The sequence below is a fragment of the Saccopteryx leptura genome, chromosome 3 (assembly GCF_036850995.1).
Source record: "Saccopteryx leptura isolate mSacLep1 chromosome 3, mSacLep1_pri_phased_curated, whole genome shotgun sequence".
Classification (NCBI taxonomy): Eukaryota; Metazoa; Chordata; class Mammalia; order Chiroptera; family Emballonuridae; genus Saccopteryx; species Saccopteryx leptura.
The window spans coordinates 95,389,609-95,531,694 of NC_089505.1; the positions used below are offsets into that span (position 1 = coordinate 95,389,609).

General features: G+C 50.6%; 1 protein-coding gene across 9 annotated transcripts; it reads left to right on the forward strand.

The window, feature by feature from the left end:
• The first annotated feature begins 718 nt into the window (after positions 1-718).
• Positions 719-86,547, forward strand: ACTL8 (actin like 8). 9 transcript variants are annotated; one of them, XM_066375231.1, is made up of 6 exons: positions 719-936; positions 5,280-5,338; positions 7,811-8,006; positions 8,420-8,496; positions 83,350-83,769; positions 85,450-86,547. In XM_066375231.1, exons 5-6 carry the CDS (start codon positions 83,422-83,424, stop codon positions 86,185-86,187), a joined length of 1,086 nt encoding a protein of 361 aa, XP_066231328.1. In that variant the 5' UTR covers positions 719-936; positions 5,280-5,338; positions 7,811-8,006; positions 8,420-8,496; positions 83,350-83,421; the 3' UTR covers positions 86,188-86,547. The 9 variants fall into 9 exon arrangements, with proteins under 9 accessions (XP_066231328.1, XP_066231329.1, XP_066231325.1 ...); XM_066375228.1 differs by lacking the exons at positions 719-936; positions 5,280-5,338; positions 7,811-8,006; positions 8,420-8,496 and adding exons at positions 14,916-14,936; positions 63,399-63,465; positions 82,311-82,529; XM_066375227.1 differs by lacking the exons at positions 719-936; positions 5,280-5,338; positions 7,811-8,006; positions 8,420-8,496 and adding exons at positions 18,222-18,260; positions 63,399-63,465; positions 82,311-82,529.
• Positions 86,548-142,086: the final 55,539 nt, after the last annotated feature.

The following is a 142,086-nucleotide window of genomic DNA, read 5'->3' on the forward strand; positions in this document are numbered from 1 at the left end:
AAAAGTCCCTATGCAAATGCCATGTGTACCCAGGTGCCATTTGCTCACAGTGCGAAGACAGGTGCTTCCAAACCCTTATCTCTGAAGCGGGGATCGTCACTCCGGCCTTCCCCCACCTTCCTCTCCAGGCTGAGATAAGGGACATTATCTGTCTCCCAGTCCGAGCTCCAGGAGCTGGAGACATAATAAATGGTGTTTGCTGATCAGCACTGTATTCGGCTGAATCTCCTTGAAGAAAAGACACAGAAATAGCTCAGCAGGCCCCCAATCCCCGAGGTCTGAATTCCCCTGGGGATGAGAGGACCGGGCAATGCGAGGCCTTGGCAGGTGCCTAACTGTCCTGGGCCCCTTCTCAGTGGGAGCCCACAGGGAGGTCTCCAATTCCACGCAGGTTATGCTGGGTTTACTAGCAGGCAAGAGGAATACCCGGGTCCAGTGGCTTCCTCTATCTGGTGCGTGAGTGTAAGTCTCTGCTTTACTCTGGGCCTCAGTTTCCCCATATGTACCATAAGCCACTGGCCTGGATCATTTCTATCTAGTGCCTTACTAGCCTGGGCAGCCTCTGTTAGCTAGACCCCAAGCTGCCTTGCGCCCCCCTGATGCAGGCAAAGCTTGTGGGCTCCGCCTCATCTGCATGCCCAGGGACCAGCTCTACTCTGCAGCCTCCCCTCCACCTCCCGTGCCTTCTGCCTGCCCCTCCCGGAGGACCGACTCTAAAGCCAGCCTGTCCTTTGTCAGCAGAGCTGCTTTGCTCAGCAAAGGGGCTTTCATCTTTGTGAGCAGGGCTTCTCACCACATCAGCAGAAACTTCTGGCTGGGGAGGAAACGGGCTCCTGACTCCAGTGGGAGCCTCCAGAGAGCACAGCCTATTGTCCTCTGGAACATCGGGGCTGAAGTGGCCGTCGGGACGGTGAACACGCTGGCATAGCTTAGTGGGTAAGGAGTAAAACGGACCTTAGACTTTGGAATAAAATGGACCTGGCCTGGAATTCTAGCTCTGCCACTGACTTTCTGTGTGACCTTGGGCTAGTTGCTTAATTGCCATGTGACTTTGTTTCCCTAACTGGATTACAGGGGCTAATCATGGTACCTAATTAAATTGCAGGAATAGTTCAAGAAATAAATGATAACAAGTATAAATTATCCAGCACACTGCCTGGCCCATCGTAAAGACTCTATTAGGGAGTGAATTGATTGCCTTCACAACCCTGATCTTTAGTCATCCTTGTACCTATGTCCTTTGCAGTGAGACTTGCATTAGCTCTCACCCAACAGGCAGACTCTATTTTCCCATCCGTTGTACCTGGTCTGGCCTGTGACTTGCTTTGGCTAAGGAGAAATGGGCTGGGAGCAATGCTGCACCGGCTCCAAGTCTAGGCCTTGCGCATTCCCAGCGTTGGCTCTTGCATGTGTGCTTTTGCCACGAGAGCAAGGCCAGGCTACCTGCTGGAGGACAGGGGACAGGCCGAAGGGAGCTGAGTGGCCCCAGTTAATCAGCTAACAGCCGGCCAGCGTCCGGACACAGGAGCCTAGCTCAAACCAGAGCCGCTTAACTGACACACAGACTCATGACCTAAATAAATGCCCACTGTTTTAAGCTGCTGCGTTTGGGATGGTGTGTCCCCTAGCATTGTTATGGCATTAGGTAACTGATGCAGACATCTGTACTACTAAACTTAGAATATCTGAGGTAGCCTTGTGTTCTAACTTGCTGTGTGAGGCCTTGGGGAAGTCATATCTTTTTTTTTTTTTTTTTTTTTTTTTTTGAGAGAGAGAGGGAGAAGGAGAGAAATTAAGAAGCATCAACTCGTTATAGTTGCTTCACTTCAGTTGCGCATTGATCGCTTCTCAGATGTGCCTTGACCAAGGGGCTCAAGCCGAGCCAGTGACCCCTTGCTCAAGCCAGTGCGTGACCTTTGGGCTCAAGCCAGTGACCTTGGGCTTTTCAAGCCAGCGACCTTTGGGCTCAGGTTGGTGACCTTGAGGATCGTGTTGATGAGCTACGCTCAAACCAGAGAGCTCAGGGATTCGAACTGGTGACCTCAGTGTTCCAGGTCAGCGCTCCATCCACTGCCCCACCACAGGCCAGGCATATCTTTCTGAACTATGCATTCCTAGCTGCTAAATGGCATTCATAACACCCAGGGGTTTTTGTGGTGACAATTGTGGCTTAGATGCTGTTGTTAGACTGGGGTTTGAAGCCTAGCTCCACCACTTTCTTAATGCCTAACCTTGAAATATCACTTAACCTGTTTGAGCCTTGTGTTCTTCACTTGTTGGGTAATAAAACCATCTCACAAGGACTGATGTGAAGATTAGGGGTTCTGATTTCAAAGGTTAATCCCAGCTTGGCACATATTAGGGATGTTATTTATTTCAATTATCTATTGCTACATAACACCCACACACACACAAAGTGCAATTTAGAGGTTTAAAACAACAATTGTTTACAATTTCTTTTGATTCTGTGAGTTGGTGGTTGGTTTTTCTGCTGCGTCTGCTCTCAGTAGGGTGACCCAGTAGGGTGGGGGACCTGTTCCTGGGAAGTGGGACTTCTCAGTACCCAAACTGGAGAACCCTAGCAAACTGAGGTGGGTTGGTTACTCTTGTTGTCTGGGTCACTTCGGCGGCTGCACTTGCTGTTGGCTTGACTGGGCTGGGACCTCCAGGATGGCTTTGCTCACATGGTTGACAGAGGGCTGGCTGTGTGTTGGGAGCTCAGCTAGGGTTCTCTGCTGTGGCTTCGAGGTTATTCTCTATAGCCTGGCCTTCCTTACAGCTTGGGAGTCTCAAGGTTACATTCATTCCAAGAGAAAAAGCCCCAATGAGCAAGCATCTATACACTTCTGCTTGCTCTTGCTTGCTCACGTCCTGTTGGCCAAGGTGAATGGCATGGCCTAGCCCAGAGTCAGTGAGGGAGGGGCCTCTACAAGGGCAGACATACTAGGAGGTGCCGTCACTGGGGGCCGCCATGCACAGGTCTACCGCAGGCTTCTTAGGGGGTTTGGGTTGTTGCCATGATTCTTATCGATATAATGAAAAGCCTAGATGGATGACCTCTGAGGTCCCTCCCTCCCAAACCCTCTATTCTGAGATCCAGGAGGATGAATGACTCGCCCAGGGCCACACAGGGAGGTGGGAGCAGAAGCAGATAAATCGTGAAACTCACATAAGCAGCGCTATTGATAAAATAATCAGTAACCGAGAAACGACAAAAACATAAAACATTACACATCTGAGCTTTTGTTAAGAGTTTTAAATGTGGAAGGACCGTGGCATGGGCAAGACATTCAGTGCTGGCATTATTGAAGACAGAGAAGGGTTGGGAAGAGAGTCAGAGGGGCCTGGGGCAATGGGGGTGACTGTCACACAGACTGTAGACCCCTTCCTACGACTATGCAGGGGCCCTGCTGGAGGAGCTATGTTTTCAAACCAAGGCTGAGGGTATGTTTTCAAACTGAGGATCAGAGAGGTCGAGTCACTTACCCAAGGCCACACAGCTAAAACATGGCAGAGCAAGGATTAGAACCAGCCTGTCTACTTGCAAAGCCCAGGAAGTATTTTTGGAGCCAAGCTATCTCTACTCTTTACAGAGCAGCAGCCCTTGTCTAGAAGGCTGGGTCAGGGCAGACAGTTGGTGCTCAGATGGGCACCAGCCTCCTGCCTCCCTCTCTGGAGGACTGGAAGGGGCAGACTGAAATGAGAGGGGGCCACTAGGGCCTGCACCTAGGGGTCTACAGGTCAGCAAGTCACACTGCCTTGCATTCTTGGCCTGAAGCCCTTCTGACAGGTAGTGGGTGCTTAAGGTCAGACTTTGGATCGGGATGAGTTGGAGTTTGAGACTAAGCTAAACCTCTTACTGGCTGTGGGACTTTGGAAAAGGACCCTGATGTCTCTGGGCCTCAGTTTCCCCAGATAGCTATAAGGATGAAGTGAGAGGATGTACATGGGGCCCTGAGCCTGGGGCCTGTTCCTCGTAAACCCTCTGTAATGCTCACTGGGCACTCAAAACTCCATGATCCTACCTGGCAGAGACAGGATGACAGAAGACCTCTCTGGGCCTCTTTCTGACAGGATTCTCCCTCAAGGTCCAGTAAAGTGGGTGCAGACATGTCTCCCCACCCTTTTAACTCCCACACTAGAGGATGGTAGTAAGAAAATGTGAGCAAAATGTATCAGTTGGCCAGCAGCATCTGCCGTTGACTTATTTCTGGGAAGGGACTCACGTCGCGTCCCCTGGAAGGGTGACCTCTATTAATGTTGACGTGTTCAAAAGCTGTGTATTGGGATGCCACGTGCCTCTCCTGTCTCTTTAAAGAAACTGCTGTTAAGTTTCAAAGACCTTGGCTGAGCGTGAGGAGTGTCTGGGAGTGCAATTCCTGAAGGAGGAATATTCCATCAAACGCCTGTGATGAATGGGGCCCACGCCACTGGACATGCTCACAGCAGCTGAGCGGCCCAGGCTGAACGGAGAGTTCACTCTCCGGGGCGAAAGGAGTTGCGTTCCAAGTGGAATGCCTGAGCAAACACCAGCACCTGGGTACACTTCTGCCACCAGGTCCTTCGCTGCAGCCCTGGTTCCCCCTGCATGGCCAGAGCCAGTCTGGGCTTCTGGAGGGCCAACTCCTTGCCAAGAAGTACAGCTACGGTCGCTGGCTTGAACATGGGGACACTGGCTCAGCCCTGGTCAAGGCAATCAATGCACAACTAAAGTGAAAGGCAACTATGAGTTGATGCTTCTCACCCTCTCTCTCCATTCCTGTCTTTCTCTCTCTCTAAAACTAACTAACTAAATAAATAAATAATAAAAATACAAATAAAGAAGCAGAACCAGTTGTAGGTACTAAGGGACGCCTGTGCACCCAGGACATGTGGGGTACTTTGCATAAGCTGTCCAATTGCATGCCCACCAGGTACGGCCAGGTGGGAGTTACTATCCCCATTATACAGAAGAATGGGAAGCCCAGAGGGGTTGATCTACTTGCCTAAAGTCACACAGCCCGGGAAGCTAGGAGCCAGAAATTTGACTCTGAATGGCTCTTTACCCTGCTTAGAATGCTGGCACTGGACGAGCTCTGAAAGGCAAGCAGTGTCAACCATCGCATTTTATAGTAGAGAAACCGTGGCCCAAGGAGGAGGGGTGACTTGCCCAAGATCACACAGCCAATTCAGCAGAGAGGAATTTTCTAGTAATCAACAGAGAAAGGAAGTTCGGCTCCTGGCCTGTAGTTGGTATTTACTAGATTTAAGCTCACTCCCTTCTTCCTTCTTTTTCACAGCCATGGCCAAGGGAAGGAGGGGAATGACAGTGATGGGGACTGAAGACACGGTGAGCGGAGTGAGTTCCCGGGTCCCACAGTCAGCGTGGATAGGTACCCCAGTGTGCGCTCTTCCTTTCCCACACACAATTGCCTTCAACTCTGATCTTAGGCCTGCAGACACTGGCCTGGCGGGGGGGGGGGGCAGTCCTGGGGGCAGGGATGGCAATCTGCACTCAGGGTTCCCAGCAGAGCCCATGCAGCTCCCAGAAGGGCCGGGCTCTGGAGAGCCTGGAGCGCCCAGGACAACATCTCCTCTTCCAACTCACTCGCTCCTCATTGCTGCCCCCCTCCAGACAGAAGGGCAAGAACGGACTCTTTCAATGCCTTTAATACTTCCTCATTGCTCACAGGATGCCCCCTTCCCCCGGGCCCTCGCCCTGGCCCTCAGCGGAGGGCTGCTAGTCCCTGCACACACAGCTGCTCTGCCCAGCCTCTGGCCCTTTCTCATGCTCTGACCTCTGATGGGAACACAGCTCCCTGCCTAATGCTTGCCTCTCAGTCTCAGGCTCAGCATAGGGGCCTCTTCCCTGACCGTAAGCCTGGGTGTGTGCCCTTCTCCTGGGCTCCTGCCGCCCCTGGGCTGGCTTGTCTCAGAGTACTCATCACCTGAGCAGTGACTCCCTATTCCAAGTCTGTTTGCCAGGCTGGACTGTGTCCATTCACCTCAAGTAGCTCCAGGGCCTGGCACATAGTAGGTGCTTTTTAAGCACTAATGTAACTGAATGGAGTCTGTGACCTGCCATCACCCAACCTGCAGCTGTCCATGGGATGTGGGCATGGCTGTGTGTGCCATGTGCATGTGTGTGCATGTGTGTGTGTGTGTGCACTGCAGGGAGTTGCCCCTGAGGCCTAGCCAGGGTCAGGGCCTGGTCCCCACAGCATCCATTCATCACACTCTGAGCTCTCCATCCATCCCACTGTTAATCTGCACAAGAACTGATATTCTTGGCCCTGGCCGGTTGGCTCAGCGGTAAAGCGTTGGCCTGGCGTGCAGGGGTCCCGGGTTCGATTCCCGGCCAGGGCACACAGGAGAGGCGCCCATTTGCTTCTCCACCCCTCCCCCTCTCCTTCCTCTCTGTCTCTCTCTTCTCCTCCCGCAGCGAGGCTCCATTGGAGCAAAGATGGCCTGGGCGCTGGGGATGGCTCTGTGGCCTCCGCCTCAGGCGCTAGAATGGCTCTGGGTGCAACAGAGCGACGCCCCAGAGGGGCAAAGCATCGCCCCCTGGTGGGCATGCTGGGTGGATCCCGGTCGGGCGCATGCGGGAGTCTGTCTGACTGCCTCCCTGTTTCCAGCTTCGGAAAAATAAAAAAAAAAAAAGAACTGATATTCTTCCTTAGCCTAGCCAGGGGCTGGATCAATTCCTGTCGTAAAGGTATCAGCCTCCCTTTCAGAGTCATCAAGTGGGCATTTTGTGGAGGTGGTTATTTAAAAATAGGGCACCTTGACTCAGTAGTGCGGGCTCTCCTTCATTGTGGGCCCAGGGCAGGCGCTGTGCTCCGCTCCCTGCTCCACGTGGAGTATCTCAGTTAATCTCTCGATAACCATTGAGGTGGGTTCAATGAAGACACAGGGGCTCAGGCTGGTGTGGTAACTTGCCTGGGGGCAGGGCCAGGACTGGAACTGCCTTTACTGGATGCTGGGACCATTTGTATAATAGAGACCTAACCCAGCTTGGGTGAAACCCTGCCTGGCAGCCCCTCCCCATGCCCACTGAGTGTCCAGGGCTATCCTGCTGGCTGTACCTGGCAGCTTCAGCCCAGGCACCAGTCCTGGGGGTGGGTCCCTCCCTCCCATCCCTCATAGGCCTCCTGCCTGCTTGATTGCAATTAAGGATGAGCACCACTGAATAGGACTTGACTGGTGAATTAATCACCTTATCTCTCCCCAGCCAATTCAGGGGCTGCTGCACAGCCCTGGGGCGCGGGGCGGGGGAGGCTTCTTAATGGGCTGCAGGGAGCACTGAGACGTTCGCTCATTCCTTCTTGGACAAGAGGACACAGTGATTTGCGTTTGTGGCTGCTTCCTGTCCCAGTCCCCGGTGGTGGGTACCCAACCACCGCCAGGGATGTTTGTTCCCAAAGCCTGGGGCTTCTCTTCCGACATGTTCCCCGAGTGGCTGGTCTGAAATCTCAGGGCTGGATTGACCCCAGGGGTTACTGGGTGTCTTCCTCTGTCACTGTGCTGGGAGTGACCAAGTTCCCCTGGTGGTGGTGGGGAGTCCTTGCAAGGGCCACTACTAATCTGTGAGCACCCACCTGCAAAGACAGGGACCTGCATTGGGCCTGGCACAGCACACAGCCAGGGAAGGGCAGAACGAAACCTCCCAGGATCCTCCGTTTTCCTCCTAACCATGGTGGCAATGGAGGTCTGCCTCAGGGTGTGGGGAACCCGTGTTGTTGTGAAGGCAACCAGATTTTGGCCAAGATGTTGGAGGGAGAGAACCATATTAATCCTGTAACAGGGGCTCACACCCCAAATGTTCTTTCAGGCGGCTCGATGCAGCACAGAGAGTATGGAGTGCCGACTGGTGGACCTCATGGAACCCCAGCTCTGCCACTGGAAGCCAGTGTCCTTGGATGTGGGTGTGACTTTATGGAGCCCGTTTCCTCCTCTGTGAACCAAGAACTACATAAGTAGTATGGACATCGTGAGTTGATGGAGGGGAAATCAACGAATCACTCTGTGTAAGTGCCTACCACAGGCTTGTACAGTGGTTGGGGTTATTATTTTATTTGATCTCCTTGTGAAATCCTCCCGAGAAGTCAGATCAGGAAACTGAGGGTCAGAGAGGGGGAGTAACTTGTCCAGGGTCACAGAGCTGTAAAGAGTGAGCTGGGGTTTAAACCTCTAAATCCTATAACCCCATATGGTGCTGTCTCTCTTTGGAGGTCAAGGGCCCAGGGCTCTGGCTCTCCCCTTTGTCCCTGATTTATCACATGACCTTGGGCAAGTCACTTCACCTCTTTGGGCCTCCACTGTTCCATCTTTAAGATGTTTGTATTACTTTTGCCAAACAAGGCAGTCAGCTGGACTAGGGGGAGTGACTGGATGGGAAAGGACCTCAAGAACAATCCAGTCTCATTCTGTCCTTTTACAGATGTGGTCACTGAAGCCCAGACAAGAGCAGAGAGTTTCCAGAATCACACGGCATCTGGGACGGAGCCAGGGCCAGAGGTAACCTCTGGTGGCCCTCCCTCCGGCTGAGACCTCTGGGTCCTCGCCATCAGGCCGGTGTGCCACTGCTGTCCTGGTGGCCAGCCCCCTGCTTCTCGCCTCTCCCTCTTCTACCTCTTCTGATGGGCCCAGCCAGTTAGAAACGGGGCCCTGCTGAGTGTCTGAGTCTTCACTTTGTCCCCACCCAGACCTGGACTGACTGTAAAGGGACTTGCAATCTCACTAGCCAATCACCCACTCCTCCTCTGCCCCGTGAGGAGCCTGTCAACAACTTGGGGGACAGAGGAGAAAGCATGTTCTGAGTGCACAGGACCCCCGTTGTTCTCTTCCCCATGTCTCAGGGGCTTGCGGAGGGCACTGGGGAACAGGCCCCACTTGACAAGTGGAGTGGAAAGAAGGGAAGGGATCCCCCAGGAAGTAGAAATACCGTGGAAATGAACGGACCCCCTGCCAGACCTAATATTGAAAGGGGATTGGAGTCCTGTCTCAGGAGATTAATGCTCTGATCCTGCTGGTCTCCTAATGGTGATGTTGGATTATTGACACCCCCGAACGTCAATGCCCTAGGAATACTGAGATGTGAGGATCCTTGGGACCCCTCCCTCTGGGAGACGTGGTCATTGGAGTGTTAATCACCCAAGAGTACTCTTGTTTAAGAGGAACTGAGACCCTCGTGACCCAGGAAATCGATTCTCTGAGAGTATTGATTCCGCGGTGCTGTGGATACCTGGGAATTTTTCTCTCTCTCAGGTCCTCTGTGACCTGGCTTTTCTGGGAGCTCACTCCAGCCCCAATGGGGTTTCCAGAGGACTTTGGAGAAATGGCTCTAGAACCTGGCACTCACACTTGAGCTATATTGCAATCACACTGGGCCAACCTCCCCGGAGTGTCAGATTCAGCAGGTCTGGACGCAGGGGCACAAGAATGCACATTTCTAACAGGTTCCCAGGGACACTGATGTCGCTGGTCTGGGCCACACTGTGACAACCACTGTTCTAGAATTTAGATGCTAGATTCTTAGCTCTGGCCACACTGTAGACTCATCTATGAAGATTTTAAACCACTCCCAAGGCCCAGGGCCCCACTCAGAAATAAATCTAATGGGTCTGAAGTGGGGCATGTCATTTTAAAAGTTTTTTAGGTGATTTCGGTGTATGGTTGGGAGCTGAGAGGCTCTGGTTTCAGCCGGCTTGGGTTGAGGTGAGTAGGCAGCAGCTGTAACCTGCTAGAGGCTCTGGAATGGGGAGGCAGAGACACCTCCTGGGGCTTTGGGAGAGAGCTTGGACTCGGCTCCCAGCAGGGCCTCCCCCAGACTGGGGACTGTGCCAGGCAGCCCAGGGCTCTCCTCTTAGCTTTCTTGAGAAGGCTCCTCCGGAAACAGGTACTATTAGCATTCACTCACCCACTCACATTCCACAGACATGTGCTTGGCACCTATTAGGAGAACTGTTCTAGAACCTGGGGCATACAGCTGTGAACAAGTTAGACAGATCCCTGACTTCATGAAGCTCACGTTCAAGTTCATAGCACCAATGCTGCAAAGTGCGGTCCGCAGGGGCCCTGGCACCTGAGCGTCTCTCTGTTCTTATTCATGATTGTCAGTGCGATGGAACCGAGACTGGGGCAGGCCGTGGGGGCAGGGCTGGCACAGGGGCAGGGCAGAGGCTCCCAGCACACGCTCTGGGTAGATTCCCCCAAACCTGGCCAACAGGGAAGTCTAATTCCTAGATTCCATCTCCTGTTGGCAGACCCTGGTTCAGCTTCTAGGTGACAGGCAGGCACCTCAGGGTCACCTAGTCTGTTTCCCTGCCTCCAATAAAGATAACAGCGGGTCTTCCCACGGGGCCTGATCCGCGGTGGTGGGTCTGAGAGCCACTACTGTCTCATGTCTCTGCCATGCTCTGTCCCTCCCATGGTTGTGAGAGTCTCTCTCTCTCTCTCTCTCTCTCTCTCTCTCTCTCTCTCTCTCGTGTGTGTGTGTGTGTGTGTGTGTGTGTGTGTGAGACAGACAGAGATAGAGATCTCTCTCTTTTTTATTTGCCGTCTTAGCCTCCGGCGTGTCTCCCTCTATTCTCCACGGTTGGCCTGTCTCCATCCCTCAGGCACAGTCAGACCCCCAGCTGCCTTAGAACGCGGGGGAGCGTCTCTCCTTGTCGGACTTTTTTCTCTCAAAGAACATACTCCAAGCCCGAAGCTCCATGACTCTTTGGGCAGCTTGACTTGTTTCCCTCTCTCTGCCAATGGATGCCAACCTCCCTGCCTGGTCAGGGCCTTGCAGAGCAGATGGTGGCAGCCTCAGGACTGGCTGGGCGGTGATACTAGTTCATCTCTGATACATTAATTCAGTGAACATGTACCGGTTGTCTGTGGTGTTCAAGTACAGAGGTAGAAAGATAAATTAATCCTGTTCCGTACCCTAAGGAGTCAAGTGAATAACATTCAAAGTGCCATCCATTTACCCTTCTATTCTCTCATCATTCATGTATTCCTTCATCTATCCATTCAGTCATTCAATGAAGAGTGAGGACCTGCAAGGTCATGGACACATGGGTAGAGGAATATACCCGAGACTGTCCCTGCCCTTAGCCACCTCCTAGTGTGGAACACAGAAACACAGATGGACAATTAAGGGGCTTTGAGCTCTTGTCAGATTCTGGGTCTGAGCACCCAGACCTCTCCTTGAGCTGACCTGGTGGTGCGCTGGGTGGGCTGTGTTGGGACAGTCACTGCAGCCCTCGGCCCAGGCCTGGTTCAGGGACGCGGTGGGGCTGCCAAGATCCAGCTGGGAGGGGTCTGTGATCCTGACATGCTATGAAGTCGTCCAGAGCTGGGCAAGGGTTTGGGGCTGCTGCCCAGAACCTGCTGTAAAGTGTGCCCCTTAATACCTTGATGATGTTGTACATAAGAATGCAAGCTGTCTGCCATGGGGGAGGTGGGGAGATTCATTTCCCAGCTAGGAAATTATTGAATATTTAGGACTCAGAGCAGACCGTTTAGAAGGGAAATGAATTTCTCTGGCTTCCACTGGGCAAGATAAATCAGTGCAGGTGCTTTCGTATTTTCATTTAACCCCGTGGAAGGGTCTGGGTGGGTGTTTGTGCAGTGCTAATGTAATCGTTCTTCCAGAAGTGGTAACAATTGCTCCCAGAGCCACTAGCTCCCTCTTAATGCTGGCATGGTGGACCCCACTGGTCAGCCCTGGCCCTGCTCATCCCTATGCTCTGGAGCCCAGGAAGGGGAGGGGTGGGGCAGCTGTCCATCGCACCATTTCCTTCCCAATAGTTGTTGCTTTTCTGGCTTGATGAGGTGTTGTGTAAGCTCCAAGCCTCAGCCAACAGCAATGGGAGACCCAATAAAGAGCTTGGGGTTGGGCTGAGGGTCTGAGCTGTGAGGCAAGAGGATAGGGGTGCTGGATTGAAGTTAGACTTGAGGAAGGACTTCCCTGTTAGAGGGTGGTGGTATTGCTTTCCCTAGGCGATTGGTTGGAGCAGAGGAGATCCTCATCGATGGGGAAGAGAGGCAGGGGGTGGACTGCAGGGCCTCTGAATCCTGAAGTGACCTAGGATTCTGTGATGCCCAGATCAACAAACTGTTAATGTGTTAGAGACTCCTGCTTGGCCCTAGGCACTGCCTGATTTTTCCTTTGCAAAGTTATGTTCTTCTATACCAGGCCAAATGTTTTCTGTAAGGGGCCAAATAGGAAATATTTTTTATTTTTGCAGGCCATACAATTTCTGTCACAACCACTCAACTCTAAGGTTAGGGTTGAAGGGCCCTTAGATAATATGAAAATGGTGGGTGTGTCTGTGTTCCAATAAGCTTTATTTATAAAAACAGGTGACAGGCAGTTTACTGACCTCTATTCTGGATCTTCAGTTATTGAACTGAGACTGAGCCAGGGCTGTCTGACTTTGGTCTGTTTTAGAAACAGCACTATTTTATTTCCCTGATTAGAAAAATAATCTTTTCTTACAGTGAAAAATTAATATAATATAGAAGGCGAAAGCCCTTGGTAACCCACTCTTTTCTCAAAGAACCACCATGCACAGTTTAATATCTGTACATATTTTTGTCCTAACATTGTATCTTTTTAAAGGTCGTCTTGGTCTTGTACAGACCGCACTCACTGAGGCCCTTACAGTCTGAGTCAAAAGTTGATTTGGGTTGAAAGAAAACTGGAGGTGGAGGCTGGGAAGTTGAGCCCAGGATGATGAGAGATGGATACGTGGACTTCTCTTTCCTGAGAATGTCCCCTCCCAGGGAGCTGCTGTGTGCTGAGCCGAGGGGAGGGGTCAGGGGAGAGGGGTGTGTGGAGGAGATAGGGAGGAAGGGCCAGGGCAGAACTGGGGGGGTGGAGAACCAGCTGAACTCAACACCGGGACAGGCCTCCCTGACACGCCCCTTTTCAGGTGTTATTGGTAACAGGATGAGGAATCAGAGCTACACAGGCTTGGGTTGTTTGGCTGCCCTGAGGGGCTCTTCCAGATCAGAGCACTGGGATATGGGCTAATTCACCTGCTACTTACTACTTGAAGGTTCTTTGCAGAAACACCTTAGAGTGCAACGGGAAGGTACTCCTTACCCTCCCCACCCTTCACCTTAAACAAAAACACATTAAAACAGTGTGTGTGTGGGGGGGGGGGGGAAGGGTACAAATAAGGAAAGAGAATTCCAGTCTTTCTTAAGGGCTTCATGGTCCCCCACCATAGCCCCCACGGTCCCCCACGGTCCCCCATGGTCCCATGCTCCCTGGGGGTGGGGGTACAGGAAGTCAGACTCCTCATGGGTCCTAATACCTATGCCATGAAACAGGAGATCAAATCTCCAAACACTAGCTTTTTTCTTCAGCCTCAGTTCCATGGAGGAGAAAACACCCTTTCTCAACAATGGCAGGCTCGAGCGGAAAGGAGGGGAACAAAACACCACCTGGGTGAGCTGTGCGTCTCCACGGCAGAGGTGAGGGAGACGGGGTGGCACTACCCCTGCAAGGTCAGACTCGCGACCACTGATCCCTGATGCTGCTGGCACGCACCTTGGCCCTCCCTCACTGACTTCCGGTCATTGGCATTCTAGGATCATGCCCAGGCCTGACCCGGACACAGGGAAGTGCCCAGTGTGCCTTGGTATTCCATGAGTGGAAGAACAGCCTGGTAGTTGTAAGAACAGGTTTGGAGATCACTCAGGTCTGGGTTCGAGTCCCAGCTTTGTCACTTCCTCATCGTAGATAAGTTTTGCCTTTTTGAATCTCAGTGTTTGTTCTCATCTGTAAAATGGGCATAATAATAGCACCCAAAAGATCACACGAGATGATTCATTTAAAGGACCTGCCTCCAAGGAAGCTACGAAGTCATCATTCATTCCTTTGGTAAAATGCAATTAGGGACATTGACATAATTTGTACTAAAGCTCAGGCTGATAGGAGGTTTGGAGAAAACTGAACCATCCCATTTAGTTTATTTTATTTTGCCGTAGAATCTTAAAGTTCTCAATGATTAAGTTGGACAGCAAGCTCCCGGGGGCAAGAACCTTGACCCTCCTGTTCACAGCTGGCGCCCAGTAGGTGACAAAGGAGGGCTTCCTCCCGTGGGCAGTGTGAGAGGCAGAAAGGCCCAGCAGTGACAACCCAGCCCCCGCCTCCCCTCCCCCTCTCTGTTTCTACCCCCCCCCCCCAGAGCCAATGGCCCAGTTTCCCACACCTCCCTATTACACCACAAATTAATTTCAGGTTGGCTGGGTTCAATTTGGTTCTGAAGTTAAAAAAAAGAAGGAGGTATAATTAAAAAACAATAACAACAATAGAACAGAAGTTCAGCCATCACAGTTGATTTTTCACAGAAGCTGATGACGGTGAAACTAGTGCACACGCAGCCGTGCTGGTTCTGGGAGCTGCGAGGCAGGGAGCCAGAGGCGTGGGCCCTGCCTCCCAGATGTGCGCAGTTCAGGAGAGGCCCTGGGGCTGGGCGTCTCCCTGCCCCCCATGCATCCAACCCCGGGACAGACCTTGCTTCCAGGCTGACCTTTGTCTCTCTTTGTTTCTTTCTGTGGCTCTAAACATCTAGTCATCATTGGGCAGCCTTGTCCTGTGTCCCCCCCTCTAGGACCCACTGCGGTCTCTTACCCCACGGTCCCTTACCCTCCAGTCCCTTCTCACCTGTGCGCCCACATCCCTAGGACAGTACAAGCCAGCAGAGTGGAGCTGAAGGGTCCTGAAGAGTGTGGGCTCCCACCCCTCATGATAGTTCATGATCACAACTGGCCATTATTGTGTACCTACTATGTGCCTGCATCTCCTTCCTCTCTGTTATGTCCCTATTTTTATAGATGGAGAAACTGAGGCTTGAAGAGGTGAAGTGCCTTGTCCAAGGATAACAGCCAGGAAGGTTAAGTTGGGTAAGACTATGTTAAACACTGTGCTCTTATCAGTTGGGAACACAAAACAGGTAAGGGAAAGCCCCTGATTTCAAGGGGTTCACGATTGCAGCCTACATTGAAGCAGGCAGACTGACTGGCCGAGTGGATAAGTGGATGGGTGGGTGGATGGACAGACAGACGAATAAATAAATAGATGGGTAAATAGATAAATAGGAGGATGAGTGGATGGATGGATGGATGGATGGATGAGTAGACAGATGAATGGACAGAGAGATGGACAAATGGAAAGGAATTCAAATTTGAAGACATAGGGAAAAACAGATAACGAAGAAGGAGAAAGAGTAGACCCCTTTGTCCTTGATTTGATGGGTGACAAGCAATCAGGTCTTGCTAGCCCTGGTCTCCCTTGCTGTGTGACATCAGTGATCCTTTAACCTCTGTGAGCATAGTGATGTCATTTGTGAAATGAGGGCTGGAATGCCACAGTCTCTAAATTCGCACTGGGCTCCAGTACTCTCTGATTTTCTAAGTTTATAAATCCCACCACTGCAAGACCCACATTTATCCTGGGAAGTAGAGGCAGTTGCGTGGGTGGTGGCGGGGGACAAAATTGTATTTCTGACTTGCTGGAATTTTCTAAGAGCAGCAATTATAAACTGGCAGCTGAGAGTTAGACACAGCTCGCGTTAGCTCTTTTGTTTATGCCCATAAATTTTATTTTTTCTTAATTAGCAGGTAGCATTAAAAAACCAGGCTATTTTTAAATTTCCTTGGGGAAACAGAAAGGTTGGGCAACATGGGTGTCACTCCTCACATAGTAGCAAGGAGCCCAGCGTGGCACCTCGTCTAAAGGGATTCAATCCCAGCGCTGACATTTTCCAGCTGTGAGCCTTTGGGGCAAGTTACTTGAACTTTTTGGGCCTCAGTTTCCTCATCTATAAAATGGGGATGATAATAGTACCTGCCTCAGAGGGTCATTGTGAGGGTTAAATAAAATTAATCTATGCAGAGATTTAGAAGAGTTCTTGGAACATAGTGAGGGCTGTGTAAGTGTTGGCTTTTGTTACTATTATTCCTGCGCCCGCCCCCTGGCTATGTATATTAGTCTGTCAGGGTTGTTATAACAAAATACCACAGACTGGGGGTCTTAACATAAATTTATTCTCTCACTGTTCTGGAGCTGGAAGTTCAAGATCAAGAGGCCAGCAGGGTTGATGGTTTTTGCTGAGGCTTCTCTCCTTGGCTTACAAATGGCTACTGTGGTCTTTTCTCTTTGCGCGTGCACCCCTGGTGTCCCTCTCTCCTTATAAAGACACAAGTTCTATTAGATTAGGGCTCCACCCTATGGTCTCATTTAATCTTACTTACCTCCTTAAAGGCCTCCCTCCAAATACGGTCACGTCGGGCCTTAGGTTTTCAACATGTGAGTGGAGGAGACACAGATCAGTCCGTAACTCCACTTGGTAGCCAACAGAGAGTAACGACTCCTTTCTCAGGACAGGATGTTGTTTTTCTGTTTGTAAGGGTCCCAACCAGGGTTGACCACCCTTCAAGGTTTCCCCAGAACAGAGGGGGTTCCTGGGATGCCAGCCTTTCAGTTTTTAAAGGAGGCAAACCAGGTGAGTTGGGCACTCTCGTCCTAATCATAGCCTGCTTCCTTCATTTATTTTACCCGCCCAGCCCCTGGGTGTTGACCTTGTGTCGGAGTGACCCCTGGACCAGGGAGGTGGTGAGAGATGGGGAAAGATGGGGTCCTTGTGCTTCAAGGACCTGGGCGGGCGTCTTGGCCGAGGGAGGGAGCGCGTGCAGCGCCAGGGACTCTGTGAGAGCCCGACTGGCCAGGGTTAAACCCACCTCAAGAAAAAACATCCAGCAAACACCAATGGAGGGAACCAGTAAAAGCATTATCATGATTAATGTTATTTCAAAGACGTAATTTCCCCCCTCTTTCAGACATGTTTGTGTGCTGCTGTGCCGAGTGCTGTCTCTTGATTCTGAGTGTCCTTCCCCTGGAGTAATTTGGAACAAGGTCACTGTTCACCAGGTGGGCTCCTTTGCTTCTGATCTGCCCACAAAATAGCCCTGTGAGGCTGAGGGGTGTGAGCAGCAGGAGGCAGCCTGATGGAGGTGGTGATGGGACTGGGCTTTGATGGAGGAGGCGAGGGGACCAGGTGTTTGCTGGCTGCAACCTCAGCTCGTCCAGGGACAGCCGGAAGCTCCAGCTCAAGGGGCGGGTGTGGGAGGGGTCTGAGATGACCAAGACCTTTATTCTCAGCCAACAAAACCCCTTGTTGATTGAGAAACTTCTCCGAGTCCCCATTTTCTTACCTGCAAAGAAGGGACAAGAATGTTACTTCCCCTTTCTAAATGGTTGTGTAATCTCTTGATTCTGAGTTTGAGCCCTCTTCACACTCACCTGTGCATGCCCACCCCTTGGGGTGGGGGAGTGAGAGACTCCACATCTATAACAAGTACTTCGGCGATGCCAGTGCTGCTGGTCTACGGTGGTCCACAGACCACCGTTTGGAATGGCAAAGCCTGTGAGGATGAAATGAATGTAAGTTCGTAGCATCACAGGAAGTGCTCAAAGTACATGTTACTTACCATCATCTCCACCATCGTCATCACTGCCACCACCATCATCACCACAACCATCATCATCTTCATCATCATTATTTCACCCTCATCATTTACCACCGGCATCATCACTGTCTTATAGAGAAGGTATACAGTTAAGGGTATAGATGTTGGAATTGGACAGCCTTGCATTGAAATCCCTACTCCATCCCTTGCTGGTTGTATGACCTTGGGCAAGTCACTTCATCTCTCTCAGTCTCAGTTTAGTCATCTGTAAAAGGAGGTGGGATAGCCAGTTTCCAAGATGGGCTCCTGGCATTTACACACGTCATCAGAACCCACCTTGTTCTGGGTTTGGTCTGTGTGATCGATAGAATATGGCAGAGGGCAGGAGGGGCGGTATTCACTTCCGAGCTTAGGAGGGCTAGGTTATAAAGGATGTTATGGCTTCTGTCTTGGGCTCTCTCTCTCTCTCTCTCTTTCTCTCTCTCTCTCAATCACTCACTCTAAGGGAAGCCAGCTGCCGTGTCCCGAGGCCACTCAGGCAGCCTATGGTGAGTCCCATGTATCAGGAACTGAGGTTTCTGTCCAACAACCAGTGAGCAACTGACTCCACATAGATGAGCCACATGGATGAACTTGGATGTGGATTCACCAGCTCCAGCCGGTTCTTGAGATGAGACCACAGCCCTCCCCAACAGCCTGACTGCAACCTCCTGGGAGGCCCAGAACCATGGGCTAAGCCACTCCCAGATTCCGGACCCTCCAAAGCTGAATGAAATGATAAAGATAGTTTTCAGTTGCTAAATTTGGAGGTAATTTGGCACACAGTAGTGGGTAAATAACAGGTGGGGCTAATAATATCTAGCTTGCAGATTTGCTGTGAGGATGAAATTCACAAAAGCACTCTGCACAGTGCACAAGTATGTAGAAGGCTGCAGAAATGTAACAAAATGGTGACAACATAACTAACAATATTGTTGGCAACCTTCAGGGTCACGCAGTGAGGGCGTGACAGGGAGCATCCTGATCTTCCCAGCTGCCCAGTTTTAACTATTTGTGTTCCTTCAGCCTTCCTGACCTCGGTGGGCACCAAAGGTTTACCCAGAAAGGAAGTGGCAGGGTCAGTGAGGAAGCAGAAGATGTGAGGATGGTGGTGACAGTCACTGGACCTCTGGGATAGGACGCAGCCATGGTGTGCAAGGGGGGTGAAAGGCTGAGGCAGAGGACTGGTATGTACGTGCGTGTGTTTGTATGCATGTGCACATGTGTATGTGTGTGTATATGTGTGCGTGTGTGTACATGCACATGTGCATCTGTGTGTTCATGTATGTGCACATGTATGCATGTAGGTTGCCTCTAAAGACCCTTCAGCCCCAGATTGGCTGATTGTCTGATCTGCTGCTTGTTTCTGGGTCTGCACTCTGTGAAAGATTTGAAAAACCATGGCAACAAAGAGATAATTAATGAGTGGGGACCGAGGAGGCTAGAAAGCGGGGCATTGCTGAGGCCAGAGAGAGAAGCTCTAGAGAAGGCCCACTGGAGTCTGTTCCTTTTGTTATGAGGGGGGCTCTTTGGTTACAGAAGGATTAGAGAGGGCAGAGCAGGAGATAAGCCCCTGGACCTCCAGCCCCAACATTCCAGGCAGCACAGGGCTCTGGGCCACTAGACAGCTCCTGTGGAGTCATCTGCTCCAGGGTCCTGGACTGCTGAAATTCGATGCATTGTTCTTGGGGGGCTGTCTGTGGCTGCTACCAGGTTCTCAGATGTGTCTGTGATATAAACCATGGAGACTTCCTAGATATCATTCACTGTAGAGACGAGAGAAATGGAGGAACAGAGAGGTTAAGGGACCTGCCTCAGGTCACACAGCAGGCCAGGGCAGAGTCAGGGCTGGAATCCAGGCCTCCTTGCTGAAAACTCTGCCCCAGAATGGGGTGTGTAGTGGGTGTTCTGGGACGTTGTGGTCCAGGGGCTCTCGGGCAGGTGGGCCCATCTGGCTGGTAGATCCCCTGCCTGGACCAGATGGGCAGCCCTCTCATCCCTGGCTTCTTTGCCCCTAAATTTTCACAGGGAATAACTGGGGCAGAAAATTCTGGGGAAACACACAGGCTGCCAAGTGTGGGCCTGGCACTAGCTCAGGAACCTGGATGCCAGGTGGGTTGAAAATAGAATTGGTGAAGGGGATTCCTGGAGGGCTGAGCTTCTGGGAGCAACTTGGCAATCACCATTCCTGAATACTGCCAGATTTCTGTGCCAGGGATGTACCCTCCCTGCCAGATCCTTCCTGCCATGTGCCAGGAACATCTGGAAGAGATTTTTCTGGCTGGTTCTGGGGTACAGAAATGGGTTACAGGGGTCTCAGTCACGTACACAATCACACACATCTGCCAGGGAAGGGAGGACCGGTGTGTGTCTGGAGTGCCTACTAATGCAAGATACTGAGTGAGGTCCCCACACATTGTCCACTTCACTTCTCGTCACTCCTGTGATACAGGGGTCCCCATTTTACAGATGAGGAAATCAAGATTTGGGAACCCGAGGTGACTCACCCAAGGTCACCCAACTTTTAAGTGGCAGAGCTGAGATTTGAATGCAAGTCTGTCTGATTTCAAAGCTTGCCTTTTTTCCATGTCAGAGTACCTCTCTGAGTGCCCTCTAAACCCACTATGTCCAGGTATTAATCTAGACCAGGGGGAGTCAACCTTTTTATACCTACCGCCCACTTTTGTATCTCTGCTAGTAGTAAAATTTTCTAACCACCCACCGGTTCCACAGTAATGGTGATTTATAAAGTAGGGAAGTAACTTTACTTTATAAAATTTATAAAGCAGAGTTACAACAAGTTAAAACATGATAATAATTACTTACCAAGTACTTTATGTCAGATTTTCACTGTTTGGCAGAATAAATCTTTATAAAACAACTTACTATAGTTAAATCTATCTTTTTATTTATACTTTGGTTGCTCAGCTACTGCCCACCATGAAAGCTGGAACACCCACTAGTGGGCAGTAGGGACCAGGTTGACTACCACTGATCTAGATACTGAAGATACAGAGGTTAGTGATAGGGGCCTTGCCTTCAAAGCACTCATAGTTTGGCAAGTGTATTAGCTATTGCTATTATGTTAATGCTGAGTAACAAATACCTCCCAGTGGCCTATGACTTGAAGCATTTTTTCCTCTCGCTCACTGTGGGTCAGCTGGGGAGGCTGTGCAGCAGGTCCAGGTAGGCTTCACTTGTCTCTATTCTCCTTGCACCAGTGGCTACTTGGGCCCTGTTTTCATGACTGGACAGAAGCATATATCTCTTAAACCTTCATCTTGGAACTGGTACATTGTCCTGCTCCTTGCATTCCAAGGCAAGTTACATGGCCAAGCCTAAATTTGATGGGGCAAGGAAATTTTCTTCACCTATGCTAATGGGAGGCATTTCCAAGTCATATGGGAAAGGCATGAATGTCTAACTCTCTAACCGGGAGGTAGGAAGGACAGGGCACAATAATCCAATTATCTGCAGTAGAGAAGACAGACTTGTGATGATAACATTGTAGTGTATTTTATCAAATCTAAGAAACCATCAACTGTAAGACACACCATTAATCTATGTACCGCTAAGAAAGAAAAGCGGCTGCTAACTAAAGTATGACAAGGTGCTGTCTTAGCTCATCATATTTTTATTCTTATCAAAAGAGCTATTTGATACTTGCTTAGGCATGGAAGTGACAATAATATGAACAGTTTTGACCAAGTTTGCTCATGTATAGGCAGTGACGACCGTGTCACACGTGCCACTATCCAAGGAGATTGTGAGATGCCATTGATTGGAAGACACATTCTGATGTCAGGGATGTTAAAATGCGTATGTCTTAGTATTGATTAAGTCCATTGTTTACGGATGCCGAGAACTTGCTCTGAGATGGACGCTGTGCTAAACATTCCATGTGGATAATAAGCTCACTTGTCCCTCATGGCAACCCAAGGGGAAAATATTATCTTCATGTTAGAAATGAGTAGAGCAAGGTTCAGAGTGATCAGTGGTCTTGCCCAAGACCCACAGTTGGCAAGTGGAAGAGCTGGGATTTGAACCTCGGACAGTCTGACTCCAGAGTCTAAGTGGACACTGTGACAAGCTGTACCTCAGTAGACTCATCTGTAGAATGGGGATGATAGAAGTAACTACTGCATAGGTTGTTATGTATATTAGAGTTTTGAAAACAGTGTCAAGCACAGAGCACTCAAGATATGCTGGTCACTCTGGTAGGACCAAATACTTTTTTCCTGAGGCTACTATCCCTGTGATAAGAGCAGTGACTGAATAATACGAGCAGAGGGTTATGGGAGTCCAGACTAGCAGGCCAATGACTGAGTGATTTTCAGGAACTGTCATAAGTTTGATGTGAGGAAAGCAAAAGAGAAGGTGTGATTCATGCATACATTTATTTTACTCAAAAATATTTACTTACTGTGTGCAGGCAGTACAAGGAGTTCTCGGGTTACGACAGTCTTGACAGAGGACGTTTTGAGTATATGATGCTCACTTCCATAAAAACAAGAAGTGGAGACGTGTGTGTTTTGGCTTTGACGTTAGCACGGTACTTATGAACTACATGGGCGAACCAGTTTGGTCTTGTGTGGCGGAAGAATACGCAGTAACGTGGTAGTCTGGCTCTGTGCGGCGGAAGAATATGCAGTAACGTGGTTTTGAGTGAGGGAGTTGGTGTCCCCCAGTGTGCTTACCTATGCCATTTTGGATTGTTCAAAGTGCAGTGTTCCATTTGCATTAGGCTAGGGTGTGTTTCGACTTACACCAAAATTCAGGTTGTGTCACTCATGGGAACAGAACTGTGTTGTAACCCGAGGACCCCCTGTACACAGTGACTGGATTTAAAGCCAAAACTTATGTGCCTACACTTAAAAATTGAGATAGAATTAATCTACAATCAAATACACAGATCTTAAATGTTCCATTTGAAGGATTTTCACGAATGTATATACCTGTGTTACCACCAGCCCAATCACAATAGAGAATATTTCCATCACCCCAGCTCCAAATTCACCCTTCTTGCCTGCTGTGTGAAAATGGATCTGGGCCCTTTAAATTTTTCCCCCAGGCCAGCTCCCAAGCTGAGCTTCCTCAGTAGAGGGCGCTGTGGCATCCACAAGGCGGCGGGAAGGTCCTACTTCCTGTTCCCAGGCGGCTCCTGCAGCACGTGCAGTCTGCCCAGGCCCCGGCTTCTGCACTATCCAGTGGTCAGGAGCACCCAGCGGCCAGCAGTTTCTTCAGCAGCTGCTTTCAGGCAGTTTTGTAGTGGAGTGTGTCTAGTGATACGCCTGTGAGCAGCTTTTGTGGCATCCTCCAGGGCAGATTTCCGGTAAGTTCCACGAGGATTTTTAGCAGGTTCCATTGGTATGGCAGCAGACCCACATTTTGCCATGCCATGCGCCCCGGCCGTGCTTTCAACAAGGTCTGGACGTCAGCCCTCAAGGCGGGGCGGGGCGGGGGTGGTGGTGGTGGTGGTGGTGGTGGTGGTGTGTCTTTCCCTCAGCAAAGGGGCTTTTTCTTGGGGAATTTATGTGAGGTTTAGAAGGGGTCTCTTAACCAGGGGCCCTGGGTGGGAGCCCCTCCTTGGGATGTTGTCTATCTCATCCTGGTAGGAGGTCTCTTTTGGGGGATTCTATGCTCTATATCAGCCCAGGGCGGGGGAGGGGCTTTTCCTTGGGGGTTCTACTTCTGCCTGGGAGGGGACCCCTCCTTGGGGGGCTCCATCTGAGCTCGAGGAGACTTTTTCTTGGGAGAGCTATGTCAGCCATGGGGTCTGGGGTTCTCTCTCAGTCCTTGAATGAGGGGCATTGTTCCTTGGGAGCTCTACCTCCTCCCTGGAGCTCTTGGGGTCTTTATTTCAGCTCTGGGGGACTCATCCTTCGGGGGGTCCTACCAAACCCCTCAGAGCAGGGGTCAGGAACATTTTTGGCTGAGAGAGCCATGAACGCGACATATTTTAAAATGTAATTCCGTGAGAACCATACAACCACCCGTGTACGTTAGGCATTATCCAATAAAAATTCGGTGTTGTCCCGGAGGACAGCTGTGATTGGCTCCAGCCACCCGCAACCATGAACATGAGCGGTAGGAAATGAGTGGATTGTAATATATGAAAATGTTTTATATTTTTAACGTTATTATTATTTTTTATTAAAAATGTGACTGCGAGCCAGATGCAGCCATCAAAAGAGCCACATCGGGCTCGCAAGCCATAGGTTCCTGACCCCTGCCTCAGAGGCTCTTCCCTGGAACTGTCTTAGCCTTGGGGGAGGGGCATTTTTAGGGGCTGTCTCTGGGCTCTGTGGTTGTGGCTGCTTCTTATGTCTGCTTTTATGTTAGTTACAGTTCTCTGTGCTCTTACTAGCCAATCCCCTATTATAAATTCATAATTCTTCATAGGAATCTTTCTCTGTTAAAATTACTGTGTGGTTTCTTTTTCTTTCTTTAAAATTAAAAAAAAAACCGATGGATTTTAGAGAGAGAGAGAGAAGAGGAAGGGAGAGAGAGAAACATCAATTTGTTGTTCCACTTATTTATGCATTCATTGGTTGATTCTCGTCCGTGCTCTGACCGGGAATTGAACCTACAACCTTGGTGTATCAGGAAGATACTCTAACTAACTGAGCTACCTGGTCAGGGTGGGTTTCTTTTCCTTGAAGGGACCCTAATCTATCCTGAATTGGTGTCAGGAGGTGGGCATGCAATGATAGGATTTGCAGACTGGTTTTCTCGCGCTTTGGGGCTGGAGTGTGGTGCTGAGCTCCTCGTCAATGGGAAATGAGATGCTGGTAACCTAACACCTGTAGTGGTCTAACGATTAATCGAACTGTCACCTGTGTTTGATTGAGATGAAGTGCTATTGAGGCACATCCCTTGGGAGCTGGAGCGAGGCTGCACTTGACCGTTAGGGCAGCAATGACGGCAGATGAGGACTGTGGGTTGGGTTGAGTTTTTTCAAGGGCTCTTAGCACTTACCGAGAGAAAGCAACCAGTGCAGGTTCCCTCATTCTTAGCTCAAGTCACGGCCTGAGAACCCGGGGGCTTCCACGACAGCCCTTCAAGGCGGCATTTCTTATCGCCGCAGGGCTGGTAGTGCTTAAATACAAACAAAATTTAATTTTGTTTTTATCGTGCTCGTGGCTGAATTATAACCACAATTGAATTTACTTCTTGACAGATTTCTCATGTGAAAATTAGGGCATTAATTGGGAAAGAAAGGAGTCCTGAAATGTAGAATGGGGACATCTGTTGGACCTGGATGAAATGACACTCTTAAACCCCAGGTGGCTCTGAGCCTCCCTTGGCGGTGTTGGTAGTGTGCCATCCAGTGTCTGAGGAGACTATTCCTTCTGTTAAAAAACCTCCGTGATAACCGTGGCAGGAGCAGGGGCCCTGAAAGGGGAGGCCCATTCTTCTCAAGACTCACTGCGGCTACCACTTGTCATCACTATACTCTAACTAGGGTCAAGTCTCAGCATGTTCCATGGTGACAGGGACACACCATGACCTAGCGGGGCTCGTCAAACTTTTTATAAAAACCGCCCACTTTTGCAGTGCTGGTCAGCCTAGTCTCTACTGCCCACTAGTGGGTGTTTCAGCTTTCATAGTGGGCGTAGCAGAGCAACCAAACAGCGCTGCGATTGGCCCACCCTGAAAGCTGGAACGTCCACTAGTGGGCGGTAGGGACCAGGTTGACCAGCACTGCAAAAGTGGGCGGGTTTTTATAAAAAGTTTGACAACCCCTGATTGTAAGACTTTGCTAATGTATGTCAGCGTGGTGGGCATGTGTGGGAATGGGTGCTAAGGGTTTTAGACCAAAGAGGGCAGGAAATGACCCCAGATTGGGCTGGATTTATGGCTATTGGACGCATTTAGGAGACATTCTGGATTGGGTTATTTAGCGTGTGTAGCTGGAGGTGGCTGCCACAGCTTACTTGGTTGATTGTCTGAAATTTGGACCCAACTATGGGGCTGTCCATTTCACTAATGGAAAGGGTGAGATCTTCTTTTGTATGAACAACAGCTATGGCTTTTTAGGTGAACTACAGAATTTTGCTGTTGTACAGGAGTTTGATGATGTGATATGGGCTAATGGGGAAGCTGGGTCATCACAGGGATGGAGTGGCTGGCTATTGATGATTCCCTGTCAGTTCCAAATTCACCCTTCTTGCCTGCTGTGTGAAAATGGGTCTGGGCCCTTTAAATTTTTCCCCCAGGCCAGCTCCCAAGCTGAGCTTCCTCAGTAGAGGGCGCTGTGGAGTCCACATGGCGGGGAAGGCCCTACTTCCTGTTCCCAGGCGGCTCTTGCAGCACGTGCAGTCTGCCCAGGTCTCGGCTTATGCACTATCCAGTGGTCAGCGCACAGCGGCCAGCAGCCAGCAGCTTCTCCAGCAGCTGCTTTCAGGCAGTTTTATAGTGGGGTGTGTCTGGTGAGACAACTGTGAGCAGCTTTTGTGGCATCCCCCGGGGCAGATTTCCGGTAAGTTCCACGAGGATTTCTAGCAGGTTCACTGGTGTGGCAGTAGACCCACATTTTGACTTGCAGTGCGCCCTAGCCGTGCCTTCAACAAGGTCTGGACGTCAGCCCTGGAAAGTGTGTGTGTGTGTGTGTGGGGGGGGTACTTCCCTAGGGATTCTACCCCAGCCTTGTGTGGTGGGAGGCTCTTTCTTGGGCATTCTCCCAGCCTGGGGTCCAAGGAGGTACTTGCTTGGGACTCTATTCAGCCTATATAAGGTACCTCGTTTTCATGGGTTCTATGTCAGCGCTAGGGGGATTTGTCCTTGATACTATTCTCTAGATCAGTGGTTTTTAATCCTTTTACACTTGGGGACTGGTGAAAATAGGAGAATGATTTCAGGGACCACTAGGGCAGAAAAGCCCCTGAGAATAAGCAAATTTTTTTTTTTTTTTGTATTTTTTCTGAAGCTGGAAACGGGGAGAGACAGTCAGACAGACTCCCGCATGCACCCGACCGGGATCCACCCGGCATGCCCACCAGGGGCGACGCTCTGCCCCTCCGGGGCGTCGCTCTGCCGCGACCAGAGCCACTCCAGCGCCTGGGGCAGAGGCCAAGGAGCCATCCCCAGTGCCCGGGCCATCTTTGCTCCAATGGAGCCTTGACTGTGGGAGGGGAAGAGAGAGACATAGGAGGGGGGGATAGAGAAGCAAATGGGTGCTTCTCCTATGTGCCCTGGCCGGGAATCGAACCCTGGTCCCCCACACGCCAGGCCGACGCTCTACCGCTGAGCCAACCAGCCAGGGCGAGAATAAGCAAATTTGACTAGGATCATTGGGTCGTAATCCTCATACAATATCAGGGTGGTTAATTCTTTTGCAGAGAGACACAACATTTCTGGTGGACTGGTCTGTGGACCAACAGTTGAAAAACACTGCTCTAGACCTTGGCTGGTTGGCTCAGTGGCAGAGCATTGGCCTGGTGTGTGGACATCCTGGCTTTGATCCCCAGTCAGGGCACACATGAGAAGCAACCATCTTCTCTCCCCCCCTTCCCTTTCCCTCTTCTTTTCCTCTTCCCCTCCCACAGCCAGTGGCTCAATTGGTTCAAGTGTGGCCCCAGGCACTGCTGATAGCTCGGTTGGTCTGAGCATTGACCCTACATAGGGGTTGCTGGGTGGATCCTGGTCAGGGCACATGCAGGAGTCTGTTGTCTGTCTTTCTGTCTCTCATCTTCTCACTTAAAAAAAGAAAAGAAAAGAAAAACACAGCTCTAGAGTTCTTTACTTCTTTCCATCCAGACCCTTGTTAATGTAATCTCCTGTTATAGTTAATACTTTTTTTATTTATTTTTTGATAGAGACATAGTGTCAGAGAGAGGGACAGATAGGGACAGACAGACAGGAAGGGAGAGAGATGAGAAGCATTAATTCTTCACTGCAGCACCTTAGTTGTTCGTTGATTGCTTTCTCATATGTGCCTAGACCGAGGTCGGGTGGGGTGGGCTACAGCAGAGCTAGTGACCCCTTGCTCAAGTCAGTGTTCTTGGACTCAAGCCAGCGACCCCATGCTCAAGCTGGATGAGCCCGCACTCAAGCCAGCAACTTCGGGGTTTCGAACCTGGGTCCTCTGTGTCCCAGTCCAACACTCTATTCACTGTGGCACTGCCTGGTCAGGCTTTGTGAAACTTTTCCTTCACATCACTGTGTGGTTTCTTCCTCCTGATTGGCGGCAAAGTGATTCACATTGTGTGTCTAGATCACAGCTTGTTCATCCATTTTCATGTCGGTATCTCCAATTTGGGGCCGTTACGAATAATTTGCTGTGATATTTCAAATGAATAAGCCTTTTTGTGTGCTATATTTTCATATCTCTTGGGCAGATACTTTGATCGGGTTCCTTGGTGGAGGCCTGGCTAAGGGGTTTTAACGTTGTCTAAAAGGTGCTAAGGAATCCCAGGAGTTTTGTGGGTCTGTTTTTCATAGAAGGGATGGGTCTCGGTATGGGCTATAGAAGGATTGCATGGCCTTGTGTCAGTGGGAGTGTGGACACCAACTTGCATTTCCCCAGATACGGGTGGCTGCTGGGCCTAGTAATGCAGGGCGTGTGACTTAGCTCTATTTCCGAATCTGTGAAATTGGAATGTTCACTTGCATCCATAGGATTGTTGACAGGACCAAAAGGGATAATGCCTGAGGTGCTTGTGGCATGGGATGGCATTGAGGTGACACATGGCAGGTGATACCCAACACAGTGTTATTATTAGATGTTGAAGCCAGGGTGTCCCAGTTACCCCCTGGCACCAGCCATTGTGTATCTAGAGGGGTGGGACAGGATCTCAGCACCCTGCCCAGAGACATATCTGGATCCAGAAAAGACAGGACATAGCTGTCCATGGCTGCCTGCTGCCCAGTGCTTTTTCCACACCTTGTGGTTGTCCTCCGAAGAGTGGACCCTCAAGGTGGCCTCGGACTCTGGGCTCCATGCCTGGCGCACTGACAGTCACCTTAGACAAGTCCTGTGGCCTTGAATGACAGGCTACGGAACTTGGGTTCCATGCCGAAGGTCCTGGGTGTCAGGGAGGGTTCAAGGCAGGGGAGCGGCAAGTTCGGGCTTGTTCTTCCGTTGCTCTAATTTCACCAGCCCAATGGTTTATTATGATTATTTTTTATTTTAATGAGAGGAGGGAATGCAGAGACAGACTCCCTCATGCCTCCCAAATGGGATCCACCCAGCATGCCTACTAGGGGGCGATGCTCTGCCCATCTGGGGCCCTTGCTCCCTTGTATCAGGAGCCATTTTTTAGTGCCTGAGGCAGAAGCTAAGGAGCCATCCTCAGCGCCTGGGACCAACTCACTCTAATTGAGCCATGGCTGCAGGAGGGGAGGAGAAGGAGGAGGAGGAGGAGGAGGAGGAGGAGGAGGAGGAGGAGGAGGAGGAGGAGGGGAGGAGGAGGAGGAGGAGGAGGAGGAGGAGGAGGAGGAGAGGAGGAGGAGGAGGGCGCTTCTCCTGTGTGCCCTGGCCAGGAATCAAACCTGGGACTTTCACATGCCAGGCCGATGCTCTACCACTGAGCCAACCAGCCAGGGCACCCATCCAATGATTTTTAACAGGGGCAATTTTGTCTCTCAGGGGACTTGTGGTTGTTGCAACTGGGGTAGGGGCAGGGACTGCTACTGGCGTGTAGTAGGTAGGGGCCAGGGAAGCTATAGGGTACGGGATGGCCCATACAACAAAGAGCTATCCAGCCCTGAATGTCAGCACTGCCAAGGTGGAGAAGTCCTCCAGCTCAGTGCCCGGTACACGGCCGGCTCTCAGCAAAGGTTGGATGAATGAGATTCTGGGGCAGAGCCAGGCATCTGGTGCGAAGTCAGTTTAGCCTGGAAATGGAGTTGTTTTCCTTTCTGAGGGCTCTTTTCCCTGTTTCCAATGCGCGTTGCCCTGAGCAGAGATGTTATAGACTGACAGGCAGGCTCCAGCCTGGATCCCCCTGGCGGGGCCGGGGCATTGCGGTGACGCCTACAGTGGCCCAGCCTCCTGGGGCCCCTCTGCAGAGGTCCCCATCCTGATGTCAGTGTTCGTTCCGGCCTCCCCCTCCCTGTCTCAGCCACATGCTGCTGACACTCCACCAGCCCCACTTGGTATACGGGCCCCGTGTGACCCGAGAGCCTGGGTTTTAATAGCTGAATATTTCCTTAAAACTTTTTGACTTGCCTGGAGGCCCTTATTCCTCCAATCCTGCCAGCCTGCCTCCCTGGGGGGATTCATGCAGAAGCTGATGTGTTAATAGGCCTGGCAGCCTCTCCTCTTCCGGCTTGCCACCTGACCTGTCCGTGCCCCTAATGGCGCCTGAGATGGCCTCACTTTGGGCCCCTGTGTCCAGTGTCCAGGCGGTGGGGGCCAGGTGGGCACCAAATGTTAGAATCTACCTGGAGGAAGCCTCCATATGGAGACTTCCTCTGTGGCGTTGGGGGCATGAGCTGTACCCACCAGGGCCATTGAGCTCTGGTCCCTCCTAGGGAGTGATAATTTATTTGTGTCCTGCCTGCCTACTTCCTACTCTCCATTCTGGTTGTGAAATTCGGGTGCTTAGCAAGTGTTGAGCACCCAGTAAGCCATTTTTTTTTATGATTTTTAAAGTTTATTAAATAGTATGAGCTTAAATACATACAATGAGAGAGAGAGAGAGAGAGAGAGAGAGAGAGAGAGAGAAAGAGAGCGCCTGAGCATCAGAGTCTCCCGGGAATTTTGGATTTTCAGTGTCAGTGATTGAAGTTGGTAGCTAAGTCATTAACAACAGCTCTTCGGAGGAATCGGTGGAATTCAGCTTCTGAGGTCCCACCCGTCCAGCTTTCTATTCGGGCTTTACGACCACCTCAGAATAATGGCCCTGCTGTCGTTTCCCCCACTCTGCAGATGAGGAAGCTGAAGCTCGGAGGGGTCCCTTGTCCGTGGTGGAAGGGTGATGCTGAGGCTTGGGCTGGGGTCAGTGCCCACGGAGCCTGCTGCCTCGGGTCATTCTTTCCTGCCCTAGAAGGTTCCCTGTCAGTTCCCTCCAGTCACATGACACAAGGAGCAGCCTTGTTTGGTGGGGGGCACAGGGCAGGATGGGCTTCCAAAATGCACACCTCCTAGCCGTAAGTCAGTGTGCCTCGTAGTGCGATGGTTTCCCAGTGAGGCGGTAAGCATCCCACCACTGGGACTGTTCAAGCAGGGGCCGTTGTTCAGGTGGGACAGAGAGATCCCTTCTCAGACGTGAGGGGCTGGACTGGAAGGTCTCTGAGGGGCCTTCACCTCTAAGGATCACAATCCTCTGAGCCAGCTTTGAATTCTCCACACCTTAGGGAAGATGGAGTCAGTGCCGCTATTCTCAGGGTGAGGGGCTGAGGCTGAGAAGCAGGCATTTCTGTGCCCAGGTTTCTGGTTCCTCTTTTACTGGTCATTTACCCCCGGTGGGCCAGGCACAGAGCAGGTCACCCCTTGTGTCTTGCTTGGTGGCAGCACAATGGGGGGCGGATGGCTTTGATCTGGTAATGGTTCTCTGTCTGTTCTGCTGAGCACCTACTGTGTGCCAGGCCCTGGGGACAGGGCTGAGGGGAGGTCTCTTTGGTTCTCAGGAAGCTCATGTTGGAGTGTGATGAGCAGATGGGTTTGCTTGTGGTTCCCAAGCATCAGATGGATCCTGGCTGTCCTCAGAACCACAGCATGAAACCCTGGATGGTGGCTCAGTGGATAGAGCATTGGCCCAGCGTATGGATGTCCTGGGGTTGATTCCTGGTCAGGGCACACAGGGGAAGCCATCTGCTTCTCCCCCACTCCCTCTTCCCCTCTTCTCCCCTGCTACTGCTCTCCCTCTTTCCCTCCTGCAGCCAGTGGCTTGATTGGTTTGAGCATGGCCCTGGGCACTGAGATTGGCTCTCTCAGAGAGCGACAGCCTCAGGCACTAAAAATAGCTTGGTACTTGAGCATTGGCCCAAGATGGGTTTTCTAGGTGGATCCAGTTGAGGTGCATGAAGGCGTCTGCTTCACTATCTCCCTTTCTCTCACCTAAAAGGAAGGAAGGAAGGAAGGAAGGAAGGAAGGAAGGAAGGAAGGAAGGAAGGAAGGGAGGAAGGAAGGAAGGAAGGAAGGAAGGAAGAGAAAAAGGGAAGAGAAGAGAAAAAAAAAGAACCACAGCATGGGTCACCAGGGGCGGAAGGAAGGAAGGAAGGAAGGAAGGAAGGAAGGAAGGAAGGAAGGGAGGGAGGGAGGGAGGGAGGGAGGGAGGGAGGGAGGGAGGGAGGGAGGGAGGGAGGGAGGGAGGAAGGAAGGAAGGAAGGAAGGAAGGAAGGAAGGAAGGAAGGAAGGAAGGAAGGAAGGAAGGAAGGAAGAGAAAAAGGGAAGAGAAGAGAAAAAAAAAGAACCACAGCATGGGTCACCAGGGGCTGTATTGGGGATATTGTCACTAGCGACCTGGAGGATCATGGCTGAGACTCAGATTCAGGAACTGGGCCACTGTGTACCAGTGGCAGGCTCAGCCTGAGGAGAGGTGGGAGGGGTGTTACTTGGGTCCAGAGTGGGTGAGAGATGGTCTAGCTGGAGGCACTGGACGCTTTCAACATGAGAAACAGACAGAGGGGTGGGTAGCCTTCCTCCATCCTGGTGCCTGGGGGCTGGGTCTTATCCACCTTAGCTCACTGTCTCCCAGTGACTAGGACTGCTGTGGGTGCAGGAGGGATTCACCCACTGTCGGGGTTCCTTCATAAGGCAGCAGGGCCCCTCCTTGCCTCTGCCGGAGGGCTGTGTGTGTATTAACGTGTCAGACCTGCACATACAGCAGGTCCTCGAATAATGTCACTTCAGTCAATGTCATTTTGTTATAACATTGATGAGATGTCATGGGAACTTAATTCTTGTTTATCTCAATTAGCCTATGGTAGAATGGGTATTGTTAAATATTGTTCTGCTTAAAGTCGCAGGAGCTATTGGCGTTGAGTGAGGGCTTAATTGTAATCCCACCAAGTAGGAATGATAATTATGCCCATTTGACAGATGAAGGAAGTGAGGCCCAGGGAAATGGGGTAACATGCCCGTGCCCCTCTCCACGGCTGGCTCCTCACCATCCTGGAAGTCGCACCTTAAGTTTCTCTTCTTCAGAGGTGTCTTCCCTGAGCCCCGGACCAGTTACACGGGCAGCGATGACTGTCTTGTTTGTCCCCGTGTTCCTGATCGTGTCTACTGCCTGGAGAGGAAGGTCCCTGAGGACAGCCTGTGCCTGCTGGTGGGCACAGGGAGGGCAGGGTCCGCTGATCCCATCACCGGGCTTCTTCTTTGCCTCTTGCCTTGACAGAGTGGTGAGTTCATTAAACGCCCTTGGTGTCATTTCCCGGGGACCCTGATGGGAAGGGGAGGTTCCTTCTGGATCACTCTCCCTGCCCCCAACACCCAGCTCCCAGGGAATTAATCTCATCCCAGGTTTTAGATCAGCTGAAGTTCATGCAGCCAGCGCTCCCACGGGTAATGACTATAATTTCCCCTGCAAAGCCCTCGGCTTTAGGATGATGTTGTGACCGAAATATAAGAAGCCTGCCCTTGTAATTGAGGCTTCAGAAGCAAGCTGGTGCTCAGTGCGTGTTTTGGAAGCATCACCCTTGAACTTTGGCTGTTAGACTTTGTAGTGGTTCTGCAAATACAATAATGGCTCGTGGGTGGGACGTGTTGGTTCACCGTCTACCCCCAACCCCCATAGTTGTGTTGCCATTCCTGGTCCAGTTTGGAGCCTCCCGGCAGCCCCCGGAGCTGGGAGGGGTGCTGGGCCCTAAGTTGATTGGGCAGAAAAGTCGTGTGTTCCCCAGAATGGTGCAGAGCGGGAGCAGAGGGCCTGCCTCGAGCGCGGGTCTCCTGCCCCTGGGACGCGTGCTCGCTCTGTGTCTTGCGTCTCTCCTGCTCATAAGTCTCATTGGGGAGGACCTCTTGCTGTCTCGACCCCAGCTGATGTTTGTTGTAGGAGAGCCACTGCAGAAGTAAACATCACAGCCTGGGATAATGCCGGCTCGCCCAGCACCGTCCCCATCACCTCGCATGCGGTAGGGCCTTAAATTCTCCCGTCAGCCTGTCCTGGTAGGGCGGTTAGCAACCCCAGTTTGCAGAGGATGGAGCTGAGCCCCCACAGGCTGTGGCCAGTTTCTACAGGAAAGGAATGGATCAGAAGGAATCTGAGGTCTAGCTGATTGGCCTTGAAAAGTCTGGGAATCCAAAACCCTTTGGGACCCCACCAGGATGGGTAACCCCAGCCGGCTTTTTTTTTTTTTTTTGTATTTTTCTGAAGCTGGAAACGGGGAGAGACAGTCAGACAGACTCCCGCATGCGCCCGACCGGGATCCACCCGGCATGCCCACCAGGGGCGACGCTCTGCCCACCAGGGGGCGATGTTCTGCCCCTCTGGGGCGTCGCTCTGCAGCGACCAGAGCCACTCTAGCGCCTGGGGCAGAGGCCAAGGAGACATCCCCAGCGCCCGGGCCATCTTTGCTCCAATGGAGCCTTGGCTGCAGGAGGGGAAGAGAGAGACAGAGAGGAAGGAGGGGGGTGGGGGTGGAGAAGCAAATGGGCGCTTCTCCTGTGTGCCCTGGCCGGGAATCGAACCTGGGTCCCCCGCACGCCAGGCCGACACTCTACCGCTGAGCCAACCGGCCAGGGCCCCAGCCGGCTTTAAAGGATCTTGCAGGATGGAATTCCATGTCCCGGAAGAGACGGGATGTAATCGATGGGGCTTTGGCCATGTGACCAGCCCTGGCTTGGCAAGGTTTAGGGTGTCGTGGTCCATAGTCCTGCTGAAACTGAGTTTGAGAGGGCGGCATCGGTCCTGGAAAGGAAAGGAATTTGGGAGTGCTGGTATCAGAGGAAGAGGGGATGGGTACTGAGGTGCTACAAACACCTAATGTCCCCTAAAAGGATGTCCGAGGTGTGTGAGCTGCGTCCTGGACCTTCAGGACGCTAAGGGATGATGATGTCACCATCTGGAATGATAGAGAACAGGCCCAAATTCCACTGAGCAAATGAAGGAGCTGAGTTCAGAGTAGACCAAGGTTTCTGGCTCGGAGTGAGGCCGTGGAAACTCTGGCTGGGTCTGGAGGGCTTGGTGGTCTTGAATAGGAGGGGCGGGTGGGAATGGTACTCGGAGTGAGGCTCGTTGCTTGGGCAAAGTCACAGAGGCTGGGATGTGTCTGCTGGATTGTGTGGAGGTGGAGACCAGCTGGTGCTTCCCTGGTAGGGAGCCGGGAGTACAGCCAGAGCCGAGGGCTGAAGGTGTCACTGAACACCCGGTGGAGGAAGGTGACTGTGTCTGGCCGGGGCGGAGCAGTGCTGGGTGGAAGCCGAGTTTGCTGAGTAATGGAATGCACTGCTTTGGTGGAGCACCTACTATGCGCCTGACATTGTACTAAGCCAGCGATTTCCAGCTAGTGTGCTACAGAAATTTTTTTTCCTTTTCTTTTCTTTTTTCTTTTTCTTTTTTTTTTTGTATTTTTCTGAAGCTAGAAATGAGGAGAGATAGTCAGATAGACTCCCGCATGCACCCGACCGGGATCCACCCGGCACGCCCACCAGGGGGCGACGCTCTGCCCCTCTGGGGCGTCGCTCTGTTGCAACCAGAGCCACTCTAGCGCCTGGGGTAGAGGCCAAGGAGCCATCCCCAGCGCCCAGGCCATCTTTGCTCCAATGGAGCCTCGGCTGCGGGAGGGGAAGACAGAGACAGAGAGGAAGGAGAGGGGGAGGGGTGGAGAAGCAGATGGGCGCTTCTCCTGTGTGCCCTGGCCGGGAATCGAACCCGGGACTTCTGCATGCCAGGCCGACACTCTACCACTGAGCCAACCGGCCAGGGCCCCACAAGAATTTTTAAACTGTGTGGTACCTGACTGTTTAAGTCAGGGGCGCTGACCTCTTTGCCCCTAGATTGTCATATTTTTTTTTTTTTTTTTTTTTTTTTTTTTTTTTTTTTTTAAATTAAGAAGTCTTTTTTTTTTTTTTTAATCTTTTTTTTTAAATTTTATTTATTCATTTTAGAGAGGAGAGAGAAATGGAGAGAGAGAGACAGAGAGGGAGAGAGAGAGGAGAGAGAGACAGAGAGAGAAGGTGGGGAGGAGCTGGAAGCATCAACTCCCATATGTGCCTTGACCAGGCAAGCCCAGGGTTTCGAACCGGCAACCTCAGCATTTCCAGGTCGACACTTTATCCACTGCGCCACCACAGGTCAGGCAATTGTCAGATTAAAAAAAAAAAAAAGACCACAGCCAATACAACAGTAGCCGTTTGCTGTGAATGAATCCAAATTATACTATTTTTTTTTGTTGATTGGCAAAAACTTTATTTCTAGTGCCACAGAATTTTAGTAATTTATGTGCGCTGTGAGATGAAAAGGGTTGAGTCATTGTACTAAGCGTGTCATTGTGACCTTCTCTAACCTGCAGAGTGATCCTGCCCCACAGTGCTGCTGTCATTCCTACTGCACAGAGGAAGGGATGGGGCTCAGAGAAGTTAGTGACTTGGCCAAGGTCACACAGTGAGCTAATAGCAGAGACGGGATTTGAACCTAGGTCTGGCCGCCGTTGTCCACCCATCTGTGTTACTGAGTCATCAGCTGTGCAGTCAGGGGCAGCCTGCCGACCTGTCCTGAGCTGCCGCCCCACTCCTTTCCCCTCCAGCCTTGTCTTCCTCTGTGTCCCTAGACAGCATTGAGCATGGCCGTGGGCGGGCAGGGGTGGCGGAGTGCAGGGGGTTTGGAGGCTTGCTCCTTGTCCCTGCAGAGCTTTATTCCCTCCCTTCTCCCCGCAAAGAGCTGGAACAAAGCTGGCAAAACTGGTGTCAGCAGAAAAATCTAATTTTCACCTCAGACACATCTGCCCCTGACAGATAGTAACCCAGCCTCTAGACTTCCCTTTCAGATGGGACTGAGTGGAGCCCTGTCCTGGTTGTTGGGAGATGAGCTCTGTCACATTCACTGGCACACTTTAGGCAGGATGTTTCTTTTTTTTCTTTCTTTCTTTTTTCTTTTCCAAGTGAGAGGAAGGGAGATAGAGAGACAGACTACTGCATGTGCCCCGATCGGGATCCACCCGGCAACCCCTGTCTGGGGCTGATGCTCTGCCCATCTGGAGCCATGATTGCAACCAAGCTATTTTTAGTGCCTGAGATGGAGGCTCCATGGAGCTGTCCTCAGTGCCTGGGGCTGATGTGCTCAAACCAATGGAGCTATGGTTGCAGGAGAGAAAGAGAGAGAGAAAGAAAGAGAATGAGAGAAGGGGGAGCAGGAGAAGCAGATAGTCCCTTCTCCTGTGTGCCCTGACTGGGAATTGAACCCAGGACTCCCACATGCTGGGTTCACGCTCTACCACCGAGCCAACTGGCCAGGACCACAGGGTGTTTCTCCTCAATAGGCCTGAGAGTTTCCACTGATAAAATGGGGGTGGTGGCACTTGGGGCTGGGAGTCACACATTCAGATGCTGATAGGAGCCCTTGGGAAAGACAAAGGTGTGGAATGGGCTGGGTGGCAAAGAGAAGAGGGTGCTGGGGAAGGAGGGCCTGGCAGGCATGGGCCCTACCTCCCGGGGCAGCCCTGCTCAGGGCCACCCGGTTGTTGCTAGGTAGACTACCATTGCCAGATCTTTGGATTATTTTCAAGAAAAGCCAGACATCTTTATTTTTTTGGGGGGGAGGGAGTATTTTTCTGAAGTAAGAGAAACAGGGAGGCAGATGGACAGACTCCCACATGCGCCCGACCGGGATCCACCTAGCATGCCCACCAGGGGGCGATGCTCTGCTCATCTGAGGCGTCGCTCTGCTGCAACCAGAGCCATTCTAGCGCCTGGGGCAGAGGCCATGGAGCCATCCTCAGCGCCTGGGACAACTTTGCTCCAATGGAGCTTTGGCTGCGGGAGGGGAAGAGAGAGACAGAGAGAAAGGAGGGAGGAGGGGTGGAGAAGCAGATGGGTGCTTCTCCTGTGTGCCCTGGCCGGGAATCGAACCTGGGCCAACACTCTACTGCTAAGCTAACTGGCCAGAGCTGACATCTTTTTAAAAACAAAAAAACAAAAACACCTTTTATCTGTTGAGTTTTAGAAAGAGAAGAAGAGAGATAGTGAGGGGGAGAGAGAAACATTGATTTGTTGTTTCACTCATTCATGCATTCGTGGGTTGATTCGTGTACGTTCCCTGACTGGAGATGGAACCCGTAACCTTGGCATGTCAGGCCCATGCTCTAACCAGCTAACCTACTCTGCCAGGGCTGCCAGATATGTTAATTGTGCTCAGATATAAAATAGCTCAGATTTTAAATGTTAGCCACAATTATTTAAACAGTTTTGCAAAGATTGTATAAGCCAGTGGTCGGCAAACTGCGGCTCGTGAGCCAAACGCTGCTCTTTGGCCCCTTGAGTGTGGCTCTTCCACAGAATACCACGTGCGGGCGCTACCTCGATAAGGAATGTACCTACCTATATAGTTTAAGTTTAAAAAATTTGGCTCTCAAAAGAAATTTCAACCGTTGTAGTGTTGCTATTTGGCTCTGTTGACTGATGAGTTTGCCGACCACTGGTGTAAGCCAATAAAACAGCTTCCTGGGCTGCAGTGGGCCTGGGGGTCGCCAGGGTGCTGTGCCCAGACTAGATCGTTTGGGTTTCTTCCAGCCGGATGAGCTACAGCTACATTTACTGTGCAAATAAATAAAAATCAAATATTTGCCTTCAAGATAATATTGATTTGTATTTATTGATGAGCTCTGCGGTTTACAATGTGCATCTTAAGCTCAGAGTTAATAACAGGGCGGAAACTTCTTTGAGAGACTGTAATCACAGATTAGGTATCATGTCCCTGTACCTCTGTCTGTGTGTGTTGCTTCTGCCTCTAACATCTGTCTGTAATCCTTCCTGCTGCAGACGTAGCTTAGCCTCGTTTCTGTGGCAACTGGGCACGCAACCTTCTCCCTTCATTGCCGGCTGTTCGGAGAGAGAAAAACTGGGTGGGTGGCCTTGGGATTTACATAACCTGGACAGCAGTCACCGGGACTTCGACATTCTACCTCTGCAAGATTGTGGACGGGGCAGGTTTATTTGGAGCCAGAGCCAAATTTATTGGCTCTCGTAAATTTTTAGAGCGTTGGGGTTAGAGCTACTGACTCTATCTCATCTGTAGCTGTTCCCAGATGGAGGGTGCTGTGGATTGATTTTTATAATATCCAGAGAGCAATGGGTTTATAGGCCCTTTTAAGGGTGGGCCAATTAAAGAGCTGATAGGGTTAGAAGAGGATCTAGGGGTCACAGTGGCCAGTCAGCTGACTAGGTACTCTGATTCTTCCCACCATAAGCAGTGAAGCTGAGAGGGCCTTAAGCAGGGCAGGGAGACAGCTCCCCTGGGGCTGTGGCGTGGTAACTGTCTGCCCTGGGCTCTGACAGGAAGGACCAGGGAGAGGGCAAGACGCAGGCATTGGAGTCAAATGGCCTAGTGTGCAGTCCTGGCTCCCCCACTGTGAGGCTGTGGGATTTGGGCAATTCACTTAACATCTCTGAGCTTCTGCTGCCTTGTCTGTAAAATGAAAATTATAGTAGCAACTTCCTCATAGGTTATTGTAAGGGTCATCGTGACCGTGTAAAGCACACAGAAGTCTGCAAATGTTTTCTGTAAAGGACCTGATAATAAACATGTTAGGCTTTGCGGGCTGTGGAGTCTCCGCCAAACTCCTCAGCTCAACTCTGCTGTCGCAACGTGAAAGCAGCCGGAGACAATATGTAAAGGATGGACGTGGCTGTTTTCCAGTAAAACTTTATTTATAGACACTGGAATTTGACCTTTCATGTGTCACAAAAGAGTCTCCTTTTCCTGATTTTTTTTCCCCCCAACTTCACTGCTCGCAAAATTAGGGGATATTTTATCGCTTCATATTCATTTTGAAATATCCCCTAATTTTTGTGAGCGGTATATTTAAAAATGCATAAACCATCCTTAGCTTGCCAGACCATATAGAAATTGGTAGCGAACTGGGCCGTAGTTTGGCGACTCCTGATGTAGAATCATGCCTGTTATGTGTCCTTTAAATGTTTACTGTTACATTTATCTTTATCATCATTCTTCTCATTCTAAGAGGGCGGGTTGGGCTGGGGAGGGAGCGTGCATAAGAACTGCTGTGGGAAGGGGAGAGGGGGTTGGTCCCATTACCCCAACTAGGGCCGACCTCTGTGACTGGTGGGCAGAATTGACAGGGAGATGGATCTGGGCTCCAAGGCCTCTAGCAGCTAAAGTTGGAACAGACTGCCTGGGGTGTAGTGAGCTCCTGCCACTAGACGTGCTCAGCAGAGGCCAGAGGTCCTGCCGCCGGCCGTGAGAGAGGCTGGCTCACTGAACAAACGGACGCTTAGGTCCTGGATTCCTATAGCTCCAGCCGGCTGGGGGAGGGGGGTTCCTATTCTTCCAGGTCCCTTTCCTTAATTCTCAAAGCGCCATGATCTTCTCCTTGCTTCTTGAAAAGTCCAGTGATGTGTTTGGGACCAGCATTACCCCGTTTAACAAGTGGGTGAGCTGGGGGACAGAGGATGAGTGGGACACTGGCCCAGACCTGTGGGCTAGGCGGGAGGGGGGGCTTGGTGGAAACACATGGATGTGGTCCTGGATCTGGTTTGTATCCCAACTCTACTGCTTCCTGCCTTTGTGCTCCCGGGCGAAAAAGTCATGTAACCTCCCTGAGCCTCAGCCTCAGTTTCTCCATCTGTACCAGGGAAGTATGTGATCTGGACAAAGCAGTTGCAAGGATGAAATGTGTGACTGCGTGTAAAACGCTTAGCACGGTACCTGGTGGACAGGTGGACAGTAGGTCTTCAAGCTACTCATTCCTGTCCACTCTAGTCCTAGCCTCTGGTCCCAGGGCTGCTGGGCTGGCCTGGAGGGCCGGGGAGGAGCCTGCCCTTGGGGACACGGCCTGCCCACCAGCAGTTTATTATATTGGAGTCCTCTCCGGATTTGTGGTGCTGGCATCTTTGGGGAGGGGTGGTAGGAGGGAGTAGCTCCAGTCCAGCCTAAACCATTCTAGGCCTGGAAGGAGGTGAGGCAGTCTAGGCTGCCACAGGCCCAGGGAGCGGGGCTAGGACTTTCTCCACCGTGACACACGGACGGACGTTGGGCAGGGAGATCTGTGGTCCTAAGGACGGCCACCAGACAGCCCGGTAAACAAGAAGTGAGGTTTCTTCCTGTACATGTGGCACTGCACCCTCTGGGGACTTGGGAAGAGAGGCTGTTGGGAAGAGTGCCTGGGGACATGTGAGGTTTGGCTGGGGCTGCCACTGGCAGAGGTGGCGAGGGTCGCACCTCCCCTGGCTTCCTGCTTCATGTGCTGGGCCCTCTGCATGAGCGACTCACATGGGGGATCCTGTGAATCCTCACAGCCCCCTGTGAGGAGCATGCAACTTCTACCCCATTATGTGGATGACCAAACAGAGGCCGAGAGCCTAGGCCATGTGTCCAGGGCCACAAGGAGGAAGTTGGAGGGTTGGAATTTGAATCTGTTCATTTAAAAAATTTTTTTTACAGAGACAGAGAGAGAGAGAGAGAGGGATAGATGATAGGGACAGACAGACAGGAACGGAGAGAGATGAGAAGCATCAATCATCAGTTTTTTGTTGTGACATGTTAGTTCATTGATTGCTTTCTCATATGTGCCTTGACCGTGGGGCTACAGCAGACCGAGTTACCCCTTGCTCAAGTTAGCGACCTTGGGTCCAAGCTGGTGAGCTTTACTCAAACCAGATGAGCCCACGCTCAAGCTGGTGACCTCGGGGTCTTGTACCTGGGTCCTCCACATCCTAGTCCAACACTCTATCCACTGCGCCACCGCCTGGTCAGGCGAACCTGGGTTTGACTGCAAAAGCCGGCACCTTCTAACCCAACATCGGAGCCCATGGAGGATAGGGTCAGCCCCTATAAAGAGAGTAGCCAGCATTTTTAGGGTGGTTACTATGCCTCAGACACTGCACTAATGAACAGTGTAAAAGACTAAATGCTTTCTTACATTTACTAATCTAATCCTCACAACCTCTCTGAGCTACTTTCATTTGACAGATGAGAAAACTGAGGCACAGAGAGGTTACACACTTTGCTTGAGATCACAAAGCTAAGCCGTAGAGCTGGGAGTCGAACCCAGGAATTTAGCTCCAAGGCCTACCTCAGAGGTCTCGCCTTCGTCAGACACCAGATAGGTGACCAATACACATAAGCATCCAAGACCAAGGGGCCAGCATGAGATTATTGGAAGGCTGGTGCATCTGGCCCCACTCAGGACTTGACACTCCCTGCGATGTGATGGTGACATGATCCCCCACCGCCCTGCCCTTGCCTCTCAGGTGGTTTGTGCTTATGGAGAACAGTGCCCTCTGCTGTATCATGACAGATGCATGCCTCAGAGTCACCATGCAATGCAAAACTGCACAACAAAAACCATAGGATTTATGGAAAAATGGGGTTGGGGCCTAACAGACAAGCACTTTGTGACACATGAAAAAAAAAAAAGCTAGGAATTAAATATAACGGTAGCTGAGTTTTATTCAGAGTAATGGTTAAGAAATACATAACATACCATATTTATTTTAGTGTTTCTCTTGAGAAAACCTGAAGTTTGCTTGTGGGAATGTGTGCCCATTCCACCTGCTGGCTGTCCACCCAGGTTGTACACCTGCCGCCCCGTGTGCAAAGGGAAAGAACAAAAGAGAAAGAAAAAGACAAGAGGAGAGAGAGAAAGAAGATAAAATAGGCTGAGGGGAAATGGAGGGAGGACATAAGTTTGCCCTGTGAAGCGACCGAAGGGAGGCTATGGGAGGACAGATGGACAGGTGGGACCCCAGGTGTGGATGGGCGGGACCCATTGTCCCTGTGAGGTGTGTGTCTTGTGTGTTCCTAGGAGGCTTGGGGGTGGTGTTCTGGTTACCAGGTATTTCTCGTGCATGACATCTCCCATAACGCGGAATTCACGTAAGGCACAGATTGTCCCCAGTATTGATTGTACTGGAACAGATTTGCATTTTCAGAGCAAGCGCTATAGCAGAATCAAAAAGTCATGAGGTATGATGGGGGGGGGGTCTTTTAAAAAGGGACTGCCTTGTAAGTTTCGCCTCACCCAGAAGGAGGGAGTGTATTCTGAAATTAAGGGCTACTGCGGCCCCTGGAATTTGGGTGAGGTTGACCCTCCCCGAAAGTCTGTCCCCTCACTGACCCCAGCAGATGGCCTTTTGGGATCTCAAGGCGTCACACCAGGTCCTCTAATAAATCTAGGCCCTACTCATTCTCTTGGGATAGCCAATAGAGAGGGGGTTCAGGGCTCTGAGCCCACAGACTGCAAAGAAGCCATTCATGTGGAATAGTGCTTGATCAGGGAGCGGGGCCACATGGCATCAGAGGAGAAGGGAGGGGTCCCTCTAGAGTAGAGCAAGAGGAGAGCAGGAGTGAGTGGTGGCCACGCATCCCCAGCTCCCTGGAGCCTCTGCCGTTTGGCCAGAAAGTCCCACATGCTGCGTGCAGTGCTATGAGGGCCGTGGGGTCTTCCTCCGGTCAGACCCAGGAGATCAGAGCATCCGCCTTTCTTTGCAGCAGAGCCCACTGTGGGGCCTGCATGTGGGTAATGAAGTCTTGTGAGTGGTTCCTCCTTGGAGCAAAGAGGGGGGGAAAAAAAGGATTGCCTGGAATTTATTAGTCTAATTACATTTTCCTAATGCGGTTGACTCCTGCTCACAGCAGCGTGCTTATCAAAGCCACTATCACACCAACATTATTGGAGTTTTAATAAGAGTCAATTGGTTATTGTCCTTGCTGTGTCGGACACTGTGGACGTAATCCCTGAAGCTCTTTGGGGAGGCAGGGAGCTTGCTTTCTTTGCTGGAATATTATTTACATTAATAATCAGGATTAGGGTCTTGTTTTACATGGTTAGGAGAAGTGGAGAAATTCTTTGTTCAGGCAGCTCCTGGCTGCCAGTGGAGTGCCCACCAGTGCCCCTCTGAAGTCAGGGGCTCACCGCCCACTGTATCTTGCTGTGTGAACTCTGGCTTACCTCTCTGGTCCCTCCAGTGTGAAATGAGAGAACACGGGTAATGATAGTGAAATGAGAAGGCGCGGGAAGCACTTTTTTAGTATAGAGTGTCAGTAGATACTGGTGTTTTCGGAAAGGGTCAAATAGAGGATTGCTTGGAGGATGCGGTGGGATTGTGTGTTTTTAAATTATTTTTTAGTATTATTTATTTATTTATCTTTAGGTGAGAGGAGGGGAGATAGAAAGACAGATTCCTGTATGCATCCTGACCAGGAACCACCCAGCAACCCCGTCTTGGGGAGATGCTCAAATCAATTGAGCTATTTTTAGTGCCTGAGGCTAATGCTTGGACCAAACTATCTTCAGCACCCAGGGCTGAGGCTTGGACCAACTGAGCCACTGGCTGTCTGAGGGGGAGAGAGAGAAGGGGGAGAGGGAGAGGAAGAAAAGCAGATGGCTGCTTCTCACATGTGCCCTGACAGAGAATCAAACCCAGAACGTCTATACACCAGGCTGATGCTCTATCCGCTGAGCCAGCGGCCAGTATCGGAATTGTATTTATGCCGTGCCTGGAGTATTGGGAGCAGTCTGAGAGTTGGTAGGCATTATTGTCATGGTCTTTTAAGCTCTCACAGTGACTGTAGAGGTGTCTTCACTGGACAGGGACAATCAAGAGTGCACGCTGCAGACAGCAAGCAGGAACTAAAGCCTGGAGTTCTCTGAGGCCAAAATCTGGGCTCCTTTGGCTCCAGCGGGAGTGGTTGGGGTTGGGGTGGTGTGAATCTATGACCAGGGACCCAGCAGCCTTATAAGTAACTGCTTCCTGCATTCGGTCCTGGTTCCTGGTCCTGGTCCTGGTCCTAGATTTCTCCCATTTTGCTAGTGGGGAAGACTCGGAGCAGCTATGGTACCCTTGCTTTGAGCCAGGTGCGTCATCTTGGTTCATCACTGGCTCAGATGTCAGAGCTGAGGGTGGGGGTTGGGGTGGGCTATCTAATCCACCGCTGTGTCCTCACGTAGTAGGTTGCTCAGTAAATATCTGACAAACACTCCTGTCTGCCTGCATGGAGCTTACTGTATGTTAGATGATAATAAGTGTGATGGGGAAAAATAAAGCAGGGAGAGGCTTGCAATTTTAACTCCCTGAGGGCCAAGGAAAAGGTGCCACCTGAGTAGAGACTCCGAGGTAGTAAAGGTAGCAAAGGAGCAAGCTGTGTAGATGTATGGGGGAAGGGTGTTCCCCTAAAAGCAGCAGCACGTACAAAGGCCCTGAGGTAGGTACATGCCTGGAATGTTTGAAGAACAGAAGGGATCTGGGGATTTTGAGTGCAGTGAGCCAGGGGTATTGAGGATGAGGGCAAGCTCTTCCTGCTCTGACAGCAGCTGGAGGTGCCAGCGTGGGATGGGGAGGAGGTCTTAGAGCAAGAAATTCCCAGGACTGTGCAGGGAAGCACCTGGGCTATCTGGAGGCATCAAGGAAGGCTTTCTGAGGAGGTATCACTTAGTGAGAAGCCTCTGGAAGAGAAGCAGTTACCTGGGAGTCTAAGGTAGGGTGGAGGGAAGGTTGTGCAGGCAAAAGGGCACAGAGATATGAGTGTGGCGTGCTTGAGCAAGTGCAGAGTTCTATATGACTGCTGCTTAGCTCCAAGGGCATGTCAATGGGAAGCTGAGAAATCACAGAAGGTCTACTGATAACAGTCAGAACGACCCATTGAGTACCCATGGGTGTTCCTCGCGCTCTCTCTTGTCCTCAGCTCTGCGAGTCACTGTCACTGTCTGGACTAAGGAGATACTGAGGCACAGGGAGGTGGGGGTCACTGGCCCAAGTCACACAGCCTGTAAGTGACAGGGACAGGATTTACACCCTTTATCCTCTTCTTCCCAACCAAGAACTGTGACCTGTCTCTGAGGGCCACAGGGAGCCACAGAAGGCTTTAGAGCTGTGGACAGAAGCTTGTGGTGAGGGCAGCACAAGGGTCCCATCATAGCAGCCTTTGTCCTGCCCTTCCACTGGCTCTGGCACGAGCTGTGCTCTCTTGGCAGGCACTGCTGGCACCTGGGAGGTGGTGAAGACTGTGGATTCGAACCAGCTCCTGTGTCAGCCCCTCAGGGAGGGAGGCTCCCCGCTGCCTCCAGGGAGCTTGGACAGCCACTCTCTCACATCCTCTCTCCAGACCGGACTCAGTGCCACTTCCACGCCACGGTCTCCCCTATCCCCGCACATGTCCTTATGCTTCCTTTCCCCCCACCGGCGGAGAGGAGGCTGTCTGTGCATTTGGCGGCCTTGTGTACATTCGTTCGCCCTGCTCAAGAGTAAGGGTTTGAAATAAGACTGGTCTCAGCACCAACCCCTAGAACAACCTCACTTTTTACATCTTTTTTTTTTTTTTCAGAGGGGACTATTAGTTTCTGTTCCTCATTTCCTGTTTTGAAGCCAGGAAGTACCCCAACCACAGTAGCACAAGCCCCTCTCCTAGGAAATGCAGATAATGAACATGTTGTGCTGGGTCAGAACTTTCAGGAATTCTGAGGTTCCAGGTTCTGGTTCTCAAGGAGCCTCTTAGCCTCTCCAGCGTGCTCACTGGTTGTTTACATCACAGACACGCTGCCTGCCCCCACTGGTGACTTCCGCGTGCTCAACCAGCATCACTCGATCGGCAGAGTGCCACTTGAAATTCATTATCACCGGGCCGCAGGCATGCGTCATTCCCACTTCTAAGCGTGTCCTGATTCTTTCACTCATGCCACTCAATCACCGGGTGCCCAGAGGTGGAAGGTGGCCCTCGTATCTGAGAGCCTTGGCAGGTGATAGCAGGTGTGGGAAGTGGCTCTCGTCTGCTGCACCAGCTCTGAGAGGTGGCCGCTGCTAGCTGGAGTCTGGGGCTGAGAGATTCCAAGTTGAGCTTCCGTTCAGTGGGAAGGAAGGTGATGATTGATTAGTGATGTCTGTCATGGCCATAAGGGAGCAGAATGGGGGTCCGTGTGCTAGAATGTGGCATTTGGCTGGGGCCCTTTCCTCTTCTCTTCTCCTCCCTTGTCACCCCTTGTGCTCTGGGAGCTGGCATTGTGGGTGGTGGTTGGCTGTTTTGAGGGCTGAATGGCAGATATGTTAGTCCCAGCTGGTTTGGGGGAGTAGCTGGGAATTGTTCTATCTTGAGACATGTGCTTATCCAAGAGCTGGTGCTTTTCTAACTACAAGCCACGTGGTGACCCTAGGATAAGCTGGGATGGGGCACCTCTGAGAGATTGGGGTAAGCAGGGAGGGTCTATCCAGGCACCAAGCCTTGAATTCTCGTAGCCTCGGCGCAAGGGCTTGCTTGTCCCTCAGTGGAGTCTTACTGGGTAGAGCGGCTGCAGGCTGAAGCTTGTCCCAGCCATAACTCAGAATGTCTTTCAGACCTTTGGAGGGGTGGGGTGCGGCAGGGTGGGGAGGAACACAGGCCTAGGGTCTCTACCAGAATCCATGAAGAAGCCCAAGTTTAGCTTGTTTGCTGAGCCCCTGGTCGTCCTTCCCTTCCTCCCTGCATAAAAAAACTCAGGCTGAAGGAGTACTGTTAAGCATGGTCAGTTTCTGGTGAGACAGAATCCCAAGAACCCTGGGGCCCTAAGAAGCAGAGCAGTTGAAGATAGAACAGCATGCTTGAGGCCCAGTCTGCATTTCAGTCACAAAGCTGCACCAGGGATTGCTGTGTGGCTTTAGGCAAGTTGCTTTCCCACTCTGTGCCCATCATTTTTTTTCTCCCACTTACAAGGAAAGGGGAAGACCAGAGATCTCAGAACCTTTACTGCTCTGACAGTGGAAATGGGCTGCCTTGGGCATGGCCGTGTGTCTGGGAGTCGAGGCCCAGCAGTGGGGGTGCATCCCTAGAAAGACCTCTCAAAGCCTGCCCTGTCATTATAGGTGGAAGAACTGAGCTCCAGAGACGGGCTGGGGTCTCATCAGAGGGGCCAGGAGCAGACCCCCAGTTCTCCCATTGTCCGGTACTGTCCTTTCCCCATTGTTGTTCTGGCCCTGGGGCCTGGAGCTTGGAGCCCTGGAGCCCGGAGCCCGGAGCCTGGAGCCCGGAGCCCGGAGCCCGGAGCCTGGAGCCCTGGAGCCCGGAGCCCGGAGCCCGGAGCCTGGAGCCTGGAGCCCTACCACCCAGTCCTGCTGTGTGACACAGACCGGGGGCTGGGGGAGGGTGAGGCCAGCATCCCTACGGCTCTGCTGAACTTATTTTAAAGCCTAGGAAAGCAAATTAGAATTTCAGACCATCCAGTGCTTTTGAAAGCAGACATGGGGTGTGTTAGAAGTAATTTAATTTTTACTTTGTTTTCTTAATAGGATGTGGGAGGCGAGGGGAGGGTGTGCATTGTGGCTGAGGGTGCTGGCTTCAGAGCCGGAGCAGGGCTGGGTGGAACCAGGACAGAATTGGGAACATGGGAGAAGAGCAGGAGTCGGGGAGGGGGCTGCTCTGAGGCTGACTAGACAGTACAGGGAGTGTCCAGGGCGCTCTGGCCTGCAGATGCTGAATGGGGAACTCTTGGCCCCTCCCGAAGAGGGTCTGCACTGGGGTCTCCAGTCTTTCTAGGACTGAGGTCTGTGTCAGTATCCCTGGCCTGCCTTAATGAATTCACAGACATGGGGGCTTGAAGAGCGGAAAGTTACTCTCTCACCATTCTGAAGTCCTGGAGTCTGAAATAACTGTTGTCCTGAAGGCAGGGTGTCGGCAGCCACACTGGCTTCCAGAGCCTCTGGGGAGGCTCCTTCTGTTCCTTGGCTTGTGGCTGCGTTACTCATCATCCGCCTCCGTCCTCACATGGCCTCCTTCCCATGTGTCTCTGTGTGTTCTCTTATAAGGACACCGGGAACTTACAAGTCACTGCATTTGGGGCCTAGCCGAAATCCAGGACGATTTCATCTCTAGATCCTTAACTCATTACACCTCCAGAGACCCTGTTTCCAAATAAGGTCATCTTCTGAGATTCTGGGTAGCCATGAATTTTAGGGGGGACATTATTCAATCCACTACAGGGCCTTTTGTGGGTGGACTTCAGGAAGGGTGCAGACCTGAAATTAATCACAAAATATAGTGTGGACATTTCCCCCCAGGAAGACACATGGCTTCCTTGGACCTGCCGGAGACCCTGAGATGAGGGACCATCTCTCTTACCAGGCACATCGTTGGCAGGTGGGACTTCTGGGACAGAGGACAGGTCACAGGAAACACAGAGATGGGGGATCTACGAAACGGGCCACCAATGAAGGAGTCTGATGGAACAAACCGGGGACAGGTGGAGTGTGTCTGGAGGGCCCGGAACTGTGGCCGTACCCGCTCAGGTTAATAAGAATATGAATCAGAAAAATGTGCACGTGTTTCTCCTACCCCAGAGCTATCCCAGGACCCCCAGAGACCCTGGTTAGGACCCCTCACCAGACGGCGCAGACGGCTCGAGTCGTTTTGGGCAATTAAGGGGCCAGGGGTGGAGGTCACTGCACTCGCTTCCGGTTTTTGAGGACGGCAGGAGATAATATGGGTGAAACGTGCTCCCTGCTTTGAAATGCAAGATTACTTACTTTGTCTTTTTTTTTTCCCCCTGTTAAACTGTACAAAGCAATATCTGTTCATGGCAGGAAAAAATGAAGCAATGTAGAATAGAGGAGGGAGGAAAATCCTTTTAATGTCGTTACCCACAGACAACCCCGGAGTCTCTGACCTTCCGAACCATTTTCTCTGCATTTTATCTGACATGGAAGGGATGGTACACTTCCTAACAGTGAAGCTCACATTTTTGCTTAAAACATTGAATGCCTTTTCGTGTGCAGAAAGACTCACCGAGCAGCTTTCCTGACTGTGTGGAATTCTGTCGTCTGGATGTACCAGGACTTCACTAGTCTTCTCTGTTTGGGGACACACTGCTCTGTTTCCTTCTTTGTAAACAGTTCTGTAGTGAACACTCTCGCAGTTTCTTCTGCAGGGGGAAGTGCGCCGCAGACCCTGAGCTATAGTGCTGTCATTCACCCATTTGAATCTTCATTTGACCCTGGGTCTGTGTCTGGGTCCTGGGGGAGGCTGGGAGAGGCAGAGCTGATGGGGGTGCATCAGCTTTTACGCTTCCTGTCCCCCTAGCTGGGTCCCTGTGTCACACTGTGCCTGAGGTCTCTCTGAGAAGGTGGCGTTTGTTATTTAAAACACTCGTTCTGTAATGCTGGGGTCCTGGACCGAATTGCCATGGAGCAGAGGAGGAGGAGGAGGCCCGGTCCCGCTGCCCTTTGGCTCTCTGGCTTGTGCAACTCTGGTCCCTGGTGTGTCCCAGAAAGGAGTCCTTGGTCTCTGGTGAGGTGTCTTGGGGTCCAGAACGGCAGGGCTGTGCTGCTGGGCTGTCGTCTCCAGGCCTCCTCTGCAGAGGGGTGTCACTGACAGGAGCACACCCCTGCTTCCTGGGGCTGCATCTCTCGGGGAGCCCAGCGATTCCCAACTGAGAACTAGCCCTTGGCCTGCGCTGGTGCAATGCCGGGGTCCTGGCCAGTTGCTTGGAAGCCATTGAACTGGTGCTTGGGATGTCTGAGGTGGCCCCTGTCACCCTCTGGGTCTAAACAGAGTCTGCTTTCATCCCGCCTGTCACTGTGTCGACAGACGGGTCAAGTGGCTCAACCATCTCAGGCCTCCGTTGTCCCCTCTCTGATGTGAGGAGGTGGCCCCTCCCATGCAGGCCTCATTGGAGTGTCAGCCAGCTGGTTCCATGGACCCCCGTGGGTCCTATGGTCGGAAGCATGATCCATAAGAACCCGTTTTCCCAGGAGTTGTTCCTGTTCAGAAATAAAGCTCCTTCTTTTTGTCCCCACTTTTCCTGATTGCAGTGTGGAACGTGGGGGAGGAGAGTCAGCGCTCGCTCCCTGCCAGGCCCTCTTGTTAACGCTATGCAGGCAGGGAGCCATTTTCTTCCAGGTGCTTCTCCCCATTTCACAGGAGGAGGAGACTGAGGCCCGGGGGAGGCAGCATGGCCGTGGAGCTAGACGAGACACAGCATGATCGTGGTGCCCAGCAGTATGACTGGACTGCTCCTTGTGCCACTTGCTGGCTGTGTGACCTTTGAACCTCTGTTTTCCCATCTGTCAAGGGAGGTCCTGCTTTGCTAGGCTGGCCTGTTGGTACCACTCAGTGCCTGGCCCCGTGCGCTTGGCGTGTGCCAGCCAATGCGTGGTGCACCGTTTTCCCTGGACAGGCTTCTTTCTCCCGATGAGAGGATTTGGACTGTCCCTTTCTGTCCCAGGGGTCAACGAGGTTGTCGCAGTGATAGTTGAGAGTTCCCATGTTCGCTGCTCCCTGCATCTCCTCGCCCCTTCCTGGTCCATCAGGGTCTCAGATATCCATAACCTGCCGTGACGGACGCTTGCAGGGCCGTCTGCCTGAACTCGCCGTGGCGGTGGACCGTACTTAGTTTAATCTGTTATGCTTCATCCTGGTGGCCATTTCTTACAACTCTTGGTATATTTTTCTCAATTCTCCCATTTATTTCCTAACTTGACGAGTGTACTGGTTTTCTCTTGCTGTATAACAGATCACTCACTGCACAGATTCAGCGGTGGGAAACCACACACCTTGGTCCTCTCACAGTTTCCATGGGCCGGGAGCCCAGGCACAGCTTAGCTGGGTCCCCTGCTCGGGGTCTGACAAGGCTGCAAGCATGGGGTGAACTGGGCTGTGTTCTTACTTGGAAGCTTGATTGGGGAAGGATCGCTTCCAAACTCATTCAGGCTGTCGGCAGGATTCATTTCCTGTGGTTGTATGATCGTGGGCCTGAGCTCTTCTCTGCTGCTGGCTGGGGCTGGCCAAAGGTCCTGGGGCTGCCTTCAGACTCTCCCATGTGCACCCCCGCCCCCCATGCACAGTTTACCACATGGCACTTACTTCTTCAAGGCCAGTCAGGAGCGTCTCCCATGGAGTCTTCTATAATGAAACAGAAGCACAGGCGTGACACCCATCACCTTCAAAGCATCCTATTGGTCAGCAAACTGCGGCTTGCAAGCCACATGCGGCTCTTTGGCCCCTTGAGTGTGGCTCTTCCACAAAATACCATGTGTGGGCGCTACCTCGATAAGGAATGTACCTACTTATATAGTTTAAGTTTAAAAAATTTGGCTCTCAAAAGAAATTTCAATCGTGGTACTGTTGATATTTGGCTCTGTTGACTAATGAGTTTGCCGACCACTGGGATGGTAGCCACAGGTAGGTCCCACCCACCTGCAAGGGTAAGGGATGACAAAATAATGCGGGTCCTTGCGGTCCCCTTCAGGTCTGGCTGCCACCATGAGTTTTGTAAGCTTGTTAAAATAGTATAAAATAAGAATAATTAGCTCAAAGCCCGGTGCCCAGAGTAAAGAATGTGTATTTTTTTGTTGTTGTTGTTGACTAGTTTGCTTTGTAGCTCTGGGCTGTGTTCTGGAGCGCTGAGGGTGCCCGATAAATCGGGTATTCTGACTCCGAACCTACTTGTTTTTCTTGTCTGAATTGTTTGAAGTGAGAAGAATCATAAGGAAAATAGGGATGAAAGTGAGCACGAGGCCAAGAAGGCTAACGGAGGTAGGGGAGCTCTCTTTACATACGTAAATGCCTCTTGAGAGACAATGTTGTCTGAATGCATAGATGTTGTATTATATCCTTCTCTGTAATTCTCCTTGGTTTTGCCTATCCCCTAATCTTCCTTTAGTGACACCATTCCTCTTAAGCCCACCCCAAACCCACGTTAATGATTTAGTGCAGATCTTTCCCTGTTTTTCCCGTGTTCCTATAACCACATACAAACAAACATACATTAATGTTTTATTTCCATCTGGGTCATCACCACTCAACCATGCCCTGCGGAAATCCTTTTACATTGAGAGCTATCGTTCTGGTGCATTCTTCTGAGTGACTGTGTACTATTCCAGAGCGTGGACGTCCTGTAATTTCACTGACCATTCCCCTATTGATTGTCTTTTGTCTCCCGTTTGCTTTCATAATAAGCGTGAAGGTAAACCTCGGTGCGCGCATGTGCGCACACACACATGTCCTGAGGTATATCCATCGATTTTTATCTCTCTGGAGTATAATTCCAGGGGTTGAATTGCTGGGTCGAAAGGTGTATGTAGTTTTAATTTGAATGGCTGTTGCCAGTGTGACGTTCCCCAGAGGCTGGAGCACTTCTGTTACCCCAGTAATGCGAGAGTCATCTCCCGGGATCCGGCCAGCCAGGGTTGTGATGGGGCTTGTTAGTGTTGCCCAGGTGGAGAGGTGTAAAGTGGAATCTCGCTGTTCCCTTCCATTTGCATTTCAGCTGTGAGTCTGAGTGGCCATCGGACACGCTCACCTGTGAGTGTCCTCCGTAAATGCTTTTCTCATTTCTCCGTAGGGCTTGTTTGTCCCCTTCTCGTCAGCTTGTCAGCGCTGTATGGTATAGATTTTTAACCGTCTTTTGGCTTCTGTATAGCAGTGATTTTGCCAGAGATACTGAGTTGTCTGTTAACTTTCTGTTGTTTATGTTTTTGTTTTTTTGCCATGCAGACGGTCTGCAGCGTTGTCTAGGTAGGTCCCCACCTCTCCTCCTGTGGTCTCTGGGTCTCTGCTATTGGTGGAGAAGGCTTCCTCAGCCACATGTGTTTGCTTTCTATTCACACCTACAGTCAATGTAACAAATAAGAGGCGGTCCTGCCCTCAAGGGGCTCAGTGTCACATGGGTAATTATAACCATGACTGTGTGACGAGCACAGGTGGCCAGGGGTTGGGGTGGAGGAGCTCCAGCCTCACCTCAGCACGCCCAGTCAGGATACAGGATGCAGAGGGGCCAGGACCGAAGGCCCCCAGCACAGACAGGTGGGGCCTGGGGAGGCCCAAGACCCCGGGAAGGTCACCGCCTGCCATGGGTGACCACTTCCATTCCCCCACACTGGTATCACTTCTCCGTGACCTGTGTTGCAGTGGCTGAGGTAGCTAGATGAGGTGGCGAGGGGATATCCCAGAGGGAAGAACGGCAGGAGGGGTGGCAGAAGGGCTTGTCCTACCCAACGAGCCCTGATCAGGGCCGTAGGGAGAGGTGGGAGGGTGGGGAGGTGTGCCACCACCCTGCAGAAGGTCGCATGCAAAACAGAAAGGGACCCAGGGCTGCCGCCCACCACCCTGGGATGTGGTAGAGGAGAGAGCTGGGCTGGCGGACCTGGGAACTTTAACCTTCTCTGGCACATCTGTGTTGAGGGCTACGTCTGCCCAGAGGCAGATTGAACGGTGGGCACACTGGGTGTACGCCCTGAGCCCTGACTTCCGAAGGGCCCGCAAAACCCCAACTTGACACTATTTTTAAATGACACCAAGTTTGGTCATCGTATGTGCAATTTTAACATTAATAGTACATAATATTTTTTATTTATTTAAAAATATGGTTAACATGTATTTTTATTTTCCCTGGCTGTCCCCCCCTTTTTAAAGGGGCCCAACATTTTCTTCTGCACCCGGGGCCTCAGCTGACCTTAATCCGCCTCTGCGTCTGCCCGCTGACCTCACGGTGCGCCTCGGGCCATCCCTGGGGCTGCGGGCTGCGCTTGATCTATGGTCACCAAAGTGGGCTGTGCAGATCCCGGGAGACTGTGCAAAAAAGCACGGAGTGCAGGAGACAGAATTAGAATTTCATTTCTATTTATGTCCTCTTCTCCTCTAGAGGTGTATTTTTATGTATGTTTAATGATGTACATAAAACGAGGAAGGCAGTGCATGTTTATAATTATAAACAAATGCATACTGGGACGTGGGTGCAATCCAGAGCGCGGGGACCGTTGATCTGTGTGGGCTGAGCTATTTCAGCCCCATCCGCCCCGTCACCCCTGAGGGAGAGGGAGACCCCATGTCAGAGAAGGGAGGGACATTTACATGGGGAGGAAGGACCCGGGAGAGTGATTACCAGGAAGAAAATCACTTCTCCCACACTCCTAGAAGGGCTGGCTCTGTCTCATATATCACCTCCTTGGAACAGCCCCCTTCTAATCTCTCTTAAATTTTATTTTAGCCTCATTTTTTTTTTCCTTTTAGAAAACACCTTGTAATTTGTAGTTTCTTTGTCCTTTTACCTTTTTGCTTATTTCCCCTCTAGCACTCCCTGAGAGTAGGGACTGCATGTCTCTTTTTGGGGTCTCCCCAGAGTCCAGTCCAGTGCCTGGTGCATAGTTGATTCTCATATCTATCCACGGCACAATGAATGAGTATGTTATCCCATACTACGTGTTTTCCATACCTATGAAGGTAGACTTCACTACCTCCATTTCGTAGGTGAGAAACTTGGTTTCAGAGAGGCTGAGTAATTTGCTCTAAGTCACACAGTTATTTGGATACGAGAATGGAAGGCAGGGAGCTAACATTTCCTGAGTGCCTACTAGATGTCTGGCTCTCATTACGCCTTGATACTACCTCATTGGCTATGAAGAAGCCTTTTCACAGAAGAGTAAACTGAGGCTCAGAGATGGGAAGTGACTTGCCCAAGGCCACTCAGACAGTGGAAGAGCTGGGATTTGAACCCGGATCTGTCTGGGTCCCAAGCACATATTCTCTCCTCCATCTGGACAGTAATCCCTTTTATTCTGCATCAACTCAGGGGCCTGATGGTGACTCTGAGGTCCAAAGGGGGCACATATGGGCACATACCAAATGGCGGGTACCCTGGCAGAGACCCAGGCGGGCAGACGGGGAGGAGGTGGCTGGATGGGGCTGCCCCGATGGTGGGTGCTGGTCTGCCTGCCCCAGCCCCAAAGCCCCGCTCATTTGCCTGCCTGACGAGGTGGGTGATGTTTTATGCATGGCGCCTAATTTTGCCCCAGCAATCTTTGGCTATATTTAACACCATTAATCATTATTGTTGGCTCCCAGGGGGATGGATCCCTGATTAGTGTCAGAAACACATCACGTGGGGAATTGAGAGGGAAAGAAATAAGAGCTCACTCCCAACCCTATTCCTCCGAACCAGGGACGAGCCGCGTGTCCCCAGCCCCTCTCCCTCTGCCATCTGTCGGGTTCCTGACTCGCGCTTCCTCGGGTTGGACCCCTGCCCCTTTGTCGCTGGGCCGCGGCCAGGGCCTGCCACCCCAGTGGGCCCCTCGGTGCCCCCTCTTTCCTGCCTCGGAGCAGCGTGCAGCTCCGCCAGTGGAGGGTAGCTGCCTGAGCCTGAGCTAGGCTCCTGCTGTAGGCAGAGGTCCCCACCCAGAGCCTTACCTACCTTAGCCCCATCACCCTAACTCTCTCCTCAGGGGTATGCTTTTAACCAGGAGTCCCCAAACTACGGCCCGTGGGCCGCATGCGGCCCCCTGAGGCCATTTATCCGGCCCCCACCGCACTTCCAGAAGGGGCACCTCTTTCATTGGTGGTCAGTGAGAGGAGCATAGTTCCCATTGCAATACTGGTCAGTTTGTTGATTTAAATTTACTCGTTCTTTATTTTAAATATTGTACAATATTTGTTCCCGTTTTGTTTTTTTACTTTAAAATAAGATATGTGCAATGTGCACAGGGATTTGTTCATATTTTTTTTATAGTCCGGCCCTCCAACAGTCTGAGGGACAGTGAACTGGCCCCCTGTGTAAAAAGTTTGGGAACCCTTGCTTTTAACCCTTCTTGATGAGTGGGGGAACTGAGACTCAGAGTTAGCTTTCACAGGCCTGTTTGACCCAATAGGCGGGAAACAGTGCCCCACTTTACAGAACCACTGGAATGCTGTGTGAGCCTGTGGCTTTGCCTTCAGATACCCGGAAGGGCGTGCTGGTCGCATCGGGCACAGACGAGAGCCTCGTCTGTCTCATCAGCAAGGGTAGCCCTTCTGCAGAGGCCAGGGGCCTGTGGATGACGTTTAGGCTGCCTTTAGACATCAGATGGGTGGGCTGCCTGGCCCTTCTCATCCATCTCCACCCCCCTCCACCTCCACATCTTTGTTCTGCCCCAGGGCCCTGCACATCCTGTCACCACTTCCACTTTGACATTGAGGACAGCAACTCCTTGTCTCATCCTGGAGTTCGTGGGGCTCCTTCCTGAGTAGTGTCTGCCCTCTCGGTCATGGCGATGGCCTCTCTTGACTGAACTTGGGGGCTTTGTTAAGACCTTTCCCCAGCAGCAGTGAAGGTGGGAGAGAAAAGGAGAGACAGGAAGGACGGAGGACATTGTCCAGCTGTCACTAGTCACCCCGGGAGGTAGCTGACTGGAGATCAAGGAGAATCAGACAGGGGTCCACAGAGTGGGGTAGGAGATGGACCTAAGGGACAGGTCCTACGGGAGGACTCGGTATCTTCTGGTGCATGAATGTTCAAATCCTGCCGCTGCCCTGGCGAGGGGCGGATCCTGTGGGGTCCCCTGTTGGGGGAGGGGTTGGAGGGCTGACTGGGGCCCTCTCACCCTTGCATACACAGAACTGACACATGTGACCACCCGCCGTGATGTGCGCAGGACCTGTGCAAAGGGCTTTATCCTCCAGTTGGGCCGAGCAGTGTTCAGGCTTCATGGGTGAAATGGGTTTTGATTCTTCCACTTGTTGCCCTTAACAGAGTCCCTTCAAGTCCTCCTGCCTTGGGCTTTCATGTCCTCAGGAAGATCTCACTCTTCTCTTGCCCTTTCCAGTTACTAAGATATAACTCAGTCTGTTTTAAACTCTTGAATCCTATAACTCATCTGAAGCTCTCTATTCCGCTCCCACGCCTACGCCTTTCCAGGCCCGTCGGGGCGGTGGGGTGAGGAGAATGGGGCTTGCTCTTTATTTTACCAGGCAGGTGGCAGAGGGTGGGGGGCCACCTGCCCTGGTTTAGGCTGCCTCCATGCACTCCGAATGCCTCTGCCACTCTGATGGCACCTCCTGGCACCTGCTTCTTGATCACCTCCCTTTCTTTGCTTGGGTCACCTCTCCATGGCCAACACTCTGTTCTTCATGTGGACAACACATGCGGGGGGAGTTGGCCCTTGGGGCTGTTCCTGCCACCTCCTGATGAATCCTGATAGGGGACCGAAGGGATCGAAGGGGTAGTTCCTTGTCAGCTCTCTCTAGAGCAGTGGTTCTCAACCTTTCTAATGCCGTGACCCCGCAATACAGTTCCTCATGTTGCAGTGACCCCAAACCAAAAAATAATTTTGGTGGCTACTTTATAACTGTAATTTTGCTACAGTTATGATTCGGAATGTAAATACCTGATATGCATTATGTATTTTCCGATGGCTTTAGGCGACCCCACCGGGATCGCGACCCACAGGTTGAAAACCGCTGCTCTAGAGTCTGAGGCTACTTGGCCCTCCTTGTCTCTTGCTTTGGCGCTGGCTTTAATTCCAGAGCTCCAGGGAGAATCCCTCCCACATCCTGTTCCATAGGAAGTTCTCTCCCTGATGTCTCGCAACTGCCCTGTTTGGTTTATGGGATTTTCCCCATGGAGGGGTGAGGAAACAAAGGCTCAGAGAGACGCAGCCACTTAGTCAAGGCTGCTCAGCAGTGGACAGTGGGTGAGACTTGAACCAGGTCTGGCTAACCTACAGCCCTTGGTTAATAGTCTGGATTATGGAGTCTGACTTTCTAAACTGGAGTCTTAGCTCCGTCATTTCTAAGCTGTGTGAACTTTCTTTGCCTTGGTTTTCTCTGCTGTAAAATGTGAATGACCAATTAACTATAATACCCAAGTGTTGGGAGGATTAATTACATTCTACTGCAAGACTCGTGATTGTATTTGCCACCAGGATTATCGCTGGCATTGTCCGTCAACTGCACCGTCTCCTCTCAGCCTCACCGAAATCATGTCTTTTAGACCTAAAAGCCTGGAACCTAGTTATTGAGCAACCAATAGTAACCGTGATTTGATCGTATCTCCTTCTTTGCTTTGGCTGCTAGGGAGCTCAGTCAAATTGCTACAAGTATATGGGCCTTCCCATCTTATTTTGCTCCTTGCTGTAAGTTTTTCATTTCCTTGTGTCTTATTTCCTACTATATGAAGTTGTATAACAACAGTTTCTAAGTTTCTACGTGGAGCTCTGGTTGTCACAAATTGATGTTGCCATCAGAGGGGAGGTTGCTGGTACTGCAGAGATCTTAGGGAGTTGCTCCTCCAGACAGTGCCTAGTCCTTCCCCCTCAGAGCAAAGCATCTTTGAATATTGGTCTGCTCTCATGGGAGTGAGTGGGTTAATAAGAAATTCCCTCTAACCCTTTGAATGCTGAGGCAGGAGAACAGTTTGCTGATAAAGTCCATAAAAGGAGGATTACCTGGTAGGTCCCTATATCAGCGTAGGATTAGCGTAGGAAAAATGCAATATTGGATTAATGCAGAAAAAAACCAAATGAGAGGCTCAAATAACAGAGAAGTTGATTTCTTTCTTTCTTTTTTTATTTTTATTAAGTGAGAGGCAAGGAAGCAGAGAGACAGATTTCTGCATGTGCCCCAACCGGGAGCCACCCAGGAATCCCTGTCTGGGGCTGATGCTCTGCCCATCTGGGGCTGCTTCTCCGTTGCTCAACAACCGAGCTACTCCAGCACCTGAGGAGAGGCCATGGAGCCATCTTCAGTGCCCAGGGCCAACTTGCTTGAACCATTTGAGCTATGGCTGCAGGAGAAGGAGAAAGAGAGACAGAGAGGAAGGAGAGGGGGAAGGGTGGAGAAGCAGATGGTTGCTTCTCCTGTGTGCCCTGACTGGGAATCGAACCTGCAACTTCTACATGCCAGGCCAATGCTCTACCACTGAGCCAACCAGCCAGGACCGAGACGTTGATTTTGCTCTCACATTCAACATAATTTAGAGGTGGGTCCATCCTGGTGTGGCATGGGGCCCCACAGTGTCGGGGCCTGGTCTTCCTCTCTCTCTTTGTGTTGTGTAATAGCTTCTATTCTCCAAGTCACTCAGGTTCTGAGCCAGTTACTGGAGCTTACCCTCGTCCAGCCAGCAGAAGGGAGGATGGACCTAAAAAGGACACTTTCTCCCAGGAAGGACCATTCTTGGAAGTTGCAGATAGAGCCCCTTCCCCCTCTTTACTGGCCACTGACCAGTTTCAGTACTAGGCTTAGCTTCAAGGGAGGCGAGGAAAGGAAGCCTTCATGCTGTGCAAACGTGGGCTCCTCTGAGCCTATCTCCTGCACCGCACCGTAAACACTTGCTACCTTGCAGGGTTCCTGTGAGGATTAACTAAGAATGTAGTAAAAGATAACAGGTGTTCCGCAAATGTAAATTTCCTTCTATTTTTAGTTTTCCCTCCATCACTTGGGACTGAGAGGGAAGCTTTAGCTACTCCAGGAAAGATTTAGGAGCAATAAAGAGCAGTCTTTGAGAAGGACTGTGGGAGCTCGCACCAGGATGCTGGGTGAGCAGATTCCCCTTGGCTCCCATCTGTGAGGCCATAAAACTGAAACTGAAAAGCAGAGCCAGGTCCCATGTCGTTCCCTAGGCGGTAGGTGCGTGTAGAAGTGGGGTGTGTGGATCTGATGACCTTGGGGTGACCTCACCTGCCCTTGGATTTCCAAGCCTGCCGGTGATGGTCTTCCCTACCTATGTGCACGTGATACTTGCAACAGGACGGGCGGGTTTGCATGTTGGCTGTTTTTCAACTTAGGATGAGCTTGGGCAATTCCAAGGCTGCATGCCAAGAAAGCTGGCAGGGGGTACAGCATGGTGCAGCATTTCATTCCTCTGATACCCCCTTTCTGCCAGAGCTGAACCCCTGGGAACCTCTCTGGGGCTTTAAAAAGCTGAACTAGCGAGTGTGGGAGCCCAGTAGGTGGCTGGCTCTGCTCCGCAGAGGCTGCTGGGAATGATGCCCCCCTCCCCGGGTTCTCACCAGGGTGCGGGATGGCGAAGTCAGCAGTGGGGAGGCAGCTCCTAGGGACCCCCAGCTGCCCCGGCATACCGCTGGGTAGGATATGGCTCCCTGGAGGATGAAGGAGGAGAGGAGGCACAGGAGGTGGTTGGGGGGCTTTAACTTGATGGAGAGGGAGAAGGTCTGTGTGTGTGTGTGTGTGTGTGTGTGTGTGTGTGTGTGTAAAGATCCTTGCACAGGAGATGCTGGAACTTTCCAACCTCTAGGCTCACACAGCTACCATGAAGCTGGTGTTGGAGTCAAACCCCAGGTCCTCTTGGCTTCAAACGCTGACAGTGTGCTTATTGACCTTGACTTCTAATCACTTCCAGGCAACCCCTCTCCGGTAGCTGGTAGTCTGCCCTCGATGCAGCCTGCGCCGAGTAGGGTGGCTTAGGTGGCAGCTGGTTAGAGTGTTAACACTTCCTCCTAGAGACAGTTCATTAACATCCAAGCTGGGAAGTTCTGGAGTAAGAGTTGGCCCTGGTATTCTAGTGGAAACCGACCAGCCTTGAGGGCCGAGGCGGATGGCAGGGTCCACTCTGACCACTGAGTGGGTGCCCCTCTGCTCTGGTCTGCTCCAGGGACATGCCGCTCCAGTGCCCGGGAGGGGCCTTCCTGGGCAGCATCCATCACTCCTGGGCTCGGATTCTCTCCACCATTGGCTTACGGTCCAGTTCTGAAACACCCGTTACTAAGAAACAAGTGGTTCAGCAGGAAGGGCGTGGACTCTCACCAGACCAGGGTGGAGACCTGAATCTCTCCTGCCTCGCTGGTGGTCCAGGGCCAACGTCTCAGAGCCACAGTTCACTGGGTGCCCAGCAGAAGGGGGAGGTGGGTAAGGGGTGGGGCAAAAAGTCTGACTTGGCTCCAGGGGAGACAAGCTGGGACCTACAATGAGACCGGAATGCTGTTGGACCTGAGCTGGCAGAGGGATGGAGGGAGGAAGTTCCCTCTCTGCATAAAGGCTTTTTGGGTAGACAAATCCTGGGGTCAGTTCACGGGCCAAGTCACCCCCCACCACGATTTCCCTCTAGGATCTGCTGGGTCCCTCAAAGAATTAGCCAGTTTGGTGGGTTTTGCTGGGAGGCAGAGGGAGATTAGTTTGTAATTCTGTGAAATGTGCAGTGTATGTAACTAAGAAGCCTCAATCCACCCAGCTCAGCCTCTGCCTTCTGTCTTGTCCTCAGTTGTGCAGTGAAGGTGCTGCAGGACCTGCCCAAGCCCACATGTCACCACAACCACCGGCTGCCCTCGAGGTGCCCAGAACCAGAGCATGGAGGTCAGGCGCGGTGCCCCAAGGAGCTCACCCTGCTCTGGCACAGCTAGGCTGAGAATGTGCAGTTAGAACAGGCCGCCGGGGCGGGGCCCCTGCGATCCTCCTGTGATCCCGGGAGACAGGGCCTGGACAGCACGTTGGAGGGGTGCTGGCTCTCAGAGGAAGATTAACTAACAACTTACCTGGCAGGTGCTGAGCACAGGGAGGGACATTTTAGCCAAAGGGGGAGAGGGAGATGGAGAAATGGAGATTGATTTCAAAGGCCCACAGAGTTTTCTCAGGAGCTCTGGCTTCAACATTCCTTAGTCTCGGAGTCGTGCCTTAATTTCTACCAGGATGATTGAGACTTCTGCAATTGCTCTGAATTCATTCCACATGCGTTTCAAATGCCAAAACTAGCTTTTCGTTTTGTAGTTTTACTTTTTTTGTATTCTTCCATTTTTGTCCCCCTGGTGAAGCAAGTACATGTCATTCTACCTATTGGTCCAATCAGAGGCCTCTCTCTGCTCTTCCTCGTTACAAATCTTTCATTTCCAGTGCCTGCGCTATACCCTCCCCATGGAATCACACGTGCTCCTTGCCTGTCCTGAGGTCTGTGTGCATCCATATAAAATGTGTAGTTTGTTTTATTGTTTTTGGTAGGCTCTGTGTTAGCTCGCATCACGGGTGTGCTATTGAAGAGCTCATTCTATTTCTTAACCGTTTCTGCTCAACACTTGTTTTAAAGATGTGTCCGTGTTGCTGGTACGCAAGCTTCCCATGCATGCTCATTCTCTCCCTGAGTGGTACTCACGTTGGGTACCTCTCTGCAAACACTGCTGCAGGGAACCCCATTACAGGCTGGGAGGGGGTTGTTTCTCTGGTTGTCAACCCGGGAGTGGAATTGCCATGTCACCAGCACCCTATCCGGAATTCACCAAGTTCCACCAGCTGTCCTTCCAGAAGGTCCTGCTGGGCTCACTCCCACTGGCAGGGCAAGCCTCTGCTTCCCTACACCCTTGCCCCGCTTGGTGATTTTGTAGTTCCCCTACTCCGATAGACGCCTCCTTGCTTTGCTGTGTGTTGATAATCCAACTGCGCTTGAAGACCTCTGTGCTTCCTGGCTGTTTGCATCACACTTCTATGAATTGACTCATCAGATACTTTGTCCATTACCTCATTTTTTAAAATCTCTCATTTTTTTATTATTTTTACAGAGACAGGGAGAGAGAGGGATAGACAGGGACAGACAGACAGGAAACGGAGAGATGAGAAGCATCAATCATTAGTTTTTCATTGCACGCTGCAACACCTTAGTTGTTCATTGATTGCCCTCTCATATGTGCCTTAACTGCGGGCCTTCAGCAGACTGAGTAACCCCTTGCTCAAGCCAGTGACCTTGGGCTCAAGCTGGTGAGCGTACTTGCTCAAACCAGATGAGCCCTTGCTCAAGCTGGCGACCTTGGGGTCTTGAACCTGGGTCTTTCACATCCCAGTCCGATGCTCTATCCACTGCACCACCACCCGGTCAGGCGTCCATTACCTCATTTTAAAATAGTTTTTCTTGCTGGTTCGTTTGGTGAGAGTTGCTTTTGTGTCACTTTTAGGTGTTGCCAGTATCTTGTCCCATTTTGATCTGTTTCTGTTAAGTGCCTCTGTGCTTCCATTGAATAGAAATTGATCATTTTTATGTTGTTATATCTCTCTTCTTTATTTGGCCTTAGAAATTGTGTGTGTGTGCGCGTGCGTGTGCACGCATGCGTGTGTATATGCATGGGTGTGTCTGTCTTGGGTTTAGAAGTTCTCCCCTGTGTCGAGGCCAAAAAGGTTCCCCCACGATTCTTCCCTTAGCTTTCTGTTAACTTGGAAGATTTTGGACCTGAGTCCATCTGGATTTGAGCACTCTGTTCTCTGTATGGTAAGCACACAGCTTTATTTCTCTCCGTACTGCAGGTCAGTCCCACCCCCTGCCCCCACCCCACCCCCACACTCTTTCCTCTCCCCTCCAGCTTCGGGAACCACTTTTCTCACGCTTCAACCTGCCGCGCGCAGGAGGGTCTAGGTCCGGGCTCTCTCTCCTCTCCCGTTCGCCTTTGAGCATCACAGCTGTTTGTATTACTGTAGCTCTGGGACATCTCTTCATCCTTCAGAGGCCAGCGGCTTTTTGCTCTTCCCTGTCAAGATTGGTGGACCTTTTCTTCATCCAGAGAATTTTAGAGTTAGTTAATCAAATTCTTTAAAACAAAACAGAACAAAAATCAGCTGTAATTTTTAATAGAATTCATTAAAATTGCTTTGGGGAGTTAACATACTAACATTGTTAACATTGTGACACTTGGTTTCCTTTTTCCGTCATTTAATGATTTAATACTTTCCCCCGTGCGAATCTTGGATATTTAGGTCAACTCTGAAATAGCTTCTGTATTTTAATGGATAACATGAATGGCATCTCATTTTTTCTTAATCTTTCTAGTTGGTTATTACCCACGGAGAAGAGTGCTACATTTTTAAGTCGATGGTTCTGAACATGTTCAGAAGCTGTTGGATTTTTCTTCTGTAAATGCTGACATTATCTTAAATAGGACCAGTGAGAGTTTTCTCTCTTCTTCCGATTATTTTACATGTTATTTCTTCTTGTCCTGCCGCGTGTGCCGGGACCTCCGGTGGGATGCCGAGGCGTAGCAGAGTGACAGCCTTCCTTGCTTTATGTCCGGTCTTGAAAGGAAGGAGTAAGTTGAAGCTTCTCAGCTAAGGACGACATGTGCTGTAGCTTTCACTGTGTAGCTTCGGTCCAGGAATGGGAATTCCCTTCGATTTCTTGTTTGAGTTTTTAAAAAATAAATAGATGGTAAATATTATCAGATGCTTTTGTCAGCCTGTTGCAGTGATCGTTGTGTTTCTGCACTAAATCCTGCTCTGTCTAAGGGTGCTTAATGAAGTTCTGTCTGCATGCCAGATTGTGAGATAGGAGCTTTATGCATATTAACTCACTTAACCTATATAGCAATCCTATAAGCTAGGCCTATTCGTTATCTCCTTCTTAGATGAGACAGTGTAGGTACAGAGAGGCTAATTAACTGTCCCAAAGTCATACAACTAGTCAGGCCCAATGTTAGCATTCGCAGGGCCAGTGGAACAGTATGAATGGATACTCAATATACTAATATTTAAAGTTATAAAACCAGCTAACAAGTAAAAAAAATATATATATTTTAGTCAGAGAGAGAGACAAAGATAGACAGGCAGATAGAGAAAGGGAGAGAGATGAGAAGCATCAAGTCATAGTTGTGTCACTTTAGTTGTTCATTGATTGCTTCTCATATGTGCCTTTACCAGGGGGCTCCAGCTGAGTCAGTGACCCCTTGTTCTTCAAGCCGGTGACCTTTGGACTCAAGCCAGTGATCATGGGGTCATGTCTATGATTTCACACTCAAGCCAGTGACCCCCACACTCAAGCTGGTGAGCCTGTGCTCAAGCCAGATGAGCCCATGCTCAAGCTGGCGACCTGTGGGTTTTCGAACCTGGGACCGCAGCCTCCGAGGTTGACGCTCTATCCACTGCACCACCGCCTGGTCAGGCGTTTCCTCTTATCTGAGAAATATACCTTGATAAAGATCAAATCTACAAGATATCAAGATGACCAAATTTAATTACTATTGCTCATTTTGGCATTCTGTTGATAAGTCTGATGAGTAATCAAGTTAAACGTAATTCATAAATTATATATTTATCCCATTAAACTTATTTTCTTGTCTCTAATTCAATAAAATAACTTAAATTTTGGTGCAATCAAGGCTTTCACATGTTCTATTAATATAGTGATGTAAAAGATTAACAAATAATAAATTGATTAACAAATAAAGCATACTATTCAAAGTATACACAACTGGACTTCCCAACTATGAATTAAATTAGTGTCAAAAATAATTTAAGCAAAAAATTTTTCATTTAAAATTCAAAATTATCTGCCAACATTAAAAGGCGAAGTATGACTCAATAGGATTTTTAAATTCAAAACCCTTTAAAGCTGCAATTTATTTACCCTTCAAAAATAGAATTCTAGCATTCACTGTCCATGTAGCTGCCAATAGAAATAATTGGTATCATGTTTTCCCCCTTGTTATGTCTAGATGTAGGCACGTACAAGTCTAAGGGTCAGATGAAGTGTTCCCTGTGTCACAGCGTCCCAGAGCTGCCATGTGCGGTGGCTGTGAACACCATCCATCCTAGAGCAGCTGATCCATGGGGCCCTCACTGCCCGCGAGTGGAGCAGGAAGGCAGCCAGGGAGGCGATGTCCCACACTTCCAGGAAACACTGCTTCATCCCACGGGGATCCATGGCATGAGAGCCGGGGGCGGGGGAGGATTTAACCAGCTGGTTAGTCTGTCTTTTCTCTTACCCAAGTGCTTCTGCTGCTGCTCACGTCCTCCCTGTGACTCAAAGCCGTGTTCTTCTGGCTCCTGCTGCACAGACATCATGCTTCTGCGACATCTGGACTCAGGATGCCTCCTGTGTCCAGGATCCCAGCAGGACCTGCCAAGCACTTCCCGGAAGACTGAACATGTCAGCCGTGGGAGTGGATGTTGAGTTAAAAGTTGTGTTGTGTTGGTGCTGAGTGACAGAGGATGTGTGTGTGTGTGTGTGTGTACACATGTATGTGTACGGAGGTGGTCCAGGACCGGGTCCCTTCCTATCTGGTGTGTAAGAAAGTCACTACAGGCCTGACCTGTGGTGGCGCAGTGGATAAAGCGTCGACCTGGAAATGCTGAGGTTGCCCTTTCAAAACCCTGGGTTTGCCTGGTCAAGGCACATATGGGAGTTGATGCTTCTAGCTCCTCCCCCCTTCTTTCTCTCTCTCTCTCTCTCTCTCTGTCTCTCTCTCCTCTCTAAAAATGAATAAATAAAAAATAAAATAAAAAAATTTAAAAAATACTTGTATAAAAAGAAAACAGAAAGTCACTACAGTGGGTAAGATGTGGAAAAATTGGGACTTGAACCCAGGTGGACTCAACTTCATGCTTTTAACTGTGACACTGCACCAGAGTGTTTTAAATTGACTCTTACACTTGATTAGCTGATCCTCTATTGTGGATTTATTTATTTATTTATTTATTTATTTATTTATTTTTGTGACAGAGACAGAGAGATAGGGAGAGGGACAGGTAGGGACAGACAGGAAGGGAGAGAGATGAGAAGCATCATTTTTTCATTGCAACACCTTAGTTGTTCATTGATTACTTTCTCATATGTGCCTTGACTGGGGGGCTACATCAGACCGAGTGACCTCTTGCTCAAGCCAGCGACCTTGGGATCAAGCTGGAGAGCCTTGCTCAGAACAGATGAGCCCACGCTCAAGCTGGAGACCTCAGGGTTTCAAACCTGGGTCCTCTGCATCCCAGTCCAACGCTCTATCCACTGTGCCACTGCCTGGTCAGGCTATTGTGGGGTTTTCCAAATACATTAATAAGTAAAATGGGCCCACAGTCTCCTTCGCTCATACTGTGCTTCTTCAAGTGTGGAGTCCAGATCATTCCAGGCTCGCAAAATGGGTTTGGTATCTTTCCATTTCTCCCCTATCTTCTGTAAGTTGGGGATAATCAGTTAGGCAGACCTCGCCCATTCAACCATCTGGGATCTGGCCCTTTGGGTGGGCTGACCTTTGATTATCATTTTAATTTATTTAATGGTTTGGTCTGCTCAAATCTTCTATTTCTTCTTTTTACCAACATTGATGTTTAATATTTTTCTGGAAACTTTTGAGGGTTTTCAAATGTGGGACCCGACCATGGGGTCCCATGGGGGAGAAGAGAGCATGCGATACTGCCCTCTGCCCGTCCTCTGTGGGCACCATCTCCTGCTGTTTCCCCACGGGCAGCCCGGCCCCCGTCCAGGCCGTCTCCTGGGGGTTTCTCCTGGCCTTCAGCATCCACAGCCGTCTTCCTTTTATGACCCTGTTCAGCAGGAGGGGGTCCTGGGGCGGGCTGTTTGTATGGGCCTGGCGGCCTCAGGTCAGCAGCCGGCTTGTTCTGTCTTGTCGGACTGGACCAGTGCTTAGTTGTTATCTCGTGTGAAGATGCTAGTGACTGGAAGTGTGAAAAGACTGCACAGTGTGGAGGCCCCGCAGGAAGGAGTCCTCCAGAAGATTAGTGATGTCAGTGATAATGTCTACAGGGGTGGGGGAGGGGCAGTGGATACCGCACCTGTTGTTTCCAAATTAAATCGTCAGCTCAGCTGAAAGTCCTTATAATTAGAGAGGGAGAGAGAGAGAGAGAAAGAGAATATGAGAGGATCAGCCTAAAGCCTTGCCAAATTCTAGCAATATGTCATTGGGCCTCAGTTTTCTTATCTGTAAATTGGAATGTTGGATGTCATCCTTCGAAGGGTACCTGTAGGGCCGAATTGAAATAATATGCATAGCTTAAGAATTCTGTGTCAGGAATCCAAGCTACCCTGTTTGTTCTTGTAAACAAAACAAGGAAATTGATCAACCTGTGGAACTGAAAACCCTAGGCTTCAGGAGCAGTTTGATCCATCCCGAAGATCATGATGTCACACCCTCACCCTCTTTCTCTGGGACATGCCTTGGGCCTTCACCATGGCCTGCTTCCACTTCAGGCTGTAACACGTCGCCGCACGGTGTGTCACTGTTTCAGACCGGATATCCATGTGCTGAGCAAGAAAAACGGTTCTTTGAGGGCCCTCCTGTGATACGAAGACAAAAGGTTCTTTATCAGAAGCCCTGATAAATGTCTCCTCATCTCAGTTGGGTCACATGTTCCTCCCTGAATCGGTCACTGTGATCAGAGGAGAGTTGGGATAAGCTCATTGGATTGAGCTCACTGGGAGGAACCCCTGAACTGAGAGTTGAGTAAACCTACCCAAGCCACAGGTGGACATGGGGGAAGGGTGAGTCCAAAGCAGGACCTGGGTGCTGTTGATTGGGGAGGGTGACAGGCTACAGGGAGGCAGCAAAGGGCTACCCTTGATGATGACAGCTGCCTCCTAACTGGTCCTCCTGCTTCTGCCTTTGCCCCATCTTCTGCCCTCATTTGGGAGGGACAGACCCCTTTCAGAAACATTCAATGGCACCATCTTTCTAGGGAGCAGATGCGGAGTCTTTATGATTTCCTGACAAGGCCTGTGCTCCCCACTGTTGTCCCCACAAAGAAAACCACACCAATGCCTTCCAAGCCACTGGTTACACTCACACCCCAGGATCTTTGCACATACTGAGGCTTCTGCCTGGAATTCTCTTCCCCAGATATCTGAATGCTTTGTGTCCTCATTTCTTTTTGGTCTTGGTCAAACAGCACCTCCTCAGAGAGGCCTTTTCTTCTCAGCCCGACTAAAACAGGAAGTCTTTCTTCCCCCATATTTTTTTTTTTATCAGTGTCCCTTGCTTTATTTTTCTTTGTAGCCAGTGTTTTATAAAACAAATACGTTTTCTTCTACCCCCCCCCATTACCCCCCCCTTCCCCTGCACACCAGTGACAGCTCCATGGTCGTCTTGTTCATGGCTGCATCTTAAGAGCCTAGCACATGTCTGGCACATGGTAAGTGCTCAGTAAATATCTGTTGACTATTGTAGCTCAAGCCCCGCCACCTCCTCCTAACAGCCCAGTGAGGGCTCCTCTGCTCTCACTTCTGCCTTCTCCTGTCCCAGGGCAGGAGGCCTCAGGGGCCAGGGGCCACCTACGATGATGGTGAGGTGTGGCTCAGATATTGGTTTGTCTATGCTGGTCCTTGGCAGCTGGTTAAGCTGGTTAAAGGTGTTGCTTCCCTCTTCCTCCTTGTCCTCCTCACTCGAGGCTGCCAGGATCTTATTAGCCCTATTTACACGGCTGGGATGTCGAGCGATTAATTTTTAATGGCTTGGTTTATTGCATGTTTGAACGGTTTATTGAGTAATTCCCACATTTAAGTGATTAATTCCCCAGAGTTCAGAACGAGTGGTTAGTTTTACATTAATCAGGGTTTCTGAATGCCAAGAGACAATCAATCAATCCTACCTGCCAAGGAGAGTAATGTTAAAATACCTCAAGGTCCAGTGAGGTTAAGAAAAGGAGTAATTAAAACCCTGCCTTCCCCTCATGCAAATTTGCTGCCTTTCTCTTCCTCTCTCTCTGTTCTGCCCCAGCCCCTTCCAGGATAAAGGCACTCCCTGAACCCAGACGTTCCTTGGGATGATCAACCCCACCTCTGCCCTTGGATCTCCCTGCAGTGAGGTTCAGCGCATCTGCGCCTGGCAGGTGGGGTCTCAGGGCGCGGACCTGGGAGCCCGTGAGGCCCGTTGCAGAGTCCCTGGCTTCTGACCTTCCCAGCTTGGTTTCTGATTTGCAGGGAAGCTGGGCCATGTCTGGCTTTGGGATAGAATGTCTAGTTTCAGCTGGTCGACAAAGCTCAATCTCCCCCACAGGGTGCATGGGGAGGTGGTTTGGGATGGGGGTTTTGCCTTTGGACCCTCCCACAGAGCCCTGGGGGCCTGGTCAGCTTTGAGCAGGAAGGACATGAGAGCTCCTTTTGCATCTGTAAGAGTTTCCTAATGGTGCTATGACAAAGGACCTCAAATCTAGTGGCTTAAAACAATGCAGAGGCCCTGGCCGGTTGGCTCAGTGGTAGAGCGTCAGCCTGGCGTGCAGGAGTCCCGGGTTTGATTCCCGGCAGGGCACACAGGAGAAGCGCCCAACTGCTTCTCCACCCCTACCCCTCTCCTTCCTCTCTCTCTCTTCCCCTCCTGCAGCCAGGGTTCCATTGGAGCAAAGTTGGCCCGGGCACTGAGGATGGCTCTATGGCCTCTGCCTCAGGCGCTAGAATGGCTCTGGATGCAACAGAGCGACGCCCCAGATGGGCAGAGCATCATCCCCTGGTGGGCGTGCCAGGTGGATCTCGGTCGGGCGCATGTGGGAGTCTGTCTGACTGCCTCCCCGTTTCTGGCTTCAGAGAAATACAAAAACAAAATAAAACAAAAGCCCTGGCCGGTTGGCTCAGCGGTAGAGCGTCGGCCTAGCGTGCGGAGGACCCGGGTTCGATTCCCGGCCAGGGCACACAGGAGAAGCGCCCATTTGCTTCTCCACCCCTCTGCCGCGCCTTCCTCTCTGTCTCTCTCTTCCCCTCCCGCAGCCAAGGCTCCATTGGAGCAAAGATGGCCCGGGCACTGGGGATGGCTCTGTGGCCTCTGCCTCAGGCGCTAGAGTGGCTCTGGTCGCAACATGGCGACGCCCAGGATGGGCAGAGCATCGCCCCCTGGTGGGCAGAGCATCGCCCCATGGTGGGCGTGCCGGGTGGATCCCGGTCGGGCGCATGCGGGAGTCTGTCTGACTGTCTCTCCCTGTTTCCAGCTTCAGAAAAATGCAAAAAAATAAATAAATAAATAAAACAAAACAAAACAAAACAAAACAAAAAAAACCCAAAAGAATGCAAAGTTATTATCTTACAACTCTGGACCCAGAAACACAAAACAAGCTAAATCATTTTGGGCTAAAAATTGAGATGCTATCTGGGCCGTGTTCCTTGGGACCCATTTCGTTGCCTTTTCCAGCTTCTAGAGGCCAGCCACATCCCTTGGCTGGTGGCCCCTTCCTCCGTCTTCAAAGTCATCCGTGTTTTTACATCTTTAGTCTTTGTCTGAGTCTTAAAAGAGCCTTGTGATTCCACTGGGAGCACCCGGATAATCCAGGACACACTCCCTGTTCCAAGGCCAGGTGAGGAGTAACCTAAGTTTCCCTTTGCCAGGTAACATCTCATGCTCATAGGTCCTGGGAGTGGGAAGCCGCCGTTTCTAGGCTCTGCCGATAGAAGAAGCAGAAGCAGAGGGACCACCTGGTTCGAGGCACAGACCGTGGGGCCAGAGAGTCAGTTTAAATCCTAGCCCTGCCCCTTAATAGCTATGGGAAGCTGGGCCGCAGTTTCCTTACCTGTAGAACTGAGGCCAGTGGTAATGCTCGCCCCCCAGAGGGGCTGTCCTGGGGAGATGTGGAGTGAAGAGTCAGCATGGCACCTGGGTCGTAGAAGGTACGCTCAGTGTCATCAACAGAAGTACGTGCCGATGTCCATGAGCTGGGATGAATACTGGAGTGGTGTGTCCTACCCCATAAGAATTCACTGAGAATGTAGATGCAGGTGCTGAGTAAGTGGAAAGTTCCTTGCAAAATGTTTACAACCATGGAGCGATTTATAGGGCCCCCCAGTGGAGACTCAGGGGACAAACCCAGGAGTGTCCCATGTGTACAAACCATGCAGACCCCGACAGGGAGTGACAGCCCCGGAAGGGAGAGGAGACCCCAGGCAGACAATGAGCAGGAGCAGACAGCAGTAAGGGGCTTCACGGCCTAACAAGAGTTAACGTGCTGTGGTTCTGTTTCCCGTTTCCTTCATATGACATTGCTGGTCCTTCGAGCATTGTCAAAGGGCAGCTATTCCCCTCTGGAAACTAAGGCTTAAAGAAATGACTAAGGCCACGTGGTTAATCATGGTGGTGGTGGTGAGCTGGGCTCTGGCCACCCACAGGCATGAGTTTGAACCTGATTGTCCTGTAGACTGGGTGTCTTAGAGCCCATTGCCTTCTTCTCTAAACTTCAATCTCTCCGTCCATAGACCAAGGAAGGTGCTATGCCCTTGTCATTGGGCTGTCGTGCAGATTAAATGAGATAATATGTGGAAAGTGCCTTGCCCAGTGCCTGGCATGGAGGAAGCCCTCAGCAGGTGCTCTGTTTTGCGGTGGATCGTGGAGGGAGGAGCTCCCATGCATTTACTTGGTGTTAGAAGCTTTCTGGAGGAGCCTGACCAGGTGGTGGTGCAGTGGATAGAATGTCAGACTGGGACGTGGAGGACCCTGTTCAAGGCCCCGAGGTCGCCAGCTTGAGCTTGGGCTCATCTGGTTTGAGCAAAGCTCACCAGTTTGAGCCCAAGGGGTTACTTGGTCTGCTGTAGCCCCTGTCAAGGCAATAAGAGAAAGCAATCAGTGAACAACTAAGGTGCTGCAACAAAGAATTGACGTTTCTCATCTTTCTCCCTTCCTGTCTGTCTGTCTGTCCCTATCTGTCTCTGTCTCTCTCTCTCTCTCTCTCTCTCTCTCACACACACACACACACACACACACACACACACACACACACACGAAATAAAAAGGAAGCTTTCTGGAGGAAAGCTTAATTTGGGTCTTAAAGACTTAAAAGTTTTGTGGAAAGGAGTTTCAGGCAGAGAAGAGATGTAGAAAGGACAAATTTCTCAAGCAAATCTCCCAGCATAGCTCTGGCCTCAGGTGCAGGAGAGCAGAGAAAAGTGAGGCTAGCCAGGGCCAGAGCCCAGTGCCTACCCATGTCTTGCTGGATTTGGGCTTAATTTTGTTGGCAGTGGGAGCTCATGAAGGGTTTTGAGCAGGAATGTAACCAGCAGCCTACAGAAGAAATGAGTATTTTAGGGACATGGGCATGGAGTCCATATGGAACCATCACGCTGCCAGCAAACCAATGTGTTTAAAAAATTTATTCATTCAACACAAATTGATTTAGCAAAAATATGCCAGTTACATGATGGGAATACGGAAGCAGGAGACAAACCCTTGTCCACCTTGGACCCCACCTTCAGTGGCACTTGGAGGGAGGTGGACAAGAAGCCAGAACACACACGGTGACATTATGTATTGGCATCAGTGCAACGAGAATAATAAAAGTCATTGCTGTGATATTGGCTGGGAGTCCAGTGGGTGATCAGGGAAGGCTTCTCAGATGGGGTGGCTCTTGTGTACTGAGACCGGACTGAGGAGAAGTGGCTGGTTTCTAGAAGAGTTGGGTCAGGTGTTCCAGACACCAGGTAAAACAGTGCCAGTCCCTTAGGAAGGAAGGAGTGGGCCGTGGGCCAGGATCAGAAATGTGGGTGGGGACCGGAGGCCCGAGATTTAGGGAGAAGTAAGAAAAGGTAAAAGTGCAGAATCTAGATTTAACTGTGGTTTTATTCTGATTTCATTTCACTCTATTCTCTGCTGGATTATTCCCATTAGCACAAAACCTTAACGTGCTATTTCTCACCTTAAAAGAATCCCACCCTTCCTGGGCTCCTGTATCTCTCCACATTGTCTGTTATATTTCTTTGCTTCCTTCCACAATAGAACTCATCAAAATTTTTTATACTCGCCGCCTCCAATTTCTCTGCTCCCCCCTTTTCTTTTAGAAGCCTTTTAATTTTAAGAACTCTTCATACTTAGAGAAGGTGCAAAAGCAGTTCAATACACTCTCCAGTACACTTTATACACCTTACCTATATGCGGTGGTTATTATCTTTTGACCGCATTTGCTTTGAGATTTTTTTATATATATAAACATGCTGGGTTTTTTTTTTTCCTGATCTCCTTGAAAGAAAATTGCCTAACATTTTTTTTTTTTACCAGTAGATACTTATTCAAGGAATTTCTCTTTCAAATCCACAATGTCGTGATCAAATGCACGAAATGTAATTTTGAAAATATAACCCATATTCAAATTTCACCAATCGTTCCCCAACTGTTCTTTTTAAAAATTTTGTATGCAGTATGATGCATTCTTTTTGATGTGTCCTTCCAAATTCTGACAGATGCGTGGTCATGTAATCATGATTATAATCAAGATGTAATACAGTTACATCACTGCCACCCCCAAGTTCCTCCTGCGTCCTCAGCCCTTCCCCCCACCCCCAGCCTTGGCAACCACTGATCTGTCCTTAGAGTCCTGCCTTTACCAGAATGTCGTAGAGATGGAAACATGCATATGCATGTCTCGTTTCTTTCACTTGGCATTCTGACTTTGGAAATTGTTCACGTGACTGCATATTTCAGTAGTTTTATCCTTTTCACTGTTGAGTAGTAAGCTGTTGTACAGATGAACAACTGTCTGTCCGTTCTCCAGTTGAATGTTTATACTGTTGGTAATTTGCATTGGTATCAAGTGATTTTTACATTGGTGTAAAGGCGTTTGTGCGAACAGAATTATAATTTCTCTTAAGAATGGGATCACTGGGTTGAATGGTAAGTGTATGTTAAACTTTGTGAGAAACTTCCAAGCTGTTTTCCTGATGGTACCACCAGCCACGTGTGCGAGTTCCAGTTCTTCCACATACTCACAAGCTGTTGGTATTGTCCTTTTTCTTCTCTCTCTCTCTCTCTCTCTCTCTTGAAAAATTTGCCTTTCTAGTAGGTATGTGGTAGTATCTTACTGTGGTTTCACTTTTTGTTTCCCTAATGACTAATGATAGTCAGCATTTTTTCATGTTCTTGTTTAACATTTCTGTAGCTTCTTTGATGGAGTTCCCATATCTTTTGCTCATTTTTAGCATGTTTGTTTTCTTAATGATTTTCAATAGTTCTTTATATATTCTGAATACAAGCCTGTATCAGAAGTGTGATTTGCGAGTATTTTCTGCCTGCCAGTTTGTGGCTTCTCTTTTTTATTCCCAGGATAGTGTCTTTCAAAGTGCAGTTTGAAGTCCAGCATATGCATTTTTTCCCTTTTATGGATTGCACTTCTGGTGTTGTATAGTCCTAGACAAGGCCACAAAGATTTTCTCTTATGTTTTCTTCTGTAAGTTATACAGATTTTTGTCTTAGAGTTTACAGGGTCCATATTGAATTATTTTTGGTGTTAAGAGGTGAGGAATGGGTTGAGGTTTGATTGTTTCTCTCCACAGAGCGGTTCAATTTTTCTTTTCCCCCAGCACCATTTGTTGAAAAGACTATCTTTCATCACGAAAATGTCCTTGTACCTTTGTTGAAATCACTTGGCTTTATTTGTCTGAGTCTGTTCCTGGGTCCTGTGTTCTTTTCCACTGATCTGTGTAGCTGTCCTTCACTGGTACTATACTGTCTTGATTACTGGAAGTTCACAGTGAGTCTTGAATCAGGTTGCATAAGTCTTTCAACTTTGTTCTTTTTTCAAAATTATTTTGCCTATTGTAATTACTTTGCCTTCCTATATAAATGTTAGAATCATCTTGTTTATTTGTAAAAAAACAAAAACAAAAGAAAAACTTCTGCTGAGATTTTGATTGGGATTAAATCTATAAGTCAATTTAGGGAGAATGACTATCTCAATGATAGTGAATCTTCTAATCCATAGACACAACGTATTTACTTATTTAGGTGTTCTTTGATTTCTTTCATTAGTGTTTATAGGTTTTTAGCACTTTTACAATCTATTTTGTTAGATTTATACCAAAGTATTTTATGGCTTTTGATGCTATTATGAATGGCACTGCTTTTTAAAATTTTGATTTCCAGCTGTTTATTGCTAGTATATAACACAGAGGTGACTTTTAAAATACTGAACTTGTATCCTGTGAGTTGGCCAAGCTCACTTATTACTTCTGGGAGCTTTTCTGTAGGTTCTTTGGGATTTTCTATATAGTAGCGATCTCTTCTGCAAGTAGGATGGTTTTATTTCTCCCTTTATAATTTCTGTGCCCTTTATTTCTTTTTCTTGCCTTACTTTATTGGCTAGCACTTCCAGTTAATTGTTAAAGATGAGTGGTGTGGGTGACCTCTTTACTTAATCCTAATCTTAGGGAGAAAGCTTTCTGTCCTTCACCATTAAGTAGGATCTTATCTGTAGGGTTTTTTTTTTAGGTGCCTTTCATTAGCTTAAGGAAATTTCCTTCTACCCCTAGTTGTTGAGAATTTTTATTATAAATACATACTAAATTTTGTCCAATGCTTTCTTTGTATCTATTGAGATGGTCATGTGGTTTTGAATTGACATTGATTTAAAAATGTTGACTGAGCCTTACATTTCTGGGATTAAGTCCCACTTAGTTGATATATTTCATTCTTTTTATATATTGGTGAGTTTGCTAATATTTTATTGAGAATTGTAAAATATCTGTATGTTCATGAGATATTTTGGGTTGTAGTTTTCTTTTTTGGTAATACCTTTGATTTTGGTGTCAAGGTAATTCTGCCCTCACAGCATGAGTTGGGGTGTGTCCTCTCCTCTTCTGCTTTCTGGAAGAGATTATATTTATATAATCAATATCATGTCTTTTTTTTCTTTTTTTGATGTTTGGTAGACTTTCCCAATAAAGCTAATGGGGCCTGAAGTTTTCTTTGTTGGAAGGTTTTTAACTAAAAATTCTATCTGTTTTAATAGTCATAGAGCTCTTCAGGTTATATATTTCTTCTTGAGTGAACTTGGGTAGATTATGTCTTTGAAGGAATTTGTCCATTTCACCTAAGTGGTCAGATTGATAGGCAAAAACTATTCTTTTCATGTCTGTAGAGTCAAAGTAATGTCACCTCATTCTGAAATCAATCCCTTTGTGCCTTGTCTCTTTCTTTCTTAGTCTGCCTAGAGGTTTATCAATTTATTGATCTTTTCAAAGAAAACAGCTTTGCTTTTATTGACTTTTCTCTGTTAGTTTCCTGTTTTTTAGTTTTGGTTACTTTGCTCCTTATTATTCTCATCCTCTGCTTGCTTTGGGTTTACTCTGGTGTTTTTCTACTTCTTTAGGGTGGAAGCCTAGATGATTGATCAGAAACATTTCTTCTCTTTCTAACATAAACATTTAGTGCTATCCATTTCCTCTGAGCACTGCTTTGGCTGCATTTCACACATTGTGACAGGTTGTATTTTTATTTTCATTCAGTTCAGATTATTTCCTAATATTTTCTTTGACCCCTGTGCTAATATTTTAGACTTGCATTAATTTCCCAATATTTGAGAGTTTCCCAGATACCATTCAGCTTTTGATTTCTAGTGTAATACCTTTAGGATCAGGAAACAAACTTTTACAGGATTCCAATTCTAAATTTGTCTACATTTGTTTTGTGGCTTATTATCATATGGCCTGTCTTCATGAGAATTTCATATGTTTTTGAAATGAATGTATATTCTGCTGTTATCTGATGAAGTGTTCTATAAATACCAGTTAAGAAATTGGCAAAGATATGGAATTTCTAAACCACCAACTTGATTCGTCTACTTTTTTTTATCGATTTCTGAAAAAGGCATTGAAGCCTACATGCAGAATGGTAGAGTTTTTTTTTTAAATTTTTTAAAAATTTTTATTTATTCATTTTAGAGAGGTGAGAAGGAGAGAGCAACAGAAAGGGAGAGAGAGAAGGGGGAGGAGCAGGAAGCATCAACTCCCATATGTGCCTTGACCTGGTAAGCCTGGGGTTTTGAACCGGCGACCTCAGCATTCCTGGTGGATGCTTTATCCACGGTGCCACCACACAGGTCAGGCTGGTAGAGTTTTCTATATAGTTCTTTTTGCAGGAAGTTTTGAATATCTGTTGTCAGAGGTGTATGTATTTAGGGTCGTTCGTCCTTTTGGTAATGTACCCTATTGTCATTGTGCAGTGTCTGTCTTTATTCCTGGTAAGGGTCCTTGTTCTAGAGCCTACTTTTTCCCATATCGAGGTAGCTGCTCCAGCTGTCATTTGATTCACTTTTGCGTGGTGTATCTCCACCCCCTTCCCCTATACTTTTAACCAATCTTGGTCATTGTTATTTAGAGTGGACTTCTTGTAGACAGCCCGAAGTTGGGTCTGTCTGTTGTTAGTGCAGTCTGAGGGTCTCTGCCTTTCAGGTGGTGTGTCTTGGGACATTTTATTGTAATGTGGCTGTTGATATGGCTGGAGATAGGTCTACTCCTTTTGTCTCCTCCATTTGTTCTCTTGTTGGTTCCATTGTCTTCCTGCCTTGTTTTAGATTATTTGAAGTTTTTTTGGTATTCTATTTTAATTTATCTATTGAGTAACATTGTTCTTTTTGGTAGTTATTTATTTATTTGTTTGTTTTATGATCCAGGATCAGAAAACATATAAGGTCTACCGGAAAGTTCTGTCTGTTTCTATCACAACAAGTTTCGACACATAAGCACATGTTTATTTGGCGCATGTGTGCCTCTCTATTTTTAGCACTTAATGTATACATACTGACGTAGCAAATTAACTAAAACAAAGTTGATTCACGTTAGTCTTATGTGTGAAGCGGTAGTGTACCCATGGCTACTGATAAAGTTCATTTACGCCACTGTAATTTTTACGAATTTCAACAAGGAAGAAATGCTACAGAAGCATGTCTGTCGCATCCACCATATTCCCCGGACTTAGCACCCTCCGACTATCACTTGTTTTTGTCCTTACAAAATTTTTTGAAGGGCAAAAAATTCAAAAATGAAGAAGATATCAAACAAGCACTGGTTCAATTTTTTGCATCAAAAGATAAAACATTTTTCAAAAATGGGATATACAAATTGCCCTCATGCTGGCAAGAAATCATTAATAATAATGGCAATTATATTATTTAATAAAATTTATTGACGGTAAGAAAAATTTGTATTTTGTTTTATTCCTAAAACGGACAGAACTTTCCGGTAGACCTTATACATTGTGTTGGTGGCCACGTCCTTTACCTTTGAACACGTCCTTGCCATTGTCTTGTTTTGTAACTGCTGATGTCTTTGTGGAGCAGGGGCCAGTGTGGGAGAGGCTCCTGATGACTTCCGTGTTGCCAAATCCAATGGGTAGCTCCTTTGTCCTCCATCTTCATTTCTCTGCACATTCGATTTGTCTCTTCCTGAACTACTTCCTCTTCTTGGCCTCTGAGACATGACTCCCTGCGGTTTCCCTTCTACCTCCCTGGCCTGTCCCTCTCATCCTTTTTTACTGGTTTCTTCTCAGGGCCCAGCCTCTAGCGGCCCAGGGGTCTCAAACTCGTGGCACTGAGTAAACTGCATGTACGATTGTGCTTGTTGTACTGATTTTTTTTTGTTTTCAATTGCAGTGAGAAAAGTGTTGCGTAACAGTTGCCTTTTGTAGACCTAGTGCAGCCCGCCGAATGGCTGTGATCTTGCTCTGCAGCCCACATGCTGAGTTGAGTTTGAGACCCCTGCTCTAGCCCTTAAAGTGCCCTCATGCACCAGTCTGCATCTACACTGAGTCCCCTCCTGATCCCACCCTTCCCCAGAACTTGCAATTCCATCCATTTAGTGACTTCCAATTCTATCTCCAGCTCAGACATCTATAAACTCTGCCTTTAGATATCTTCATGTGTGTCTACTATTCATCACAAACTTTTTATCATGTCCAATATAACATTCCTGATTTCCTCCCTACCCCAGATCTGTTCCTTCTATAGTCTTCTTCGTCTCAGTAAATGGATACTCCGTTCTTCTAGCCTTTCAGGCTGAAATCTTGATGTCTTCCTTTATTCTTCTCCCTGCTTCACACTCAGTATATCAGTCTTTCTTGACTGTACCCAGATTCTGATCACTTCTCTTCCTTTCCGCTGCTACCACGCCATGTAGGTCACTGTCATCTTCTATGACCTGTTTATCTCCTGCTTCTCCTCTGGCCCTCTGCAGTTTATTCTAAGCTCAATACAAAGGTCTGCAAGGCCCGTGGGAATCTTTAACACCCTTCTCTCCCCACATCATATCCTGCTGTCTTGGCTTCCTGGCTGTTCCTAGAACATGTCTAGCCATTTCTTCCTCAGGGCCTTTGCACTTGCTATTCCTTTGGCTTGGAATGCTTTTCCAGGTGATCACATGCCTTATTCCCTCACTCCATTCAGTTCTCTACTCAAATGTTACCTTCCAGAGAGGCCTTTTCTGACATGCGTCCATGCCTCTCATGCTCCCTGTCCCTCATACCACACTTTATTTTTCTTTGTTGCATCAGTGCCCCCTGGGATGGATACATCTGACCTGGTGCTTACTGACAGTCCTTCTCAGTAGACTGTAAGCCCCGGGAGGGCAGGAACCGTGGATGCTCAGTGGGAGTTTGTAGACTAGATGGCTCAGTAAAATACTTTTGAACATGTAGATTTTATCTCTGTCCTTGGAGCTGGCTGCTTGGGGCCATTCAGACTTTCTTCCTACAGTGTTGGTCCCAGAAAGGAATGGCCCCCAGGCTCCCGCCCTCAGGCCCCCAGGCTGGGTCAGTTGGTCCACCATCCTGGAGTCCCTCTCAATGGTCATCTTGACTATTGACAGCCATAGTGGACATCGCCCTGCGGGCAGCTCCTGTGGTTCCGAATGCCAGGGCCGCGGAAGCATCCATCAGCCACCTTACTCTTGTTCAGAGAGGTCAGTGGCAGAGCCAGAGTCCCGAATGTGACCCAGGTGCCCGGTCCTCCCTGACCCCCGGGTGACGCAGTGTGAGGGATTTATCACTCAGCCAGCCAGTGGGCAAGGGGGACGCGGGCGGCTCAGCTCCATCCCTCTCTTCCTCTGTGCTCTCCTCCATCTGATGTTAGAGCTGATTCAAGGCAGTGGCGGCCTGATCAGTGCCCCAAGGCCGGTGACGGAGGGGAGCTGCTGGTCAGGGCCAGGAAGTGGCAGCTGCTGTCCAGAGATGGAGACAGAGCAGCTAGCTGGGAGACATGGCCTATGGGCTGCACAGCTTCCTGGATGTCTCTTGTACATGGGACACCCACGTGCATCCTGGTCACTGAGTCAGCTGTGCACGTGGCTGTTTGTATTCTGCAAGGTCACTTTGAAAATCTTTTATTTGCCCCCATACTCCTGGGTTTTTCCTTTAAAACTCCTTTACCTAGTATAAAAGTCATGCTTTCTAGGGTGTAGTTGTGAGAGTTTTGGCAAACACTTCCAGTTGTGTGCCCACCTCCACAGGCAGGACATGGTGGGGTTCTAGCATCACCCCACATTCCGCCCTGACCCCAGGGGTCAACCCCTCTCCCCACCTGCTGCTGCTGGCAGCCACTGATCTGTCTTCAGTCCGTATGTTTCTAGAATGTCACAGGAATAGAGCCACCCAGTCTCCAGCCTTCTGAGTCTGGCTGCTTCTACTCTGCTGAATGCATTTGGGAGTTACTCATGTGACTCCCTTACTGTATTTTTTTTATTGCCGCGTGTTAGTCCACTGAATGGAGATTTGTGTATCCACCCCCCTGTTGGAGGATTTTTAGGTTGTTCCTAGTTTTCGGTGATTATGAATAAAGCCACTATAAACGTGTACATAAAGGTTTTTGTGTGGACATAACTTTTCATTGTTTCTTGGACAAATCCCTCGGAGTAGAGAAACCAGGTGGTATGGTAGGTGTCTATTTAACTTTCCGAGAAGCTGCCAAACTGTTTCCAGAGTGGCTGTGCTCGTTTAAGCCCTCCACCGTGGGAGGTGTCCAGTTCCTCCAGCTCCTCGTAGGCACTGGGCCCAGTTGGCCTTTAAGTACGGCCTTTATCTGCCTCTGGGGTATTCTCGTAGGTGTATGTCAGTGTCTCCGTATGGCTTTAATTTTCATCTTCCTGACAGCTAATGATGTTGAGCATCTTCTGTGTGTTTCTTGTCAGATATCTTCTTTTCTGAATGTGTTTAAATCTTTTGCCCATTAACAACAAATGGGGTTGTTCTTCTTATTATTGGGCTTTGTGAGTTCTTTTTGGATACAAGGTCTTTATCAGATAGATGATTTGTACACATTGTCTCCTAGTCAGTGGCTCATCTTTCCATTCCCTTAACAGGATCTTTTGAAGAGTAAAAGTTCTCAAGTTTGATGAACTCCAGCCCATCAATTTGTTCTCTTATGTATCAGGCTATTGATGTTGCATCTAAGAAAACTTTCCCTTACCTAAGGTTATAATGATTTTCTCTGTTTTTTTTTTTTTTTTTTAAAGTTTCATAGTTTTAAGCTTAACAAACAGTCCATTTTGACTTAATTATTTATAAGGGGTGACGTATTCTATCCATTCAAGTTGATTTTTTTTTTCATATGTATATCCAGGTGTTCCCTATTATTGGTTGTAACAACTGTTCTTCCCCCATCTCGTTGTTTTAGCACCTTGTCAAAGATCAGGCGACCTTTCTCGGGTGGGTCGATTTCTCCGTGGATCTATGTGACTCTCTTGTCACCAATACAGTAGTTTTCCAGGAAGTCTGGAAATCAGGGAGCGGCCGCACCTACTTTTTCTGCTTGGAGGTTATTATTCTCCCCACGTTGCAGATGAGGACACTGACCAGAATCGCGGTGAGATGCCTCGCGCACAGCCTCCCTTATGTAAGTTAGCTGCTCAGCTCAGACTCAAAACTTGTATCTTCTCCTCCCTCACCCGATGATCGGAGTGTGGCCCCCGGAGCTGGATTTGGGTTTAACTCTCACCTCTGCTTTTATTAGTTGTGTGGCCCTGGGAAAGTAACGTGAACGCCCCCCCCGCCTCAGTTTTCCCACCTGTACAATGAGGGTGACAGTGGTACCTGCTTTGTAGGTTGCGGTGAGGATTAAATGAGTATCGGATCAGAACGTACGGGGTCGCTGATATTTGACCATTTGCGAGTGACAAACGGCAGTTCTACATAGTTCAGCCTGACAGGCAAACTGTTCCTCCTCGTGCTAGCGAGAGGGTGCGTGCTTCAGCAGCGGTAGCGACAGCTGTTGTCGACGTCCTTGGACTGCTCATGTTGCTGTTGCTACTCCGCTATTATTGTTGAGGGCGGTGGCCCCTGAGGCTGATGGTTAGTGTTCATGTGTCCTTGACTCCGTCAGCCAGCCACCACCAAGTACTTCCTGGGTGACAAACTTCTTGTTGAATCTACAAAGAGGAATAGGGCCCGACCTCTGCTGCTGTGGAGCGGGGGTGCCCACCTGGTGTCACAAACACGTGTTCTCAGCCAGGCCCCTTAGGTTGGCCTTGTTAGGATGATTGGGAGATTGGGATGGGAAGAACATTCCAGGTGCAGGTGACAGCTTGTGCAAAGGCTTAGGAAGAGGGAACGGACGGGCTTCTGTGGAACCTGTGGTTTGACTCCAAATGGAGAGTAGGAGCAGCCTACGGTGGCCCAGAATAGGTTCATGGAGAACCCCTCCTTTCCGTCTGCAGGTGGCCCTAGTTCGCCAAACCCCCTCGAGGAACCAAGTTAAGACGCCTCCCACCTGCTCCTCTGCCTCTGCCATGACCACGGCAACCATCGTCATCGACCACGGGTCTGGCTATGTGAAGTCTGGCTTCTCTGGCTGGAACGAACCCCAGATGGTTGTCCCGAGCATCGTGAACTACAGCCCGTGCAGGGAGAACCCCGGCCCCAGCTATGCCCGGCGCCGCCTGGGTCTCGGCATCGACCTTTACCATCCGGACACCTACAGCTACCCTGTCCAGCGTGGCCGTGTCCTCAACTGGGAAGGCGTGGAGTGCCTCTGGTCCTTTGTCCTGGAGAAACACAGACAGCGACATGAGGACTGCTCTGTGTTGGTCACAGAGTCTCCGCTGAGGGAGCCCGCGGACCGGAAGAAGACCCTGGAGGTAAGGCCTCAGGGCTGCTCTCACTGGGGAGCCAGGAGCAGCAGGCACTTTGTGTCCAGACATGATTAGCCACAGGATGTCTGTCTTCTTTCCTAATCGTCTGCCCCACGGACGCTGCCTGAGTAACTCATGTGTGCCCAGCACTGGGCACCAGGGACTCTTGGAGATGCCTCCCGCAGATAGAGACCCAGCAGGTAGAATGCTCCAGAAAGGGCATTACTGGGAGACACAGGATATTTGGTCACATTCACAGATCACATGCCGGCTGTCTAAGAGCTTATCTTTCAGGGGAATACTTGACCATGAATAAGTTAACAGAAAAGAATTCCAGATGGTGATCAGTTCTAGAAACAAAATGAAGTGGGGTGGTTGCTGATCGGTGAGGATCGGGGGAACCCCTTTGAAGAGGGTGGTCAGGGAGGGCTTCTCTGAGGAGGAGATGTCAGCTGGTGAGGCTGGAGCCCAGCACACGAGGGAGAGAGGCAAAAGAGAGACAGAAAGGTGAGGTTGGCAGGGGCCAGAGCTCGTAAGCTGTGGGAAGCGCTTGGGTTTTATTTTAAATCAAGGATGGACAAACAACAGTTGGTGAGCCAAATCTGGCCCAGCATCTGTTTTTATAAATAAAGTTTTATTGGAAAATGGCCACACCCACTCATTTACATATCATCTGTGGCTACTTATGCTACAACAGCAGGGTTGAGTAGTTGCATCAGACACTGTGGAGCCCATAAAATATTTACTATTGTAAGTTTGCTAGATAAAATGTGCGCTGCCCTGTTAGATTGGCATTTCAGATGAACCATGATTGATGGTTTAGCATAATAAAGTATGTCCCAAATATTGCACTGGCCATACTTAAACCGAATCGTTATTATGGGGGACAACATACTGATTATGGGAATGGAGGGAGCTTTCTCCCACTGAGGGGAGAAGATGGGTCTGTGGGCCCGAAAAGGTGGGTGGGTGGCCTGTTGGAACCTTTCTGCATCTATAGCATCAGGAACTTGGGGGTGCACCCAGAGCCAGGGAACTGGGGAGATGTGTGAGTGCTCTGTAAGATCGAGGGGATGATAGGCAGGAGGAGAAAATCAGCCTAGGGACTTTGGCAAACCCCAAAGTTTTGGCTGGGCATTTGGAAAATCTTTATTGAAACAACAAGAAACAAGTCCTCCCCTACCAGGAGGCGGGGGTATTTCCTTTCTTTATGCCCCCACTTTTTGAGAGGCAGTGTCATGAAATATGCTGCACCTGTGTCTTTTCTAATCTCTCCCTCTGTCTTCTAAGGAAATGGTTCAGGCTTCACCTCCGCCGCTTGGCCATGGCCCCCCCACTCTCTCCCCCAGCGCTGCCATAACCCAGCGTCTCACCACCATTTCTGGCAGCCTGTCGGCTCTCCCCACCCCTCCACCAAAATAGTCTCCTGAAAGGCTGTCAGCAAGCTCCTGACGGCAAATCTGACTCTTTCTAACCCTCTAGAGTCCCTCCCTTGTTACCACAGCAGGAGCTCCAGGGCCCTGGGCCCCGCATTCTGGGGGCAGTCCACAAGTCCCCGAGGACACACATATGTGCCGACTTCAATTTTGAGAGCTGGGCCTAGCGTGGTGTTAGGTGAAACAGAAATGGATCGGGCCCTTTGTTCACAGAAAGTACCCTGTGTGTCTGTCTTTTCCCTTCTTGCAGGTTATGTTTGAGTCGCTGTGTGTACCGTCCCTGCTCCTAGCTGACCAGCTGGAAATGTCCCTGTATGCCTCTGGCCTCCTGACCGGCGTGGTGCTTGATTCTGGCCACGGCCTGACCCGAGTGCAGCCTTTCTACCTGGGCCGCCCCTTACAGCCCAGCTGCAAGGCGCTGGAGTTCGCCGGCCAGGATCTTGCTACCTATATATGCAAGAGCCTCTTTATGGAAGAGGGCAGACCAAACAGGCTGTTTCGGATGGATACGGTCAACACCATTCAGATGAGCAAGTGCTACGTGCCGCAGAATCTGGGGGAGGCGCTGGACCTCCGCCAGCGGAATGGCTCGGATGAGAGTAACACCTTTCGGCTCCCGGACGGCACCTCCGTGGAGCTGACCCCCATGCAGCGGATGGCCCCCGAGATGTTCTTCAGCCCCCAGGTGTTCGACATGCAAGGGCCCAGCCTCTCCCAGGCCGTCGTGGATTCCATCAAGGGCTGCGAACCCCCCCTGCAGCCCCTGCTCACCTCCCATGTGATGGCCTGTGGGGGGAACACCCTCTACCCGGGCTTCACCAAGCGCCTGTACAAGGAGTTGGTCATAGATCATTTCTCCGGTGCTAACTCCACCGTGTGGGTAGGTTCCAAAAGAAACTTTAGCGTCTGGCTGGGAGCATCTGTCGTGGCTCATCTGTCTAGTTACAAATCTGAGTGGATGAGCAAGGAGGAGTATGACGAGAGATAGAGGCTGTGAGCTGTTGGCTGGTGCGGGGGTCCGGGGGAACCCGGCTCTCACCGGATGGGCATGGGTGGGTTAATTTCAGTGGAAGGGTCTGGGCAGGGATGGCCTTAGCTAGCATTGGGTTTCTGATGAGCTCACGAGGGATTTTTAAAGTTCTGAGGTTTTATCTTGTTTCAGGAATGGGATTCAACCCCTGGAACAGCAGGGTGTCACCCCTGGAATCCCTGTAGGGGTCTGTTTTTTCCAGGGGTGGTCGTTATTAGGGTGAGAGCAGTGTCATTGTTCACTGACGTCTGTCTCCCGTGGGTTGTCCATTCTTCTGTTGGAGTTGGTTTTAACTGGGGTAAGAGAATTATTTTTGAGTAGGGGGGAGGGAAGGCAGGGCTGGGAGAGTTGTAGTTTTTAGTCCTCCACACCCTGGCCTGGGAGGAGTGCCCTTCCTGCATGGCCAGGGTCTTGTTTTATAATATGCAAATAAACTACTTGTTCAGAACCAGTGCTGGCTTCTGTGATGAATGGGGACAGAGTGGGCTGTCCCTTGGGGAGAGCTAGGGAGTGTATGTGAGGATCAGGGTGGGCCAGAGCAGCCGTTGAGGACCCCGGGGCCCATGGACAGCAGTGGCCACTGAGTGGAACGGGTAAGGCCTGCAGCCTCCCCTTCTTCCCCTTCCACATTCTCCTCCATTCATCCCAGGTGTTCCAATATTCTGCTGAAGTCTGAGTTCCTATCGGTGTAACAGTTGGTAAACAGTTGAGAACCTACTCTGTGCCAGGTACTATGGCTAGGAATTGGGGACATGGACAAGAAAAAGATGCATGAGGTTTCTGGTGTCCAGGAGATCACTGTCTACTGTGGGGACATAGACATAAATGTCTTTTTGATGACAAAGAATGAAACAAATCAAATGTAACAAAGCCCTGTGATTTGGGGTTTGGAGGGATGCCTATTTTTGATGGAGTAGACTGGGTTAGAGACCACTGGGGACAGTCAGGGACTATGCCCCCCCCTTCCTCCGCACACTGTGAGAGGTTACATTTCCCAGCTCCCTGGCAGTTAGGTAGCGCCACATGACCATACCATAAGTACTGGCCAGTTTATGTGTGCCTAGCCCTTAAAATATCCCTGTCAGCCTATGAGATTCAGAGGATCCAATGGGGAGGGGGACAGCAGAGCCTTCATGATGGGGTGGGACAGAGCCCCTTCCCCAACCTGCACTGCAATGGGACATGAGGAAGAATCTACTACTCTGTTCATCCACTGAGATGTGGGAGTTGCTTGTTACAGCAGCTCTGTTGCCTACCTGACTAATACAGAGAAAGAAGCCATAATAAATTTTTTTATTTAATAAATTTTTTCCCCTGGTAAGTGGCAAAAGTACGTTCAAATCCATTTTAGGCCCCCCCCCTTTTTTTTTTTTTTGTATTTTTCTGAAGCTGGAAATGGGGAGGCAGTCAGACAGACTCCCGCATGTGCCTGACCGGGATCCACCCGGCACGCCTACCAGGGGATGATGCTCTGCCCATCCAGGGCATCGCTCTGTTGCGACCAGGGCCATTCTAGTGCCTGAGGCAGAGGCCATGGAGCCATCCTCAGCACCTGGGCCAACTTTGCTCCAATAGAGCCTTGGCTGCGGGAGGGGAAGAGAGACAGAGAGGAAGGAGAGGGGGAGGGGTGGAGAAGCAGCTGGGCACTTCTCCTGTGTGCCCTGGCCAGGAATCGAACCCGGGACTCCTGCACGCCAGGCCTATGCTCTACCACTGAGCCAACCGGCCAGGGCCCAGTTTAGGCCTTAACCTCTGTGTTATATGGTTACTTCTGAAAGGGGTTGGTTTCAATGTTAGGAGGCTCCTGGTTTCAATGTTAGGAGCTGGACAGTGGGTGGAGGATGGAGGTCAAAGGAACCCTGATGTTTAAGAGACAGGAGGAGGAATTTGGAGGTCAGAGCCCAACTCTCCTTGCTTTTTGACATGTGAACTGTTTTTCTCCTGGCCACAAATTAATCAGCCAACTTGAGCCATCGGTGGTCCCCAGGAAACGAAGTGGGTCCTAGAATGGTGCCTCTTTAGTGGAACAGCTCAGAACCAGCCCGGCAGAGGTCCTGGGGAGTTGGGATCACACACACACTTGGAGGCTTGCCCTGTCATTAGCAAAGTTGGGCAAGTTGCTTCATCTCCGAGTCTCTCAGGTATACATTAAGATTTGGGGTTGAGGAGGAGCTAAGATGAGCCAAAGGTAAAAGGAGTAGGTCATCTGAGTCTACCTCTGTATTAGGAATGCCTCACCTGCAGACTTCTGTGTATGTCGCCTTACTTAAGGGTCGCTAAAAGAAACAGGAGGCAACATGGGCGTTGGATGAGCCGACCCACCGCATCTGTCCCTTGGAAGAGGAAGGATTTGAACCTAGGTCCATCCATATTCAAATCCATGTTGTTACCTGCTGTGCCAGATCACCTTTCCAGTTGTTCTGGTCCCTGTTGGATCTCTTGGCCTGAGAGATGAAACATGTGATTTTTGCACACTTGAAGGAACGCTGCCTTTGGGTAGTGATCAGCTGTTGATATGCTGAGCGGTGATCTTTGTGCTCCAAGCCGGTTTATTGTGTACTCCTGAGCTTTAAACAGCAGTAGGGGGGAAGCACAGAAATGGGTATGAGGGACCAAGGGGAGCAAGGCAAGGGGTATTTTTTTTCCTCCTTATTTAGCTCTGGGCAACTGTCATCAGAACTCTTTTTCTTATTTTATTCTGAATGTAACATTTAACCTTTCTGTTCAAGCATCAAATCTGGCTTCCTGGTGTATAATTACAAACTTTTCTTCGCCTTCTCTTTCCCCCTTCCCCACCCTGAAAGCTTTTAAACCTCTCTCACTGGGTATCGTCTCTCTCCTCTGACTCTCCAATTAAATTAAAAATAGCAGCTTCATGGGGCTGTGCAGGGCCATCAACCTAACGCAGAACTTCTGGCACGCCAGGCCTGGCAGCTGCTCAGAGCCGGGGGAAGCTTATCCTCCACGAGGGGTCTGGGGCTGCCTGCCAGGGGCAGCCAGGTGCAGGGGGGGTGGGAGCCAGGGTCTCGGCAGCTGGGGAGGGAGGGCTGGGTGGGGCTGGCGGAGGAGACAGAGGGGAGGGCCCTTCGCCAGGCCATTCCCAGCGGTGAGGGTACAATCCTGCCAGTTTCTGTTGCCAAGGCTGAGGCTTGGGATCCTTGTATATATTTGGGTTTGGGTGGATTTTGGATGCCCAAGTTCCCCAAGGTGACCATGGTGGAAGCTTTAGGTTCTGCTGATGCAGAGAACCAAGTCAGTGTTAACACTAGTGCCCTCATAGGCTTCATTGCCTCCCTAAAGGTCAGCTTTCCTTAGAGAGGCAGATGGTGAAGCGGACGAAGGCTAGGACCGAAGCCAGTCTGGATAAGCATGTTTGCTGTGCTTCTTATTGTCTCTGTTGCCTTGAAGGAAGTTACTTATCCTCCCGTGCCTCAGTTTTCCCATCTGTAAAATGGGCCTAATAAAGGTACCTACCTACCTACCTTATGGTGGGTTTGATGATTCCTCTATGGCTCTGATTAATTAAGATATATAAAGCACTTAGCAAGGGCCAGGCATGTAAGGGTTAGCTGTTATTATTTATGTAAACACCAGCCTCTATTGAACAAGTTCTTAGGCAAACACCTGGCTCTTCTGTTTATTTTTACTTGCTTGCATGCAGGTAGGTACTAGTGATTCAAAAGGAATGAAACATCATAAAGCCCCGGCTTACTGTCCAGGAGGAGGCACTGCAGGGGCAGTTTCTTCCTTAGTCTGAGTGACGGAGCAGAAGCACATTCTTCACATGGAGCTGGCACAGGGATGGAGACGGCTAGCCGGGGAGAGGCGACCACCAAGGGGTCTTCCGTAGGAAGTGATGCTTGAGATGACTCTTGCTAGAGCACCAGGACTTAGCACATGCTGTTTTTTTTTTTTTTTTATGAAATGCTTGTCCCTGCCACCAGCCCCATAGCTTCCTTTGACAACCTGGTATGAGGGATTAAAAAATGGGACACTTAAAATGGCTGGGGAGTGAGGGCAGTAGGAAGTGGGGACAGATGAAGGTGGAGGTAGGTAAGGCCAGGTCTTAAAGGACATAGAGTGTCATGCCAAGGAGTAGAGACTTCATCCTGAAGGTGAGGGGGATGCCCTCTTGGAATTTTAAGGAGAGTTATGACATCACTGGAAGAATTGGAGCTCTGGGTATATAGCTTGGAGAATGGCCCAGAGAGGGACCCTGCCAGAGCAATAACAAATCATGAAAACGTGCATCCCATGAGACTCTAGGCTAAATGTTCTGCATTGCCTGGGACCTAGCTCTTCTCTGCTGCCTGAGACTGGAGATTTGGTGTTGGTGATACTTGGGGTTGTGGTGGGTTTGAGGGACCCTTGCCATTATTTTAGCAGCTGTCTGGTCGTCAGTTTTAGAGCATGTCGGCCTGGATGCTGGCAGGTGAGGCAGCTGGGAATGTGGGAATTGGGGAGAGTGCTCATCAAAGTGAGAGAGTGAAATGACTTTGTGATGAAGGCAAGTTGTGCCCTGCCCCAGCTGAGAGTCTGCACTGGGCTCCGTGTGCTCTTCCTTGCAGCACTACAAGCCCCGGACAGCTCCCGGGCCTCTCACTTCCTTCCCGCCCCATCCATGGTCACCTGTTCCAAGAAGCCAGTCCCTGCTGAGAAAGGAGGAACCAAGGATGACAGGAAGGAGCTCTAGTGTCACCATCAGACCTCTGGACTTGAACTCTGTTCCCTGCTTTGCATGCTATGTTGCATGAGGCAAAGAACCACCCCCTTTCTTGTTCTATTGTCTTATCTGCAAAGGAGTGATTATAGTACCTACCTCCCAGGGCTGACATGGGGCATAAAGTCATTTAGCTACTCAGTGAACATTATCAGGCACCTACCCTGTGCTGAGCCCTTTTCTAGGCTCTGTTAAATTGAAGAATGTTTATAAAATTGCTTAGCAGAGGGCCTGGCATTTTAGGTGCTCAATAAGGGTTAATTTTCTCCCCGAGTCACCCTTCTGCAACAAAAAGCCGGGATTAAAGACTCTAGGGGCAATCGGCCACACATAGACTCACAAAGCACAGCCCCAGAGCTCAGGCATGCTGCTTGCAAAGATTCCTTTTCATCCTGTTCTTTTGTTGAACTTTTCCTACTAAAGTCTTAGGCTCTTGAGATACAACTGCTCACAGGCATCTTTGGTGTTTTCTAAAGGCCCTCGAATCAAAGTGTGAGAGGTGGGTCCGACTCTTTAATTAAGATAGAGTTCACTGGAGTGACCCCAATTCAGGCCACTTCTCCGGATGTTCCAGAAAGAGACTAACGCTGAACCCAGGAAGGATATTGGTAGAATGGGGACGCAGATTCACTGGACAAGCGTTCCTGAGCCCTGCTGGGGGCATGGTGCTGCCTGGAACTCAGGGGACAGAACTGATTCCCACTGCCCGGTTTCTATGAGGAGTGGACATGACCCCAGGGAGGTGGGGAGCCAGCTATAGTGTGGGTCACCATCTTCATCCAGCTTTCCAGGCCAGCAAACCAGGGTCCTGGAAGGCCCCAGGGAGCCCCGTGTACTGTTCCCATTGGAGACATTCAGTGGGGGGAGGGTGTTGGCTGTAATCTGTGTTTAATTTCTCCAGGGCCTCCATTATAAATTCTGTAACTCTACCAGTCAAAACATGACTAATTCCTGGGACTGCAGCCCCCACCTGGGAGTAGAAAGCCCTGTGCATTTTTGCTGTCTTTTATCACCACTAATAAAGGCTTGGCAGTTGGAATTTAGCTGCCGTGGGTGGTTTTTTTTTTAGGCTTGTGGATCCTCCCCCTCCCCCACAGGGTCGCTATAGAATACATGCTTGCTTGCTGGGCTGGTTTCCTACCAGGTTTGTAATATTGCAGGCCTGAAAAGCTGTGAGTTTGGGGGAAGTTTGCAGAGAAGGGGCCACGGTATTCAGGGTTAATTGGGCCTTTTATGATTCTGACAAGGGCAGGACGCTGTGTGATTTATGAAGGAAAGAATGGGCTCGTTGAAAGCAAGTAAAGCAAAATTGCAGGTGTGATGTTTAACCTGTGGAAGGGAGTGTGGTTCAGGGCGCATTCCCTCACACACTAGTTTCACTGTTGTTGGGAGAGTGGGCTGTGCAGGCAGTGAGTCGATGTGGGAATCTCTGCTCCACCCCTACGAGCTGTGCAAGCCCAGGCAACTTACTTAGCCTTTCTGAGCCTCAGTTTCCTTATCTGCAAAATGGTGCTGAGAGGCCATCAGTCCTGTCTGTATTATGGGATTTTATGGGGTGTGTTCTTCGCAAAGGACCTGGCTTACCAGGAGGCCATCTGAGGTTGGGGGGAAAATATCCCCTCTGGTTTCATCATTTAGTCTAACATCTTAGACATTACATAGTTGTTGAAAAGGTTCCCCGTGGGCCTTTCTAAAGTATTCGTTTGTTGTCTTTGCAATAAGCAACCAATTTGGTTTTCATCACTCTAAAAATAATGCCTGTTTGCAATTGCTTGGTCCTCGACCTGGAGTTAAGGTGGTCTTTCTCCAGCTAAGAAATGCGGAGGCTTTGCCATGGGGAGTCAGTGGTGGATGTGGGCAGAGGGGATGGGTGTGAGGGGCTGGCCTGCCTCAGAAGAGAAAGGTGACCAGCCAATGCTGATGCACTGAGGAGAGTCAGCGTGGGCCCTGGGAGTGGCCGCCCCGTGAATGAGAGAGACCTGGTTCGCAGGGAATAACAAAGGACTGAAGCAACAGTTAGAGACCCGAGTTTCTGTCACTTTCTAGCTGTGTGACCTTAGTCTGATTATTTAGTATCTCTGAGCTTCAAACTCCTTATCTGTAAAATGGGGATATCACTAGCACCTGTCTTGTCATGTATAGAGGATTATGTGAGCTACTGTAAGCAAAATGCTCAGCGTGTTTCCTGACGCTTAATCAATGTGCAGAGAATGTTGGCTGCTATTCTTGTTGTGATTGGGACTGCGATACTATTAATCCTCTTCTTGGCTAGTCTATTAGAGGGATGGTTGACATTGACAGCCACCGTTGTTCCGGGGCTGCTGGCCATGCTGGAGGCTGTGAGTTTGCCGCAGTGTAGAGGTATCTGCCTGATGTAGACAGACCGCTGGGGAAGGCCTGACTTGCCCACGGGCTGCACGGCACTTCTCGGACCAGGCTCGGCAGAGCTGGCCTCTCTCCCCTGGCTCACACCTGCTCTGAGGCCGTTAACAGCTTTAATGTGGAGGGCCTCCTCTTCTAGCTTCTGGCACATTAGAGTCAAAAGAGAGATGTCAGTGTCAGCCAAGGCTGCCTCTAAACAAAACCGTTGACCCGGTGGCCAAGACCTTGAAAGTCAGATTCACCTTGGATAAGCCAGTGCGGCAGTAAATAATCCTCCTGTCGCCCCTGACTTCAGAATGTCCCCGGCAACAGCCACTGCTCACCTACTCTGCACGCCACCATCTCTCACCTGGGTTCCTACAAGGAACTCCCACCTGCCCACGTGCCGCCAGCTGGGCCCCCTGTGAAGTTTATTCTCAATGCACATGCTGGCAGAGGAGAGCCTGTTAAAGGTGATGTCCCATCACACTCAGCCTAAAAAAATAGGCCCCTCCGCTTAAAGGTGCTCCTTGGCTCTCCTCTCACTCGGAGGAAAAGCTGAAGTCCCCAGTGGGCCCTGTCTATAAAGGCCCTTGCTTGCTGGCTCCTGCTACACGCTGACCTCTTGTCTCCCTCTCTCGCTGCCTTCCTGCCCCACTGGCCTCTCTGCTGGTCCACATCTGGACAGGTGTGCTTGTATCCAGGCCTTTGCCCCTGACGTTCCCTCTGCCTGAAGCACCTCCCCCAGACATCTGCTGGCTCCTTTTGATTTAAATCCCGCCCTAAGCAAAAGTGGATGGCTCCAACAGCCAGCAGGATGCATTTAGATTAGCTGCTTGCAGAATTGTCTGACGTTGAGGTAAATATTAGCATGGTCTTGTGAGTGCATTGATTGAACTGGCTTTCTAGGAGATTTGAAAGCCTCTCACCTGCAGGGTTATGTATTAGGTAGCTGCCTGCTAGAACTTTCTGCCATGGGCAGACGAGTCTGATTAAAGAGCTAATAAAGAAGCCCAGAGAGGTGACATAATACACGCAAGGTTGCCCATGATCAGTAGCAGAACGAGGTCCAAATCAGGTCACCTTATTTGACAACCCTCGCTGCCATTTATTGAGCACCTACTATGACTTAGGCAGTGGAGACTCACAGATGAACGGCCCCTGTCTGTAAGGGGCTCACTGTCTAGACCTTTGATCTCACCACCTGAACTTCCCATCTCAAACCCCGTTATTTAAGGCTGTCACCCTCCCTCCCACATGCTGGACTGTTCCAAACACACCCTCCATGTAAATGCCTCCACGCCCTCCCTCACATGCCTTCTGTTGGTCCATCTCTCTCCCTTCCTCTTCAATCCGGTTTAAAACCCCATCACCCGCCCAGCACGGTCCTGTTAGGTGGGAAACCCAGGTCCCAAATCTGGGTTCACGGTGAGTCTCCCGTGTTCTCGTTCGTCAGTGGGGACGAGAAAACCTACCTCACCGTTCCTGAGCAGGTAATGAGTAGTGCCCTGCACAGCACCTGGCTGGCCTGTTGCGAACGGTCAGTGCAACGCTTGCAGGGAGGTGGTGAAAGCAGTGTCCTCTGGAGTCAGGAAGCCTGTGTTCAAATCTTGACGGTTGCTCTCCAGCACTGTGACCGTGGGTAGGTCACGGGACCTTTCTCCGCCTCATCTGCAACCTGGCGTCGGGGCTGCCTGCTGGGGCGATGGAAGGCATTCAGCGGGAGCCTTCGGGAGGCTCACGGCCCGGGTGCCGTCTTGGGACACACCCGCTGTCTCACTCTTTTTATTGCTAGAGATGGAAAGAAGGGGGTTCTGGGGCCCATCGGGGTTGTCTGATCACCGTGACCTTGGGCCAGCAACTCCCCCCACTCCAGGCCTCAGCTTTCCCATGGGCAGAGGAAGACCTGGGGGCAGGTGGTCTCCAGAGTCCCCCCCCAGCTCTGACAGCCCACGACGCTCGGTCCCCAGAAGCATGCATTTTTAGGGAGGACGGTTCCCCAAAAGGTTGGGATGTTGAGGAAGGAAGGAGGAGAGGCAAAGATCCTCCCAGCCTCCCTAGTTTACATGTGGGGAAACTGAGGCCAGAGAAGGGGGAGCAGAGTCGTGTGTTCCTGACTCCCAGGCCTGCCCTCTCTCCTCAGTTCTGCTGTCATCGTGTCTCTTCTGCCCTCCCAGGCCGGTGGCACAGTGGGGGCTCTGTGACAGCATCCTGCCTGCCACGCTTGACACTTGTGAGGTGGGTGTCTGTGGAGGGGAGGCGCTGTCACTGACATGCCGTTTTGATCTCCACTTGGGAGATTCAGATTCTGGTTCTGTGAAGCCCAATTCTCCACACCTACCCACCCACAAATGAGGAAAAACTGTCTTGGATACACCTTGCGCCACAGCCAGCCACCCCTAATCTGCAAACCCTGTAATTCTCCAAAAGAATGAAGAGGGGAAAATGCCTGCGCAGTCTGGCTGACTCCTGGGCCGAGATTTAGTGACGGGAGCTACAGCAAGGTCTCGCATTACTGAGCCTTCATTACTTTTACAAAATATGTTCCACTGGGTTCACCCGCAGCTATAAAGCGCCACCGTAAATAATTAAACTCCACTTGTCAAGGGGGCCGGGCAGGAGTTGGTGAGAGCACGGCACCGTGCAGGGAGCATCAGGCTGGAGGGTGGGGGTTCTGGGACCCATTGGGGTTGTCCAATCACCGTGACCTTGGGCCAGCAACTCCCTCTCTCTGGGCCTCCACTTTCCCATGGGCAGAGGAGGACATGGGAGCAGGTGGTCTCCAGAGTCCCCACCGGCTCTGACAGTCCACGACTCTCAGCCCCCAGAAGCGTGCATTTTGGGGACAACAGTTCCAGGCCTCCCGATACCTCCTCCTATGCCTCCTTCCCTTTACCCAAGTTCCAAGCACTCTGTCAGTCCCTTGGGACACAGAAGGGCATAGCTCAGGCAGCCTCCACTCTAGAATCTCACAGTTCAGTGCAGAAAACCATCCAGGAAACCGATCATGACCCTAGGGAAGCCCTGCGGAAGCTGAGGGCCTAGGAAGGAAGGCTCCCTGGAGGAGGTGCTGTGGGGCGGGGCCTAGTTTGGGAGGAAGGGTAGGAGTGGGATAAGGCAGGGCATGGAGCCGAAACGACCTGTGCAAAGGTGCAGAGAGGAGCCCGGGAGTTAGAAGGCTGGCTGGCAGTCCTATCAAGAGCGAAGGTGACCTAGGAGGTTGGTGGGTGACGGGAGAGAGTCTGGGGCCTCGGGTGCCTGGCTGAGGAGTGTGCCTTTAACTCAAGGTGGTGGCGCTTCCACAGTTCTGCGCCTCAGCCCGTGACAGGCAACCTTGGCAACGCTGGCGTGGAGTTTAGGAACGTTTGCCCCTTGCCTGTTCCCGCTCAGCCCTATAGTCTTCCTTCCTCGCCTTTGGCAGAACTTGGTCCTGGTCTCTGCTTCCCTTGGCTGGCTTGGCTTCTACCCACGTGGACAGTAGAAGTCTAGTGAGTGGCCTGGGACATATTCAGTACTCAGCCTGAAACTCAGTCATGTCCCTTTGCCCTAATCTTTTTTATTTTTATTTTTTATTTTTCTGAAGTTGGAAATGGGGAGGCAGTCAGACAGACTCCCGCATGCGCCCGACTGGGATCCACCCGGCATGCCCATCAGGGGGCGTTGCTCTGGTGCAACCAGAGCCATTCTAGCACCTGAGGCAGAGGCCACAGAGCCATCCTCAGTGCCCAGGCCAACTTTGCTCCAATGGAGCCTTGGCTGCGGGAGGGGAAGAGAGAGACAGAGAGAAAGGAGAGGGGGAGAAGTGGAGAAGCAGATGGGCGCTTCTCCTGTGTGCCCTGGCCGGGAATTGAACCCGGGACTCCTGCACGCCAGGCCGACGCTCTGCCACTGAGCCAACCGGCCAGGGCTTGCCCTAATCTTAATGGAACCAAAACTATAAATGAGGCCACTTACCAGGTGGGGAATGGGGTACCTGTCCAGCCGTTTATTGAGCACCTACTATGTGCTAGGTGCTGCACTAGTCGCCACCTTGCAGTGATGTGAGGAGGGTGTGAGTGTGGGTGCCTGCAGGTACTCCCCGGGCACACCGCAGCCCTGCCTGAGCCCAGGGTGGCTAGTGCCACAGGAGTGACCCTCAACGAGTAGGGTGGGGATGGGTCGGCCAGCCCAGCATTCTTGCCTGTTCCTCGGGTGATGGTCCTGAGTCACATTCAACATCTCTCAGAGGGTCCCTGGTTGCCACAGTGCTAACTGCCCCTGGCTCACCATGGTGCCTGCCTTCCCTCCCCCTTTCTGGCTGTGCACCTGGTGTCCGGGATCACCTTCCTCATAATCGACCTGTGCCCAAATTCTTGTCTTTTTTTTTTTTTTTGTATTTTTCCAAAGCTGGAAAGGAGGAGAGACAGTCAGACAGATTCCCGCATGCGCCCGACCGGGATCCACCCGGCACGCCCACCAGGGGCGACGCTCTGCCCACCAGGGGGCGATGCTCTGCCCCTCCGGGGCGTCGCTCTGTTGCGACCAGAGCCACTCTAGCGCCTGGGGCAGAGGTCGAGGAGCCATCCCCAGCGCCCGGGCCATCCTTGCTCCAATGGAGCCTCGGCTGCGGGAGGGGAAGAGAGAGACAGAGAGGAAGGAGAGGGGGAGGGGTGGAGAAGCAGATGGGCGCTTCTCCTGTGTGCCCTGGCCAGGAATCGAACCCAGGACCCCTTGCACGCCAGGCCGACGCTCTACCACTGAGCCAACCGGCCAGGGCCCTAAATTCTTGTCTTTGAGGGGAACTAGGAAAAGTGATTGGGAGAAAGAAGAAATGGGGTGTGTTGTTTGTCTCATGGAGAAACACAGGGTCGCAGAGGTTAAGCAGCTTCCCCCATGTCACCCAGCTGGGAAGGGACGAGCCTGGCTCGGAACCCAGCTCTGTTTTTGGTCCGTGTGAGGCCCACGTGGTAACGCGGTCAGAGAAAAGAGGACCTAGGTCTCTGAAGTCGAAGCCTTACTGGGATCTTGTTTACAGGGCAACAAAAGATGCCGCAAGAGGCAGAATTTAGAAGCTGCCTCTGCTGACCCCAAATCCAGGGCTGGGGACCCCACAGGGGCGGAGGGCTTAACACCATGTGTATTAAAGAGAGTCCAGGAATGAGGTGTCCAGCCAGTCAGAAGGCAGCGGGCCCAGCAGCTGTGGGACCAGAGTGGGAGGGCCGCCCAACAAGAGCCCTGCAGGCGGGGATGCGGAATTGCAACCCCAGTTGTTGGGGAAGAACTGCAGGCCCGGCCCAGCCCAGCCCTCCCGCACAGATGGCGCAATTAGAGGATTGGACCGAGTCTCTGCAAAGATGAGGCTCCTCGAGGAAAGGAAACAGTTCTGTGGGGGGTCTTTTCTCTATTTTAAAAGCAGTCAGCAGTGTATAATTCCTTCAAGTAAATTGTATATCTAAGTGCTCCGGGTGGGGATGCATCCGGACTGCTTGCTTATATGTGGGAATTAGGAAGATGTTGGCCCCTTGTGTCTGGAGCACCTGCTGGTGGTCGGAGGGGGTCTCAGCCTAGGCTCAGGGATGGCGGGGGCAGAAGGCGCTTCTTATATGACCTTCTGAGACAAGACAGGGTCTGCCCCTGGCCCAAATGGCTGTGCCTGGCCCCAAAGACCAGGTCAGGGTGGAGAGTTGGAGGGCTGGTGTTTCACTGTCCCCTCCCTCCTCTCCGCAGCAGGAGAACATCTCCCAGGTCTCCTGGGGGCGCAGGGCTCCCCTCACTGCCCCTGTGTTCCCAGGGCACAGCAGGATCACCAAGCCTTTGTGAAAGTCAAAGAACTCAGAGACCCCGTCTGGCTTGTTCATGAGGTATATACAGCAGGTGCTCAATAAATATGGGTTGAATAAATACAACAGAAAGGGGGTAGTGAGTACCAGATGACACAGGCTGTAATTCGAGCTCCCTTGCCTTTTGGGGACATGCATTTTGGGCTTCCTGTTTTTCTTTGTACATGGAATGGAGAGGACAGTGCTTGCCTAAGGGATTTTGAAGGAGATTCATGAAGGTGGCACCCAACAGATCACTGGGCCAGCCTTTGGCACACAGTAGGTCTGCAGGAGACCTACTGTGTGTCCCCTTGATTCTCTCAGCTCTGTTTCTGCCATGTGGCCCCTGGGACAGGGTAGGGAATGAGTCACATTCTGGCCCTGGGAGACTACAGGGTGGGGTCATTTGTGCTCGCTCTATGGGCTAGGCCTCTTGCACCCCCCCCCCCCACCAACTCCCGCCCAGGTCCAGCCTCCACCTGCAGGTGGACGAGAGAGGAGCCTGCTTTGAAGAGAGCAGGGATGGGGGTGAGAAGTTCAGAGACTCCCAGAACTTGTCTCTTTCAAGGGTGCAAACATGTCATTCTCTTCCAGAGCCTGGGGAGACAGGAGAGGGGATGAGTCCAGGATGCCAGGGAGGCTGGTTGTGTGTGTGTGTGTGTGTGTGTGTGTGTGTGTGTGTGTGTGTCTGACTCTGTGTCTTTCCCTGGGTATCTCAGAATATTTGTCCCTTTGCCTGGGTGTCCCCTCCCCCCCGGATCTGGCTATGTGTTGTACACACAGGACACTTGGCTGCCTCAGAAACAAGCCCTCGGCCCAGCCCCCACAGACTGTCCTCTGTCCCAGCTCCCGGCAGACCAGCCCCTGGAGGAATGGCTCTGTTGCCCCCTCCCCTATGTCAGGCAGCCCTAAATTGAGTGTGCCCCTCACTAAATCTCTTCCCCAGCCCTCTTCTGACCCCAAATTTAGCCACCCTGGAGAGGCTGGGTCTGGGCCTGGGGGTGGGGTGGTTTGTCTGGGAGGAGGGGTGGCACCATGAGGCCCGAACACCAGCTTATGTGTGGCCTTTTCCACCCACTGTGGTCACCCATGCCGGTTGGTCTCCCCAAGGGCCTGGCCAACATGCAACGATTTCCGCCCAAGCCGGGGCATTGGCATGTGTGAGGGACCCCAGGGACAACTGCTGAGTGGCTCTTGCATGCTGGGGCATTGGAAGGTCCATCTTCAAGGTTACTTTGTCCCTTCAACCCTGACAAAACCCCTTATTAGGTCTGGGCCTCTGTTTCCCAGCCTGAATCCTGGGGGTGTTGGGTCACATGTCTTCTCAGGGCTCTTCAGCTCAGGCGAGATGGGCTGTAGGGTCCTGATAGGTCAGGATTCTCCAGAACAACAGAACCGATCAGAGATATGGACATGAAAGTACATATTCACACATATAACACACACACAGACCTGAGGAACTGTGGATGCTGGCCAGTCTGGAATTTGTAGGTCAGACCCACAGCTTGGAAACTCCCTCAGCTCCTGCAGCAGGTGTGAGGCCCCGGTTGACTAAGGCAGTGGTTCTCAAAGTGTGCGCCAGGGTACACTGGTGCGCCCTAGAAGATTTCCAGGTGCGCCCTATGGTATTCCAGAGAAATATGTGCCTGTTGGGGACCAAAAAACCAACAGGGTTTTTGGAGTTTAGATTTTTGGGGGACAGCGGTGTGGGGAATTGGCTGTAAGCTGACAGTCTACCCAATCCCCCACCTCACTTGCCTGATTAGGTTGCAAAAGGCTGTTAAGCTGTGGTGCTAGATTGTTTACATTACCCCCTATGTTCCCCAGAAAGACAGGAAGCAAGTTTCTTCTATCCTTTGTTTGGTATCAAGTTAAGATGATATGTATGGTGGGGGGTTTTCTGCGCTCAACACAATTAAGAGTAAGGAGAGAGGAATTCTTCAATGTAGTGACGAGGAAATGAGAGTTTTCCTTTCAAATATTATATATGCCCAAACATTGAAGAAATCACTAGGACACATCAGGCTCATGTTTCTCATAAACACAAGAATGAAAAAACTTAACACATTTGTGCTGGGACCTGCCGAATTTACTAAATCTTACTAAGAATGTATCTATATATATAAAAAGATAACTTTTTTGTCTTTTTTTTTTATTTTTAACCCCTTTTTTATGAATTCTAAAAAGCATAACAAAAAATATAACATAAAAATGTTTTTTAATGTCAGAATAAATTTAATTTTGTCATATTTATTTTGTTTAATTACCATAGAAGCATGCTTGGACTTTATATATTTTTTCTTTTAATATTTGATTTAATTATTATAACATATTTCTCAGAAATTTGTATATGTGCACCTACAATTATTTGTAGGATTTTAAATGCGCCCCGACTTCAAAAACTTTGAGAACCACTGGACTAAGGGTTGGAATGACTGCTCCAGACTCCCCCTCCCAGGTGGACCGAGAGACCCAGGAAGGCCAAGTGGGTTCCTGGAGATGGTCGGGTCCCACTGCCTCATGTTCAGTACGGGAGACTGAGGCCCAGAGAGCAGGAGCGCCCCGTGTGAATTGCACCTGTGGCAGTTTCAGAGTGCGGGTTGGACTCGTCCTATTCCAGTCCATCCAAGAGCCCCGTCAAGGGCACCTTCTGTAGGCTTCTCAGTTCAGACTTCTTTCCAGCCACCCTACTCCCTGTCCAAGCTTTCGTCCCCTCTCCTTGGCCTCGCCCCCAGCCCCACCCTCACCCCCACCCCTGCTCCCCCCCCCCCCCCCCGCTCCCCACTCCTGACTTCCGCACAGCAGTCAGCCCCCACCCCCACCCCCACCCCCACCCCCACCCCCGCTCCCCGCCCCTGACTTCCGTTCCGCACAGCAGTCAGCCCCCACCCCGCCCGAGCCCGCGCTGTGCCCCCTGCCTTCCACCCTCTAGTCCACCCAGCTGCCAGAGTGATAGTTTAAAGATACAAATTAAACCCTGACGTTCCCCTGCTTAAACCCTTCCAGGGCCTCCCACCGCTGTTAGAACAAAAACCCAGTGATCTGTCACAGGAGTTGACAACCTCTTTCACTAAAGAACCGGAGAGTAAATATTTCCGGCTTCGTGGGCCACATGGTCTCGGTTGCAACTATTTGAAGCTGCTGCTGTTGTGCAAAAGTGGCCACAAATCGTGAATAAATGGACATGGCTGTGTTCTAATAAGAACTGTATTTACAAGAATAGGAGGTGGACTGAAGTCAGCCTCTACTAGGTGGTGGTTTGCTGACCCCTGACCTATAAGGGGTCCTCATCCCCCTCTCCCACCTCATCACTTGCCAACCTCATTCTTACTGTCTCTGCCCAGGCCAGTTGTTCAGTCCTGGAGGGTTAACCCCCACCCCAGGGCTTTGCCTTGCTATTTGCCTGCCTTTGGCTGGGATACGGCCCCCACCAAGATCTTTATAAAACGGACTCCCTGTCATAATACAGACCTCAGAGCAAATGTCACCTCCTAGAAAGGCTTTTCTGACCAGTCTAGCTATAAAGCAGCCTCCCCCCAGTCATGCTTACCACATCTTGTTTCATTTTCTTTCCTTCTTTTCTTTCTTCTTTTCTTTCTTTCTCTCTCTCCCTCTCTCTCTCTCTCTCTTTCTTTCTTTCTTTGCAAGAAAGAGACAGGAAGGGAGAGAGATGAGAAGCATCAACTCATAGTTGCTTCACTTTAGTTGTTTATTGATTGCGTCTCATATGTGCCTTGACCAGGGGGCCCCAGCCAAGCCAATGACCCCCTGCTCAAGCCAGCGACTCTGTGCTCAAGCTGATGAGCCTGCACTCAAACCGGATGAGCCCAGAATCAAGTCAGCGACCTCAGGGTTTCAAACCTGGGATCTTGGTGTCCTAGGTCGACACTCTCTGCTGAGCTACTGCTGGTCAGCCTCTTATTTTATTATCTTCAGAGCACTGGTACTCTTTGAATTTACTTATTCACTTGCTTGTTGTCCATCCATCCATCCATATGTTCATTCACTCATCTACGTATCCGTCCATCCATCCCACCATCCGTGGTCTAACTCTGCCTTCCAGAATGCAAGCTACTCCAGGGCATCACTGTTTTGATCACTGACACGGCCCCGCCACCTAGAATCATGGCAGGGAACGGACATGGCAAAGGCTCAGTCATGTGTATTAACTGACTGCCTAATTGTGGTGGTCTCAGGTCTCAGGGATGCTGTGAGGCCAGGTGAGGTTAGGTCTGTCCAGGCTCAGGGCAGGCCACAGGGCACCTCTCCGGGGGTTTCTCCCACCTGAGGCAGCGGTGCCCTGCCTTCTCTTCCTGCTGTAGAGCTCTTTGCCAACACCTGCACCACCCCATCCTTCTCCAACATAAAAGAAATGGAAAGAATGAAGAACCTCCGTGTGAGCATATTGCTGGCTGAGTTGAGGCAGCCTTGCTCTGAATACTGAAGTGACGAGGAAGCCCTTGAACATGAAGTGTCTCTCGTACCGTGTTTAATTACCCTATTATAGGACAGTAACTGGGCATTAGGATTTTCAATAATTATTAACCGAGTATTAAACAATGAATTATCATGAAAAATTAAAATTAATTACATTTCTCGGAGTTAATTAAATTATTCCTTTAATAGGACAAGTGGCTAAGCGGACATAAAAATTAAGAACCTGTAACAAAAGTCTGCAGGAGCGGGTGTGATGACACAGAGGGGGCTTTTCTGTCCCCAGCCAGGGGGAAGGGCTCAATGAACAGGCTGGGGCCTTGGGGACCTCAGTTTGCTGAGAGTAGGATGAGCTGACAAAGGGTGGGCCCAGACTGCCTGCTCAGAGTCCTGCCGGAATCCTCGCCCACCGGGGGCCTGTCTCCCTCAACTTAACTTCCCTTTTCCTTTCCTTTCCCTTCCCCTTCCCCTTCCCCTTCCTCTTTCTCTTTTCTCTTTCCTTTTTCTTCTTTTCCAAGTGAGAGAAGGGGAGATAGACTCCCACAAGTACCCTGACCGGAATCTATCTGGTGACCCCTGTCGGGCTGATCCTCGGCCCATCTGGGGCCAATGTTCACAACAGAGCTATTTCTTCGGCCCCAGAGCTCCTAAGGTGGAGGCTCCAGCAAGCCATCTTCAGTGCCCAGGGTTGACGTCCTTGAACCAACTAAGCCATAGCTGTGGGAGGAGGAGAGAGAGAGAAAAAGAGAGAGAAGGGGAAGGGATGGAGAAGCAGATAGTCACTTTTTCTGTGTGCCCTGACTGGGAATCAAACCTGGGACTTCTACACGCTGGGCCAATGCTCTACCACTGAGCCAACTGGCCAGGGCCTCCTTCTTCCCTCTTAAACTTTCCTTCTCCTTTCAGTGTGGGTCAGACATGTCCTGGGCACGGGGATAAAGCAGTCAGAATTTCATACCTTGGGGTTCAGGGCCAAAGAGAGAGACTTAGCTTTCTATTAATAAATGGATAAGAGTCAGACAATAGAGGTTGAACTTTGGACTCAAATGCTTAACAACTATGTGACCTGGAGCAAATTACTTACTTTATCTTAGCCTCAGTTTCTTCTTCTGCAAAACAGTGCCTGCCTCATGGAACGGTTGGGGGACCAAATGAGTTATTACACATAAAGCCTTTAGTAGAGTACCTAGAATATAGTAAGTGCTCAATAAATGTTAGTATCATTATCACTATTGGCCATTTAAATGCCAGGACAGTGGTAAGCAAAGGAAAGATACCTAACTTGGCCTAGTGAGGTCAGAGAAGCTCTTCTGGAAATCAAATCATTATCTGAGTCTTTAAACATGGGTCGACCTTGGCTAGGTTGAGCTGTGAGGGAAGAGCATTCTGGGCAGAGGGAACAGCATGTGCAAAGGAACAGAGGCATGCATGAGCTGCGAGGAATTATAGTAGTTCTGTGTTTCAGGAGTGTTGCCTGAAAGTGTGGAGTGGGGAAAGATGTGGCTTGGAGGGGTGTGGGCAGCAGACATCAAAATGGTATAATGCGCTGGTGTAGTCCCCTCTCATGCCATGTCAGAGTTTCGTCCCTGTGACCAGTGGAGAATGGCAGAAGCGATGGTATGTCACTCTGAGGCTAGGTCCTGAAAGGCACAAGGCCTCTTGGGTCAGTTGCTTTGGGAGAAGCAAGCCGCCATGTCCAGCAGCCCTATGGAGGCCCATGTGGCAAGGGACTGGGGTCTCCTGGCAATGGTCACTGGTGAGTGGAGGCCAGAGGGCTGCTAAACATCCCACGATGCACAGAATAGTCTCCACACAACCGAGAATGAGCCCGAATTTAACCATGGTCCGGACTGCTCCGCACGTGCTGGCGGCTGCCCGAGGTCCTGCATGGATGCGTGCTTGTCGGTCCTGATCCTGGGACAGCTCTGGGACTCAAGCCGCTCTGATCTGTGGTGACAACTCAAACGTGGGAAAGGACAGACAGCTTGGGAGCAGGGATCCCTCTTTGGCCTGGTCTTTCCAGAGCCTCCATGAGGGGAGAGGGAGGCTGAGCAGCTGGGGATCTGGGGCCACTCTCCACCCAGCAATTCTTTTTATTATTATTATTATTTTTTTTAATTTTTCTTTTATTAATTTTTAGAGAGGAGAGAGATTGAGTGAGAGAGAGTGAGAGAGAGAGAGAAGGGGGAGGGAGGAGCAGGAAGCATCAACTCCCATATGTGCCTTGACCAGGCAAGCCCAGGGTTTTGAACCAGCGACCTCAGCATTCCAGGTCGACGCTTTATCCACTGCGCCACCACAGGTCAGGCCTTTTTTATTATTTTCAAATCTGAGGGCTGTGTATACAGTGAGTATAAACCTTCAAGCCACATATATACTCTGGTGCGCCCCAAACGGTAACTTCATTTTTCTCTCACTGAACCGAATCCCTGCCCCTGGCTCCCTTTCTTCCAGAGGGCAGAAATGTAATCTTAGACGATTCCAGATAAACTCAGTCATTTGGGGTGTAAGCTCAGTCAGTGCAGGATTGCCCTCCTTCCTGAGCCTCAGGGTGCCGTCTGAGTTCCAAGTCCACCAGAGACTCATCAGACCCAGTCCCATGCCTTGTCGGCAGCATCCTTTCACATGGGTCTCCAGTGCGGTAGACAGTGTCCAGCCTGGTGCCTGGCAGGGTCACTCCTCCCAGATGGCGTCCCCTGAGGGTCTGCATTCCCATCTGGTCTCCAGGAATTGGGTTTGAGCTTTATCTCTGGCTCCCCAGGGAGGGGACCTGGAGGGGGGGGGGTCTCTCCTCCTCTCCCTCCTCCTCCTCCTCTTTCTTTTCTCCGTCTCCCTATTTTCATCTTCCTCTTCTTTCTGCTCCCCTTTTCTCTCTGCCTTCCCCTCCTTAGTGGAGCCAGCAAACCTCTAAGCTTTTCCAGGTGGAAAGCCCAGAATTTAACCGCAATCCTGGAAAGGGAGGCAGCTTGCCCAGGTTGTGTTTGCAAAGCACTTCTGGATTCTTCTGCTGGTTTCTGACAACTTAGGTGAGTGGGGCGGGGTGGGGCTCCGAGCTTCCACGTAAGGAGCCATGTTTACTCTCGCGCTCTGCCCTGTCCCTCGGTCGTTCGCCATCCTGAGGCTCCCCGGGGAGCCTGCCCACGCCTGAGTCATGCCGGCATCACGGGGAAGCCAGCCACACCGAGCGCGAGGTCAGCGGGAGGCAGCTGCCTTCTCCCAGGTGGGGCCACTGGGGCTCAGAGAGGGATGAACACAGGTCTGGGCCGTTTGGCAGAAAATTGATGGAGGCTGGCTTAGCATTCCCTGTGGCTGCCCGTGGGGGGCAGGGAGGGTGGGTGGCGTCTGCAAGAGGAATGAAGGTGGAATGGTCCACACATCAGGTGATGCCCCATAGGAGCTGGGCCGAGGGCTGCAGGGGTGTGGCTTCCCCTTCTCCCCTCCCCTTCCCGCTGGAGGGAAATGAACTCACTCTGCCATGACCTCATCAGGCCGCCCAGTGAGTCTCCAGCCAGACGTTGTTATTTCTATTTTACAGATGAAGAAACTGAGGCTCACTGAAGTGAGATGGCAAGTCCCACTGTACATCAATCAGCAATATGGGAGTTTTAAAAATTGCCGTTGCTTTATTTTTTCAAATATATGCTCATTCAAACCATTTAAACAATACTAAAGTATAGCCTCTCACCTGAGGTAACCACTCTCCTCCCCTACCTATAAATATACACACATGTACCCACACATATGTAGGGGCACTGTGGCACACATGGGATTCTCTATCCATGCTACTCCTTAACTTTTTCTTTAATATGTTTCTTAGCAATATCGTTTTTGCTTGACAATATATCCTGAACCTCTCGGGTCAATACGACAGACATAAGTTATTTCTTTTATAGTTTTCTAGTCCGATAGCACGGATTGCCATAGTGTCTTCAACCAGTTCCCCTTTGATGCATGCCCCAGCTGTTCAAGGTTTCCGCTCTTACAACATGGTGAGAGCCACCCTTGAATGGACGGCCATCGCTAATGGGGCTTTTTATGTCTGAGGATCGATTCTCTAGGGCAGGATGGCGGGTCAAGGGTTTTAAACATTTTATGTTTTCATAGATACCAGAGGCAGGATCGGAATCTAAATATTTCTTCCTCCTAAACACAAGAAAGATCCCAGATAAAAGATGTCAGCACAACCCCTGGCCTTGGAGGCCACATCCTGGCCTCTAAGGCTCCTGCCTCAGCTGGCCCGGAGTGTCCTGCCTGGGGTACAGGGATGATGGCATTCCAGACACCTCTGGCCATGGGCTGCAGCCAGTAACCAACCCCATCGTGGGCACGGAGACTCTGACTGCTCAGCCTGGTCTGTCCTCTGGAGCAGCCTGTGATGGGAAGGGCCGGAGTATTGTCCCATTCACAGACGGGGAAATTCACGGAGCTGTCGGGCAGGTCCAGGGATTGCCAGTTATCAATCCAGAGAGGTATTATTTTAGCAAAGACCACGTGGATATTTCGGAGAAGGGTGTTCCTGGCAGAGGGAACAGTCAATGCAGAGACAGGTGAGAGCAGAGGGGAGAGTACTGTAGGCCACGCAGCTGGTAAGTTAGATGTGGGAGAACAGGGAAGCAGGGCTTTTGAAGCAGCTTTGGTGGTGGTGGTGGTGGGGTACTCTCTCTTCATGTTCTCTTACAGGTGGAACTGGCGGCAGACAAATCCCCCTGCACTCTGCCCGTGGCCTGGTCCAGGTGTGGGCTCCACGCTGCGGTGGGAGAGAGGACAGGACTGCGCTGCCTGTCTGGCCCCCCCTCCCGGTGCACACAGGCGTACAGATTCCCTTCTGCTCCAGCTGTCAGAGAGACTGGGGCCGGCCGAGCACAGCACCCGTTAGTGAGATGATGGATGTGCTCTCTGCCTCGAAGAGAAGGAGTCGCAGGAGGGGGGCCCTGGAAGGGACAGCACTGGGGCCATATGCTGGGAGGGGAGGTGGTGCCCAGCTGCCTCCTTCCTCTAGTAACTGACAGATGGAGGGCAGAGGCAGGCAGGGCAGAGCAGGGGCCGGGGGGAAGGGAGAGCTGGAACTCCTAGTCTGGCAGGGGAGGCACCATTTCTGTCCACAAGAACCACCGATCTGATAGGAGGGGCACTGCCTCAGGGAGCCCCCAGTCTAGTGAGGCGAGTAACAGGCCTGGCGCTTAGAACCTCTCAGCATGTGGAGATGATAGAAAAATATTAGAAAGCCTGAATGGTGTTTTCAATCACTGAGAAACCTGCTGAAAAACACTGAAAGTGGCACCTACCTCAAGGAGTGACACGATAGGCAGTGTTGCTCAATGGGAAGAGCACAGGCTTTGGAGTCACATGGACTTTGTTGGAATTTCTTCCCCATCGCCGACAAGTGACATGACCTTTCTGAGCCTATTTTATTGCTAACCAGAGGAATTATTTAAGTGAGTTAAAGTACAGTACTTGGCTACAGCACTCAAGTCATGGTAGCTACTCTGACAAATTCATCTGAGCAGGTTTAAATCCTGGAGGTCTTCCTGTAGGAGGAGAGCCCTGAGGCTGGATATTGAGGACTTGGCCTCCCTTCTGAGTTCCTTAGAGGATCTCAGGTGCTGGACTGTTCTCAGACTGTAGAGTGTAGTTATCTCCACTCTACAGGTGAGAAAACTAAGGTTCCGAGCCTAGCATCTCAGGAGTGACAGCGCCTTGGAAGTGAGAGGACAGTTTAAAGGCAGTCATGGAAAGGTATAATGAAGACAAAGGAGAGGGAAGATGCCTGCTGGGGGGTCCAGCTGATAATGGAAGAGCCATCCAGTCTGAGTGCCCCCCTGTGCTCTCCAGTCATGAATACTCCTCTTAATTGCCACATCGGTCGCCCCCGTTCACCTGCCATGTTCACGTTCAATGTGGACAAATTGAAGGCTGGAGTCAGGCCAGGGTGGGAGAGGCTGGAGTGTTAGCAAACACCATGGACAGGTGATGAGGCCACAAACAGGAACTGAGGAGGGAAGGGAGGAGGACTAGGGAGCTCTGAGGACAGACAGGAAAATGACCTGCTGAGAGCTCCTTCTACGTGAATGGGTCAGCAGGCTTCCGAGCTGCGACCCTGCCTGCTTCACCTCCCTCAGCCGGCTTCTCTGGCCTTGACCTCCAGACTGCCTGACCTGAGTGACTCAGTGGCCCCTCTTGTCTGTTTAGACTCCCAGTCCCCGCCACGTGTGCCTTGGGTCCCAAGGTGGAGCTGATGGGTGTTGCTGGTGCTGGAGCAAGTGAAGCCAAATGGAACCCAATGAGAAGCTGGAGCATCAGAGCCCCAAAGTCTGGTGTGGCAGGAGAGGCGTTTTGACGGTGATCAAGGCTGAGAGGATGCCAAGAGTACTGCTCCTCTTATTTTCACTTGTTGAGCAATTGCTTTGCCTTGGCCACTGTGCTAATTATGAACATTATTGCATCCAGTCCTCCCAACCACCCTATTGTGGATACAATAGTTATCTCCACTCTACAGGTGAGAAAACTAAGGTTCAGAGAGATTAAGTCACTTTCCTGGATCGCACAGCTACTCTGCAATGTAGGCAGGATTCGGATGCAAGCCTGGAAAGTGCCAAAGCCAGTGCCCCAAGCAGGCCAGTCCAAGAGAGAAAGCCCACGGAAGACTGGGTCCCAAACCGCCCAGGAGGACACAGGAAGCTGGAGTTCTGTCTTTGGGCTGGACTCGTCGGCACCTTCACCCCTCCTGCAGACTGGAGATATGCCTCTAGGATGCAGCTCTTCTGGCATAACATTGTGATTTTTGGTCCCCAAGGAAGCATCCCTTCCTGAGCAGGTTTATTCAAGTCACCCCCGCCTTGGCCCTGTGCCTTGCAGTGCTCCAAACACACGCATCCCACGGGGATTCTCACCTTGGACGTGTCTCCTGCTTCTCCGTCTTGGACCTGATTTTGGCTTTTTCCTTAGACTGCACAGCTCTGGCCTTTGGCTGTAGACGCCCTCTCCCACCTCTATCCACTCCCAGCCCCTCAGAGCTTGTATCCTACCCAATACAGTATCAGGGTCCGTGCCTGGGCCCACTGGCTCCGAATGCCTCTGGAGGTGCCTGTTCCCTAGCATGGAGGGGTCATCTGTCCTAATTTTTGAATTCCACATTGACTAGAGCAGTGACAGGAAGGGTTAAGGCAGGCATGGTGCATGAGAGGAGGAGGATGAAAGAAAACAGCCCAGCAGGCTGCTTCTTCCAAGTCTTGGCTCCCTGGGACAGGGCTGCTCACAGATAAATGGGCAAAATGGTGCGAAGGTGCGTAATGACACAGAGTTATTTCTAAGCGATTATCTGGGATAACAGTAATTATGTCCAAGAACAGAGAAGGTCAGAGCAACTGGTCCCACTGCTCTACTCCAGCGAGTCTCTTGCCAAGAGAAGGTTGTGGAGCGTGGCAGGAGGCGGAGGGAGGGGGGGAAGGTGGGGTGTGGGAGGAGGAGAGGTGGAGAGAGGCACAGCCCTGAGCCTGGCTCCTGACCAGGGGCTCAGAGGGGGCTGCTAAGGGCTGAGCTCCTGCAGGAAGCTCAGCTGTCAGTCCTGTGTCATCCAGGAAGCCCCGGTGCTGGTTGGTGCTCTTCTCCTTGGTCCTTAGGGTGCACCTCTGCAGAGTGTGCAGGCTGGGAGGAACCCTTCCCTGTCTGTCCCTTCCTTCTCTCGTGGTTGCCACCGTTGTGCTACCACATGCCCACACATCTGCTTGCCTGTCTAATCACCTTGCCACCTATCTACCCAAGCATTTCCCTCTTTGTCACACTCCTGCCCGCCCAGTCACCCCCTTACCCTGTCACCCTCCATCCATAGTCACATTTCTATCATCCACCTTCCCACATGTGCAGTCTTTCTCTCTCCACATGTCCATGCATCGCCCCCTACATGCCCACGTTCATGCTCATCCATGCAGCCAGTTCCACCTGTCCATGTGTTCCCTGTCTACCTTCTTCCCCCCGCCCTTTACTGTCCACTCTTTCACCTGTCCACTTGCCTGCCTACCAGTTTGCCCTTCCCCCTCCTCGCCTCCCCTCTTCTCCCCTCCCCTCCTCTTCCTTTCCCTTCTCATCTTTCTTCTGCTCATATATTCATCTACCCGCCATTCACTGTCCACCCATCCACCCATTTACCATCCACTCTTTCTTGTCCACCCTTCCATCCCTCCACCTATCCAGACTTCAGTTCACCCTTACACCCGGCCATCTATCCGCTCACCCATTCTTCCACCCTTCCACCCTTCCTTCTTACCACCTCTCTGTTCATTCATCCTTCTACCCACATGAATCCATTCCCTTCCTCTGTAAACCTTTAGCCTATTCAGTGTTCTCTGATGAGCTCCCATGAGTTTGTCTATGCCCTCTACCATGCCACTGGTGTCTGCCTCCTCAACTTGGAGTTTTGAAATCATACCTACTTGTCGAGCTTTATTCTGGGTGTCTATTTAGGCAAGGGTAGCATAGTAGAAAATGTGTGGCTCTTTAGTCAGAGAGGTGAGTGTTGTCATTCTGGCTTAGCCATTCACTGACTGCTGGACCTTCGAAAGGGTCGCTGCAAGGCTTGATGTTCTCATATGTGAAAGTGGTTGAGGATACCCACTATGTAAAGTAGTGCAAGCGTTAAATCGGATTATTTGTCGAGTGCCCAGCAACCTACATGGCACCCAGGGGTTCCTCAACAAATGGTCCACTCCACGGAGGGGGAAATGCAAAACTAATTAAAGATCCTCCTAGACTCTCAAGGTATATAAATGAGATGGCTGGCTGGCTGGGACAGACGTGATTCCTGAGGCTGACTTCTCCTACTTTTGTTCCCTGCCTTTCATGGTCTCTACTGTAACCACTGATATGCCCACCAGAGGTGTTAAAAGCAGAGACAAAGGGTGGGCAGTGTTGACAGCAGGATATGGTTAAATCAACTTCATCTCAACAGGGGGCCCAGGATGAAACCGTGGGCATCATGCCAACTGCTCATTAGAGACAAGAGACCGGCTCTGACATGCATAGCAATGACTCCAGAGGGCTCCGGTTTGATATTTCCAAAGGGAGCTAGATGTCTGCGGGGAAAGCCCTTGAACTGACCCCCGTGGTCATGGCAGCCCCCCGCTGAGATGAGCATGGCAGCAGGACCCAAAGGGAACGTGCCCTGAATTTTCCACCCCCCCGCAGAGACACTTCTCTAGGGAGGCTCGGAAAGTCCAACGCTGGTGCTGTTTTTCGAAGTGAGAGGTCTTTTTTTGAGTGACGATGGCTTTCTCTTAATTATTAGAGGTGTCGTGGGGAATCGTAAAACCGTTCTCTGGGACTTGTGACCCCCACCCTCTGTTGTCACCCAGACATAGTATGCTGGTCAGTGTTTTATAACAATCCTTCTGGATCACTGATAAACGCAGGACCTGGTTTGTAGCATTTGCCAATTCCGGTGGTATAAATACTCCCACCATGGCTGATTTCAAGCTACCAACGTGAATGACATCATTGACTGTGGAGTTGGGAAGAGACATACGGTAGAACACCATCACAGAGTTTTTTCATCATAAAGATAAGAGACATAAATAACCTTAAAAGCATAGGTAGTAGCTCAATATAGGAAAATAGTTATGAAGTGAGGACTTTTGAGTATTTGTTATCTTTATTTTTAATGGAATTTGTTTAATGATATTTATTTTTATTTTTTTTTAGTAATGGCTTGGTTAAGAACTGGCTTGTAAAATTCCTGAGAAGTGAGCAATGGCTCAATGCACCGCTGTGAGCCAGCTCCATTTGTTTCAGTCTGGGTGAGTTGGCTCCTCCCCGGCACACTCAGCTTCAAGGAGGTGGGGAGAGCACCATGGAGAGTACCGGCTGGAGAGGGGAAGAAAACCACCTTGGCTTTGCACTTTTGCTGGGCCCTCTTGAGGGTGGGTAATCTGCAGGGTTGACCTGGCGCCATGTTCATGCAGGACAGAGGGGGACATGTGATTTTCTGCAGCATGCACTGGACAGGCAGGTGGTGGGGACAGGCTGTGGCCTCCGCTGGACTTGGGTTTGAAATCAGGTTTTACCATTTAACAGCAGTGTGACTTTGCGCATGTTACTCAACCTGTCTGAGCCTCTTGAGTTAATGAAATTATTTATTAATTCAACAAATACTTATTGAGCACCTAATGTATGCCAAGTACTAGAAATAAAGCAGTAAACAATCAGACAAAAAATACCTCTATGCTTATAGTTTATATTCTTACTGGACAGAGTATCCAGTTATCTGCCATATAGTGTATATGTAGACTTTATTTTTTCTATATTATTGATATTATTTAGATTCATTATTTAATTATTATTGTTCCACCACCCACAAAATTTGATGAGGTGAGAGCAGATAGAATTCTACCCAATCACCTACCCACCCACCTGCCCGCCCACCCATTCATCCACCCATCCACCCACCCATCCACCCACCCACCCACCTGCCCGCCCACCCATTCATCCACCCATCCACCCACCCATCCACCCACCTACCCACCTGCCCGCCCACCCATTCATCCACCCATCCACCCACCCATCCATCCACCCACCCACCCATCCACCCATCCATCCATCCACCCACCCACCCACCCATCCACCCATCCAACCATCCAACCATCCACCCATCCATCCATCCATCTATCCATCCACCCATCCATCCATCCATCCATCCATCCATCCATCCATCCATCCACCCATCCACCCATCCACCCATCCAACCATCCACCCATCCATTCATCCATCCATCCATCCATCCATCCATCCATCCATCCATCCATCCACTCACCCACTCACCCACCCATCCACCGATCCAACCATCCAACCATCCACCTATCCACCCATCCACCCATCCGGGAGGAATGCATTTCCAATTCCAGTATTTCCTTCCTTGTGAAGGTAGCTCAATTTGTGTAACTCTTGTCCTCTCCCCATTCTGTTCCAGGGGAGGTAGATTGACTTATCTGATTGGTGAATTTGGCTCTCGTGACGTGGTCCTCCCCTTCTTCTCCCTGGGGAGCAGGAATAATTCCCATATCCTCTGAGACCTCCATTGGCCAATCTGGCAGGCACTCACCACCTGGGGCTATTGGAATTTGAAATGTGGATAGCCTGACTTGCCATATGCTGTTAGTGTAAAATATACTCTGGAGGTCAAAGAGTTCGTCTGAAAAAATAAAGTGCAAAATATTTCAAAAAATACTTTATATTTGCTATATATACCATATTTTGGAGAGAGTGGGTTAAATAAAAGTATATTACTAAAGTTAATTTCACTTGTTTCTTTTTATTTTTTAATGTGGGTACTAAAACATTAAAAATTACGTTTGCATTGCATGTATTTCTCTTGGACAGTGCTAGGCTGGGTGTGGTCTCTGCTCCTGTGGAGGGGGGGGGCTGGGAGGTGGGTAGCCGGCCCTCACCCACCGTTGTCTGTGACAAGGTGGGCTGGTCTGCTTCATTCTGAGGTTCATTGAACAGGCCCATTTGGCTTTCACAGAGAGCTGTGTCCTGTTCTCCAAATTAGCCTTTGTCTTCACCAAAGGTGACATGTTGGCCTCCATCTGCTACTCCTTTGTCTTATCCCCCAATGTGTTCGGAACTTGGGTGGAGAAGAGGTGAACTATTTTGGGTCTCGTTAAGGACCCCTTGCCATTCATCCAGACGGTATGTACCATGTGTCACCATCTGCCATGCCCCGTGCTGGGGACTGAGCTTAAAACAGCCCAGCAATTGAACATCTATCTCCCCTGGACTCACAACTGGACTGAGACGTACAGTGATTACTATGCTAGAAAAATTCACACAGGCACATAGATTCCCAAATTATGCTTTGATTTTATGGAGTAGCCTGGATTTCTGGATGGACATCCTTGGGCCTTTTAAAGGTCTGCGAACCCTGATGAAAAACCCTCATTCAGAGCGGTGTCGTTCCACATCAGTATAATTGACAATTGGGGCTGGATAGTTCTTTACTGTAGAACTGTCCAGTGCCTTGTAGGATGTTTTAACAGGACCCTGGCCTCCATTCATGCCCCTGACAATTTATGACAACCCAAAATATCTCCAGACACTGCCAAATGTCCCCTGAGGGGTAAAATCACTTGGCTGAGAACCACTGACCTGGAGGGAGCTGTGGCTGGCAAGATCCCGACACCCACACCATGGGGTTGTCCTCTTCCTAAATTGACTGGGCTTTGCGAGTGAGTAGTCAGGCCCTGCCTTATTCATCCTCGGGCCCCCACTGCCTGGCCTGGTCCCTCCTTGCTCCTCTGGGGACATGCCAGTTTTGTTGAATGGAAGCTGAAGTAAAGGACAGAGGTTCCTAGATTTCCCCCTTCCCATTGGCATGCAGAGCTCACTTCTAGGACCCAGTCCTAAATTTCTTATTAGGTCCTGAAGGACATGCCTTCTTCAATTATTTTGAACTCACCGTGTGCTGAGACATCTCTCTCACCTCCCAAATAGAAATCACTGCTTCTGACTGAGCAAGTGATAAAAAAATGTTTCTGAAGAGCCTCAATCCAGATGTTCCTGGAGGTCCTGCTGGCCGGCCTCCCTCTCCCGGCAGCAGCTGGGAGGCTGATGGACACACGCGGGCAGCAGGCAGGCATCCTGCTCTGCACCCCACTGGCCCCTTCTCCTGGCCCTGTTAGTGGCTCTGTTCCCGGGATCAGGGACTTTCAGGACCTCCAGAGAACCCTCCCCAGAGCCCACTGGGTCCTGGGAACCTGGCTGACTCGGGAGTTGGGCAAGAGCTGGCTGCCTAGTGAATGAATCAAAAAGCAATCGGGCCAAGAAAAGAACAGGGCTCCGGTGTCGGAACTGGTTCGCCTCCCAGAGCCCACACTTGATCTGCGATGCGATGGTGGCGAAGGACTTAACCTCTCTGAACCCCACGCTCTCCTTCGGAAAGGGGGAGAGTGGGTTGATCTTCTCTGAGAACCTCCCTGCACTGACAGTTGAGGGTCATTTTTAGTCCACACGGCTGGCGTCGGCTCTAGTTTTCCTCTGTCCCAGCGAACATCCTCTCTATTGTACAGGGCTTGGGGCAGACGTGCCCACTTCAGCCTGAATGTCTGTATTTGGAGCTTTTCACTCGCGGCTGCTTCTACCTCCTGCGTCCTCTCAGTTTTAATTTCCAGGCTCAACAAAGACCTGAGTGATGGTAGTTATTTTGTAACTTATTTCATCCTCACTTTGCCGTCCCATGCCTCAGTTTCCCCATCAGCACAAGGGACATAATAGATAGTGCCTACCTAATTGGGTGGTCATAATCATTTTTTTTACTTCTTTGTGGATGAGGACACCGAAGCATAGTGAGGCCAGTGTGTCGCCCAAGTGTACAGAAGAGCGAATGGTAGAGCTGGGATTAAACCCAGGGATGCTGGGGCCAGGGTCGAGGTTCCTACCCTCAGGGGACATGCTCTTCCAGATGAGAGAGCATTCTTTCCAAAGCCCCCGGGAGGAAGTAACTGTGGGTTTGTCTGGAGGGCATATGTGTGCAAGCCTGCAGGTGCGTCCACCAGCGGGTATGCCAGTCTGCACCTACGTACGTGTGGAAGCTCAAGGACCTGCCCGGCATCCTGAGTTTGCTCAGCAGGTGTCCACTGAGCACCTAGGCTGCACTCAGCACCCTATGGGAACAAAAGCACTGGCTCGTGCTGAAATCTAGCAGGAGGAGGCAGATTATAATCACAACAATGCATGTGGTGTAGTGCATGCAAGTGGTGGAACGGAACAGTGGTGGGGGGAGAACGGAGCAGAGTACAGGAGTGGAGAAAAGGGAAGAACAGTTTTAAATAGGAAAGTCAGGGTAGGTCTAATTGGGAAGGTATTACCATTTTAGCAAAGACTTGGATATTTGGGAGAAGAGTGTTCTGGGCATAGGGAATAGTCAATGTAAAGGCCCTGAGGCAGGCATGAACTTGGTGTGTTGAGAGAATATCAAGGAGATCAGTGGGGCTGGAGTGGAATGACCAAGAGTTTTAGAGGTCAGAGAAGATCCGAGAAGTAATGAGAGTGAGATTGTGTAGGGCTCTGTGGGTCAGAGTAAGGACCCGGGCCTTCATTCTGAGTGGGGAGGAAGCCATGGAGGGCTCTGGGTAGTCAGAGTAGCCTGCCAAGGGGCCCTATCTCAGACAGAAGGAGCTGTAGGGCTCCTCCACAGTGGTCCCCTGTGGAGAGATCTGGTGCAGGCATGTGGGACCCCTGCAGTCACCTCTTTAGGAAGCCCCAGAAGCATCTGGAATTCAGCACTCAAGCTCAAGGCTCTGCTTGCAGGGGTCCAGCTGCCCAGCGTGAGCTTCCTGGACACACACTGGCTCCTGGAGACTGAGTTTCCCCTCCACCTCCCCACCAGCCTGGAGCTTTTCATCTCATGCTTTGTCCCTTTGGGCAATTATTTATTATTTCCTTCTCCAAAGTGTTTCGGAGACACGGTTCTTATGAAAGATGCTACACTGAATAAAGAGGGACGGCCTCATAATTCACCCTGACTCCAGCTGAAATATTTGAACGACAACACATTACTGTCCAATTTCGCTGCTCTGCGCTTTGAGGGAGAGGCAGAAACCCCTGCTCGGGGTGCTCTGAGGCTCTTTGCAGAATTGAATGAAATGGGTTTGGCAGCTGTGGTGGTGCTGAATGGAACACCACGAGGAGCCACAGGATGGGGGATAGTCACTGAACATGGATAAGAGGGTTTGCTCTGCTGCCCTGCCACCCCCATCAGACTGGGAGGTCCTGCAGGACAGGGGTCTGCCTCTTCCTCCCTCCTTGGTGTCTCTCATGGTGCCTCGTTCAGGATGCTGAGTGCTGTGTTATGGACAAAAGCAACCCTGGAATTGGGCTGGCCTGCTTTAAATCCTAGCCCTACTACTTGGAAGCTGCAGAATCTTGGGCCAGATCCTTGAGCCTCAGTCTCTGCATTTCTGTAATGGGGATACAGTTATCTACAAAAGACTCCACTGTGAGGATCCCCACGAGATAATGTTCATTAGTTATCTATGGCTGCATAACAAATGATCCCAAAGTTAGCAGTTTAAAGCAACCAACATTTATTATTTCACATGGTTTCTGAGGATAAAGAGTCTGGGCACAGCTTAGCTAGGCGATTCTGGCTCAAGGTCTCTCATGAGGTTTCTGTTGGTCAAGATGTCAGCTGAGTTCATGGTCATCTGAAGACTTGCCTGGGGCTGGTGGACCCGCGTCCGTGATGGCTCACTCAAATGTAGATCAATCCAGAAAGTCTCCTATTTTTATGACATGAACCTCTTCGTGGACTCTTGTGACATGGCAGTGAGCAGCTGATGATCCAAACAGCCACCCAAATGGAAGCCACATGTTCCTCCCTCGCCCAGCCCTGAGATGGTTTAATAAATTTGCGGAGCTGTGAAGTCATCACCACAATGCAGGTTTAGAGCATTTCCGTCGTCCCTCAAAGTGAACTTCTGCCCATTTGCAGTTAATTCCTTTCGCACTCTCAGCCCTAGGCAACCACCATTCTGCTTTCTGACTGTACAAAGGTGCTTTCCTGATCATTTCACGCAAACAGAATCATAGACTGCGTACTGTTTGCTGTCTGGATTCTTTCACCTAGCAAAACATTTTTAAGGTTCACCCGTGTGGCTGCGTGGGTCAAGAGTTCATCCCTTGCTGTTGTTGAGGAGAATTCCGTTGTATGGATGTACCACATTTTGTTGACCCACTCATCCACTGATGGACATTTGGACTGTGTCCAGTTTTTGCCTGTGATGAATAATTTACATCCATGTCTTTGTGTGGATTTGTGCTTTCTTTTCTCTTGGGTAGATTCCTTGGAGTGGAATTGCTGGGTCATTATAAATTTATGTTTGTCTTTTATAAGAACTGCCAAACTGTTTTCCAAGGTGGACATACGGTTTTCAATTCTCGCCAGTAATACACAAGGGTCCCAATTCCTCTGCTTCCTTGTCCACACTGTTTCTATCTGACTTTTGATGAAAGCCACACTAGTGAATGTGGAGTGATATCTCACTGTGGTTTTCATTTGCATTTCCCTGATGATTAATTGTGTTGAGTAGCTTCTCATGAGCTTGCTAACTATTCATATACCTTCTCTGATGAAATGTCTATTCCAATCTTTTGACTGTTGGGCTTTTTGTCTTATGCTAAGTTGTAAAGTTCTTTAGATATTCTGAATATGAGTCCATTATCGGGTATATGATTTGCAAAATATTTCTTCTTGTGTGTGGTTTGCCTAATTATGATGAAATTCAAATTATCATTTTTTTTTATTGATCATGCTCTTACTGTCATATATTAACTAAGTCATGAAGATTTTCTTCTGTATTTTTTTTTCTAGAAGGTTTATAGTTTTGGTTCTTGCATTTAGATCTATGATCAATTTTGAGTTAATTTTTCTGTATGGTGTAATGTATAAGTCCAAATTGATTTTTTTTTTTTGCATGTGGATATCTAACTGTCCTAGAAACAGTTGTTGAAAAGATTACTGTGACCCTGGCCAGTTGGCTCAGCAGTAGAGTGTTGGCCCAGCCTGTGGATGTCCCAGGTTTGATTCCTGGTCAGGGCACACAGAAGTGACCATCTGCTTCTCTACCCTTCCCCTCTCTTCTTTCTGTCTCTCTCTCTCTTCTCTTCCCGCAGCCATGGCTTGACTGGTTCAAACGAGTTGTTCCTGGACGCTGAGAATGGCTCCTTGGAGCCTCCACCTCAGGCGCTAAAGATAGCTCGGTTGCTGGGCAACAGCCACAGATGGGCAGAGCATCACTGGTAGGGGGCTTGCTGGGTGGATCCCAGTTGGGATGCATGCAAGAGTCTGTCTCTCTGTCTCCCCTCCTCACACTTAAAAAAAAAGATTATTGTTTCTCTATTGGAGTCCTAGGATCTTTTTTGAATATCAGTTGACCATAGATGTAGTAAGAATTCATTTCTGGACTCTTAATTGTTTTGCTCCTCCATATGTCTATCCTTGTGCCAAGACCACACTGCCTTGTTAACTGTGCCTTTAAAGTAAGCCTTGAAATTGGGTAGTGTATGTCTTTCAATTCTGTTCTTCTTTTTCAGAGTTGTTTTGGCTCTTCTAGCTCCTTTGCCTTTCCATAGAAAATTTTGAGATCAGTTTGTCAATATCTACAAAAAGGCCTGCTGGGATTTAAGTGACTGTGACAATGTCTTTTGTAGCCTACTCTTGAAAGTGTCATACCATCCACTCTGCCATGTCCTTTTGGCCTCACAGACCAGCCCTGCCCAATGTGGGAGGGAACTACACAGAGGCCCGAATCCCTGGTGAGATGATCAGGGCCCATCCTGGAGCCTGACTGCTGCCTAAAGGATATGAATGAAAATGGGGGGGGGGGGCTTGGGCACTCAGAAGAACTTTGCCAGGGACCCTCCAAACCACCCCTCAAGTTCCTCTCTCTTATTACTGATGATATGGACATAGATGTTGAGGCCCAGGGGGCAGCGTGGGCCCACTAGAACTGGAAGATGACAGGAAGCCAGAGTGTCATTGATATTCAAGTTTGCTTGGTGGACTTGGACATTTTATTTTATTTTATTTTATTATTTATTTATTTATTTATTTATTTTTTTGACTTGGACATTTTAAAAGGGTCTTTGTCTTCTCCAACTGTAGTTACGAGCAGCTATTCGACAAAGGGTCAAACGGATGGTCAGGGAAAGGCTTGGTTTCAGCAGTGGTGGTGTGACTCGCTGGGTATCTCAGTCAGGCGCAGGGGGGCGCCATACATAACTTGCTACTGATAACTACAGCAGTCCCCCTTTACTCTGGGGGATACGTTCCAAGACCCCCAGGGGATGCCTGAAACCACAGAGAGTTCCGACTCCTAGAGAGACTATGTTTTTCCTGTACATCTATACCTACAGTAAACTTGAATTTATAAATTAGGCACAGGAAGAGATTAACAACAACAATAATAAAATAGAATAAGTATAACAAAACAATGTAATAAAAGTTATGTGAATGTGCTTTCTCTATCTCTCTGACAACCAACCTGATAACCTAGCCTGCTACTGACTAATGGGCAGGTGTGCAGAATGGATACGCTGGACAGAGAGATGATTCACATCCTGGGCAGGATGGAGTGGGATGCCGTGAGATTTCATCACTTTACTCAGAACAGCATGTAATTTAAACCTTATGAATTGCTTATTTCTGAGATTTTCCATTTAATGTTTTTGGACCGCTGTTGACCATGAGTAACTGATACCATATCGTGGAAAGCAAAACTGGATAAGCAGGGGTGGGGGTGGGGAGTGACTATGGTAATAAGGTACCAGCTATTGTCACAATAGGGCCACATGACAAATCATCCAAAGAGTCGGTTGTATTACTACGGAAAACATTTCTTCTCAAACTCCCAGGGCTGTGGTTCCGGTGATTAGGATGGGCTGGCCCAGAGGCCCTGTTTCTGCCTGCAGGTCAGGTGAGCTGGGCTCCAGGCTGCAAGGTGGGCTCAGATCTGCCCCCATGTGAGTTCCTCCTGGGGCTCGGGCAAGGGCAGCAGCTGCCAGGCTGGGTCCCCCGAGCGCAAAGGATGGGACTGAGGCTTCATCCTGGAGCTGCCACACCCCGAATCCTGTCCACAACACATCAGCCAAATCAAGTCACTCGGCCGCACCTATATCCACGAGGGCAGGGAATCCACTCAGCTCTTTCTAGTGGGCCGTTTGCAAGATCACATGAGAGGCTGTGGGTGCACAATTTTAACAGGGAGAGGGCATGAAGGATTGTGAATAAGGTGCACTCATCACAGGTACCAAAATGTGTAAGTGATTTGTCTTAAAAAAAAAAAAGAAAGAGCAATGCCAGGCTGCCCCTCGATGGGCATGTTCAGCAGTCACTTGCACTGGTGGGCTTTCTGGGGAGGCCAACATTTATCTTATGGACTCTTGAGCATCACCTGCAGGTCAAAGCTGTGCATTACACTTGTGAACATCATGTACTCTATGTGTCAGAGCCTGGGGTGGAAGGTAGACACGTTTGATTGTCATGACTATAGGTATCTTCATCAAGCAACCCATCATGTGGCCTGCACTGTGCCACATGACAAGCTTGATGAATCCTCACAACAACCTTAGGAGGTGGGCTGAGTTATTATCTCCATTTCAGACAAGGAAGCCAAGACACAGAGGGATGAAGTCACTTCAGATCACCCGGTGGGGGTTGGAGCACACGCCTGCTTGATGGCGACACGTGCAGCTGCCCCTGGACTCTTTGGGGTCTCCCGTCGGGCAGAGGTTTCACAACAGCTGATTTGCACGGACTCTGTAAATTGTGGAGATGTCTGGCAACAAAACAGATGTTCTCTTCTTGATCAAGGGATGGGAGCTCCCCACCTCGGGAGGTATTGACACAGAAGCTTGAAGGTCATTCTTCAGGGATGCTGGGGAAGGAGATGAGGGGCTGAACCAGATTGTACTGGAAATCCCTCGCAGCACTGAGCCCAAGGTCACTTGGTCCGTTAATGCCAGGGCCACCATTTGAATCCAGATCTCCCGACTCTCAGAGTTTATAATCATGGGCTCTCTGTCCCTTTAGAAATCCTAGAGGACCTGTAGTCCAACTCTCCCTGTCACAGAGAGGAGTAACTGAAGGCCAACGAGGACGCTGCACAAGGGCACCTCCAGGCTGAGTGACAAGTCTGGACTTGATCTCTGGTCTTCAGTGCGCCATCTGCCACTTGCAGACCCTCGGCTGCCAGGAGACTGGGAGCTGCTGCCATGCTCTGCCCGGGCCAGGAGGGAGTTAACAAGATAACTAAGTGGCAGCACACTCAGCAGCAGCGGTTCTTGTTTAGAAATGCAAATACCTTGCAAGGCCATGCTCAATGCTTCACGTTTTTAAGCCACACAAATTACTCTTTTCTTTCCCCTCCCTCTAAGACTTGTCTGCGATTGTTTGTACTACAAAAACCGGAGGGAATTGAGCTATTTGCTGGAACAATCCTGCTGAAACCAGCCTCTGGGACGAGGCTGCCTCAGCAATGAGGGCTCTCATCCTTCCCCTCTCCCCCCCCCCCCCCCGCTGGGTGGGTTGGGGGCAGGCGGGGGGCACAGCCTCCTGCCCTCGCTGTCTTCTTCCCCCGGAGACCAGAGGTGGGCCAGACCGTCAGGCCTGCCCAGGAAGGGCACAATGCCAGTGTCGTTGCTATTAAACAGGGATAGTGGTGGCAGGGGTATTCGGGTCCCAACTCTCTCTCACTTTAGGATACCGAGGGAGATCTCAAGTTGCCAACAGCTGGCAGCTTCATACTTTCATTCTCTAAGTCCCAATGGCTCTATTTCTGTGACACTGGCAAGTCACTCAGTGATCACGGACCCTCCTGTATGCTCTGAGGCAGCCCGCGTGTGGTATACAAAGTCATTTTGTTTATCAGTTTAATCCTCACAAGGAGGGTCACTACCTCTATTTCACATAAAAGAGAAACTGAGGCTCAAAGAGTTAAAGGAGCAGGTTGAGCTATATAGAGTTGTCATTTCTATAGATTAAAAAGTAGTTGTAGCCCTGGCCTGTAGCTCAGTAGATAGAATGTTGGTCCAGTGTATGGACGTCCGGATTCAATTTCTGGTCAGGGCACATAGCAGAAATGACCGTCTACTTCTCTCCTCCTCCTGTTCCCCATTCTCTTCCTCTTCCTCTCCCACAGCCAGTGACTCAGTTGGTTTGAGTGTGGCCCTAGACACTGAAGATAGCTCTGTTGGTGCATGCACATCAGCATCAGGCACTAAAAATAGCTTGGTACTCGAGCATTGGCCCAAGATTGGGTGGTTAGGTGGATTCTAGTTGGGGCACATGTGGGAGTCTGTCTCACTATATCCCCTTCCTCTCACCTAAAGGAAAAAAAAAAAGTGGTTGTATGTTGGCTATATATATTCATACGATTCAACTTACTCATTTGCCCTAGGTCAGATAACTTACCCTTTGTCTAACGACAACAAACCATCTACGCTGTTGTCGTTTTACCCTCTTACTGGTAATTTGCTTTTGGCTAAATCATCAGCTTCTGTTTTGATGAGGGACATGAATATTTATGTGTCAGCCTCCATTTCCATAAGTCTGATACTTCACAACAGTTCCCAAGGCTCAGCTAACATACACCCATGGGGTCTTGAAGGTCCTCAAAGTAGACAACCTTACTGTCCCCTTACTCAGCCATAGTTACCTGTTGCTGTGTAACACATGACCCCCAAATTTAGTAACTTAAAACAACAAACATCCATTATCTCCCAGTGTTTATGGGTCAGGAATTCAGGAGCAGCTTGGCAGAGTGGTTCTGACTCAGGGTCTCATGTGAAGTTGCAGTCAAGATGTTGGATGAGGTTCTAGTCACCTGATGGCTTGACTGGGGTTGGGGAATCTGCTTTGAAGAAGGTGCCCTTATGTGGCTGTTGGCAGGAGGCCGCAGTCCCTTGACAGATGGGTCTCACCATGGCACCTGGCTTCCCCCAGAGCAAGTGACCCCAGAGAAAGAAAGACAGAGACTGCAGTGCCTTTTATAATCTTCCCTCAGAAGTCATGCTCTGTCATTTCTCTGCATTTTGTACGCTAAAAGCCAGTTACTAAGTGCAGCCCCCCATTCAGGGGGAAAATATTAGGCTCTATAGAAGGGAAGAATGTTAAAGAATTTGTGTACCTATTTTAATGCCGCCCTATTCGGCCCTGGCCTAGATGCAATAGCACATGGAGTGGGAGAAACTTCCTGGTGGGTTTTGTTTTTTTTCTGGAGTTTTGTCCTAAAGCTGCCCACCTTTCGCATTTTTCTTTGGGAAACTGTTCTTGAAAGAAAGAAAGAAAGAAAGAAAGAAAGAAAGAAAGAAAGAAAGAAAGAAGAAAGAAAGAAAGAGAAAGAAAGAAAGAAAGAAAGAAAGAAAGAAAGAAAGAAAGAAAGAAAGAAAGAAAAGTCTATTGACCCTTCTCCTATGTGCCTCTCCGACATGGGGACACAGTGAGGACATGGCAGCCTCTGGTCTTGGTTCTCCAGGCAGACCAGCCCCCTTCTTCCTTGGGGATGACTGTTTGATTGACTGATTCCATGGGGCATGGCCAGGCCACGGAACTGTGGTGAGGGGAGGTTGTAAAGTGTCTTGGGATAGGCACTGGACTGAGGAAAGGAAGGACTGAGCTTGATTTTGATCTGCGCAAACAGGCTGGAGGAGTCTATTAAATAATCAGAGCTTTCCAGACCCTAATAGCAGAAAATTCAACCCAAACTTGGCTTAAGCAGAAGTAGAAAATATAATAGCATATGTTAGTGAAAAAGATCCAGGACAGATCAGGCTTTAGACGCCCTATGATATGGAGGTGGAAGAGGCTCGCTGGTCACCCAAGTTCTGCCCTCTCTTTCTTCTTGCAGACTTGTTGCTGAGAAGCCCGTCCCAGCCAAGAACTACAGTTCCCAGGATCCCTTGCTACAAGTATGGCCACATGACCAGTTCCCACCAATGGAATAGAGTCACTTCGAAACCAAGAAGTTTAAGAAACAGATATGCTTCCTCTGCTCCAACTTCCCCCAAGAACTGAGGGAAGAGAACTCCCACACATGAGGGAAGGGTGTTGCACAAGGTAGAAAGATCCTGGATCCTGAATCACCAGAAACATCCACATCAGACAGATATAGGAGCATGAAATACATTTTTATTGAGCTAAGCCACTGAGAGTTTGGGATCTATTTGTTATAGAAGCTCTATTACTCTAACTAGTAGATATCATCAGGACCTCTTCTCTCTCTGCTTTCTCCTTTGTTTGCTTTGTTCTCAGTCTCCATGGGATGGCAATATGGCATCTGCCACTCTAGATCTCCACGTCCCAGGTTCAAGGCCCAGCGGTAAAGATTGCATACTGCCCTCTTAATAGTTTGAACAAAGTCTCAGACTTTCTATCTCATTGCTTAAATTCGTGAGCTTACCCCAGAATGAGTTCTGGTACCCAGGAGGTTGCAGGGTTTGGATTGGCAGCCCAGTGTATGTCTCATCATGCAGTGAACTGCACATGGGCTGCAACTGGGGTCGGGGACTGGATGGTAGGCCTTTGTCCATCACCATGAACTTGGGCAGTGTGCCTAATCTCCCCGGGCTTCATTGTCCTTTTCTATTCAATGAGGGTGCAGGACATGGGAGTGTTGCAGAGGGATTGTCGGGATGGACTGGCCTTGAAGAGTCGCCTAGCCTTGAAATGTGTGACTCGGTGATGCTCAAGTTTCCTCCCAGTTGGAACACTGTGGAATTGGCTCATTTGAATTTTGGGTTGATTGGCTCAGTGGAGTATTTCCTATCTCCTCCATCCTTTTGTTCTCCTTCACATCCATGCAGGGCACTTTCTGGAAGGACATCAATGTCCGGGCCCAACGTGTGCGGTTTTGAACATCACTCACTCAGCCTAGCCCGCTGCCAGCATTCCAGTTGGTTCTGTTTCCATACCCAATCCTTTGATCAGAGGGGATTGATCAGAGCCAGTTTCTCCCCATCAGAGGCGATGGTTTTCAAACCTTGACGCAGTGTTTTCATGTCCTCGCCCTCTTTGCTTGCCCAGGCTGGCCTAATGGGAACACGATCCATGTGTGGCAGATAATGAGGTGGATGGCTCTTTTCAAACACCTCCTCCCGGAGGCCCTCCAGACTTTCCAGTCCACACCGAGCTCTCTGAACTCCTAGGCGACTTCTGCTTCGGCACCTAATTGCGGTTTGTCCTTTAAGTGAACAGTTTCCTCCTTTTCCTTCTTGTGTGAAGTCCTCTAGGACAAGAATATATTTTCTCCTCTTGTGTTCCCCACAGGTCCTTGGGCAGAACTGAACAGAGTCAAGGAGATGAAAGAAGATTAAGATGACATTTATTTAACAGGGACTAACCGTCAGACACCCAGTCGGTGTGTTTGCATGGGAGCGCTCACTCATTTGTTCTTCTTTGACTCCCTGTGAATTGGATATTCGGATACATATTTTTACACACAAAGAAATTGGCACATAGACAGCCTGTGTCACATACCCAAGGTCACATAAAGAGTTAGGGAGGGGACATTGATGCAATACAGGGGCACTGTCATACATTGAATGTTTATGTCTTCTATGTGACATGCTCCGGGCCAGACTCCTGGGGGAACATAGTGAGTTGAACAGGATTGTCTATAACTTAGCAGTTAAGGGTGGGGATGCCGAAGTCAGGCTTTGTGGGTTCATGTTCTGCCATGGACGAGGCAGCCCCAGTGGTCTGCGTGCGGGGACAATGTAGGATGTCCAGGGTTTATCCCTCTGCTCCACACCACCTCATTTATCAAACTCTTACTCGGCACTTATTTAGCATTTATTGCATACCTGAGATGACTTGAAGTGCTTTCAAAGTATTAAGACATCTAATGCTGATAGAGCCCTAGGAGGCAAGTGCTATTACTATTTTTGCTGTTTTACATATGAGAAAACTGAGGGTCAGAGCAGCTCAATGACTGGCCCAAACATTGACGCTGGGATTTAAATCCAGTCCGCCTGGCTCCAGAGGCCCTGCTCTTAGCCTCTGGGCTCAGCTGTCTGTTTATTTAATAAATAGTGGTTGAATTGGATTGACTTAAACCACCAGAATGATTTTTGCCAGGTTTGCTTGGGGCTGAGTTTTCATGAGTCCCAGTGGGGCTGAGTCAACCGCATCCGTCTTTCCCTTGGACTCTGACTTGGGGAGTGAAGTCATACTTCCGCCAGTGAGGCCCTGACCCGGTTCCAGGCCCGCAGGACAGCCAGGGTGGCCCCAGCAAGGTGCCCCTGTGACCGCCCGGGAGGCTGGGGCTTTGAAGTGCAATGCCCTGCCTAGACCCAGGCTAGTGGTGGCAGGTGCTGCCAAGGCCTCTGCAGACTGGACCCCCGCCCCTCTGGCGCCCCTTCCCGCCATCCTCCCAGAAGGGACAAGGAGACTGCTCCCACCTCAAGGCAGCCCGCAAGCTCTCCCTCTGATGCCTCACTCCCAGGCTTTCCTTGCACAGAGCGGTTTTGATCTTGTGGGTCTCTTTCCTCTCTACTTGACTGGCGATAATCAGATGCCGCCTCTGACAAACCTCGGGCTCACCACTCAGTCCCTGGCATGGCTGATGCTGGCAGCCCAGGCAGGAGAAACGGAAATTGGCCTGCTGGCCGTATCTGGGCTTGGGACTGATGCAAATGCACCTTCTTCCCTCGGGCCTTTTCTTTCCTTTCCTTTGTGGCTCTGTTTGCAGTTGGGCATTGAAGATGACTCTGCTCCCAAAGGAGGCTGGCGCCTGAGAACACAGATTTAGTGCAAACCCGCGTGGCCCCCGTGTCCTCTGCCGCTGCACCCTCTTTCTGACTCTTTAGATTTCAGTGTGGAATATTTGCACACAGAAAGCTGTAAGGAATCGTATTAACCAAACCCTGTTTTTTTTTTGTTTGTTTTTTTTTTCATTTTTCTGAAGCTGGAAACGGGGAGAGACAGTCAGACAGACTCCCGCATGCGCCCGACCGGGATCCACCCGGCACGCCCACCATGGGGCGACGCTCTGCCCACCAGGGGGCGATGCTCTGCCCATCCTGGGCGTCGCCATATTGCGACCAGAGCCACTCTAGCGCCTGGGGCAGAGGCCACAGAGCCATCCCCAGCGCCCGGGCCATCTTTGCTCCAATGGAGCCTTGGCTGCGGGAGGGGAAGAGAGAGACAGAGAGGAAAGTGCGGCGGAGGGGTGGAGAAGCAAATGGGCGCTTCTCCTGTGTGCCCTGGCCGGGAATCGAACCCGGGTCCTCCGCACGCTAGGCCGACGCTCTACCGCTGAGCCAACCGGCCAGGGCCAACCAAACCCTGTTTACTAGCCACTGGGAGTTTATGTCCCATCTCAAAGGCGCAGGTATGCGTGTGTATGCTTGGGGGCGTGCCAACGCCACGCTTTCGCCACCCCAACAAAAGCACTGCCCATCCTGCAGCTGGACACCAATCCCTAAAGTGTTTCCACTTCCCTTACCTAATTGGAAGGAGGCAAGTTGGTATAAGTGCTCCCGTCTCACCGATGAAGAGACTGAGGTTCAGAGAGGTGGGCTCTGACCTGCCTTTGGTCACACAGTCAGGAAGTGACGGTGGCAAAAAAGCAAGATGTGTCCACATCCTCCGCCCCTCCTGCTGCCCACCGGAAGCCGGAGCAGCCAGGACACTGCTTTGTCTCTGGGTGTGAATCCCTTGCGTGAGGGCCTATATCTTTTTTATGTCCCCCGTGCCGGGCACCCACGGACTCTTGGTGAATACTTGTGTGACCCGAACTATGAGAGTGGTTTCAGAATAATCGCTCTCAGATTCGTGGGGCTGCCATAACAGAGTCCCACAAACAGGGAGGCTTAAACCAGCAGAAATGTATTCTCCTGCAATTCTGAACTCTGCAAGTTCAAAGCCAAGGTGTTGGCGGGGCTGTGCGTCCTCTGATGGCTCTACAGAAGGATCCTGTCTTGTATCTGCCTACAATTCTCCCTAGGAAGCTGTCAGTCCAATACCTGGCTTGTAGACGCCTCCCTCTCATCTCTGCCTGTGCCGTCACGGGCTGTGTCCCCCCCTGACCCCCCCCCTCCAGCAGCTCCTCTTTGTCCTTCTGCCCTGCAAGTCTGCCTGTCCTTATAAGAACTAGTCATTGAATTTAGGTCCCACTCCAAGTTAGTAGGATCTGATCTTGACTAATTGCATCTGCAAAGACCCTATTAACAAATAAGGCCACATTTTGAGGTTCTGGGCGGACATGGATTTTGGGGGACCCTGTGCAATTTCTAATGCGTCCCTTAGCAGCTGTGTGTCCTTCGGAAAGCTTATCTTGTCGGAGCCGAAATGTCCTTGTTTGCAAATATGGGGCCAATAGGGTGCACTCATGTGGGGATTGTGAGTTTAAGTGTGACGACAGCACCAGTGCACCTGGCTCACTGAGGACACCAAGCATAGCAGCGTTTTCTTCTTATTACTATTATTTCTGTTATTAAATGAAATGAGGAGTGAGAGTAGAAGAATGGCAATGTTTATATTTAGAAGGTGAGGAATTCTAATAGGGGTGAACAAAAGCTGTTTATTTATTTATGTGTTTATCATCACTGGGGTTTAAGGAAGGATAGCAAATAACGCTTTGCTCTGTGCCCAAGTTTGGAACCAGTTGAGAATCAGATGCCTGAATCAGACTGAAGGTCAGACATCATCCTGACTGCCGGTAGAGCTTTCTGGAGGGTGTGGCTTGGTCTTCAGCCTACTTCCTCCTGCTCAGCCCACTGGACGAGTTGCCCAGAGCCTGGCAGAGCAAGCAGCTCAGGTCCTACCCTTTTACTGAGGCCGAACAGCACCCTCTGTAGGCAGGGTGGAGGAGGAGGCTGGGGCATATCACTGTATGCTCAGTGCCTCTGCTCCCAGACCTGCCAATCAGAGGGCTGGGGAGGGGGCAAGTGGGAGGAGGGAACAGTGTGGAGGGAGTTATTCAGAGAAGACAGGAAACCAGGGAAGCACATTCCCCAACAGACATATAAAAGTAATCCCGGTCCTGCCGCCCTTCCAGCTGGGAGAACTGTAGCAAGTGAGTGACTCAGCCTCTTTGAGCCTCTGTTTTCTCTTCTGCAAAATGGAGATAACGAGACATTCTCATTCTTAGGCCTGTGTGTGAATGAAATGATTTAATGCCCGTGGAGTACTTGGAACAGTGCCTCTCAAAGCAAGAGCTTAATTAATATTGGCTTCTACTTTTATTACCCTCCTCGTCACTGTGGTGCAATGCTCAGGATCAGCGGAAGGGCAAGGGAATCGAAACATAATCCCGATGCTTCTGGGTCACAGTCTGATTCTGGGAGGGGGTGGGGCACGGTGACCCCACCCCACCCTCACCTTGCGGTGAGCGATAGATTGCAGAGTGCCATCCGAAGTGCAGGTGTTACTAGGACGCGTGAGAGCTGTTGGCAGAGCCAACTGCCCCTGTCTCCATGCTCACGAAATACTGGAGTAAAGGCCGTTTCCTCCTGGCATTTGTGCTTGGCTTTGGCTAGTAGGGTCACGGGAGGGCAGGCTTGTGGACACGAAGAAGATGGTCCGAGGATCCTGGGACACTAGGCAGGAGGGTGACATCACTGGGAGAGGACTCTCCCCGTCTCCCTCCAGCCCAGAGGGTGAGGGGCAGAGACTGAGAAGGGGAAAATGTTGGCTGGAGGGCTGGGAGGATTTCTCCTCCTGTGAGACTCCATTACGCAGCCAGAGGACCCTGCCTCCTGCCTGGCGGTGACCCTCCCGTGGCTGAGTGCCTCGTGGCACTATCGGGGCCCCCGCCTAAACAGTTCTGCAGGTCACCTAGCCTGGGGCTGCCCCTGAGCCCACGGGTGGGCTTCGGTTTGGGGCGGGACAGATGGCAACTCAGAAAACCTGTCCCAAAGGTTTTACATCCTGGGATGTGGTGACCAGCGCTGTGCTGGAGTCCACAGAAACTAGTGGCTCTCTGAGTGGTTGACTTCTTAAGACAGTGGTTGACTTCTCTCTCCACAGACATTTCATATGTGACCTTGCCTTCATGAACTCCACGGTGCCATTACTGTGAGTAGCAGGTGAAGAGGGCTAAGGAGGTCTGGGCGCCTCGATATAATCCACATGCTCCTATAATCCATGTGCTCCGTGGGAGGAACCGCCCTCCATGCCTGTCTCAACAGCCCGGAGCAGGAGCTTGAATCCGATCACCTTTGCCCTCTGACTCACCCAAAAAGCTAAGGGGGCGGCCTCGGTGTGTACACACGTGTACGACGGCGTGCGGGAGGGGAACCTTCCCAGAGACTGCAGGTCCTGAGCTATGTTTTCCAGGCTTCATGTCTCCCTCTCTAGAATGTCCCCTCCTGGAGGGGTGGGGCCTAACCTCCGTGTGCCCTGTGCGGGGCACGGGATGTTCCACAGATTTTGTTACTCTGTGTTGAATGGATAAATGAGTGGATGAATGGGCTGAAGTGAGGCTCCAGGCAGACAGGCTGCTTCCACCAATTCTTCCTCCTTGCTTGGAGTCAGCGCCTCATTCTCCTGGCTGGTTACCGAGGCCCGGGCTGCAGACCCTGTGGAGATAGAGTGTTATCTAAATGCTAAACAGTGGCAGGAACAGCCGGGATGGAATGAGCTCCGTGAACAATATACCCTTCCTCCCGCTCCACTCCGGATGCTGTCCCAGAAGGCCTGTCGGGGGCCAGGGGGCTCACACTCTGTCAGGACCAGTGAGACTCTCTGAGAAGGGCGTGGAGGCTGCACAGACATGGGGGCTGTGTGGGCCGCAGTCCTCCAGTGAGTTGAAGTCTGGGGGTGGAGGAGGAGGTTATGCTGCCAGTGTCCTGTCCCAGGGGGTGGCTGCGGGGACAGCGGGGGAGTCGCTGCTGCCGACCCTTACATGACCTTGCAGATCTTGCAGGTGACTGACATGCCAGCACATCCTCAGGTTCCTCATTCATAAATAGAAAGGATGTCATAAATATCACTGAAAGCCTACTAGGCACCAGGCATCTTCCTCACACGGCTTCAGGTTGTCAGAACAAGCCTGAAGAGTTTTCCATTTTAGAAACTGGGGCTCAGAGAAGGAAGGAGACCCCCCCCCCCCCAGCTCTTGAGTTTTATAAATAGGATTTAGCCCAAGGCCACCTGACTGTAAACCTTCGCAGGCTGCCAGAACACAGGTGCTGGGCGGGATCAGAGGTTTGCAAAATGTTTGTAGTGGAGGGGAGCTTTGTTCAAAGAAAATCTTACAGGGAGACTCTCTATGGAAAACAGATAAAAGCAGCGTGGATCTGATTGAAGCTGGGTGGGGGTGGGCGGGCAGGAGATTGGTGGGGTCTTCCTCACTCCTCTGCCTTCCTTCCTGCCACAAACTGGGCTCTCTGGGGACTCAGCTGGGACCAGGGCTCACCCTGAGAGATACAGTGGTGGCTGTCAGAGGTCACCTGGAGGGTCAGGGTGACCTGAAAGTTCACGAGTCCCTCCTCCTCAGCTGGAGGACCCCCAGGCCCCACAGGTTTTCCATGGGCAGGACTGGGATTAGGTCACACACTTGAGTGTCACCGTCTGTCTTTCTATACTAGGGTTTGTGGATTATCCGGTCTGGGCCCCGTCCCACCACCTCTTCTAGAGGGACCATGCACAGGCAGCTTGGATTTACTGCCTGGCCTTTGACCTTCTGATGGTTGGTGGTAGTAACAAAACTGTGGGAAGATCTTGATTCCCCGTGTCCCCTGTAGCTTGTCACTCAGAGTCTGTGGGGGCGCACTGTGAACTGGGATGTGCTGGGGAGAGGCCCAGAGGTGCGGGGCCCAAAGCTGGGCGGAAAAGGCGCTGGGAGAAGGGTGTGGGGGGGCATGAATGACCAGGGATCTGCATGGGCAGCAGCGGCGGGAGGCAGGGAGCGACCAACTCCCAGGCCTGAGGGTTTTCAGGATGTTAGTGAGTATGTCCTCTGAGCTGTCACTGGAGTCCATGTCACTTGGTCCTGCGGATGAGGGACAAATTCCAGAACAGAGCCCAAGGACTCCGTGAAGAGGCATGGTCTCTGAGGGGGAAGGGGTCTCGCGAAGGGGGGAGGATCAGAGAGGGAGGCTCAGTGCGGGGGTGGCGGCTCAGAGAGGCACCTCAGGTTGACCGTCCCTTCAGGGGCTCCACTTGCTCTGGGAAAGGTCATTTTAGAGGTTGATCCAGACCCCCCTGCAGTGAGATCAGCAGTTCTCCCTCGGGGAGTAGTTCTCCCTCCTCTGATAAGTGCTTGAGCCCCGAGTATCTGTTTCCCCACTGCAACCCCTCTTTCTTCTGCCTTTTCCTGCCCCATGGTCTCGACTCATCAAAATATCACTGCCCTCCCCAGACCTCGGATCTTAACCCTCACCCAGCCTGAGACCTGGGAATCCTGGACGTCCTAGCAATAATGTCCCTGCCCCAGTTTCCTCGCCGGGACATTGAGGGTGTTGGAAGGCTGGGAAACCCCAGGAGGCTGTGACTCAAAGTCTATGCTCTGTACTCCCCTGCCTGCGGCTTTAGTGGGAAGGAGGGCCATGGAGCCGCCAGGATTTCTCGCTGCCTCCGCCATCCGTCACTCTGGGTGGACTCTGAAATGTCCATTTGGTTTATTAACACAAACACTCTTGGCATGAGCACGGGAACGGCAAATTGGATGGGAGTTCACGGAAATCAGGAGATGTGTTTATCACCTCCTGCTCCATCACCTGTCGTGGCTGGCCGAGGGTGGCCTTGGGAGGAGGGGCAAGGAGGGGTGAATGAAATCACCTCCAGAAAACCGCCCGCTGCTTGGCTGCAGGCTGCCCTCTGCCCCATGAGCAAGGACTCGCTCTCTGATCTCCGCTCTACAGCGAGCTGATGGTGCGTGACCTTGGGCAAGGTACTTCTCCTGTCTTGGCCTTGGTATCTTCATCTGTGGCTGGGGGGCCATGAGGAAGCGCAGAAACAGCCTGGACTTTGAGATCAGATCCTGCTCTGCTGGTGGCTGGCCGAGTGACCACAAACAGATGTCTCTTGCCTGCCACCCCTCAGTCTCACTTTTCTCAGCTGTAAAAATGGGGAAAATGAGTCATCTCTTTATTCATTAGCCATGGCGATTCTAAGATTAATAATAACAATATCAATAATAATAATAAGAGCTAAGTATGTCCCAGCACTTTGTAGATTCTAAGCACTTTGTGTATGAAGTAATATAACCCTCACGACAATCCAGTGAGATGGGTACTGTCCATAGCCCCATTTCCCAGGTGGGAATGCTGAGGCACACTGAGGTTTCTGGGCTCTTGTGAAGATGAGGGCACAGGTGGCAGTATGACTTCACCATGCTATGTATCTCGGATGGATAGCTGGTGGGGCGTGTGGGCTGTAAAGAGGGGCGAGGTCAGTTCCAGCTGAAGGACCAGGAGAATCTCAGGGAGAAGGTGACAGTTGTGTTTTAGTCTTGAGGTAGGCGGTCCCCACTGGGACAAAGGGAACAGCATAGCCCAACATGTCCGGGAGTGACACGTGTTTTGAGCTGAAGGGATTTTGAGAGGAGACATGGGCATGTGTGTGATCATGCTAATGTCGGAGTCACAGAGTACCACAGACTGGGGGTCTCAAACAACAGATAATCATTTCCCACAGTCCTGGGGGCTGCAACTCTGAGACCAGTGTGCTGGCTGCTCAATGCATAATGAGAGTCATTGCTGGGCTTGCAGACTGGCTTCTTGTGTGTGGTCACGTGTCCTAGAGAGAGCTGTCCGGTGACTTCTTATAAGGTCACTAATTCCATCATGGGGACCCACCCTCATGACCTCATCTAACCCTAATCGCCTACCAAAAGGCCCATCTCCAAATACCACCGCATTGGGAGAGATGGAGCTTCAACAAACGCACTTCTGGGAGGTGGGCACACGATGCCGTCCATAGCTCACCGACTTTGGAGAATTTCCAAAAAGATTCCAGAAGACAGTGCCAGGGACAGAGCTTGGTGTTGTCACTTCTCGCAGCTCCCAGGACTGGGGGCCGTCCAAGAAGCACGCAGAGGATGGAAAAGGCTCTTTGAGCATTTTGGGAAGGACTGGCCCTTTCTGAGCCTTCCTGGGCAGACAGAGGCTGTGGGCTCCCTGCCCTGGAAGTGGAGGGTGCTATCGAGCTGGGAGCCATTGCTTTACTCAATACCTTCTCTTGGTTCATTAATCTCCACGGCACCGTGTGCCACTCCTGCCCACTGGGCCCCGGGACGGGGGCCTTCTCCTCTGAGAGCCAGGTCTTAGGGGGAAGGCGAAGGTTCTGTTGTGCTGGAGAGTACACCTTTGGAGTCGAACTGGCTCCAGGCCTTTGGCTATTTTCTGATGAGGGATTTGAGGCTTGGTTGGAATATTCTTAAAGTGACTGGTCAAGGTCATGCAGCAGCGTGCTGGGGCCGGGGCTGCCACGCAGAGCCGGACCTGCTCCCTGGCACCAGGAGCTCCTGTGAACCCCGCTGCTCTTCAGTGGAGGCCCAGGGGCTTGCTCTGAGCTTCCCCCCCACGTCCCTTCTCCCTCTCCCTCCCTCACTGGCATGTCTCTTTCCTTCCCTTGCTCATCACCCCCCACCCCTCCCACGGAAGCCCCTGGGCTGGGGGAGGAAGCAGCTCTGGCGCTGAGGTCCTCAGCTTTTGTCTGTGAGGACAGAGAGCTGAGACTGGAGGGCAGGGAGATAAACTGCATTGTGGGGGAGTGGGCAGATGAGAGAGGGACTCACCCCCACCCGTGCTGGAAGGGGGTGCTCTTCCAGAGGAGGTAAGGGAGGGTGAGGGGGTGGGGGCATCGCTCTGAACCTGCCTGCCTGCCCCTTGAGCATCTTCAGTGGCCCTCCCTCCCCCGCCAGCACTGCTCAGCGCTGGCCCATGTGACCCCACGAACTCCTCCCCAGCGTGCCTCAACCACCCTCCACGATGCAGCCAGAGCCATCCTGCTAAATTGGACTATGCCTGTCCCCTGCTCTCACCCCCACACTGGCTTCCCTTGCTCAGAGCTCAGGACACGGTGGTGGACCTGGGGGCTGGTGATACCGTAGGTCAGTGGTCCCCAACCTTTCTGGGGCCACAGACCGGTTTAATGTCAGAAAATATTTTCACGGACCGGCCTTTAGGGTGGGAGAGATAAATGTATCACATGACCGAGACAAGCGTCAAGAGTGAGACTTGGATGTAACAGAGGGAATCTGGTCATTTTTAAAAAATAAAACATCGTTCAGACTTAAATATAAAAAAAACCGGAAATAATGTAAGTTATTTATTCTTTCTCTGCGGACCGGTACCAAATGGCCAGGGGTTGGGGACCACTGCCATAGGTGATGGGGTGCGAGCCAGGGCGATGCTATTGAGTGGTTTCAGGGAGGGCAGTCTGAGCACTCAGTAAATACTGAGTTACTCCCCTCGGCAAGTCCAGCCGCAGACAGCCCACGTGGGGAAGAGGGCTCTCAGTACCTCCTTCTTTCCCCTCTAGATGTGCCCTGGCAGGTCAGCATCAGAGCCAGGTGTGTGTGTGTGGGGGGGGAGGGGGGTGGCTAGAGGCAGTGATCAGGGGCTAGTGTATAAGTGCTCACTTTAATGGATTCCCGAAAGTTCTGGGTTCAACTTTGAGTCCTGCCACTCACGGGCTGAGCGATTGGGGACAAGTGGCTGGAGGTCTGTCTCTAAGCCCTGCTTTCCCCTTTGTCTAAAGGGAGTGTAGTAATTCTCTCCCAGGACCGTGCCAGGATTAAAGGGGACAGTGTGGGGAGAGCATTTAAGCTGCGTTCCACAAATGGCGCCTGGCACGCCCAAGGTCCCGTTTCCTGCTCCTAAATCGTTTCACGCTTGTCTCCCGGCCAGACCATCTGGGATCATCGAAATCTTTTCTTGGGTTCATGTTCTCCCCTTAAACTCTCATAGAAGAGTTTTCTAGATTACCCCAGAAGTCAATACCACCAGAAATTCACTTAATGAAACAGAAATGGAGTTATTTTGCCCAAGGAAGAAATGTGTCTTTTTGATTGCTTGCCCCAAGTGAAAGCTCAGCCCAGAGTCAGAGGTAGTACTCCCTGTCTGGGTGAACCTGCCCCCCCCCCCCAGCTGCCCTGGGTACAGAGCCGGGCCCCAGACCGCCAGACAGCTTCCAGGAGCCCCCGGCCCCAGGGTGCGCACCCCCAACCCAGGTCTTAGTGGCCTGAGCACTAGGCTTAGGGTTAGGGTTAGGGTGAGGGTTAGGTTTAGAGTGATTGAGACTCCCCCCTGCACCTCCAGGTGACACCCACATGAAGCTGATTGAAGTCTGTGCAGAACTATCACCACGGGGGTGGCTGGAGGAAGAGGTGAGGCCGAGCAGATCTGATCTGGGGGCCCGAGAGGTGTCCGGCACACTGAGTGAGTGGGTGACGATGGGTCAATGCATGGGTGACTGACTGAGGGGACGATGGAGTCGGTGAGTGAGGCAGTGAACAGATGAACAAGTCCATGTTGGGGCTGGTCACCCAGCTGCAAACAGTGCAAGAAAAGTCACCTGCCTTGTCCCCTGGTGCAGTGCTGGTGGCCCAGGCCCGGCTGGGGGACTGAGATGCACTGTGGGCTTTGCTTCCCAGTCCTTGCAGGGTCCTCTCTGAGTGCGTGGCCCCCTCCATCTTCTCCCCCCACAGGAGGAGGCGAGGAAGCTCTGAGTGCTGTCACTGAGCTCCAGGTGCGTAGGGCAGAGGGAGAAAGAGAGGGAGGGAGAAAGAAAGAGAGAGGGAGAAAGAGAGAGAGAGGGAGAAAGAGAGAGAGAGGGAGAAAGAGAGAGAGAGGGAGAAAGAGAGAGAGAGGGAGAAAGAGAGAGAGGGGTAGAAAGAGAGAGAGAGGGAGAGGGAGAAAGAAAGAGAGCACTAGTTTTGTCAGCAGCGCCTCTGGCTGGCTCCTGGCACATGCCAGGGTTGGGGGCAGAGGGAGAGACCACAGAGCCTTTCTTCCTTGGCAGCATCTTGCTAGAGAAAGAACCCTGTGCTGTGGAGTCTGACAGGAAAGGCACACACCTTGAAGATGTTTCACTGCCTGAAAACGGGACCCGCACAGCCTTCTGCTGGGCTGGAACGCCATGCTGGGTTTTTGAGAAGGGTGTCTAAGATCTACGGCCACATGATGCAGCCCTCCTCCCCTTCCTCAGTAAAAAGAAAATGTCACAAGTGTTAACTCTTATACAGTCCTTACTTTGGTCATAATCGTGGTCACAATCGTCCCCATTTTATAGATGGAGGAAGTGAGGTCCAGAGAGAGAAAAATGACTTGCCTGAGGTCATGGAAGCTGCATGCTTGTTCCCATTCATACCCAGAGGGACAGGCTCTAAGATGATCGATCCCAGGAGGAAAAGGAGCCGCAGCATGATTTCAGAAAGGGGTAGCCAGAGCCCCCGCTCAGAACCCTGGAGACCGGCTGTGAACCCAGGCTCTGGCTCTGGGCTCTTGGGCGTGTACTTTTCCACTCTGAGTCTCGGCTCTCCCCGTGGAGAAGGAGTGCAGGGATTGGATGGGGGTAGACTGCACCTACATCATCTTTCTGCCGTGGAGTGACTTCCTTGCTTTTATTAAGCACCTACTATGTACCTTTCACAATGCAAGACAAGCAGCACAGATGCTGGTTGGTACCCATGCCTCCATAAGGCTGTATGACTAAAGCCCATTTTACAGATGGAGAAACAGAGGCTCTGGGAGGTTAGAGATTAGTGAATTTGCTCAGAGACATAGAGCAGCTCAGGCATGGAAGCAAGATTTGAACCCAGATCCCTCTTCCTGCCACCAACCCACCCAGAATCATGGAAGGACATTTCGTTTTCTTGCTGTTACTGCTGCTCTGATAAGCATCACAGCTGCCACGTGTTGGGCATCTACTACCTGTCAAGTGTTATTCCCAGAGATTTGACGTGCAATAAAAGTGTCTATCAGTGAAGACCTTTTTATTAGCAAGTGAAGAAATCCAGCTCACGCTGGCTTTAAGTAAAATGGTATTTATTGGCTCACGTAATAGGCAAGTCTGGGCTGGATAGGCACAGCCAGATCTGGGGGCTGAACCCGGTCTCCTGCTTTCCCCGTTCCACTCTGCTCAGTTCCGGTCCCCTCCCTGTACAACCGCATCCTCTCCTGCTGGAGCGGGGCTCGCTTCAGGTGGCTCCCCCAGATTCCCATGCTCCATGCTCAGTCACCCCTCGTGCACCAGAGACCCTCTCTCACCCAGTGTGTGTAATAGTCATTCCAGGGCAGGTCTGTGATTGGCTTCCCTCTGGAGCTTTAGTCCACCCCAGGGCAGTATTTCTAGAGTAATGGGATTTGTACATGCCACCTGTCACATACCCCCACCCCGAGGGTGTGGCAGGGGCAGTCCCAGGGAATTATTAATGCTGTGCAAAGAAAAGACTACGTGTAACTATTTCAGTCCCACTCCCTCTCACATAACCCCATGAGATAGGTCCATGACCCTCTGCATTTTATAGATGAGGACACAAGGGGTCAGGAAAGATGAATAACGGTCCAGGTCACATAGCCCATAAGTGGCCACGACCAACTCGTGTAGACTCACTCGAATGCATATTAAGAGGACTGGGACCCAGTGAAATGTAATAGCTGACATATTATTGAGTGCCTACTGCGTGCAAGGCTTCCCCAGAGAAGCGGGAGACCCAGCCCCAGCCGCCCGGACTGTCTACAGTCTACCTGGAGAAACCGGAGTTAAGAAACAACAATGGGTTTGAACAATAGGTGCAGGCAGCAGGAGAAGGGCTGTCAGGAGACGGGAGGTGATTAATTGCTAAATGAGTGGTACAGACAGTAATTGCTGGAGGAGTTCAGAGGAGAGAGCGAACTGTGGGCTGCTGCATTCGGGGAAGCGTTTTTGAAAGAGAGAGACTCTGAACTTGGGCTTGAAGGACAGGAGGTTTTATAGAGGCAGAGAGGAAGGGCAGGGACCTCCTGCATGGGCCCAAGGGCTCTCCTCAGGCACACCAGGCTCTGTAGTGCTGCGGCTTAGAAAAGATCCCCAGGCCCTGTTTGAAAACCTCATACGTTACCCCATAGTCTCCTTCAAATCCCAGCTCTGCCACCCCCGCGCTGTGTGACCTTGGGCAAGACACTTCACCTTTCTGAACTTAGGGTTTCCATCCGTAAATGAGGAGACAGGATCCCTGCTCTGCCTACCTCACCAGATTGTTGTGAGGATGAAATTCCGTGCAGGAAAGTGCCTTGGGGAACCGTAAAGCGCTTTGTAAATATGAGCGATGATTACATGGAAGGCGCCAGCTCTCTTATTCCCAGCCTCGGGGCTCCTGACAATGTGTCAGGGGAGGCTTGTTGCTTTCCCCTCCCCTCTCTTGAGCCCCATGCTTTATTTTAGGATGGCACCGTGTGTAAAAAGACATGAAGCCCCAAATCACCTGCTTCCCAAACCTGGCACAGCCGCTTTCTATTTGTGTCCCGCCTACACTCAAGTGTGGGGGTTAACAGAGGTAACATGTGTAAGTGTCCAGTACAGTGCCTGGCTCAGAGTATAGGGCCATTTATTTCAAATGCTCTTTCTCTTTGGGGGGCGCCCTTCGCAAAGCATCTGTTTGATGTTTAGAAGCAATCTAGGGCTGAGGAAAATGGGATATGCTGATTAGCCAGACAGGGGTCACATGACCACCTGGTCCTGGAGGGAGGAGGGGACCACACTCCAGCTTTGCAGGGAGAGTGGGAGGGGTGTGTGTGTTTATCAGCTTTCAGCAGGGGTCAGCAAGGACTGCTCAGAAGCCATACCTGGCCCTTGGCTTGTTTCCGAGCTACCCACAAGCTCAGAATAATTTCTACATTTTAAAGGGCTAATTAAAAAAAATAAGACTATACTACAGAGATTTATGTGGCCTAGGAAGCCTAAAGTATTACTATTTGGCAGCCCTGGCTGGTTTTCTCAGTGATAGAGCCTTGGCCCAGCCTGCCAATGTCCCAGTTTAATTCCCAGTCAGGGCACACAGGAGAAGCGACCATCTGCTTCTCCACCCCGCCCCATCCCCATTTCTCTCTTTCTCTCTCCCTCTCTTTTTC

Excerpts from the sequence above, each read along its gene's own strand:
- ACTL8 (XM_066375225.1), top strand. The coding sequence starts at position 66,025 with ATGCTTCTGCGACATCTGGACTCAGGATGCCTCCTGTGTCCAGGATCC. Across the intron at positions 82,530-83,349 it reads TCGCGCACAGCCTCCCTTAT|GTGGCCCTAGTTCGCCAAAC; the intron begins GTAAGTTAGCTG and ends TTCCGTCTGCAG. Across the intron at positions 83,770-85,449 it reads ACCGGAAGAAGACCCTGGAG|GTTATGTTTGAGTCGCTGTG; the intron begins GTAAGGCCTCAG and ends CCCTTCTTGCAG.